Genomic DNA, 129,032 nt, shown 5'->3' with positions numbered 1-129,032 from the left:
TGGAGTAATATCTGTAAAAATAAATAAAAATTAGAAAAAACACAACAAATATTAGATATACATGTAGACCAAGAGAGGCCTTTTAGGGTAGGGAGATGATCTGGCCTTATATGTATTCTAAGTGAATAGTGTGTTTTAGGCAAAAGCTGTATTGTCTGGTTTGTTTAGTGATAGCTATAGATTAAAACTGGCATATATTATATCTTGTTTATTCCTTATTCTTTTTTGAATTTCAATTTTTGTTAAAGTATTCAATAATTATTTGAAGGTCAATTATCTGAATAATTCACTTGGTTGTAATATACTCTAATGACTGTTATGGCCCTTGCATGGGCCTCTTGCTATTTTTTTTTTTTTTTTTTTTTTTGAATTTATTTTTTTTTTATTTTTTTTTTTTTGGCATGTTTTGAGTTTCATAACTTTTAACTCTTCATTCTATATATACACGAAAAATCAATTAGCTAGTACAAACCAGAAATGAAATTGTCTGCTACTAGATTCTACTGCTATAAATATGAACTTATGTAGTCTGTATCTACTAATAATTTTAACACGAGTAATGAACATGACTATATTTCTATTCAGAAGAAGAAAATTTTAGCAATTGGTAAATTTAAGACAATTGTTTTGAAAATGCAAAGTAACTTGATGACATTAATTGTGTGGTATTTAAAATATAATTGCATGTATCTCTGCATTTCCTATTTCGCGAATTTAATAAAGTTAATTATATTTCTGTGGTTTAAAAAACTTAAATTAGCATACATAGATAACCTTGAGGGAATAAGTCAGTTTGTTTTTCTGTGAGGGTGTTTGTGTGTGTAGGATGATGGTTTGCATCATTTGTTGTAAGAGTTATCTCTCCTCAATCTTTAACATAAGAGATCTGGCTTTACCGTTTGTGGCTGAAAGCTAAGATCTTTAAACTCTGGACATATTACTGAATGGTATTTAGTCTAAAAAGGGGAAATAAAGTGAAAGATTGTCAAAATATATTAAAGAACCACTGTATATAACTCAGCCAGGGGACTATACTATAAGAACATGCTTGAAGTGAAGATCAGGGCAGGAGTTATTCTGAAGAGGGCTAGAGTTATTCACCTTGGCATATTCACATTTGGAATGGTTTAGTTCATTTTAGATAATGATTTTAAAAAGACATTTGAAAAATTCTAATGATTTAAAGTATGAATTAATTCTTTTTAAAATCTTTTTTTTTCTCCCTCTGATACACATACATATAGAGCAGAGAACAATGTATAGACATGCTGTGAGATCAGTCATTCCTGGGCAAATAATAATGCAATTTCAAAGTCTTCAATAGCAATTTGGTACCCCTTTCAATTTCAACTCTCCTTCAGTGCTAGGATAGGGACTGCACACTCAGAACTCATGATTATCTCAATATTGCACTCATAACATACCGTAAGTGTTTTTTCATATTGAAGATTTTAAAGCTACTGTAAACGTATTACATTTGGCGGTGTATTCTTTTTTAGCACTTTTGGCGGAAAGATACTTCTGCTAATTTAAGTACATCGCTAAATGTCTTAAACATTGATATATGAATAAGAACATGAAGAAATGCGCTAAATCTACGCTAACTTGTTAAAAAATCACTTTCCGCTAAATATCGTACACGCAAAATATAATACATTTACAGTATATATGGCATATCTGAGCTATAATATAAAAATATGAGATTAAGCTTTGAACTTAAATATCCCCACGTTTCTATTAGTTAAATTGACTTTAAACTTTGTCTGATATTTATTTCCGAGTCGGAAATAAATCTGTTATTAATTGTTTTAAATCTGTGATATCTATGAAACGCGATTGATTTAAATTGTGTAATTTACAGGAAAATCCTAGCTTTATATAAATAAACAAAACAAATAGAAAGATCTTTTTAATTTAAGTTAGTCTGAACTTATAAATAAAAGCACCATGTATCACTTTAATTCTCAACCTTTGTTGCTAAGTTACCCTTGGTGTGTGGCTGAAATTCTTCCAAATTGGCACATTTGAAAATTAATTAGTCCGCTAATAAATAGAAATCATGATAAATTTGAGAACTTTTCACTGACTTAGTTCTATGGTCAATACAATGACCTTGTCAGCAAATACAATTTATCATTACATTGTAAGTCAAATGCTGACTGACTTTTTTTTCATACGGATTGTAAGGCCATTATTTACACACTGAGTTGTTGACAGATTTTTCTGGGTTTTTTTTTTCACATGATCATGACAAGGAGCATATGACAGTTGTGACCAATCGGCAAGGGATGCTCACTCCACCATGGCACCTGATCCTACCTCTGATGGTTTGGAGGTCCGTGTTTGCTCTACTCCTATTTTGTTATATTGAACTTATGAGCTTGAATACTCTTCGTTATCTCTACATATTTCATTGAGATGCCATCTTTTGCTGGTGGGGGACTACAAATTGAGACCTTGACTCAACACTTGGGGCCTTTGAGCATTGAGGGTCTTTTATTTGTGCCAGCATCAACTGCAACACAGGATCTTGGTCTCATCTGAAGGGCCGGTCTCCATGTCCTGCAGTTAGATTCAAACTGCCACGTACATGTAAGAATCAACTTCTCTCCGTGATGGAGAGCAAATGCTATAAACATTGTGCAAATTGCTGGTGACACAATTGAAATAAGGAGAGAAAAATGAAATGCTTCAAAATCAACCAGAAGTTACATTTTAAACACAGATGGTGTGCATATTATTTTTGAGTGCTTGATTGCATGAAAAGTGAAAAAGAAAACAAATGGTAGCAGAGGAAAAACATGGACCTCTTAAAACATCAAAGGTGGGATTAGGTGCCATGGAGGAGTAAGCATTCTTTGCGCTATATTGGGTTCTAGTGTTCTTTGTGAGGGGATGTTCTACCTTGTTGTGTCCTTTTATATTTGACATTTAACAGTTTAAGGTTTCTTTCCTGGCTGCATGCCTGGGCTGAAAGTGAAATCTATGGCTTTTGACACTAGTTAGAGACCTATAAGGTTTGTAAGACAGAACCTCTTTCTGCAATGTGCTATGAATATATACTGATGAGAATATCCTCTTAGTAAACATTACGTATTGTCTTGATCTTTTGAAAAGATTTAATATCCAAGCTCGCAGGAAATTCTGGCTTAGAAACCTTCTGATTTCTTATTTTATATCATCCATACTGAAAAGAAAAAATGCCCCCTGTATTTAAGTAAAATGTAAGCATTTGCATGCCTCTGCTATTATGATATGTCTATTAAATGTCAGAAGTATTTAGGCTTAACATTCATGTAGGGTGGGATTACTGCCAAAAACTGACAGAGTGAACCAAAGCACTGATTACCTGTATATTACATGTATTTAATATTACCTGTCAACTTCTCTTACAGGCGAATGCACAACAGTACTTTAAATAGCACAAGTCTGATATTGAGGGGTTAATTGTTCTAGTTCTTTATTTTGGAATGGTACAAATTACCGTTGTTTGTGAAATTAAGTGGAAAAAACTTGGCTGATTAGCCTCATTTATCATAAACCCGTGGTAAACAACAATCTTGCGTTCAAATTTCAGAATGACCTGATTATTCTAGCAATGAATATATGTCCCTTTTAGTTTGGTATTCTTGCATTTTCTTAAAGCTTTCATTGTTTATGCAGTATTTTGCAAGAATTATCTTATTTATCTTTGCCCACGGTAAGATGACCAGTCAAATTAATACATGTATTGACACTAATATGTAAGAATCTTTTCAAAGTATGAGAGAGGGTTATGGTTTTTTTTTATCTTTATAGTGCTGAAACTTTTCTTGGTGGATCTTTAGAAAAATCTAAGCAGTGGGCAAGACTTCTTTGATTGGAAGGAATATCAAAAAGTATATAATCGACATCTCCAATCTATTGATCAATATGAAGAAAAATCTCTGTTGCTGAGACATATTTTTGTCCGGTGATTTCTTGTAAATCCATTGAGCTCCCAATGATTGATCCTACGATCCTGCTCACGATTGATTCGTCATGGCCTGATTAGGTTTTATTGGGTTCTCAACAATCTCGTTCTCTGGTTGCTAAGCAAAACATCCTGTTTTTTTAAATAATTCCTAAAAAAAAGAGTTACTTTGTGAAAACCTTTTATGGCCATTAGCTGCATTCAATTATTCTGAGGTTATTTTAATGCTCTTCAGTAGAACAGTACAAATGTACTGGGAGGGAGGAATTATGAAGAAAAGATTGAACTATTTTTTTGAGTTTGTAGAGTAAAATTGTTCCATTGAATAAAAATTACATTTAAATTAAACTTAATGCTAAGAAGGTTTGATTTCTTTGAATCATTACAGTTAACCTGTTGATGGGGCAGTGCTTTCGTCCTTACAACTCACAGATACAGTATAACAAGTTTCTGTACGGTACAGTCAATGGAATGAACATTGAATTTAAAGACTGAGATTAAATATATATGTCTTTTTCAATGTTCAATGTTCAATCCATTGACTTATTTAAAAAGTTGATTCAGAAAATGTTTTTTTCCAGGTGAGCTATTGTGCCCGTAGGCCTGTAGTTATAGTTGTCTCAAAGACTATTTTATAGATGGAGGAAAGATAAGTGAGCTATTGTGCCCGTAGGCCTGTAGTTATAGTTGTCTCAAAGACTATTTTATAGATGGAGGAAAGATAATATTTTGCAAAAACAATTAACACCTCCCCCCCTTCTTGCTACATGTACAGACACACAAAGAAACACACTAAAACATTAATAAGGTTGCCTGCATGGCATTAGTTGTTGGAGTTTTTGCTTCAGAGCTGACTGATTAATTAAAGGAGTAAAGAGTTAATCCTTATGTTGAGGGTTCAAATCCAACTGCAGGACTAGGAGACTAGTCCTTCTGATGAGATGGTATAAACCTATGTCCTGTGTCACAGCTGACATGACTAATATCCCTCACTGCTCAATTATGGCCCTAAAATTTGCAGCCCTCCACTGGCAAAAGGTGGTGTCTCCATAACGCAAGTGAGTTAAGGCTACGTAAAGAGTTTCAATGTAAAAAATCTAATTAAAACTCATAATTGCTCTACCTGCTACACGGAAAATGTTAAGACTTGTTTTCTAATATGTTCTTGGTACCAACGATATGTGATAGCCAGTGCACATTATGACGTCATAGATCTCTACTACACAAGTTTATAAGAAACATCAACAAAATCGCTTCGGCGCAAGGGCATACTTTACTTTGTTTTACAGAAACAAGGTATAAAAAGACGAAGGATATTCAAAGGATTTAAGATAGTGCTGCACAAATGTCGACAGTGCAATTGTTTAGTTATTATTTGTACAGTTTTAAGTTTAAATAGGGAAAAAATTCAGTCTAGTGTAAGTTTCATAAAATTTTTATCGATAAAGAAAATGCATAGGATTTGTGCAGCAATTTTTTTAATTTTAAGAATGTTCTCTTTAATATTTTACAATATTTACTTTAAATTAAATAGGACATGCCCTTGTGCCGACGTTGTTTTGTTGATGTGTTTTCTTACCTTGAATGGGAAAGAACAATGACGTCATAATGTGCAGTTGTATTACTATACTGTGGGTACTAAGTATGCATAAGAAAATCAATTGACACTTTTTCTGTACATCAAATATACAATTTATGCATTTTTATTAGCTAATTTGCATAGAAACACCATTGTTCAGCCTTAATTCACTTGCGAATGATATGAGTGAAAAAATCTTGGGACTGGGACATTAAACAAACAATAAAACATTACTCAAGCCTATATTTATCAATCAACAGATAGGGAGCATTTTTGTGTGTATTGAATGAAATGTATTGATTAAATTAGCATAACTGGAAGACTGTAATATCCAAGTGAAATTAAAACATTCTTTTAAACATTCCTGCACAGTTTATTGCTGGGACACAATATTTTATTGATATTTTAAAATGTATACTCAAATAAATCTAAATGTTTCATTATGAGAAGGGGATTCAAGATGTTCTAGGCATTTGAAAACTTTTCTGATTTAATTTTGATTATTGATTAGATCACAAGTTTGACTGTGAATGTAAAATTATTAAATTGAATTAATGTTTAGGGTTGTTAATGCTATCCTTTGTGTACCAATTCTTGAAAACTGACAAAGTTTGATTTATGTCACCATTATAAATGAGTACAAAGAATATGTGATAATGCTGAATTTGTGCTATTACTTCAATGCATTGAATTTTAAATATATGCTATAAAATTTAGTATATTTAATATATAACAAAAACTTTTTTCAGTGAAAAGCTTATCAGTTTTATTCCAAACCTCTGAGCAATCATAATTTCAAGATATGGACAGATATTTGAAAAAAGTAATCTATAGGAATCTGGGGGAATCAAAGATTAACATCAATAATTCAAATTTGAAGAAGTCCTTTTCCCTTTTTAGGCTGTCTAAACTTAATTCTACATTTAACACTTCATCTAAAAGTTCAAAATCATACTAGCAAAATATGTGCTATGACATTGTTAGCATTTTGGTAAACTCCAGCAATATGATTTGTATTTGTATTTCATAAACATTATATACATGTAATGTTTGAAAAAAAAATAATTTGCTTGATCCCATTTTTTTCTATGAAAGATGATTGGCAAACATTTAAATTGGTGTGGCCTGTATTACACCAGGTTCTATATTATCCTTTCATGAATAAAAATAGCAACTGAAGAAAATTAGTTTAATTGCGTTAAATTGAAAATCATATTTTTGAAGGATTTACTGAAGGGTTATACTTAAGATGGTTTAAATGATAAGATTCATGGTAAAATTGCATTGAAATTACAGGAATCGTATAGAAAACATTTTTAAATGCTGATCAATACGAGATCAATGCGTCATAATTAAAAGTTATGTCTGCAGTGAATAGAAATAAATCTGCTGGATCCATATATTTGCTCAAGAAGTAATATTGGACGTAATTCAATACACAAAATGCCTCTTCTTTTTTTATGCTCTCTCTCTCCTTGGGGATATATCTTTGGTTTGAGTAAATCTACAAGAAACCCTCCCTTTGTAAACTTCTGGTCTATACATGCACACAAGCTTAAGTTCCTCAGTGCTGCAAAATAAACTACTGCAAAATTACCGGTCGATGCCCACTGAACTGCAACGCAATTCAGTGTTTGAAAAAAAAAACCTATACTGTGTATTGACAAGCGTTAATTCAGATCTAACTCTTCAGAGACAGGCGTGAACATTTACCAGAACTTACACTAGTTGCGGAATACTAGGGCAGATGAAGATTCAACTGCTAAATGTGAAACTGCAAGAAAGAATAAGCATTTCAAAAAAATTTAATATTCTGGACAAATCATTATGTGCACGCAGCTGTATATACATTAAGGTGTTCGGAGGAACCTTTTGCTGGGCTTTTAATTTGTTAAATGAGTAGTCAATAAGCAGCATTAAGTAGGGCTGCGGAGAAGCTGGGATATTAATTATTGGAAGGCGATTGGTGATTTCTGCCCTCTAGCTCAGCTGATCAAAGACTTAAAGAGCTCGAAAACCGTGATGATGTGGTAACAGAAATCTACAGAGTCAATATCAGAACTTAATTCTATACATTGAGTGTGGAGGAACTATGAGTTTTTTTGTGGTTTAAGTAATTGGAAGTTAATGACAACCTGTCTATAAAGGAATTAGGAATTGCACAACTGCACAGTGCCCTACAAGTATACATATTGTTCATTATTGAATGAAAGGCATGCACACAGTTGCATGCTTATATTGTAACACATGTGAAGTGAAGTATTTAACATTGTTTTAAATAGTTTCTGTTGATACAAGTGGATGAATGCATTTAACATTAATTGTGTACAATTTTAAGTGCAGCGTAACGGAAAAGGTACGTAACTTCTGATAGGAGGATCGAGAAGGAAAATTGTGCCGAACGGAAGTTAGTACTTAGAGTACTTCATCTTGGAAATACTCCATACAGTATAAGGAGCCCTCTGACAAAGACTTTGTAAACAAACTATGTTATGTAATGCTCCTGTCATTTAATTGGAGAAATTAATTATAGCTGTAATTGATTCAGGCTGTGTGGATTTACCAGAATCTCTATTTGGAATTTGCTTTAAGGATGGATGGTGTATTTTGCATTGGAGCTAATGAATCGCTAGTTATTTCATTTTTCTAATGGACTAGTCTCCTATTGTTGTCATTGATTGGTGGCGGTTTCTATCTGACATTGTGTGACTACTGGGGACAGGGTATATATATATATTTGATTACATGTGTATACTTCAAGGTGTAAAGGATCCACAGATAAAACCCTGCATCAAGTGGAAGATACTTAGATAGCAGTTTAGTGGTCAAATAAGATCTAACTTGTACACTGTACAAATTTGATAATACCAGATCAGATAATCCCATCCTATTTGCTGAATCGACACACTGTTTAAGACCTGTCCGGTTTGATCCTGCCTGTAAACTTAAAACCCACTGTTTACGGAGCATTTAATTAGTTGGGCATTAAAGTATTAACTTGTCCTTCGAAATAAATTAATAATAGATTTGTGTGTTGGAATATTACAGTCTTTTATTTATCCGGCCATTCAGACCCTAGACGAGAACTGAAAACAAACTGAGAGGTGATTTAAAACTGTGCGCGTTTGACATTTTGTGTTGTAAATATGAAACCTGAATGCATCTTCAAAGAAAATTTGATTTGAAATCTAGGTCAAGAAAGCCCTTTATTTGAGTGCAGTAAAATTTACTTGTATAGATCTCCGAGATATTCCGAGATATTCCGGGCCAAGAAGAGAGCAACAGGTTAGTGGATTGACGCAATATTCTTTGACGATTGTGTGTATACTGGGGGATATTCCCCGATCCTCTATACATCTGGAGTATACACTGCAATCTTATATTTAAAAGAGAAGATAATTTTCGTTCAGAGGAAAGGAAAGTTTGTTTGGAGCAGCAAATACCCCTATACAGGATGTATATCGCATATGTGTGATAATAATTGGGGGAAGCAGATATTTTTATCTTCCACGTGTGGATTATATAAGATCTTTGCACACAATGAAGAAGTTTTTTGGAAAAGACAACAAAACCCGTCCCGGGGGACGTCGGATGTCGCTGCAGGTGATCCCGGATAACCACGAGGTCATCAGCTTTAAGGATGATGACATGGATGAGACCGCAGTGATCAAGATGATCAACAAACAGAGGAAGCGGAGGGGCTCCCTCCCGGGCCCCCCTTCTCATGCCGCTAAGGTAGGTCTTTCAGTGTCATCTGTCAGTCTACTAGTCTCTTGTTCTCCTGACCATCAGCACTAAGGCATGTACTCTTTACAATGTCATCAGAGGTCAGTCTCTCTTATAATCTCCCGGCCATTGGCATTATAAGGGAAGTGTGTTCCCTGGTCCCCCTTCTTAAATATGGTTGAGGAAGGCAGGTCAACCTTGTCTTCAGTACAGTGGTCACTGTTCAGTCTTGTTCCCCTGACCATTGGCACTAAGGGACATGATTGTGCTCCCCACCTCCCTTATAATAAATTAAGGTAGGTCTTACAGAGTCATAAGTACACTGGTCAGTCTCCCTTGCCACCTGACCATTGACCTTAAGGGACATGATTGTGTTGTCAGGTCCCCCATACAGACTGTCACTATAAGTGCAGTGGTCAGATTCTCTGGCTGACCTCTGAACCATTAAAGGGCATTTTTCTGCCTCCTGTATAATTGTCCCTATCTTGGCATTGACCCATCTTGCTTGTTTTCAGTCTCAGAAAGTGTGACCACAGGAAGCATTTTTATACCCCCCACTTGAAAAGTGGGAGGGTATATAGTAATTGGTATGTCTGTCCACCCATCTGTTACGCTTTGGGGTACCCATCTCTTATCCACAACTCCTCTCATACCACTGAATGAAATTTGATGAGACTTTCACAGAATCTTTATTACATGTTGCCATTGTGCACCCCCTATTTTACTTTTTGATCCAACACATATTTTGGGTTTCCCATAGCAAAACATGGACACTGCCATAATATTCATATGGGAGACGGGGGTATCATTTAGTGAGCTCATTGCTCACAGTACCTCTAGTTTCCCTAACATTCTAAATTTCCTTTATATCAAGTATGTAAATGAAGGTACTGGTATATGAAGTGTAAGAATTTTACATCAGTGAATCCCATTCCTTTCTCCTCCTTCATTTGTATTGCAATTGACCTTGAAGTGAAGATGAAGAGAAAGAAGCCACTCAGTCTCTCTCTTTAGTTCAGATGTAGGCTTAAGTAGATACCAACAGAATGCAAGTTTTTAAAAAGTGTGTTCTTCATAAAGAAATTGGCACTACAATTGTACAATGTATCTCCTGATCATGCTGATAGTTAAGTTTCTCTGGGGAGGTCCAGGATTTTATTGGAAGCAGCACACATGTAGAGATCTAAAATTGATATTAAACAGTCAATCAAATCACTAGTGGTAGAAGGGAAATGAAAATTTTGTGTTTGAAATTCCTGGAGCCCTTTCTACAGCTCATTTGGAGATGGAAGTTTACCAGGGTACAGATTTTGTGAACTTCAATATGAGCCCTGGATTGTGGGCCTGCTTGGCTCAGTGCATGGTTAGAGTACCCTGACCTGGGTCCTGAGTTCAATTCCCAGACCAACCATGCATTTTCCCCTTTCCAATTACGTTGTGAACAAGTATATTGTTTCAGAAACTTATTAAAGCTTAATTATGTGATGGAGATATGGTAGAAGAAAGTAATAAACACATAGCAGAGTGCTGATTGACAGTAATGGAGCCGTGAGATACCCATAAACCAAACTGAAAACAAGTGACTATACACGAAGAAGGTCTCTATAATTGGGTTTTATTATCTCAGTGTTGTACAGAGTTTTTAGTGATTATCTGTTTCTTCAGATGAACAATTAAGAATGGACAGTGTTAACTTGACATATTTTCCAGGACAGACATAGTGTATTCAGAATAAAACCTTGACCAAAGTTTGGTGTTCAACTAAAAAAAGTCAAGATCATGTTAGATTTTGCTACTGAATCCTTATTTTCTTATATGGTCATTTATAATGTCCTGTTGATAAAAGGATAGGAATATTCTGGTAACTTGACCATTTAAAATGACCAAATTGAGTGTCCTCATTGATGATTGTATCTCAATTAAGATAACATTATAAGATAACATTTTAAATGTTCATTAGTTTTAAGAGATTTTTCTTATTTCTCTATAGAATAACTTCTCATTTTTTGGGCTCATTTTTTTTCAAGTAGGTATTGCAACTTTCTAGATTATTATACAGAACCTAAAATCCATCTTGGTCAAAGAAAGATGTCATTAATCCTTGTAACCTGGACTTCAGACCTTGCAAATAACTATCCATATACACCATGTAAATCCAAAAGGTTCTGGGCCATGTAGGATCTAGTATAGATTTTTTACTGAGTACAATAAGGCTTGATATATAAAGCAACATGAGTATAGAATTCAAAGAGGGTATTCTAAGAAGAAATCAGGGCAATTCAGCTTTCCCTGATTTAATTAACTGGCTGGCAGGATCCTTGTATGGGTCAAAGCCCTCATTAATTCAATCATGTCATTTATAGGAGAACTGGACCTAACTCGTAAGGAAGTTGGATGAGATAACAAAGTTAATTTGTCACTCAGGGATAACAAAACATCATGTCCACCTTATATTGATAAAGTCCTTTTTTGTGTGTCCATTGCATTTAAATTTTGTGGAGTACCTTTGTATTGTCCCTGACATTAAATTACTATATCATAATTTGGCATATTCAAAATTTAGCACAATCGGTGGATATGGGGTTGTTGTGGTAAACCTGAATATGCTACACATGTATCTACTGTGTATCGTATATTATAAATGATTTTTTACATGAATTAGCGCATCATTGTCTGTGCCATTAAGCCGCTAAAATATGAAGCCTGCTTTTATAAGTGAACATACAGTATAAACTGAACTGTACAGATCAGTAGGATGTTGGATTTTGGAAATTTAAAAAACATTATACTGTTGCTAATAGATATTTATAGCATTATTTTTTGGATATCAGAATTGTAACAGGCTGAAAGATTAATTTGATCATTACATTTTAAGCAGACAACATGTTTTATTGATTTTCAACAAGATTATGGGAGGTCAACATTACCGCTACATTACCAAAAATTTCAACTCATTACCGCTACATTTTTTCAGATTCTCGACCGATCATTACCGCTACATTTTTCCGGCCAAAAACAACTCATTACCGCTACATGTTGAATCAGCCCAAAACAACTCATTACCGCTACATATCGACTTAGCCAGGTATGGTTCGGTATATGAGTTCTAATCAAAAGAGTTCACTCACAATCTTATCAGAATGAGTATATTTATATAAATAACTCTGCAGTCGAAATTTGATTATTAACATTATGACCACAACTGAGAAGTTTGTTACAAATCTAGGGAATGCCGGCTTATATCGATGGTTATAAATTTAGAAAACAACAAATGTCAAGCAAATGGCTTTCAAGGTTTAGCAATAGAGTAAAAACATTTGACAAAACTTAGAATTTTATCGATGAACAGTGCTTGATTGAGTGTTTTATGAAATAAAAATGATTTTAATAAAAAAAAAAACATCTGCTCAAAGTCCTACTTTCACCTCCCCGTGGTGAGCAGGGAGAATGGGTCTTATGCATTTATAGGTTGTACTGTACAAGCATATGTGGCTGGCTAACGAAAGAGGCAATGTAGCGGTAATGTATACTTTTTTATGTAGCGGTAATGTAAGGTTTTTTGGAGCGGTAATGACTATGTGGCGGTAATGAAAATTTCAAAAATGTAGCGGTAATGATACGCACCCAAGATTATATTTAAAGCATATCTTTTAAAGTTAGGAAAATTGCTGCTGCATTCAAGAATAAAGCTCAGAAAATGTGACATTTAAAATAAGTGTCTTGACAGTGCATGACCATAATTAATATAAGGAAAAACTTTTCTACATTACCATAGCAGGTTCATTCATATATATTCTTTAACCTTAGTTTTCAATTGAATAGACTATGGCAAATTCATTGAGCATTTTATTGTATGGGTGTGTGCACAAAGTCAGTCCAAAACCAGAAAAAAGGTCATGGTACATTTATAAAAGGGGAAAAACAGTACAAAAACTCAACAAAAATTTGCACTATGATTGTTTGGATATTTATTTGAGCATATATTCAAATGTGCAAATGTAAACTTTTTGGTGGTTGGTTCTTATTGAAAATTTCAACAGATCAGAGTTTATACAATGTACAAGTACCTACATCTTTCTTTGAAATTTCTCAGTACTGTACCAAAATGGAATACTTTAAAAAATTGTTTTGATTTGATATTTTTCTGTTATATAAGATGAAAAGATAGCATCAAAACAGAGCCTGATGTGCTTGTTATGTAATATTATCATATTTAACGAATGAATTGAATGATTAGCATTCAATGCTTATCAAATTAAGGATGTTGATAATTATTTCAAAAAAATCAAAGGAATGTTGGGTACTTCAGGATTGATATGAAATTAATGAATTCTTTGTGTTGGGTAAGCCTTCTATGAATTTATTGTCGGCAGATTGAATCCCTGTAATTATGTTTTCTGTACCAATGACTCCATTCTAACTGGAATTATATGTAAATTGAACTGTTGGATGACACACCTGGGCAGATTTCTGTATGTTTAATGTGTCAGTATTGATAATATACATGCTTATTTAAGGAAGACAAAATCATCTGTTTACTGGTTGCTACATGTTTTTTGCGACTTGACGGGGAATCCATTGTTTTGGAGCCGAACCAATCTAGGAGTGTGTTTACTCTGAGATTTGACAAGATCACAGATATTGACTGATATTCATAGCCGCTTCATTGTGTTATTGCTAAAAATATGATTTAATGTGGACTGGAAATTCTTTGAAATTGGATGTTCATTCAAAGGATCACCTACATTACCATTGGGATGTACAATAATATTGTATTGACAAGTTCTTCCTGGACTAGTGTTATTGTTTATGTCTGAGTATGTATGTTTGTCTGTGAAGGATTGTGTTTATTATTCAGGTTATCTGATTCTGTGCTGATTCTATGGATAATTAAGTGAAGGTTCCATTCTTGGAACATTGTTTACATTTGGAGCTCTTGTGTGAAGTTGTGTCTATATTTTTTGTGCGTGATTTTGTCAAGTTTAGCATTAACAGTTTTGCGGTTCTCTATTTTTTTCTCTTATACATACCGGTATCAGAAGAATATAAGTTCTGTTTTCTCTCTGGAGTGTGATATGGATTCTTTATCTTTACCAATATTGGTTTAATATACCTTCCAGAAGATTGATGGCTATGTAGGAGTTTGATTGACAGTTGCTTCACATCCAGAAGCCATGCAGAAATTCCTAATATTATTGAAACCTAAATCAGGAGAGGATTTTATTTTAGATGGAAGAAAATGAAAGTTGAAATCTTAGGTATATTTCAAAATTCAAAAAATTATCAGTCACTGAGTTAGTAGGGTATGAAATTTTATGGAAAATTTTTGGAACTTTATAATCTTATATTTGTACTGGTATAAGCTCTGGGGACTTTTGTTTTAATTTTCATGAGTATGATAATGTAGTGCTCTGCTGTGAGTACCTTTTACTTCCCACATTGGATCATATTAGGTTAATAATGGTTGTAAGGTTAATAAAATCATGATATATATTTGGTTTCTGGTCTTGAATATCAACTAAATTACAGAGGAATATGAATATAGCAAGTTTAGTTATTATATATCTAAATATACATTCTTTAATTTTTAAGAGAAATAAAATTGACTATTGGGAAAATAAACATATATTTATTTGAATATAGACAGAGTTATAGTTTAGTAATTCTTTCATAAAGATATATATATATCATAAATATACTATTTAATGATCTTTAATTTTCATTTTTAATTTAAAAGTTATTAATATTTGTGCATTTATATTTTAAAATTTTTTTGACTCTCAAAGTCAAAATTTTGGTAGAAAATTTAAAACTATATTTATTTTTGATAAATCTTCTTATTCAAAAGTTACATCCATTTTTTCAATGTTACCAATTTATTGGGATATGGGGTTTTGTGAACACACATTTGAGTTTTCAGAGAAATTGGTCACAAGAGTTAAATAATACCACAATTGAGAGCCCATTACACAAGATTGATCAGGAAACTTAATCCATAATTCCTATGATTCACAAGAATAAAATTGATATGAAAGTTTTAAGTCACTGTGCGTTTCTGCGGAGTTAACAATTTGAATAAAAATATTCAACATTTATCATGTTCATATCGCTGGAGAGTCAACATTAAACAAAGATTGTCTAAACGTTAAGAAAAAGCACAATAATCGTAAAATTAAATTTTATAAATGAAGGGGTAAATATTTCATCCAATCCTGATTGACAAACTCTGATATAACTGAAGTGCGGAGAAAATTGATACGATTGTTAGGCATAGTCTAAAACAAAGTCCGCGTTGTAAATAAACAATTTTACTTTCTCTTTTTTAAAACAGGATATTTTGTATTTATTTGAAATGAAGTGTATATTGAACATTTCCTATAGATTTTTTTTCAAAAATATGACGAAATATTGATTTCTTAAAAGCAAAAAATATTACATGTTCGTCCAGGAGACTAGGATAGAGCGCGTTTTACAATGTGCCAAACACTTTACCGCCACATCTCAACACAAAAACTGAGATTGAAAGAGAAGAAATGTAGTGGTGGATCTAAAAGGAGTTCGGGGGGGGGGGGGGGCTTAACATCCTCTAAAGGATAGAGCTAGGAGCCCCACATATTATATATTTGTTGCGTTTTTATTAAGTCAAAACTATAGCTAAGTTTAAACTTTAGTTTTGTACGTTTTATGTAAAAACAACTTAAACAGCAAACTCACAATCTTGAGTTCGTTAAATATATCAAACTGAGTGCAGAGACGCAGAGGACTATGCATAGTTTATATTGCCTATACGTGTAATATTGTACATGCATTATTTATGAATAAAATCGGCATTGTCGCATGCATTTTTTTTTTCGTGCCACGAGCATATTTTAACAGAAAAATATATAAGAATTAAAAAAAAATCCAGCAAATTTCAGTTTCAAAAATAATTTCAACAGTTAAATAAATTGGTTTGCGGCCGATTTTTGACGCTTGCGTCAATATGTTTCTTGTTTAGGTGCTTTTAATGAAGTAAAATAGGTTCAATTCTGAATCAGAAAGATTTCCCGGCAAAATGGCAGGCCTCCACCTCCTATTTCATGGTCATTAGTGACCTGTTACTCCTTCCCTAAATCTAGAGTCCCTGTAGTTTAATTACTGATAGCCTCTGTGTGGCTAGTGATAGGTTTTTATTGCTCCTTTCAGAAGCAGTTCAATAACGGCACATTCACATGTGTTAGTGTTTATGTTTGATTATTGTTAAATAATTAGAAAACCATTCAATAACCAGCAATAACATGCATTATAAAACAGTGATTAGCATTGTTTTTTTAGCCAAAAATCTCAAAATTGACAAAAATCTTGAAAAAAGCCTTTGGTGTATCCTTAAATGACCTAAAATTGTTATACATTTGCCTACACTGTCAAAGGTTTTGATATTTTGATCAACCCCCAAACAGGTTTGTTTATAAGTACTAGACTAAGTATTATCGTATTAGTGTGTTTTGGTTTATTAGCTGTATATAAATAGACTGTCTCAATGGCAGGCCAGTGAACTAACCTGCTGGCTCTTTCAGTAGGTTTTGGTCTTTGGTTATGGATCAAGCAGTTTTCAATAAAGAGAAAACAGCTAGGGATTAAGAGTCGACACTTTTCTCGTGATATTTTGATCAACAAGGTTTACAAATGTGTCTTTTGGCAGTCCAAGTTTGTGTTAGAGAACATGTATGTTTTCTGTCGTCATTATATTCTTTGAACTTTTGGACCTTACGTGTTTATACACTGGATTTTAAAGGAATAAAAAACAAATAGTAGACATTTGGAATGTGAAGTTGTGGAAGACAGGATAATCAAAAGTTTGGATAGGGCTGGATGTCGGAAGTAATTAAAGGATTTTGATCATTGTGGAGACTCTGACAGCATTGCTGTGTCTTACATCCTGTTCTTTTATCATTAGTGGAAGTTCTATAGTGATCAATGTATTTGCTTCTCTCTCTGCATGATTTATAGATTGTTATTCACAAGTAGTTCAAAGGTACTAATACCAGGTAAATAGCCACCATATGGGAAATTATCTTTTGGTCAGTGTCAGTACAGGAAAAATTATTAAATCCAAGCATCAAAGGTACTGGGAATTAGTTGAGTTTCTTCAGTGTTTTATAATGCTGAGTTCATTCATTCTTTGTTCATTTCAGTGAACTGTTTAATGGATATTGGAATTTTTTTTATTGTAGTGTGGTTTAGAGTAGGATTTTGTTTCAACACTATTGAGGAGGCATTACTTCTTCTTAAGTACATGTATTTTAACTTCCAGTGCCTGGGCAATAATTTGTGCATAAACTTAATGTATAGATTTTTTTCGAGGCATTTATAAAGGAATCAGGACCATCATTATCTTCGGTCTAATTAGTCTTTACTTGATTCAATCAGTCTCTTTTTATGATGCTTTTTTCCTGGCTCCTTATATTAATTAGAGTGTGTTAATAATTGATACAGCATGTGTTCTGTAGAAAGGTTATTTTAAAGCTTAGTTTTATGTATGAACATACGTTACAAATTTCAACTCTTTGAATGGAGTAAGTTGGATGAGTCAAAGTATCATCTAATTTGTAATATATTGTTCTCATTTGTTAGCTACAAAGAAAGCTAGAGTAAAAGAACAGGTTACGTAAAGATAAAAAAATAGCAATGTCTAATAAAAAAAATGCAGATTGGTATGGCGTAAGGTTTGCTTGATTTCCAGGGGTGAATTATACAAGAGAAATTCTTACAAATATCTCACACCAAGTAATACAACATCTAATAGATAATTCATAAAGTTCTGCAGATGCTTTAAATTGTATGGATCATTAGGGAATATGTTACAACATTCCAGGAATGGGGTAGAATTGGATGTGGTGTTTTGTAGGCTTTGATAATTGACAGTTTACATGGATTAGGCTGACAACAACACGAGAATCCTGTGCAGGCTTTCTACCACTCTGTAGCCGAATCATCCCCCTTCTTGTTTTTCAGTTGCACATCAATTAGTTCACCTTTGAATTGTGGCTGGTTTTTCCTCTGTAGCTCAGTCTCTCACCTAAACATCTGGGAGCCAGGAGTAAGGAAGCTCAGGCATCATGGAATTTGTACCTCTTTAATCTTCTGATATATTGAAATATTGTGTTTGGGGAAGACTAAAGCATTGCTGCACTTTGTTAAGTCCTGATTGATCTACAGGTGTAAAATGATATAATGGATGTAATCAGGAATTTGACCTATAGTGGATTACGATATTTGTCTGTGTGTGTCACTGTGTAATAGATAAAGTCCTATATAGTACAGTTAGTACGTTGTGTGGGATAGGATTAAGTGTTATTGGAGTTGGTGTATTAATTTGGAGTACATGAGTTAAGGAGAGATTGTGTTTGATCAATATTCAAAATTTTTATGCAATGTAATAAAAGTTTTATTTGATTTTCTTAATTATCGTACTAAAATTTAATTTCATTTTTGAAATGTTCGTAAACTACTACAAATATCCGGTATTCATATCCTGTAGAAACATGTAAATGGTTTCAACTGAAATACTATTGTAGGAAGTAGCCTATTTTTGAACAAGAATTCTTTGCAGTAAGGTGGTTCACAGTTTGAACTGGTTCTTTGGTTCATTGTTTGATCTCTCATAATCTGGAGGAGATACTAGTTCATCATTTGAACAAGAAGTACATGTACAATGTACTTATATGTAAGAGGATAAGGTCGTTAACTGTTTTAAGTGGAAAACATCAACAGAGGTACTGTGTAACCTTTAATTATGGCAGGTAACACCTCATAAAACTGTGGTGTCAGTTCACTGAAGGGGATGATACATCTATACTGAGTGCTATTAGGGGTTTGGTATTGATCTCTTGTAGGTGTTTTGCATACAATTTTTTTGCCTATCTGCATACCTCTTGTTGTTGAAATGTTTGCTTTTAATCTGCTGGCATTCAAATTTTTGATATAAAGGAGTACTGGTTGTTAAACACAGGGAAACAGGAATACATGCATGCATGTGTTTATTGGGTATATCTGAATTATTTTAGAAAAGCAACGTAAGTGAAAAGTAGTTAAGGTTAACTGCATGGTTATAATTATAGGAATACAAGGCAGTTGGGATTTTATTGTATGTCTGGGGTTTATGTGTTTTCCATTATTATTCTCAGGTCTGGGTATGCTTTTGGAATTCAAACCAAGGAAGCATTAGACAATTTATTTGATTTGATGACAGGTTCTTATATGGGTGTATTGCCTCGTTTAGCATAAGGTCGGATTAATTTAGGAATACAAAAATATTGGTCTATTTCAGATTTTATGTCAGTTTCATATTTGGATGTTTTTCTGTGTTTAGATCAGGGTAGAACTGAATTAGAAGCATATAAAATATTTTATGTGTAATTTATGATGTTTACTCTGATGAGAGTATTTGAACATCATAAGACCACCTCAGACTTGAAGAGTTTTTACTGTTGACAGCACGTAAAATATTTTATATATTGCTCGTAAAAGATGCCATTTTATGAATTTCTTTTTTATCACGTCTTGTACAGGACTCGTTTTCATGTCAGATAAGGATTAAGTCAGGGACCTTCATTGATGTTTTAATACATTGTTTAAAAGGTATTGAATATTCCAGTTTTGGGGATATATTTGTCAAGATCAGCATAGAGTTGGAGAAATTTTTCTTTTCTAGAACTCGAAGGATTATAAAAATTCAGTGACAAAATCGTATTTCTCAGAGATATCTCATAGGACACAAGAAGAGTGGTTTGTAGAGTAGAATTTATTTTCAGGAACTGTCAAGTACATGATTGACAGAGCCACTGGAGACTGGGATAATCTAATTCCAGGAAATTGAATTCTTGTCCCCCTGAATTGAACTAAAGCTTTGACAAACCATTTAACTGTGTATTATGATGATTGATTGTTATGATTGCTTCATAGAAAAGGGGAAAAATATCTTCTGCATCCATAGTCTTCTGATTCTATCTACTGCATCCACTGTCTTACGATTCTGTATTAATTAACTGCCAGTAGAGACTGTGCGTGTCTTCAGGGTGGATTCTCTTGTGATTTATTGAGGGATTTATCATAAGCCAGCTGAAGCAAATTTTCATGACAAAGGACATTAAAGTGAATAAGGAATTTTTTGGAGTACAGTTTTATTTTGTGAGGCTGTAAACATATCTTTTTTGCTGGAATATCGCGAAGAAAAATGAATTTTCTGAAGCCGCCCGAACATCGCCCCCGGCGAAGGTCTCTACAGGCCATCCCCGACGAAAAGGAAGTGAAGGAATTTTACGACGAAGACAATGCGGAAATGGCCCTCCTCAAAATGTTACAACAAAACAGCCGAAGGCGGGTCTCCCTACCTAACCCTCAGGTAAAGGCATGTAATTCTCTCTTCCTTACACTGGGCTAAAAATTAACAGCATCAATATGTTGTAACTGAAATTGGTCTGGGGGGCAAGTGGAGAGCCAGCATGAAAGGGCAGAATAGTTGTGAATATTTTAAATATTGCTGAATGGAGCAAATACAAAATTTTGTATTTACATCAACCCAGTAAATTTAAATATTACTACAAGGTAGTACATTATAATTAAATGAAGTACCATACATGTAGATAATGTATTATTTTCTCTGAATAGTTTCTGTCAAATGGAGAATCAAGAATGGTGATTTTATTGGTAGAAAGTGTTATTTTATGGGTTTTGCGAGAAAGTGTTCAAGTATTTCATGAATTTTATTTAATTCAGATTTGCTAAATTTCAATCTGGAATCTAATTCCAAAATTCTGCAGTACAGTCAAACCTTGCCATCTGAAACTTAATGGGACCCAGAAAAAAAACAGATAGAAATCAGGGGTAAAAGACTTAAAGAATGAGTAGCAGAACTTTCTCATTTTGACAGTGTTAATAACATGTCCATGCAGGTATTCAAGATTTCAGAGTTCCAGATATCAAAGTTCAACTGTATCTCAAAATGTGATAAGAATGTTAGTATCTAAGCATGAAACATAACTGAAATTGTAGAGAGAGAGAGAGGAGAGAGAGAGAGAGAGAGGAGAGAAAGAGAGAGAAGAGAGAGAGAGAGAGAGAGAGAGAGGAGAGAGAGAGAGAGAGAGTCAATAGCACTATAATTCCAGATAATGGAATAGCATTGTTGAATTTCCTTTGTATTAATTGCACATTTGGCTGAAAATTGACAAATATGTTTTTATGCAAAACAATCTCTTAAGTGCATGTAAGTGATCTTGCAATGTGCATAAATATAGGAAACTTGAGGTGACTGGCACATAACAATTTGGGGGTATGTTATACTGTGTTGGCAATGTGTTCTGAGAGCATCAAACATTAACAGGATTTATCTTCTTGGAGAGAGAACAAAAGAAGCTATGATACAGTTCAGATTTAGATGCCACTTTGCAGTTACTTGATCAATTTCCAAAAGCATAGTTCACTACAAAAGATATTATCAAGTCTTGCTTGAACATAAACATCTTTGGCTTTGTGTCCTGGCCCATCAAAGGACAAATAATGTACAGCAGTGTTGTTACATCTAGAACTGTTAAGCAGAGTGACTCAATTTATCTGAGATCGTTAATTTTTTTTTATGTTAAAACTACTTTACTTCTACACTCAATGAATTGGAAACACTTGATATCTTTGTTTTCAGTTTAACTGTACTGAAATTTTCTAATTAGACAAAATATATCATATGGTAGTCAAAAGAAACAATCAATTTCATAGCAGTGACCATTGTTTCACTTGACTTTTCCAAATTAGAGACAGAAAATTTAAGTATTTAAAACACACTTTTAATGTTTACAAGACAAAATTGAATTGGCAGAGAAGGTTGTGGTCTTTTTAATTTTGATGTTTAGAGCAAAATATTAATTAAACCTTGTTCTTAAGTTGGCTAAAACTGTGATCATTCCTAGCTCTTAGTCAGTGACCTAACATTGGACATGTGCAATAAAACTCGGTAGTGAATTAACTCTCTTAAGGTTGTTCAAAATTGTAAATACAGGCAAACCTTGATATCCAAAATCATGGGACCAAGTAAAAAACTTCAAGATGTTCCGAAGATTTGAGATATTATCAAGGTTTTAATACTTGAAAGGTTCCAACTTTTAAATCACTTCCACTATCCAAGATAGATTCATGATATTGGTGTTGGAAATACTGAAGTTCAACTATACTGAATTGTCTTAATAGCTCTTTTTATGCAGGTGAAAATTCCATGTAATCTAGTAGTACATTGATCAGACTACAGTCAAGGCCCATGGGTCTCAAGTTTCCTCACTGTTTATCTTCTTCATGCTCTAGCAACCCTTATAGTTTGTTAAGTAATTTAACTGCTGTGTTTGCAGGTGCCAGATTTTTAAGTTTAAAAACTCCTGATGTTACTTTATGGTGAAAACCATATACAGCACCAGTATTTATTTTTGTCATGTTAAAAACACTGGGTAGAAAACATGAGGCTATAGATATTTGATATCAGAATTGAGTAACTAACTCAAACTTAATGGCTAACTTAAAACATCTCAGCTTTAGAAGTTTGATTCAAAATAGTTATTAATTTATCAATTGTGAAATGGCTGGTGCTATATAAAATATTCATGTGGTCAATTTGTTTTATTTAGTGAAAACTGGCCTTATGTGAAATATAAATTAAATTTCTTTCCCATTTTACTATAATTTTCCAAGTTTCTGGACACTGTCTAATTAGACTGTTTGGACATGAAATTTGTCTTCCAGTTTATGTTGGATTATACAGGTTTCACTGTATAAAATATAAATTAATATGTTTGTTATATATTACACTTAAGTAATGATGAATTTCAACTCTCTTACAATGTGACTGTTCAAAATTTTAAATACAGGCAAACCTTGATTTTTATTTTACGGATCCAAAAAATTTGCATTTCAAAAAAAAAAAAAAATTCAATTTTTCCAAAGATTTGACTCGTGTCAAACCTGTGTTTTATAAAAGCAAATCAGTTTTAGACACTAAAAATACACATATGCAGAATGGTAGAATGATATTGGCTGTCAACTTCGAAATACTGAAGTTCAACCCTCCCCATCACACGTCTCCCAATATTTTTTTTAAATTGCTGTCTGAAAAAATCCATGATTTTTTACCTACTTCATTTGTAAAATACCGACATGTCAACACAAAAATGGAGGTCATGCAGTCTCATTGCAGTGTTTATCGTTAGCTAATCTGTTTATTGCCACTGATAACAGGTAATCATCAAGTGTCAACTGTGCTAGCAGATAATTGCAGCTGTAACTGCTGTGTATATTATCAAAGACAGAGATGCCAGATTTTTTGCAAAAAAGGACGGTAAATAAAATTTTACTTGATACTTTGCTGCATAAGTTTATATCATTATGCACCTAAAACAAAACAATTCCTCCATAAATAATACGGTGATCAGGACAGACATGAACAATAGTACTTTATTATTAATTTAACGAGGTTGAAAGCAACACATGGTAGCTAATAAAACATGGGAACACCGGATAATGAGATTCAGTGACTTTGCAAATCCTATGTCAACATCAGCATATAAAAGCCCTTGAAACTGCAGAGCAACTTGACAGTACCTCTAGAAGATTTCTTTGAATTAACGTAGCTAAACAGGGTAATAAAGTTACTTAATTTTAAAATATAAAATTAGCATATTGGAACATAACTACAATAATGCTTTGATATCAAATGTACTGAGAGTAAAAGAAAGAATTAAGGATCTAAGAATCCATGTATTTCATTCACACTAGATCATGCATGTTATTTTAAAAAAATGTATAAAATATTAAGTTTTGACTACTTCTATTTCTTTCAATTTCAATCTGTATTAAACCCAAGAAACAGTTCTCTTGCTCCTTTATAATGAGAAAAATCCATTAATCCATCAGTTCAAAGCTGTGAATTCTGGTCTTATTAATTTGTTTAATTGCCAAATTATTAAAACTTTGATATTTGCTCTGAATATAATATCATATTCAAATGACACTCTTAATGAACATGCAAACTATACTGAGAAGAACATAATTTTTTATAATTTCAAAAAATTGCATGGTACTCATATTAAACAATGTTTGAATAAAAAGTTGTAATTTTTATAAATAACTACATGTAATATGTATTAATATCATTAAAAAAATAATTTATCTTGTAAGTTGTTCTTTTGTTATATATTTTTATACTACAGTGAAATGTGTGACTTTTTTTTGTGCAAAAGGTTGTTGTAGCTTCACCCCCCCCCCCCCCTTCCCAAAAAAATGTTCGGCTATTTTGACCGGTATTATTTTGTATTTTTTTTTTTTTTTTTTTTCCGTCCTCCGACTTGACATTTCTTGAAAAAAAATCCGTAAAACTAAAAATCAAATTATGATCGCCTAAGATATCCTTACACCTACAGTGTTAGTGTGAGTGGCTGATAATTCATTAGGCTTAGAGGAGGCAGCACCATTCACCTGCCAAAAAAATAATCCCAGCTCCTATGTTAATTCCAGACATCGAGATGCAAAGAGATAAAAGAGTCAAATTAAAAAGGTCATTAATGATAGTAATGACTTGTGATCTAAAACCTGAGGTTTATAAGAAAAATCATGATAAATATGAGGCCAGAGCAGTTTTAATCATTTCATGTATTTGATCAGCGTTCTAACTACTGAATCATGAGATATCAGGCTCATCTCATCATCATCAAGGGGAGCTTTACTTGTACATATATATTGCCTGCTAGCATCCTTCTCTTCTCATATAAATGAAGAATGAAATGACAACTTGTAGAGGTACCAGGGAGAGCTTTACTTGTACATATTGCAAGCCAGCATCCCTCCCTTCTCATAGTGAAGAATGTAATGACAACTTGTAGAGAAGCCACACTTGGCAAGATCTCAAAAAGTCCTTCAACTAGAATTATACTTAGACATGTTAACATTTATATGGTACCTATGGTATGAGGGTAGATGAGGGTTTTATAGGAGACGTAAAGCAGTTAGTTTTATTATAAGACCATTCTTTGACACTTCTGCTTCAAAAGAAAGGTTCTATATTGAGGCATTTTAAAAATAGTGGAGAAATTTAGGAGAATTTTTTTTCACCTCTCTTCAACAAATCAAGTGTGTTCGATCATTTCAATCTAGTATTGATCTGCAAGGTTAAGTAAGGTCACTGAAATGTAAAAAAAAAAAATAAAAAAAAAATAAAAAAAATTCCCAAAATACAAAGAGTATTCAAAGCTCAAGAAAATGCAGAAGAGGGAATGCATTTGAATATGTTGTAGAGTATTTGTTTTTATGTGTTTACATTGTGATGTCTTTTTAAAAACAAATAGTGCCTTTTTAATACGACCTTTTGTAGGAAATTAAATGACACTATATATATAGAAACTGTTCTCAATATGTACATATCAAAGGATATATTGGCACAGTGTCTTGGGCAAATAGAATATAACCATCAAACCTTTATTGTGTGATTGTAAGTCTACACAGCACCTTTTATCCTGATAAACAAGGCAGTTCTTATCTTTGAGAATCTTGTTTAGTCATGCAGTATGAAGTTGTGTAATGGGATATACTCTTGCCAGTTTTTTTAAATTCACAAAGGATAAATATTGCAGACATTCCATTTTGCACTCTGTGCTTGAAGAAAGCTGAAGTAGTGATCTCCCTTTGATCTGAGTATTTCTGCCTCAAGCTTGGCAGAGTTGTCCCCCAAGAGCTAGCGTTAGTCTGTGTTGGGTCTGTGAACTGAAGTAAATCTAGGGGGTCAAGGTTCTTCAGAATATTGGCCTCAGCTATAATCTACATTTATTTGTGGTCACCTTGAAGAAATAAATGGAGTAGAGCAAAAGGCATACTGCCAAAGATGAAAAAAAAATTGTGGCCAGTCAGCTATTTTAATTAACATTATTAATCAATTTTTTGAGTGACATCAGTCTGTTAATTTGTCAGTCACATCAGTCAAAGAAGTGTAAAAGAGGAAAAGTGGGGGAGGCTAGGTCTTCTTTAACATGAATGCCTTTAGCAGTTCGTGAATAGTGAACGTCTGATAATGTACATGTACTATTCTTACATCATCCGTCACAGATATAAAAAAAAAAAGCATGCACACTGTATGGCTTTTGTCATGACTACCAGGACTTTGAAGCTGGTAGTTGCTGTAATTGACTGAGGTTAAATTATTTTAATTTATACCATTGATTTATATCTTTTCTGGCTTAGAGGTGGATATACTGTTTGTTGTAAATATAGAGAGGTTCATACTCTGTGTCATAATTTGAAAATAAGGTAAGAAAGAAGAGAAAATTTTGGATTGGGTTATTTTTAGTTAATTAATTATATACTGTTAATTATAGACAATGTCTTTTTCTAATGAGATGCAGGGAGGAAATTAAACTTATAATTTGGTAATCAACTGTTCATTTTCTGTAGTGTGTTATGTAATATTTTATTTGTACAAGTTAATTTGAAAAGACTGAGGGACTGGATCCCAAGAGGGAAATTTCAAGGAAAATTTGCCAAATATTTTGTATCTGGAACCTCATATATGAATATTTTCTGACTTAAAAAAAAGCAGTTCATTTTTAAAAGTATTGTAATTTGAAATGGCATTTAGCAGGTTTACATTATGGAAGACAGTACAGTTTTAAGTAATTGACAATAACAGATTTATTTCTTAGTCAGTGCATCCAAAATTGCTAAAGAAATTGTGTATTAATTAGCTGTCACTTTTTTTGGAACAAATGGAATTTGTAATCAAATGTTATAATATGGTTTGTTTCTCACTAGTTTATACCATTTGTTTATTTTGCTCTAGAATCATTAGTATTTAACCAGAAATATTATAGGCATGAATAAAAGTTTTAATTTATTTTGTATGAAAGTATATACATTTTTTTGTGTTTATTAAAAAAAATTATATGAGGCATGATAAAATTCTTGTATTGATAAAATAGATAAAGGCTGATGTAGTCAGTAGTTTGATAAAAACAAATAGGGATAGGGAAGGTCAACATCCAAGTATTAGGGATTACTGACACAAAAAATAGAACTTCACTCAGTTATTGCTGCACACATTATAAAAACCCTGATAAAACAGACCCCAACTGCAGAAATTATTGGAAATGCAACAGATGTCATTCAGATGTGTGGATAGTTCCACCTTGATAGTCAGTCACTTCAGTTTACAGACTCTTCTATGGGATTCAAGATTTGATAGAGAAAAAACTTGTCCTTGGCATGCAGATTCTGAGGGCTTATATAATGGCATTGGTCCATATTATAACCATTAGGATATTGGCTGAAGAGGTGTCTCCTGGTGTTGTGCATTTATGCAATTACTTTAATTCTGTTCTAAATGAGGCATTTATTCATCATGTATTTGATGCTCTTCTAAAACTCTCTTGTTGCCACCTGTAAAACCTATATGCAAAAGCTGTATTGAACCTGTAAAACTTGTGCAAAACCTGTATTGAACCTGTAAAACCTGTGCAAAACCTGTATTGAACCTGTAACACCTGTGCAAAACCTGTATTGAACCTGAAAACTTTCAGAAACACATGGTCAATCTTTGGGGAGGACAGAAGTTGCCAAAATTGTACAGATTTCTTGGTTTGTCATTTACTTCTTTGATGTGCTTTATATTTTACCTGTATGCTTTGGCATGTTTCTGCAGAAAAATATATCTGCACTGAAAAAACTGTATAGGCAAATCATGGCCCATCAAACAATAATTAATGGGTTAATTTGATATACTGAAGCTTTCTTGGCTCTCTCAACAGTAGGAAGAACCCCAGAGCAAGAAAGTTTGTAAAGAAAACAAAATAGTTATGCTATTGTTTTGATATATCAGATGGGATGTTGATGTTATATAAGATAAATTGTTATGCAATTTGCTCTTTTCCCTGTTTTACTGTATTTACTAGTGCATCACTTATATTTTACCTGTATGCTTGTCAGTCATGTTTTTTATTTAGAAAACTTTCATATTTCACATGTGTATTCCTTGCAAGATCTTTCTGAAAAAACTGTATAGGACCCATACACAAAATTTCATAGCCCTTTTGATCAAACAATAATTAATGTTTGTGTTAATTTGATTTAGATTAACGTACTTATGAAAAAACGTTAACCTTGACCATAAGTTTTGAATGGTGAGGATGGCTCTCTCAATCCTTGTGAGAAATACCAAGAACTTTTACCCTTTGACCTTGACCTTGCACTTTTTAAAAACTTTAACCTTGTTTTTAAACAGTAATAGAAAACAAAATAGACATTTCATGCTTGACCACCTTGTTTTGATATATCTTGACCATTAACTTTTGAACGATGGGATGTTGATCTTTTTGTTATATAAGACCTTGACATAAATTGTTTTTGATGTATTTCATTTGCTCTTTTCCAACAACTTTGTTTTGACCTTGACCTTAAAGATTTACGTACTTATGTAAAAACTTTACCTTGACCACAACTTTTGAATATTCACATAAATCCTACATCACAACTTTGACCCTTTGAACCTTTGCACCTACTTTTAAAAAATGTTATCTTTGGCCATAACTTTTTAACGGTATAAAACAATTTTTTTTCTATGAAATGACATATGATAGGATGTTCATATTAGACACAATATGTCATGACAATAAAAAAATTTGCTTGTTGTTTTGGTTTTATTGCAGCATGACAATAAGAAATGTTTATAAATCTCAATAGTAAATTAGCCACTGGCTGCTGAGTGAGTTATATACACATCTTTATTGATGCCATTTTGTTTTTACAATCAACTTCTTCTATGGAAATCAACTTGAAGATTTCCCAAACATTTTGTACAGGAGATTTTCAGAATATTTTATGCAGATTTCCTGAATATTTTGTGCAGATTTCTGGAATATTTTGTGCAGAAATGTATGTTAACACAGTGCTAATTAGAAGCTGACAGCCAGAAGTTATGAAGTTATGATTCTTCTTATTGTGATAGCTTCTATTGTTGTTCTTGGGCTGAGAGAGACAGCCATCAATGTATAAACCACTTCCATCCATTTCCGTCAATATGTTTTTGGATGAAAACCAATATAGCCCAAAAGGAACATGATTTTATCAATAAAATCTTTAGTGAAAGGGAAGGAAAAACTTACAGTGCCAATTTTCTCAGGTGGATTGAACTGTATGTAAACAGGTTAACTTTATGTAATCGAGATATAAGGATCGGAGTTAGCATGTCTGCTCCTGCCATCGGTTCCTGGACAACACAGGATTCCGTTCGGAGCTTTGTCTTGCCGTAACTGTAGTTGTCTTTTCATATTGTTCCTCTCTGCAGGCTTCATATTGATCACCAGGAACTTTTGTTAATTTTATCGCACATCTTTGGAGAAGATGGTCTAGGAAAAATATTTTTATCAAACTTCTGGATGGTTATTTAAATGCAATGGCTAAGGTGAGTTTATGTTAGTGAAATTAATAGTCGATTTAATGATTTTTTCTGACATTTAACAATTTGAAGAATCTTCACAAACAACTTGGCCTTTTACTGTTGTGGACTTTACCTCTTTTATAGAAATTAATATCTTGCAAACTTAAAGTCTGTGTCAATGTACTTCTTTTAGCAGCAATATTGTTTTAGATGACTAGGATTAGTTTCTTAAAGTGTTCATATTTAAGCTGTTTATAATCTTTTTTTACTTGTAAGATACTGTAAATCTACTGATTTTTGATAGCAATATAATCTTACTTATATACTCTGCCATTTATTCTTTCCTTGACTAATTTTTGTGTATACTTATAGATATAAATGTTTAAACCTAATTCTTGCAAATAATAAGCCTTTGGTATGCTACTTTTATGATTTCACTAATGAGGTAATTGATTGGGGAGAGGGGGTATGCATAATTTACAATAGTTAGACTGGTTAATTGTAAAGTGATTTAAATTGTCTTGGTTAGGGCTGGGTTTCTACAGATTATTTAGTATAATCGAAGATGATAAAACAATGTACTTGTGAAATTTTTAAAGTTAGGTACAGCCACACAGTTGTTTAGTGCACTTATTTGTTGACAAACTTCTAAAGACAGTGAAAGCTAGTGTAATTTAGTAGGTTATTAACTTAGTGGGATCCATGTCCACTGCCTCAGGTAACAAGATTTCTGTCCATTGGTCCAATTTAGAGTAACTGCCCACTTTCTAGTATTGTGATGGGCTATGACATTGTCCTGCTGAGAGTAACTACCCACTGTCTGGTATTGAGATGGGCTGTGACATTGTCCTACTGAGAGTATCTACCCACTGTCTGGTATTGTGATGGGCTATGACATTGTCCTGCTGAGAGTAACTACCCACTGTCTGGTATTGAGATGGGCTGTGACATTATCCTACTGAGAGTAACTACCCACTGTCTGGTATTGTGATGGGCTATGACATTATCCTACTGAGAGTAACTGCCCACTGTCTGGTATTGTGATGGGCTGTGACATTATCCTACTGAGAGTAACTGCCCACTGTCTGGTATTGTGATGGGCTGTGGCATTATCCTACTGAGAGTAACTGCCCACTGTCTGGTATTGTGATGGACTGTGGCATTATCCTACTGAGAGTAACTGCCCACTGTCTGGTATTGTGATGGGCTATGACATTATCCTACTGAGAGTAACTGCCCACTGTCTGGTATTGTGATGGGCTATGACATTGTCCTGCTGAGAGTAACTACCCACTGTCTGGTATTGTGATGGGCTATGACACTGTCCACCTGATGACATTGTGATGTACTATGACATTGTCCTACAGAGAGTAACTGCCCACTGTCTGGTATTGTGATGTACTATGACATTGTCCTACTGAGAGTAACTCCCCACTGTCTGGTATTGTGATGGGCTATGACATTATCCTACTGAGAGTAACTGTCCACTGTCTGGTATTGTGATGGGCTGTGACATTATCCTACTGAGAGTAACTGTCCACTGTCTGGTATTGTGATGGACTGTGACATTATCCTACTGAGAGTAACTGCTCACTGTCTGGTATTGAGATGGGCTATGACATTATCCTACTGAGAGTAACTGCCCACTGTCTGGTATTGAGATGGGCTATGAAATTATCCTACTGAGAGTAACTGCCCACTGTCTGGTATTGAGATGGGCTATGACATTATCCTACTGAGAGTAACTGTCCACTGTCTGGTATTGTGATGGGCTATGACATTGTCCTACAGAGAGTAACTGCCCACTGTCTGGTATTGTGATGGACTGTGACATTATCCTACTGAGAGTAACTGCCCACTGTCTGGTATTGTGATGGGCTATGGCATTATATCCTAATGAGAGTAACTGCCCACTGTCTGGTATTAAAATGGTGACATGATGTTGTTATGTTGCCTACTGTCTGGTATTGAGATGGGCTATGCCAGTATCTGAGATATACATTGTGATGTACTATGACATTGTCCTACAGAGATTAACTGCCCACTGTCTGGTATTGTGATGGGCTGTGACATTATCCTACTGAGAGTAACTGTCCACTGTCTGGTATTGTGATGGGCTATGACATTATCCTACTGAGAGTAACTGCCTACTGTCTGGTATTGAGATGGGCTATGACATTATCCTACTGAGAGTAACTGTCCACTGTCTGGTATTGTGATGGGCTATGACATTATCTTACTGAGAGTAACTGTCCACTGTCTGGTATTGTGATGGGCTATGACATTATCCTACTGAGAGTAACTGCCCACTGTCTGGTATTGATATGGTCTATGATGTTGTCATGTTGGTATTGATATGGGCTATAACTGCCCAGTGTCTGTCATATACAGAGATGGGCTATGACATTATCCTACTGAGAGTAACTGCCCACTGTCTGGTATTAAAATGGTCTATGATGTTGTCATGTTGAGAATAACTGCCCAGTGTCTGTCATATACAGAGATGGGCTATGACATTATCCTACTGAGAGTAACTGCCCACTGTCTGGTATTAAAATGGTCTATGATGTTGTCATGTTGAGAATAACTGCCCAATGTCTGTCATATACAGAGATGGGCTGTGACATTGTCCTTTTGAGAGTAGCTACCCACTGTCTGGTATTGAGTTGGGCTGTGGTATATATAATGTCCTGCTTAGATTATATCTGGTTGTGTCTCATGTCATTTTCAGGTTTTTCTTATCAATTATCATCATAATTTCCTATCCAACTGTTTTCTACTTATAAAGCTTACATGATTTTACATGGGCTCGTCTGTTGTTCAGGCCTGAAGATCATGAAGCAGACTTTGACTTTTCAACTTCAAAAGTCAAATTTTCAATCATCTGTATGATGTTTATAAGTAATAGACATACAATATCTACATTTGTAGCTAAGAGTCAGCACTTTGGTAGTGCAATTTAAAATAATATAATTTCATTTTTGCTCCATTTGACTTCTACAAAATTTCAGTGCAAGATAAAGTTTTTGACTAATAGCTTAGATCTTTCATGATCCTGGGGCCTGTTTGTCTCATGTTTTTTGGTGGGAGATTTTCTCAAGGGATTGTTGAGGTCGAGTTGTACTAATTTTTCTAGTATTTCATGATTATATGTAATTAACTTGGTTCATCAGATACAGATCTTCTGGGAGTTTGTTTTAATTTTTGGTGCAAGTTCCATTTTTAATGAAACTTTCAGAAGCACTGCTAGAATCAATATCAACAATATAACAATTACTTTCTTCTGAGAACTGAATGCAGTGGAATAGCTTGTCCCATCATTCAGACATTAGGCATTTAGGCATAGATTGATGCTGGTTATTAGATTGCGGATAATGAAAATGCAAAGGACCACTTGAGGATTTAAACCCAAAGCTGCTGAAATTCAGACCAGCACTCTACCACTCAGCTCTATTTGGCCACAGACACCTTGTTTGACCACTGACCTACTTTTTGACATTTTTGCACAGATTACCTGGAAGTCAATGACCCAATAAAAGACAAAATGGCTACTCTTACTTCCTTGCTGAGATTATATTGATTCCTTGCTGATGTTTTTATTGGTTAATGTGTTTTTTTAAATCATTGTGGAAGATGAATATTCTTTTGAGTGCTGACTACAGTCAATGTAGATTTTTAAAAAAAAAATCTTTAAGGATTAAAGTTACTTTCAGAATTCAGTATTCATTGGCATTAAAGATATTAAAAACTCCAAGTGCAAATTAAATAGAGTTTCAACTCCAAAACCAGATTTTATTAAATCACATGCCAAAGATTTAATATATCGAAGAACTTTTTTTTTCAACGTGAAAACTTCTTTTTTTTTTTTTTTACTTTTTTTTGATCTCTGGTTATTTGGGTTTTATAACAATTTCTAAACTCTAGAGTTTATACTGATGAGTACGAAAATGTTAATGAGATGATTTTACACTGTATAGGTGAATGTACATGAACTCGTGTCTGTGTACCTTAATTCTCATAGCTAGGTAAACCGATTCTGGCCATCCACTGTCCACTAACTTATCTGTAAAGTTTACACAGCGAGGGTCAATAGCAGGCATTGTCATGAATTCCTCAATAGTTCACCGGCCTGTTTAAATAAACCAATAACTCTTATTAAATAGCCTTGCTTACTGACCCTCATAAAGTGCTGGACATTACTGGTGGTGTGTCTTCATTTGGTGGTCAATCAGGATCAGGATTGTGTTAACGAAGTAATTATCTCACTGACCAGCTGACCAGTTAAGGTAATATTGCTTGTGAGTTTATTTTTGTGAGGTTTTTCTTTAAAGGGCAATCAATGTACATTAAATTCTTCAAGAAACGGCAGTCACTCGCTGTTTGACAAACTTTGATTACGATTAGTTGTGGTGACAGGCAGTTTTTTATTGACACATTTCGTAGAAGTTGAAATTGGATTTTTTCCTCTTTCTTTGAAAAGACTTTGTAGAGAAGGATATCAAACAATGAACAGAAGGCTAACAGTTGAAGTGCAGCTAAGTCAACAGTTATTGTGGAAGATGAAACAGAACGTTAAACAGAACGTTACTTAGATTTCTATAGGGAATTGCGTATCTTTTTGCAATCAATTGTTAAGAAGTTTGTGGTACTGAAGAGAGTTTATTTTGGTCACAGAAGCTGTATATGGTCGGTCGAGAAAACTTACAGATGACAGTAAATTTCTTGTCAGTTAATTGATCCACAACATTTTTTGTGAGTGTTTGCAGAAAACACTGCAATTACGAGAGACAGAGGATTTATCATTCTTTCTTTGAAATGCAGAAATTGCTTTGGATCACAAAAATGGTCTAATTACTCACTAATTTTCTCAATCTAGTAAATTTTTTGGGATATTATATTGTCTTGGCAGAAAAAATGAAATAAGAAACCTATCTGGCCGTCAAATATGGATGTGTATAGATCTTTTGTAAAAATGTGCTGAATGTACATGTTGTTAATTCTTGCTCCTCCAATACACCTGACCTTATAAACCTCTGATGATTTTAGAGGTCAGATGTTTGTTCTGCTTCCATTTTTCATATTTCTTATAAAGCCTTATACCTGGATCAAACTAATGCAAGGATGATGCATCTGTATTGTTGATTTCATTTAAGATGCTAGGGCAGCTACATTCTAACCGATATGCTATTTGGAAGGGGGTTAAAAGTTTTAGTCTTAAGGACATACAGAACACAGTTTTTAACTTAATGTTTCCTTTCTCCCTCTAGAATTTACGAGTTTTCAATAATTGAACAACCTTCATGTGATTTTTTCGATGTCTGTTAATGCTCTACACCTCCTTTGAATTAAATATTAGGGAATGCCAGCTACATTTTCTTTATATACTGTAAATGTATTAGCATGTAGGATATTTGGCGGAAACTAACCTTTGAAGAAGTTAGCGTAGATTTGATTTAGTGTGCTTTTCATCATTTTTTAGCTCACCTGAGCCGAAGGCTCAAGTGAGCTTTTCTGATCACATGGTTGTCAAAACTTTTCACATTTTCGACTTCTTCTCAAGAACCACTGGGCCAATTTTGTTGGTACAAAGCAATTCCTTGGGTGAAGGGGAATTTAAATTGTAAAAATGAAGGGACATAAAAAAATCAAGAAAAGACAAAAATAGGGTATTAAAAAATCTTCTCCTCAAGTACTGGGCCATGTTGGAAACATCCTGGTATAGTGTAGATTCTAAATTGTTCACATCATGACCCCCGGGGGAAGGGCGGGGCCACAATGGGGAATCAAAGTTTTATATAGAAATATATAGGAAAAATCTTTGAAAATCTTCTTCTCAAGAACCACTGGGCTAGAAAAGCTGAAACTTATGTGGAAGCATCCTGGTATAGTGTAGATTCTAAATTGTTCACATCATGACCCCCGGGGGAGGTCCACAATGGGGAATGTTTTACATAGAAATATATAGGAAAAATCTTTGAAAATCTTCTTCTCAAGAACCACTGGGCCAGAAAAGCTGAATTTTTCCTGGTATAGTTTCTCATGACCCCCGGGGGAAGGGCGGGGCCACAATGGGGAATCAAAGTTTTACATAGAAATATATAGGAAAAATCTTTGAAAATCTTCTTCTCAAGAACCACTGGGCCAGAAAAGCTGAAACTTATGTGTCCTGGTATAATGTAGATTCTCAATTGTTCAAATAATGACCCCCGGGGGATACAATGGGGAATCAAAGTTTTACATAGAAATATATAGGAAAAATCTTTGAAAATCTTATTCTTAAGAACCACTGGGCCAAAAAAGCTGAAACTTATGTGGAAGCATCCTGGTATAGTGTAGATTCTAAATTGTTCAAATCATGACCCCCGTGGGAAGGGCGGGGCTACAATGGGGTATCAAAGTTTTACATAGAAAGATATAAGAAAAATCTTTGAAAATCTTCTTCTCAAGAACCACTGGGCCAGAAAAGCTGAAACTTATGTGGAAGCATCCTGGTATAATGTAGATTCTAAATTGTTCAAATAATGACCCCGGGGGGAAGGCAATGGGGAACAAAGTTTTATATAGAAATATATAGGAAAAATCTTTGAAAATCTTCTTCCAAGAACCACTGGGCCAGAAAAAGTGAAGCTTATGTGGAAGCATTCTGGGTTAGTGTAAATTCAATAACCCCCGTTGGGGCCATTATAGAATGTTTTACATAGAAATATATAGGAAAAATCTTTGAAAATCTTCTTCTCAGTTTGGGCTGAAACACAAGTGCCCATGGAAGGATCATGGGGTAGTGTAGATTTCAAAATGTCTAAATTATGATCAGTTTCATGCATTATGTATAACAAGGGGGAAATTTAAAGAACAGAATTTAAAGCTTCTCAAGTTGCTTTGTTTTATTTATGTGAATGTATATGCATGTGCAAGACATTTAGCGTTGTACTTGATTTCGCGGTTGCTGCGTTCAGCCAAAGCCGCTAAAAAGAATATACAGCCAAATGTAATATGTTTACAGTATATATGAGATGGTCTCTTCAAAAGTGTTTAGAGTATAGGTTCATTTCCAAGAAACTGGAAGTTTTTTTTTTACTTTGGTTTGAAAAATTTGCATGAATGAATTTTCCATTTCAAGGAAGTGGTTAAATTACTCTGGAGTATATAATGTATTTGTTTTGTGATACCAATTTTTGCTGATATTCTGTTTATTGATTTGAGTTTCTTTTCAAGTATTCTGAAGCCTTCAAAATTTCAGTGAGAGAATAATAAAAACATTTTTTTTTAACTTTCTCAAGTTGCTTTGTTTTTATAGTTCAAGGCCAGAACAAATTTGAGATGTTACAGAAATCAATTTTTCAAGAGTTCAAAAGACAACCGATGTTTTGTTATCACCTGGATTAACAAAGCTTTAATTTCTCTGTAGTAATTTAGATCAAGGTTTTTAATTTCACTGTAATATATAAGATGCATGTCAGACCTTTGTTCATTTGTTGTTGAAGATAAATGAGAAGATAATTATTTTTTCTTCTGAGAGGAGAGTTGTAATAATTATGGCCCAACTTGATGATAGTAAGTATCTCATTGTGTAAGTCTAGTAGGCCTGGCTTTTATAATTTTAATTAAACATTAAGTAAGGTTAGGGTTTAATGTTATAATATATCATTATAATGAAATAATAAAACTGATGATCTATCAGACTCCAGTCTGAGACACGGAATTAACATAATATTACAGTACTAAAGATTAAGACATCTTTCTTCTCCCTTTGTAATTAAAGGTCTTGCAAATTTAAGATACATGGAGACACACTTCTTTTTAAAGAGTGACAATAAAGTAATTAGGAAAAATCTGTTATGAAAATTGATATGAAAGTCCTTTGAGTTTCTCTTTGTTAAAAAATACAAGATCAGATACATCCTCTTGTGAACAAGGTAAAAGAGTAAATTAATGATGAATATTTATAAAAATGATATGATAAATTTACCCCCTCCCAATTCCCTCATTAATCCATCGACATTAGGCTTAGTTCTTTAAATTGTTTTATCTCGAGTCAGACAAAATTTTGAAAAATATTGACAGATATGTTTAAACTTAAATCAGCTGGAATCAGTATGGTTTGAACTTTGTGGTGAAATCATGAAAGAGGGCATTGTAGAGTAAGAAAAACAAACACTCTTTAGTCCCTGGAGTAAACATGTTTACCAGGTCAATATGATTCACTGACAAATTGGCATCACTCCTGCATTAGGAGAAATAAAATTTTGCATTGACTAATGCTGCAGGCAATATATCACGATATAAAATATTTAAAATTTTGCATGTATTCTTGATATCCTGATTGGGTTATGTCGGCGCAAGTGGCAAGCTAAGTTTCTTGTGGCACAACTTGTTGAAATAAATCAAGTTGTAATATTAAAAATCATATTTCATGAATTGTCCTTATAATTGCATATTTTACCTGATTCTTTTTATAACAATTTATAAAATATCGTGGAGAGTTATTGTGAGAAATAATCATGATCTATAATCGCATACTGATTACTGTGGAGAGTTAAGAAATAATCATGATCTATTGAGTATTAATTCTGACCACTAGTTTCCATTGTATAAACACTTTACATGTAGTTGTTTACCAGCCCAGAAGAAGCAACAAGTCCTAGCCAGTTTTTCTCCCACCAGAGTACTCCACAGCGTAAACAAATGATATGCCATAAATAAAGGTATTGATATAATGTGATGATATCACTATATACTAATAATAGAGTGGGTTACATAACATATAACATGTGACATTCATAAAAGATTATCTCTCTAAACAGCCCCATGCATCCTCCCTATAACCCCCTCCCTCTCCCCCTTAAACACACACACACATTTTATCTCTAAAGAACTTTATTCGGTAATAACCAATATTTGCCCCCCAAATCAAACTTTGAAGGAGATATATTTGATTAAGTTCTTAAACAGGGGAGTATATGCTGACTTCAAAGCACTGAATATTTTCATAATGTAATGAATGTACGTAATGACGTTTTTAACATGAGGTAAATTTCAGTTTTTTATGAATTTTACAGAAAAATGTACATATTTTGTTGATATTTTGAATAAAAGTCACCGAGCGCATTTGTGTTCAGGCTCAATATTTTGATATAATGTGTAGAATGATAATATCAATGAAATATGTAAATATTGTTCCTGAACAAACTTGCGCTCTATAAATTTTAAAGCTAAAATTGTTGAAATCTTGTCCATTTTGTCCTCTTTCTTAATAAGGATATAAAATCGGACTAGTTTGTGACATCATAAAAACAAAAATTGTGAATACACTTCTTCATGACACTATAATATTTTTCACACTTCTTTGACACTATAATATTTTCTGTTAATTTATATTTCTCATACAATTTACTGAATTCAGCACATTTAAGGAAGTTTTCAAAATTTGACTTTTGTGGGGGCATATATATGCAATATACTGCATATAGTTCTTTGTCTGGTTTGATATTTTTTAAATTAATTAAACTGTCCCATTTGCTATGATTTTTTTTAAATTAAATATGTTTTCTTAATTAACGTATAAAAAAAATCATGTATTTATTTAATTTAATGGTTTTTAAATTAATGAAGTTTTTGAGCATAGAAGTAAAATTTTACAAATTACACCCCCCCCCCTAAAAATCTGCATGTTCTAATAGGGACTATAGTGCTTCATTTGATCTCTGAACAGTTGTAATCGTCATTAAATATGCAGATTGGAACATTTTTACTTAATAAAGCCTTTGCTTGGTCACATACCTGGTACAACTGAAATGATAGAGGTTATTCTAACTAATTACTTATTATGAGGATTGCTGTTCTGTGTAAAACCAAAATTATTATAGCTACAATCTATAAATATGAACAAACATATGTCAATAGATCTCTTTTGTGAAATACTCAGCATTTTCCTCAAATATCAATGTTCTGAATATTTGATGATTATGTTATTATGCTCGTAATTAAATTACACAATTACGCTTGCCTTGGTTATACTATGATGTGTCTGCTAAGATTGGATGCCAGCTTCCTGGAATTCTTGTGTATATAGACAGAAAGTGAGTCAGGATACTGCATGTTCTTATCAAATAATTACATGTCAAGTATTGTTCAAGTTTACACCAGTATATAAATGTTTGTATCTTGTTATCAGCATAGACAGTCCCCATTTAATTGGCCACCTAAGTGCTTCATTTGATTCAATTGGTGCCTGTTGATTGTCAGCTAGGGCAGAGAGAGAAAACTGGGTTGTTAATGGACCCCAAAAACAGGCAGCCAATGTGAAAATGGAAAAGTAATGTCCTTTGGGGGGAAGATAAATTGAGTTAGAAGAGAAGAAACAGCTAAATGTTTGGAGGAGTTGGACTTCTCCTTTTGTGTACCTCAGGGCATCAGATCTTGGGACGATAGGAATAATGAGTGGCTGTAAATGTTGCAAATGAAGAGGAAGTCTCTCTCCTGAGGGAGCCTGTAGATAAACGTACAGGAAGGTGGCGTTAGAATTTACAGGCCTCTGATGGACCTGGTGCTAGTTTATTTGATAACTGTATTATCTGGACAGCCCATATATTGATGTTGATCTACATACTTAATAGTCAAATAATTGTGATATATCAGAGCTTAATTGAGTTTATTACGTCTTTCATACAAAATAGTTTTAAGGTTAAATAAACTTGTTTATTTGAAAAGCTGTCTGTTAACTATCAAACACTAGGATACTAAATCTTTTGTAATTATAAACAAATAAAAAGTAGTTTTTTTATTAATATTATTTTTTATTTTGGGTTTCATTTATTTTGTTTTCAAAATGCCAATCTGAACTTATCTGTTTTTTTTTATTTTTTTTCAAAGACTTTACTTTCATAAATGTAATGTTTTCAAACATCTCCTCTGCTTCCAATTGCTGTGTATGAAACAACTTTGTACCCATTGCTATAGTACACAGTGTTGTGCAATTAAAAATATAATTATTGCAAATGCAAAGTTACCAAATACAGGGGCAAAAATTAAAATAATTGAACTTTGAAAAAGAAATTAATTGCTGATAAAAGTCAGGTACTGAAGTTTTAATTCTCAATCTGTGTTTAAATATTATGAAATAAAATTAAAATGAACTTCAATAAATTATCTTCCCTTTCTCTGATCATTGCACTAGCTCATTTAGAATGAAATTAAATTCATTTTGTTTTCATCTTAAATCATTCAAAACAAAAGAAATGTATTTTATGTGAGTCACAAAACACTTATCTTTCAGTTGATTGAGTGATCGTAAATAATTTAAAGATATAGCTGCATGTATTTACCATAAACGGAGGAATAGAGGAAATTCGAATTAGGAAAAAACGATCGTTTTTGGAAGTAAATAAGTCAGGTAGTTCTGCAAAACGGATAAGATTATGGATTTATTGACAGTAGGAGTATTGTTGTCTTGAAAATATAAACTGGTTGGGAATTTTATAGCCAAAAACGATTTAAAATACCGGTTGTGCTTTTCATGTATTGCGTGTGTAGTTATATTTTTTACTAGCCCGACGGGCTACCTCCTTGTAGAAAACCACTTTCCCGACCCCCAAAAATCCCTGGGCATCAGGGGATTAATTGCACACCCCTGGTACTATGAACAGTTCTGGTGCAAAACTTCACAAACTGCTTCAATCTCACTATAAATCCCGCGCATCTGTCATACAAGTTTCAAAGTTCTTGTGTGTTTGGTGCAAAAAAAAATTGTAGTCGGCTTTTTTTTGGAAGCGCGCGCGGACATTTTTTTTTTTAATATTATAATTTGCATTTGTAATAAATAGAAGCGGCGAATCCGACGAACTATATTAGAAATTGGTATGGCCTTATAAACAGATGTAGTCATTTATTTTGTTTTCCAATCTCTGTTATTTTTTATTCGAAGTTCTAACTCTGTGTTGCTGTATCCCTATTCATTTGTCAAACTGTCTTATCCTATTTCTCCTACATTTTAGACGGGAGGTCAAGGCTGAAAATTCTGGCATCATCTAACTTTTGTGTCAGATGGATATGCTTACTCTAAAAGGCATAGAATTCCCTCCTCCCTGCCCCCTCCCCCTCCAGTACCACCCCACCCCCTATAGGCCTAAAAAATGTACATTTTCTTTTAATTGACAACCCCTCCACTGTTTAAGTATGCATTATGGCTAAATGTTATGTAGTAGGTCAGAGGACCATGAGGTTTCTGAACTCAGCTTTCTACCCCAGGGTTCCCCAAGAGCCCGGGGGGTGTAGTTCTTTTAGGATATAAATTAAACTAAAGTGCTCGGAATTATTTCTGAAAATTTGAAGCAGTTGAGGAACAGTTCATCTAATAGGCCTAATTTTGCTAATTTTGCAGATTTGCAGTAAGGTTCCAGATGCTGCATTAGTAATCTGTTTGAAATTCTTGATGAATAGTTTCTTTTCCTGTAAGCCATATAATTCCCATCAAACTTGCATGGCTGATGACTCTAAAGATGCAAACTAACAATCAATCAGGCTCTATTCATGTCCTTTTAAAAAAGACTAGTATTACATAATCTGACTTTGAATCTGCACTGCATTGGCCAAGTGGGTCGATCTGGATTAAGAGTAAATAGACAAGATTTAATTAAAAGAGAAAAATCTTTCTCTTGATTAAAAATTGTAGTTATGAGGTAGCTACATGTAATTTACACTGTAATTTGATATTTCCAAACAGTATAGTTTTTAGTCTATAAATTAGAACATTTTTAAGAATTAAAGAGAATCTGTAGAGCTTAATATCCCTGATACACACTTTTCATCCTGAGGTTTTCATAATCTGAGGACAAGTTGTCTTACAAAAGCTCAGTTTTTGCAAGACAAACATCTTAAGGCCCTTTAGTTATGTCAACATGGTTTTCCACATTAAAACCTGTTTCCTTTTCAAGGTTCATTCAAAAACTGCTGATATATGAATATACTTAATTCTCCATTCATATATCCCCGAGATCTCATAAAGGAGAAATTTAAGATTTTAATGCCTCTATGTATGTAATGTGTGTCAAGTTTTAATGTCTGTGCCTGTTTAAGTGTACATCATTTCCTTGTTTCTATGACTTAATATATCAGGGTCTTTACTCCACAAACAGACAGGAAGACTGATAAATTTCAAATGGTAGTCACATTAAAGCCTCACTTTAGACATGGTAGGGGAACTTCATTTTTAACTGCTCTTTAAGATGGATGGATAACAGATCATTTATGTGTTTTGCTTTTATGTCAATGAACTGCTGAATGGTGTAAGATTCTATCTAATTTGTCAGTTATATATATGTGTGTAGTTTTATTTCTTCCTCTTCACAATTTTTTTGTTTTCAGGAAGTGGTTTCTTGAATTGATTTTCAAATTTTATGGAGAAATCCTCCGTTTTTTAGCAGTTGAATGTTCCGATTCATCATTCTTAAACTTGATTGTAGTTGATGCGTGTGGAATACTGACAGAGCTAATGGTCTGCTGTCACACAAATTAGATGTAGACCAGATTATCGCAGCAACCTGAATCACAGATTATCAATCTTTGCTAGGGTTGATTTCAAATGCTTCGAATTACAAGATCAATTATTCTAATTTGTTCAATATTCCAGTCAGCCTGCTAGATCGTCATGACCCCAAGATCATAAAGCAAAATTAAATTAATTTTTAAAAACAATTAAGTCAAAATTTCATCCACCTGTGAAATGTTTATTACGATTGAACTGGAACTCTTTAATTTGCGGGCAAGAAAAGAATGGTTTTGCAATATGTTTAAATTATGGCATTTTATCTAGAACTGTTTGACTTCAAAATTATTTTAGCATAATTTGTAAACAAATTTTTGACTTATATTAGCTTAAGATGTTTGTGATCCCAGGACCTGATGGGTGAGAGGTGAACATGTTAATGTATTGTGGTGTTGACACTTTTCATTAGGGTGACAAAGTACAAAAGTCAACACATTACAAATCTTGACAGGGTTCACAAAGTCTTCAGTTACACATATACTTAAAAACCTTGATGAATTGTTGTAAACAAATTAAGCTTAAGTTCTGTTTAAAAAAAAAAGCCATGATGAATTGTTCACAGCAAAGTTCTGGTGATATTTTGTTTCTCAATGGAAGTATTTTTATAGCTGTCCAATATGCAACATTATGAAACATGTCACACTTGACCAAACATCATGTTCCTGAATAAGTAGTTGAATTCCTCTTTCATCTACACTATTTAAACTTTTTGTGTTTATAATTACCCAACAGCCTTGTTGCAACCCTGAGTCAATAAAGGATCAGCATGATTGATTGTTATAATACTGAAAATTCCCTTAGGGGGCCTCCGCTGGACATTAGTAAATAGAGGGCCCCTATTGATCATTTGCTGTTTGGGGGAAGGTGAAGGTCGCCTTTTATCTGCCAGTATTGAGGCAGTAACACATGTGCCTCGATCAGTCTAGGGTACATGAATGAACAGTGGAAAGTTTAAAAAATCGGTGTTCACTGAAACTTGTGCTTTTGTGGGAACCTCTTTAAATCACAAATTCACTTTTGGGGATTAAACTTTGTATAATTTTGACAGGTAAGTTGTTAGTGCGGTTTAATTGTGAATGAGATTTTTGTTGCAGAGTTCAGAATTAGGGATGAATATAGGAGAAGACTGAAAGTAGGGAAATGTGTGGAAAATCTGAATGATGAAAGCCAGAACAAAGTGAATCTGTCACAGGGTAGTTGTATATTGATCTTAAACTGTGTAAATAGCTGTAAAGGGTCAATAAACCGGCCTATAAAATGATATTAAAGTGGATCTTTGGCTAAGGGATACAGTAAATTGTGAAAAATTGTATAAAAATATGTGTGTCATATAATGCAAGCTACTGGCTGACCCACTTTTGAAAAGAGATGTCGATCATGGTCTATTTATAAAAAAAGAAAGAAGGGATAATCAAAGTGTATAATTTTTTTTAACACTTTAGGAATTAAAAGTACAGGATAAGAAGATCAAATTTTTCTGGTCACTGTGAACTAAATTAGAGGGGTATACGCTTTATGTTTAGATCGGTAAACTGCAGAATGATAGAACAGCTAGGTACCTGAGAACTGATTTAAATGCTCAGGAAAATGTATATTGCGTGTCACTTCCCAAAATACTTCGAATTCTTCAGTAAAATAAAAAGATATATATAATACAGAGATATAATATGGTGATATTTCAATGCGCAATACGTATATGACTTGCGCAATCATTGTTTATAAAACAGGTATTCAAAAACCATTGCGGTGCATTCCATTGACATGACAATATGACAATATCCAATGATATAATATGACACATGTGACTGCATATCTAATATAGTATAGGCTTTAATAGAAAGGGTGTATTTATTGATCCTGAAATTTTATATCTTTGTTGTACAGAATTGGCATGTAAAGTAGAAACAATGAAAAAATGTCCAAGGAACTGAATAATTGATTTAAATGCAGTACATCAGATTGTCATGAGATGGTGAGAGTGAGAATTCTGCAACTCTAAGGCAGCTGTTACATTCAGTTGCCATGCATCAGAAGTCAGAACATCCCATCCCAGTTTGTAAAATACTTGTTTTGTATGTCATGTGTGCGAAGCATGCACTTAAAAGCTTCAATGGTGTCAATCTGAGTGCAAGTTAGTGTGCTGTTCATGTGATGCAACTATGGCGCTAATCCTGAAATATTAATTTAGAATTTGGCCCACAGAGGTTCTAAGTTCATGAAGTACAGGCAAATTTAGATGATTTTCTTTATTGAATATAAATTGATGTGGTATATGAGGAAATATGAAGGGTTAAGTTGCAGAGCACACTGAGTTCTCACCCTTTCCTGTGTCACTGCTACATGCAGTTCTAAATATACCAGTAATTAGTGCCGAAGACTTTGACCCCTTTGTATTCTGGCTAGGATTAACTGATGGAGGAACAGATGGGGCCTGATATAATGCCTGATGGTTAGATTCCCTGGACAGGCTTAGAACAGGAGGAAATCACTGGGGGACAGTAAAATGTTACAGGGACCTGGCTATTATCTGCTAATCATCTGTCACTTATTTTGGAACCACTCTGGCTGACCTGCAGAGGTACAATAAGGCAAGAAAATAAGGTCAGAGGATTGCCTCTCTTCTCTTCTGAAGCAGATTTGCCTGTAATTTTTCTGTAAATTTTTTTGAACTCGTAGTATTTTATACAATAAAGAATTGTTTGACTAACAAATTAATGAGAAGTAGCAGTTATTTTGGGAGAATGGGTTCCGGTTAAAAGTGAAAGACAATACAATCATTGAGCATACAAAAACACTATATATATATTGTTACATAATTTTTGTAAAAGGGAAATATGGAGAAAACAATCAGTAATTTCTTTCAAAAGTTCATTGAAACAATTTAAATTGGGAGCTTTAAGCAAATAGTCAGACCTCTAAAAACGTCAATGTTGGGATCATGAGCCAAAGGGAACTAAGCATCTCCTTTTGACTTATAATTTTACCTGTATGTATGTGGTGTTGGAGGGAGGAGGGAACAGCATGACCATCTGTAGCATTGGGGATACATGCACCTGCCTTCAGCATTTCTGAAGCTTAATTACCACAAGCTGTGTCTTAACTTTATAAAGTATGATTCATCTAAGGATAGTTTACAGGGTTAGTAGTAAAAGCTGTGTCTTAACTTTATAAAGTATGATTCATCTAAGGATAGTTTACAGGGTTAGTAGTAACATCTGATCAACATTTTATGCATCAGAGACTTATATGTGAATCTAATTACAATCTCAGTAGCAGTGGTATCAAAGTCACAGGCTTAGCATAGAAGCTTAACTGATGTCTCCTACATATGCTGCATCTGACACTCATTTTATGCCCAAGTGGTTATCCTTGTCAAGGGAGGTGGGGGATGGGAGGTCAGTCTGGTTTGAAATTTTGGTTTATAAATGACAACTTTTTTCAGCAATGCAATAATTGCTTGAAAAAAAAAAATTTGCATACTCTGTAAACTTTAGCCTGTATATCTTACAATAAATTCCATAAAGTAAGAACTGAAAAAGAAATAAATTAGAAAAAAATCACTATGAAGAATGTTTATAACATTTCCGATTAAGCCTGGACTCACTTTTAATGACTGTTGCCAGGGTAAAGATGGGTTTGTGAAGTTAATTAAAATCCAAATAAAGATGGATAGGGATCAAGGACTGAAATCAATTTAACATGACATGGCTGTTGTGGCTCAACAAGGTCATATCCCTGCATGTAGTTGTATTACTGAAATATGGGGAAACTGAGTTTAATGGAAGGAGAAGGCCATACATAGAAAACCCCACACTATTCTGATGAACATAAGTATGTGTCATTTGAGTATATTTTACATTTAAGGAAAGTAAACTGGTAATCCAAGGTTTCTGATTTATATTTGTGATGATCAAGATACACAAATACAGCACATGAACAGTTTAAATGTCCTACCACTGAAATTCAATATTAGCATTTTACAAAAGCTAACACAATCATGAATTCATTGCAGAAAATATATAGGTTTTTGAAAACATAAAGAACAGATTGTGACTATTGATCAGAATGTGTCATTGAAAATTGAGAAATGCTTTTAACTAAAAGTATCCAGTTACCAGGGGATTAAACTTGAGAGCTAGAGACAGGAGAGGCTTTAAAGCATTAGCTTAAACCACAACTCTTCTCCAGACAGGCATATTTCTGGCTTCTAACTTAAAATTCTGACCAAAAAAAACATTTCTGCAGCTATACAGTTTGTTACATACAAATCCAGCGTGACCTTGGTAATGATGATGTTGATGGAAGAAATCTGTTTGTTTACATCATTCAGTGAATCATCAGTACCAATGAAGCAGGGTAGAGACTCTCCAAAACCCATCTCCTCTGTATCAATGTATGAGATAATACCTCAAACTATTGGTAGGGCTGTCTTTAGATCAAAGAATGAACACACCTCATTTCCAAAAGTGAGATCTCGTTTATATAATTAATTTGTTTCTCTTGCTGCAAAGCTAAGATCATGATACGGTGGAATGTTTGATGTTGGCACCTGAAAGATTTTATTTGAGTTTAACTGTTTTGTCATTGTGTATTGTCCCACAGTTAATTTACATAACAGTATTTAGAGTTACATGATGCTAGCTATTTATAAATTGATTTAACTTCCTCCGTAGATATAAGATTACATTCAATAATTTCAATCAATTTTAGGCTGAATTATCCTTGACATTTTCACATATAAATATATGTACTCAAAGATTCAAAGCTGTCGTTATATATATCACCAATGACTATATATAAAAGTGAATTTTCACTTTGTTCGCTTGTAAAATTGTCATGCAGGCAAACCATGGACTAATTATACCACTTATCGGTTCAAGAGTCATAATTGCATGCAAGTTAAAAGTTAAACTGACAGTTTTATATGTGATAATTTTAGACTGATTACATAAAAATATTACTTCTTATATTATGCTTAAGCTTTTTTCTTTTTTCTTTCAGGTAAGTTTCAGCTTGACAGTTTGTTTCTTTGAAATCATACAAGAGAAAATAGAAAAAATGGATATATGGTCAAGTGTGGAGATATGGTGTAGGTGTTTCCAGGAATAAGGGGGAAAAAAGCTGAAGTGTTTGTTTCCAAGCCTGTGTTTTTTGGGATCTACTTTTTATTAAGAATTCATTTGATACCATCCTGAAGAGGCAGGAGTTGATTCATTACATCTCAAAAGGAAGATAAATATTTAATAAAAAAGAATATTTCTGTTAAGCTTCTAATTTCCGCTTGAACCAATGTTAACCAACGAACAATCCAAGGTATCTGGTATTTTTTTGTTTTTTTATTACACTTTTTAATGAAAAAAGAGGCAATTATATGGGAATATAATCACCGACATTGATGGAATATTGTATGATGTAGAGAAAAGTATACTCTTTAAAAATTAAAATGATTGCGATTTTTTCCCCTCTTTGATTGGGTGAACATAACCTGTTCAGTGTGTTTATGTAATCTGATATACAGGAAGTATATATTCAATTCATAGGTGGATATTTTACAAACGAAATTGTTTCATGTACATTTTGGCAACATGCAGTGCCCTTTGTCCTTAAGTTGACTTTGATTTCATAAGATATTCATTATACACTCAAAATTAACTAGAAGCTCCCAATTATATTTTAACATTTTAATATCAATTCTCTATAAAAATCAAAATGACGTGGCCACGCAATGTCTTGGATTCAGCTAATTTTTTATTACCGGTATTAAGTTTATACATGTTACTTATAAGATTATACATGTTCTACAATTATACATGTTCTAAGATTATATACATGTTATAAGATTATACATGTAAGATTATACAGGTTATAAGATTATCATACACTTCAGGATTGTAGATCAGGCAGATACAGATTAAGCTATCATGTTTATTATTACTAAGATTTCATTGATCAGATTTAGGATAAGTTAATCATGTTAATCTTTAATGAAGATCTGACAAGATAGCAGCTATATAGGCTTCATTCCATTGCATCACTTGTTTTCCCTTATAGCTTCAAAGACATAATCCCAAGATTAACTTCATTTGGTTATTGTAATATTCTCTTTTATTTAATTATTTTGACAATATTAGTCTATAAGATTAATTGCAATTTTCTATGTATTCAGTTAAATTTTCATAAAGTCTTCACAAATTTTTCTTTTATCCATCAATTTGATATGTAATATATTGTCAAATATTTTTTTTCTAATATAAATTTTGTTCTCTTAGGGTATGAAACGGAATTCAAACTTGCAATTTTTAACTGCATGTCTATGAATTACTGGGATCATATTGCTGATTGAGTTTTATTCTAAACAAATCTTTACATAACAGTAACTGTTTTTTGTGTGTTGGCATGAAATACCCCAAAAATTATTTACATGGAGGTACAGGACATATATAACTATAGCCTTCTATCAGTCTAGAGTAATTAACCTACTACGTCACAACCAGATCTCAGTAGGAAATTAGTCCATTAACAAATCGGCAGTATTTATTGAACAGTGTATATATAGAATTCTCTTGATCTAGCTAAGTCTCCCCCACTTCTATACTTGTGGACTTCTTTACCATGTTTACAGAGGTTCATTGTAGCCTGAGGGTGTACACTTGACCTGGTTCAGGCGTTGAGCTTGTGTCCATTCTTAACAATGGTGACCCCATGGCATGATGTATTAATTATGTGTTAGCCATCAGATAACTTTCTCTATCAATCATCGACATTTTGGGGGGTGTATTTTACACCAGTGCTGGTATTTTCAGCCCTGACAATGTCTGTTAGCTAAGTTTGTCAAGATAGATGCCGGTACATAGTTTTTTTGAAGTACAAGGATTAGGACTTTGGCTGTTGTAGACAGTCATTAATTATGACATTCTCTCTCTCTTGTCTTGACCCTGCATTAATTACGACAGAGGACACTTTTTAATGGACAGACTGTAATGTGAAGGTCAAATTCTACCGTGGTTGGCTTGCTTACTTGACTTCATAATTCTCTTGTGTTTTATGTGTGTTGACTTACACTTTTTGTTTGGTTGGTTTTTATAAAGAGGGAGGATATAATTGAGAAGGAAAATAATCAGCTGGGTAAGGAAATTAAAACAGTACAATATAAATAAAACTTACTGGTAAATTCAGTTAAGGCAGGAGAATTTCTTGGGAAGTAAAGTCCATATCTTGCCAACATGAGGTTGATTAAGAATAAAGCAACAGGTTTGTGTAGCTTTTTTATGCAGTTTCTTCATGGCAATTATATTAGTTCAATGTTGAATTAGTGGGTAACATTTGGGTAAAATCTTTTCTGTGTTTGATGTCTGTCTGAGCCAGATTGGTTAGCTTTATTTCTGTCCAAGGGGACGTGCAGACATGTATTTTATTGAGAATTAAGGGTTCATCTGTTGGTTAAGTGAACTCCCTGAGTTTTCCATTACATTCTTCAAAAAGTGAAGCCATCTTTAATAATTTCAGACACATAATTCCGGGAAGGGGATTTTTGCAACAAAAAGCAGTAACTGCAAGGTGAGGGCATATTGATACAGCTGTATCCAAAATAATACTACACAGGGGTGGCACGGAGTGGGTTATACTGTGTGTTAGCTTAATAGTTCATCACCACTTTTAATTATTCACAAACACATAGGTGGGTCATTTTCAAAATAAGTCCATTTTTTAAATGACATATTTTTGAAAAATGAAAGTGGTTTTACTATGATTTTTTCAACTTTATTTGAATAATATAGTAATAAACTACTAAAATCCACTGCATTGCACAAAAGAAAATATTTCTTTTAAAAAATAACATTTTATCTTAGATTTTTATCTTGAAAAAATTATCATTGAATGCCAATATATGATCTAATATATTTTAAAAGCATGTCAAACTACCATATACCAAACAGAAGCAAAATCTATGGGTTTTTCTTCAATTGCTGAATATTTATATGCTATCTTTAATTAGAATAAACAGTTACAGAAAGTTATTTATTTCCAAAGCAATTTAAACACATAATTAACCAAAACAGTAACAGGAAGTGGGATTTTTTTGAAATAAAAATTGACTTTTTAAAAACAAAAACCAGTAACTGCAAGGTGAGGGCATATTGATATCCAAAATAATACTACACAGGGGTGGCATGAAGTGGGTTATACTGTGTGTTAGCTTAATAGTTCATCACTTCACTTTTAATTATTCACAAACACATAGGTGCATTCCCTCTTTATTAAGAAGGTAACAGATAGGACATGTATGTTAAATGCACAATACTAGTATTTAGTGGGCGGCAGTTAAATTAATCTGTAAATAAATTCAATTAATATGAGGTGCAAAATTTGTACATATCTTCACATGGTAATATTTTCCCTATCATTTAAATAAGCACGTCCAAGACATAATTTTTCTGAATTATCCAACGCTTAAAAAATTTTTTTCCTATTTTTCTGATAATTAATGTGACTGTTATTTTACCAACCATAGAATATTTTTTATAAAACATAAACTATACTGTCATTTGCTGCCATATGTAGGATGCTCCAAAATTTAATGTTTTATTCCATAATTCTTTTTTTTTAATTTTGAATGTATATGTAAATTATCTGCTCTTAGTTTGGAGTTGCTTTAGACACACCCTGTGGAGGAAATGAAATGTTTGGATAAGTTTCTTTGTTCACACAGAAATCTTGAGTCAGCTGCTCTTGAACTGTGATGCTCTGCCTTTGGCAGGCTAATTGATTCAGTAGATAACCAACTAAATTCCCTACTGTGTTCCTTGTTCTGACAAATGTTTGCAGGGGAAACGGATTTCAGTGCAGTGCAAGAAAGATAACTCTTACGCTTTCATCTGTTAATTCAAAAGCTAGGCAATATAATATATTAGAATATAGGTGTATTAAATTCATATTATATAAAAAAAAATATTCATTAATAAGGTGTTTAAATTAAGTTATTTGATTGAAAACAATTTTTATCGTACATCTAGTATAAATATTTTATCAAAAACGATAAGCTATAGCAGGTGAATCGTGGGTAATTCCTTGAGTCAGAAGGTTATCTGATTTCGCGCTCCATCCTGTGACTTGTTCCCTCTGCACTAGCTGCTTTCTGTTGTATGATAAACATATGCTTTCAAAAGCTGTTGGATGGTGGGAAAAAAAAGAACTTGGATGCATTAAAACAGCTAGCTAGAGTTCATTAAACCTCACCGAAATCCCCAGACAATGAAAATAAACACGTGGAAAGAAGAATTCCTGTTCGAAAATTAAAATAACCACCAACGGAGTGTAAGAAAAGAAGGAAAATATACTTCAAGCAAGGTTTATTTTTGGAATACACCGGTTGGAAAAATTCCTCAGTGGCAGTGGAATGGAAAAACTCTTGGAACCTTCATTTTCTACACTATAAAGCCAACAGAATTGGAAGTCTTTGATGATCTCATTTACATTGGAGGATTTGTGTGCTAGCTAATAATAAATATACTTATGACAAGTATGTTAAAGTTTGACCGAGCAAAAGACCAAATTCAAGGAAAATCAATAGACACTAGAGCTGGAAATAATGCAGTTTAGTTGTTTCTTGATCCCGGGACTTCCATAATTTCTACTGTTACAACTTGTGTTTGGATTAAATGAAATTGGTGGGAGTTTTGTGAATAGCGTATGTTAGTAGCTATAAAGAGACGATTGCTTGAGAACAGAATCGAACAGAATCAATCATTATGCTGCTAATGTATTTTTTGTGAAGAAAGTATATCTTTATTCTGGAATTGCTCTAGAAACGGTTTGTGTCTGGGATCCCGGACACATCTTGCAAGTGTGATTTACAGAACATTTTGTACAGGAATAATGGTGTATGGATTAATTGATCTGATCTGATGAAGGAAGGAAATATTTCTCTAATTGCTAAATATAAACTATTTCTGGTTCTATTCCTGATAATATGACCTATTTCTAGTAATGAGGGCTTATTTTAAATAACTTTCCCCTTGCAGCAGCTAGGAGTCAGAAGTTCTTGGAGGATTTCTGACCCAAATTTTCTGAGGATCTAGGAGAATTGGCCAGACGATTTTGATGGTGATATATAATTCAGTCCTACTGCTGTCCTCATAGTGAGAAGTCTATGGAGAATTTATGTACCCTGAATAATTAGGAAGCCTTTGGGAGTTAAATGACCGGATTATTTTTGTTGAGTCATTTTAACCCTAGGATCATTGACCAAAAAGAATCGAGGGTTGTAAGATCTTCTGATTGGATGGAAAAAGGTATTCCATGACCTGCCAGAAAATAAAAAGAGGGAAAATTTACACAGTGTGGAAGATAGGATTGTTATGGTAGCAGGATAAAGTGAGATGTTATCGGAGAATTTTTAATGTGTTCAGTGGTTAGATTGACCTTGAGTGACAAAGTATATTAGGAGAAGCTGACTGAAAACTAGGAATTATATTAACCTTCGAGGAATTATAATGGTCATACTTTGTGATTTTTTATATTCATTATTTACTGCTTGGCTCATCACCTAATTGGCAAAATTATCTTAGTACATAAAAAGTGTTTAGGATCTGGGGTAATTAGCATTGTAACAAGAAGGTTGTAGGAGGCAAGTAGCCTGCAGAATGGATTTGAATTAAAATATTTCCTGGATCTGAGATTTGTGACTTTAATTAGTGGGCTTCATTAACGGTGGAGACATGTCCAGTCTATATGTGCAGTGTCTGAAATCTCGTGTTGAAAAAGCTTGGAAGGAGGAAATGAGAAACCATGAACAAACCGTCTGTCCCCCTGTACATATGCAGGTAATCTTAAACAGATTGAGTAGAAGCTTATAATAGCAATGATATTGTATTAATGGTGTTTATAGAGGGTTCAAGTGCTTAGCTTAGTGAAGAAGATATTTTAAACTGCTGAAACTATTCCTGTAATTTTTAAAGAACTTGGAACAATTTGTTATATTTTTGCCCTTAAGTGCTGTAGGTTAGAATTCATATAGCACATGACTAGTAGAGAGTCAGACACAATGTAAAAAGTCATCTTCTGCCATTATGACTTGTCTGTCTGAAGCTAGTTGTGTATTTCTAAAGAACTTTGAACAATTTGCTTTCCCTTTTGCCTGTGAGTACTCAGTAGGTCAGATCAGAGTAAGAGAAGAGTTTCAGACACAGTGGAAACAGCCAGTCTTTATTTTATGTCTTGTCTGTCTGAAACTATTCATGTATTTTTAAAGAACTTTGAACAATTTGCCTTTACTTTTGCCTATAAGTAGGTCAGATCGGAGTAAGAGATGAGTTTCAGACACAGTGGAAACAGTCTGCTGTGCTTTAGAAGTCCTCACTGTTACATGTCATTCTGCCACGACTGTCTTGTCAGTCTGCCAGGTCTTCACGTGTTTCCTCTCCTACCAGAGGTGTAGAGACGTGCCCGATGTGTGGAGAATTCCCTGTCTTGTTCACATTATCCAGTATAGATTGTCTGTCCTATTTGTTACACATGTTGCAATGATGACAGCTATTGAGTACCGGTACATTGTACTGTAAGAAGGTGGTATTAACTAGGTTAATGAACAACATGGTACAACATTACTAGATGTAATATATCCTATATTTACTGGGTTTATTGACTGACAAAAATTGTGAGTAGTGTTCACAAGAAATATTAGGGCATGTTTTCCTTTTGTTTCTTATAGAATTTTTATTTTGAAAGTTATTCATCTATCAGGTTCTCTTAATTTCAGATATGCGTCATCTAAAACATTTTGAAAATTGGAAACAAATTATTTATGTGTGTAGGAGAAATAATGAAACACCAATTTCTTTTTGCTTATTATGCCTATAGGAATGAAAATCAATGTTTAATTTTCTTGTTGAAAATTGACAAATTATGAATCAAGACCAAAATATCATTAAAATATATGATAGGAAAATATTGAATATTAACATTTTTTACACTTGAGTTTTAAATATTAGTTCTCTTTGAAACTCAGTTTTTATACATTTGTCTATGTAAATAAATACCAAAATGGGACAGGTGCTTGAAGGAGAAAGTCCTTTGTTTCAAAATGTTTTATGGTTGCCCTTTCCTGATATGTAAATATTTCATTTTAAATTATTCCCAAATTATGACTTAAAGGATGATTTTTTTAAAACAAATATAAATTACTCTAAAATGATTTAATTTCAGTGGCATTTTTCAATTAAAAATTTGTATACACTTTGCCCCCTAATGAATTATTCAACACTGCTTGTCCTTAAAGTTCATATTATTTATCAAAGATGAGTTCCCACCATCAGAGGCTTTATTAACCCTGACAGACAGACAGACAAACTCTGACAAAGACTGTTTCCTCTGCAGCAGTCAGATTTAATTGCCTCTGTCTTCATCCTCTGTTTTTTCTCTCATAGATGTGTAGGAAATTAATTTCAGGACATGTGGTATTAACTTAGATAAATGAATTAAAAAAAATAAAACCAAGAAAAAAGAATTGATGATGATGATGATACAAGATGTTGCAGAAGTGAAAGCATGACAGACTGTTGGCAATACAAGGTCGTTGGCCACATTTAAGGTGCTTGACCTACACCTTAGTCACTGTTACAGATTCTGTTGGATTTAATCCAATTTACCCATTATCACAGAGGCAATCAATAAGAAACAGTCTTGACAGCTTAGGATAATGGTCTGTGATGCAATATGCCATGTTTTCTGACCTCAGATGACCTCTCCTGATTTTCAGCCAATCGGGGAAGTGAATTTTGACCTGTGCACAGGAGAACAAAATACACCATAAATACCAGGGGAAAGCAATTATTTTCACAGTTGTGGGTCAGAGATTTTGATATCAAGGATTTTGGAGGACATTTGTTGTTTTGTTTTTAACTTTCATGATGTTGTTAAGGCAGCTGTTTACAAAATGTGTAGAGTTTCAATCAGAGAGGGGTAAGACAGAGAAAAAGGTCAATGGAAACTCTAAAAAGTCCAAAAAGACCAAGTCCAGGGCTCAGGGTCAGGAAAAGAAAGTAAGCTAGATCTCAGTGTAGACAGTAATAAGTAGGAGGTAGAATTTGATTGGATTTTTTTTAAACAATCATTATTTGTTTACGACTGATGTTTTCTTCAGTGTCTTTGGATATGGGTAGAAATATAAAAGTCTGTTATTCAAAAAAATTAGAAAATTTGGAAGTACTTTACAATATGTGATCATTTATAACCTAGTTAGTTACAATTCATGGCAAATGCCACTAATACAGAGTTGCTCCTTTAGGACTGAGGTCAGTAGAGTGCTTGTTCAACACAGTCTCAAGCCCTGCCAGGCTGCCATGTTTATAAATCCAAGTCCATTAAAAAAAGGAACCAATGTTCCTTGTCAGGTGCTTGGCCCATTGAAGCAAATGATGTGTCTTGGAAGTTACCTCAAAAACTGAGGTTTAGTCTTATGGTACAGTAAAACTTGTCTAAACAGGACACCATTCATTTTAGAGAAATTGAAAGAGAAATTCCGGGTCTGACAACATTTGAAACAAATTTACTGAAAGGGACTTCCGTTCAAGTATCATATTGGAAGAGATTCTGGAAAACACAACCTATGGATTAGACAACTTTTACTGTATTACAACATTCAATTGAAATATAAGCTAGGGAGGATCGATGTCTGACAGGAAAATTCATATTTCTGGATTGATCCAACTTTTTTTGCAAAATAACTGCATTTTCTTGCATAAGATTGCAGGGGTCAAATTTCAACACAGTTCCAGACCTCAACCAGACTTATACATGTACCCAGTATATGTATCATATCTATCATGATGGATACAGGATTTGTGATTAGAAGGGGGGATGATTTCATTGAGGCAGGGGGTCTGGGGGCCGCCTTTAAGGCTCCTTGGTTTTCATGTATTTTATGAGTAAGCCCGGGCACAAAATAGTGGTATCGATTAGTTATATACACTATGATAAATTTTTTAAATAATTATAAGTAAAATTTTCAGATGATGTTTATATTTTCTTAGTTATTTTGCCTTGAGTATATTGGATTCAGATTTCACTGAGAAAACAGCTGTAAAAAAAAAAATAATCAGTTTGAACTGTTGTGTTTAATTGTTCGGAATTGTTTAATATATGATGAAATATCAAAAAAATAAATCTTAGTTATATGCCAGGAGCATTCTGGTAAAGAAAAAGCATTTGTCACTTCCAAACAAAATGTGAGCTTTCCACAAATGACATAAAATTGACATTTAAGTTGATATTTAAGATCAATTGAGATATTTGTTTCTGCAAATCCATTATAAATATATCGACTTTCCATGTTTTAAAATTTTGTCCCCAAAACAAAAAGATGAAATAATATCTATTAATTAGAATTGCTGAAAATTATATTTGTATTTGAAAAAATCTTAACTATTTGAAATTTGTTCAGAGAAAATATAAATATACCCATAAGGCCATAATAAATATATAGCTAGATTCTCATTCAATTTTTTTTTTTAAATCGAGGCGGGCGGGCGGCTTTTATTTTATATTTTTTATTTTTTCAATTTTGCAGATTTTTTATTGACCTGCAATCCATATATATATCATATATCCCGTAAAAGTCATAGTAAAGGTTCAATGTCTTTACTTCACATCATCATCGATTTTATCAACCAATGACAAAAAAACGATGAAAGCAATTACCATCTTTTCATGTCAAAATATTAATTAGAATTGCTGAAAATTATATTTGTATTTGAAAAAATCTTAACTATTTGAAATTTTTTCAGAGAAAATATAAATATTTTTATTATGGCCTAATCATGTTTAGATACATGTTATATTTCATCAAGGTCAGATGTGGTGTTTCATTATAATAAAATGTTTTGTTTCAAAGTAAAAACAATCATTTTTTTAACAAGTGAAATAAAATATATACATATAGCTAATTATTCAGTTAAAAAATTCTCTCTGCTATTAACATGGTTTAATAAAGACAAATTTTAATTTTCCTTTAGACTAATTAAAATTTCATGTTCTCACATGAGTGAGAGGAGAGTAAAAAAAAAAAAAGAATTGTTGTAAACAAAGTTGAAGTGTAAATGTATGATGAGTAATGATAGTATATCAATAAGATTAGTTTTGCGCAGTGAAACCTGTGACTTTTGCTGCCTAGGTCGTGCGTCATTATTTACCTGGTTCTAGTCCTCAGTGCTCCGAGGGTCACGAATCGTCACAAAATGACAGATCAAATCAAAATAACACTCCTCTGCATGTTAAGTCATTAATGGCCATAAATATGCTTTGTAAACAAACATGGTACTGTAGAAGTAGAGATATGTAAAGGTCATGATATTAGTCTAAGAGATGTTTGCATTACATATTTCATTGAGAGATTAAAAGGAGGTTAACCTTTTTGTATCATATGAAAACTGGAATTTTCACTTTACTAGTTGCCCTTTTTTAGACATTTCTTTGTCCACTCACATATGGTCTGGCCAAACACAATAAAATTGAGATTCTCTTTCTGAAACTTTTTTGTTATGTCTGCCGAAATTAACAAAAAATTTACATAGGCAAGTTGAAAAGTATCTTAATTAATTGCCTTAAAATAGCATTGCCAGTATCTTTTTATTGAACTTCAGTTTTTCCCCCTATTTCTCAATATTGGTTAAATTAACTATCAAGTAGATATTTGTATTAAATGTTTCTGGCTTATAGTTTTTGATCATTCACTGCTCAGCATACAATAAATATATAGTTAAATACAGTTGCAATCATGTTTCATTTTGTACTAACAGGATCTTGGAAACTTTGCCATGCCTCTCCTTGAGCAGGGTGTCAATGATGCTACAAACCACGGTGATCTTCCCGAGGGCGAGTATCGACCCCGCGCAGGGTCCACAGGGTTCAGGGGGCTCTTCAAAAACAAACAACGCAAACAGTCAGGGGACGATGACATGAAACACTCCCAGTCCACATCAGCCAAAGTGAAAAGTTTTTTTGCAGAAACATTCAGACCTCGGTCAAAATCTGACCTCTCTGGGGTGAAAAAGCCGGGAAAACGACATAGTGCCAAAATGGATCAGTCCATGGACGAGAGCCATCTACGAGATTCTATATCACCTGGTAAAACGGAACAGTTCAGCCCCCCGGGTGGGGGACTTCCCCCGGGGATATCTAATCACAAAGGTCAAGATCAGGTGTCCCCTATGGGACAGTTGTTAGGGGGACAGTTGGGTGATAACAATAAACATCGTCATTCCTCAGGGCAAGCTGAATTCATGGATAGATTCAGGACAAGATCAAATTCAGATTCCAGGGCAAGACCCCCTAAATGGAAACTGACCCAACAGGTAATACGTATGTGACATGGTCAAGTTTATAACATGATGAATTATCGACTGAATATTTCTTGTTTGTTCAACACAATAAATATTCTATAATGTGTATTAAATATCCAGTGAATAGTTATTTACTGATGGTATATTTTCGTTTCAGAAAAGTGTAAGCCCACCTCACAGTCCTTCAAATGGTAAGTCGAACGATACGTACATGTAGCTAAAGCGAAAGTTGGAAATTCCCTTAATCTAAAAATATATCTTAGCCATCAGCAGTCGCTGATGCATTATGGGTTCAGGAAGTTTGGAGTCAGTACATGCGACCTCTCCATTGGAAAATGTCATGTCGGGAGCGGGAGCTTGAATAGCTGTTATATATTTAGTTATTTTGTGAGTGAGATTGTGTAAACTTGCATCCTGGGCTCTGAGATCTCGTCCTCTAGAAGGAGAGAGGGCATGGAAGCGAAGACGAGTCGGCGCCGATCCTCGGGAAGCAGTGGCTGTCCCGCGTCGTCAGGTACTTGGTTAGGGCCTCCATTTTATATTGATCGGTTATCCTAATGATTCATAATGACAGTCATATAAGCATTATTGCTGGTCTAATTATGCTTATTGTGCTTTTCTGCGTAGAAAATGATTCCAGTAATGTATGAGTGCATGATTTTAAAAACGAAGGTGACCGCTGGGGTTTGACAGTGTGTATCTGTCAGTAGAGTAGATGTGATAAATTATGTGTGTGTAATGTATGAATCTGCAATTTATTCACTGAATATTCCTTTAAATTTATTGCGTTGTTGCTATTATTAAAACGGTTGCTATAAACTTTCGTATTTATCATGTGATAAAATGTAAAATTACATGGTATTTATTGCCCTGGCATACAAACCAAATTCAAATCTGCTGCTTTTGTTTTATAATATATTTTGACTATTAATTCAATCTAGATCGAGTATTGTTTAGTGTTTAGTAGCACAGCTTTGGATCATAATTTTACGGAATATTATGAAGAAATTCAGACATGCCGAAATTTTTAAATCAGGTAGGGGAGATCCGTCCAATTCTGGACACTTTTGTCCTGTTTTAATATGTAACACCCAATAAACGAAAATAAACACTCAACACACTCTGATTTCAAGTAATAAAGTATGGAAACTCTTTTTGACAACAAAATGCAATGAATATCATCATGAAGCACAGTGAAATATCTTTTATTGATAATAAAATGAATTCAGGTGGTGAAATAGTGCAAGTCCAGACAACACGGGGTAATTCCAGACAGGCGGGGTAAATCGGGACAGGAGAGCAATTTGTGCTTTGAAAATTTTTTTTGTGAGAAAATGGATTCCAACAACATGCAATTTTGTTAGACAAAGCAAGCTTAAATTTACATTACTTACCATGTATATTACACATTTTCATAAGAGAAAGAGATGCGGGTTAAGGACATGCATAAAAATGATATTACTGAGCCCTCCCCCTTCCCAATTTGATTTTATAAAGAAAATTTTTTGATAATCAGAAAAAGTAATTAATTAAATAAAAACAAAAATTCAGACACTGGACTAATTTTTCTTGGGTCTTTAATATGGGCCGATATGTCAATAATTTTGGGCTGACCCTTCCAAGCCTAGTTGTCAACCATCGCAGGCCGAGATGTCGTAGGGCCGAAATGTCTATCTACCCATAAAACCAGCGTCCGCAATTCCCCCACCCAGAAAAAAATCAGTAGGGGCACGTTGTTTTATAACATTAAATGAAAAAATTAACATTATTTTGTATTATTCATCATATTTTTTTTCTTTTTAAACTTATGCTCTCTACATAAAAAAAAATTAAAATAATAAATGGAAATAAATATTTATCTTAGATGCTGTTTTAATTCTATGTCAAATTGCCCTTAATTTGTTCAAATTTTGCTGCCTAATGGATTTCAGGAACGTAAAAGTTCAACGTCTAAGTTTAGACGTAATTATAGCATTCAGCATACCCTAGAATAATTATAATGTTTTTAAAAAAGACAGCAATGACATCCGCTTTCCGAATGTACTTCATTTATTTATAATCAACCATATAGAATTACCGAAAACTAAGACAAAAGAGAAAGGCTGTATTATTTGTCCGGAATTACCCCGTGTCCAGAATTGGACGGATCTCCCCTACAGTTTCACAAAATATTTTAATTATGAGATGGCTTCCTACTCGAATTTTGTGCCTTTAATTAAATTATATCGATAAACTTTGACTTTGTAATTCTATAATTAGATTTAAAATTGTGACTACTGTATAAAGTCATTCATATAATGTGATAAAAACATCTGAGTACAGCCTTTCTCTAAAGAAGTACATTTAATATCATATCTTTTGATAAGATAGAAGTTTGAAATAATGATTTGAACATAAGACAATTTGATACCATATATATAGTGTTGTCACGATGATCGATTTATAATCAATGATCGGTCGGAAAGGCTGTCGATTTAAGACAATCGATTGGAGATTTTAACAATTGATTAATCGGTATATTTCAGCACATATCCTTTTTTTTTAAAAATAGTTTTCTCACTTTTATTTCAAGAACAGGCTCTTGTTATAAAAATATATATCTTTCAAGTGTTGTCTTTTACTACCTATTGTAAAATACATGTACTTAAAATCTGTTTAAAATAAATCATAAGATAATGATAATTGTATTTCTAAACTAAAGAAACTAAACTACTTGTATAAATGAAATATATTAGTTTTCAGTATTTGGGGAATTCACTTTTCATTTCATGCGTAATCACAAGGATTTGCAATATTAAATGTCTTATAACAGTTTAAAAAATTAATTTGATATATATTTTAGGTGATCATGTAAATTAAAACCTGATCTGTCAATGCTTATGTTTCCCGGGCCAAGTAATTCCTAATCATGGAAAAGTCTATATTACTGAAATTGTTAATCAAACTGCATATATACAGTTTTTAGAATTTCGATCTGTACAATGCACCTTTACTTAACATTATTTAAAAATAAAATTCTAATTTTATATGAAATATAATACCTATTTTATGCAAAGGGTTACCGATTCGATTATTGGCCGATGATCAGTTGGTTAGGGTCAACCGATGCTACCGATTAATCGATTCTGATTTTCAACCGATTTGACAAAACTACATATATACAGATTATATGTCTTTTATAGACTAGAGGAAAAATTTCATTCATTCATTATATTACAATCCACTGCTGTACATGTCCAAAAGGACCATTGGATATGAATGGGAAGTACTATTAGAATAAAGTTTAAAAAAAATTCATATTAAAATGAAGGAAAAGGTAATTAAAGTTTTAATACTCACTTTAAAACAAATGGTTTAAATAAAATAATATTGATATGTTTGAGACTATAAATCTGAAAAGGGGGGAAAATCTTTTAAGCTGTCCATGAACAACTTGCACTCCAAGTCCAATGTCAGTGCCTGCAATGCAGCATTATATTTTATTTAGACCTCTAGAGCAGCTGATCTTCGTATTTGATGAAGGAATTTAATTGTTACAAACTTTACATTGTGTTGAGCAAGATATATTGGTTTATAAGTTATTACCATTGCAGTATTGTTTGGTGTGATGCCCACACCCTCTGACAAAAGATAATTGCATCTCATTGGTAACTGTAAAATCAAGAATTTATCATTGCTTTTAATCATTTCCATGTGAGGAAAATGACATGACAAGAGCAAGACTGTATGTGTGTTGAAAGGGAGCTATATATTAAATTAGCGCTTTGAAAAAGTATGTAGTTATTCCTCTTAGTCTTTGTATAAAGAATGAAAAATAAAACGTAGACTCTTGTATGACATAAAGAATTATAAAACGGATTAACTACTGCAAGATTTTCAGTTTGAATTTATGATATCTCTATGCGATCTATCAAGATTATAGTTACAGACCCTAAACCGTGTTTTACATCATATATATTTTTTTCCAAAAGTGTTACTTGTTCCGTGCACAAAGCGTACCCTTCCGTGCACAAAGCGTTTTCACAAAAAACAAATCCGTTCGCAAAGCGTAATGGGGTACCGTGCAGGTGGTGTAGTAGCACGGTTTAGGGTCTGTATCCAAAGATAGTGTTTTTATCATATAATTTTTTTAAAGTTTACCTGTCCTTTAACCCTTGTCCTGCCAGGGATTCTATAGATAACAGCATCTCTGAGTGCCGAGCTGATAAGGAGCTCCAGCCGCTGACTGTGCCAGGCTGATATATAAATTTCTCTCAAATTGCATATGCTGTAGATTATCTTGATTATCACCATTTTATAGTTGACTTTTCTGATAACAATCTACACAACTTTTTTTCAGAAAAAACAAAAGAAGAAAATTGTGAAGAAATTTTTTTAATATTTCAACTCAGTAAAAAACTACAAAAGCTTTAAACTAAAATTTTACATCTAAAATATTTAAAATGAGAAATTATTGGTATTTTAATGTCATTATTTATTTCATAGTAGCTTTTTGCAACTACTATATTGTAAGAGTCCTTCATGTTACTACTGGCTATACTTTCAGATTATTATGATTGCTACAAGTCCTTTTTTGACACCTTTTTAATGGACATGGAAATCCGATTTTGTGGCTCCGTTTCTTTCTTGTGAAATATTGAATATATCTGCCGTAAAGTATTTTTTTTTAACCAAAACGTCTTCAAAACAGGTATTAGAAATAATAAACTTTAATTGTCAATCAGTGTGCGATCATTTGACACAGTTGTATCGATTTTTTTCACCTTTGAAACTGGTGAAGCGCATCAATGTATTTAAATCCACGTGTCCTCTGAAAAGTGATGGCTCCAACGTAATATTCATGTCCATGGAATCAAATCATTAGAATTCTTCATCGGAAGCTCAATTTAGATATATTTTACCAAATAAAACATTTATTTCTGCCTGCTATTACTGTAAAAGCGTATTTCCATCGAGCATCTTCTCCCGACCTCCATCTTGTTTTCAAACTTTCCCCAAAGTACGCGATCAACAAGTTTCATTTTCTAAGAATACATAAAGGAATTTCCCATCCAGAGCTAAAACTACTGGAAAATCTATCTATTTTTAGTAAACAACATTGAAATGAATGGATTCCCTTTATTTCATTGGTTATATATGGATCGCGTGCAAAGTCGATTACTTACGACCGGCACAGAAAAAACATGGCGGCCCTCAATTTATTCATCACTTCTCTGTGATGGTGTTATCTGGGTCGTTGATAAAGCGACGACCTGCAGGACTAGGGTTAATATTGATGTTTGAATTTTTATTTTTTTTTAAAATTCAAATCCATGGTAAATTAATGGGGAATTGTCTGTATGCAGTTCCTTCTGGTTTGAAATGATATATTTAACTTTTTAATATATTCGATCAGTGCTTACTATCTGTTCTAGATATATTACTGTAGTCAAGGGTTTTGCAAAATTGTCTTACAAAATAGTTCCATATTAATAAGTAGATACAACATAATTGTTCATGATAAGAATAATGTTGTGTATGTCATACGTAAAAGAAACTAAAATTAATGTAAATTTTTCCTCCAAAGATCACTTTCCCCCTTAAATGCAAATAAAAAATGTTAATATTCCTATGCTCGCTCCCTCCTCCCTCCTCAGCTTTTTCTTTTTAACATGTTTGATAACAGAGAATATCTAGGTCATTCTTCGGTTGATATTTTTTCACCGATGAATTGATTATACAATATCAACAACTGTAGTAAAATCATGTTAATTGTTCGTTAAACATCATATAGTTTCCTCTAAGAGAAAGAAAATCATTCTATGTGTGTAATATATTAAATGACGGAATTTTCGATCCCTGAGCAGATTCCTGCAAGTGTGGAAACAAACTACACATAGGGAGAGTACCTATAAAATGTGTAACAAAACCCGAACTGGCCGGGGATTTCTAAACTGACAATTGTTTAATATTTATTAATCAGAATTTGTATTCATGTGATCTAATTATGAAAAAAAAGTTCCGTCTGCCATCGTAACTTCTCTCTTCGCGGGAGTCCGTTTGACAACTCCATCACACGTGTGTAGACCAAGGCTAACTGGACTTGCGGACACAGGTATGTGTACTGTTTATTAGGAGACTGTCACCGTAATGCTACGGACTTTTCACAAATTTACACAAGTTCTATAACTAAGACAGTGCAGTTTTAATTTCATAAAAGTCATTAAACACTTAAACATATTAAATCTAAAAGTCGAATATCTTTGGATATGGGGTAACCCATATCTATTCTTGTTATGAAGAAGGTTACCTAAACTCAAATTGAGGAAGCTAGCTTGTAGCATTTTGATCATTCATCATGTCAGTCAGACAGTCCTATTTTATGAGTTACACAGCATCATTCTTGTCATGTTGGATAGATGTCCTTAAAATATGCCATATGGGAAGCAAATATGGTTGATTTTACTCATAAATTAGTGCAAATTTAACCTCAGTGGAATAAAACACTGTTTATAAACTTTAGTTTATAAATGTTAGAGTGACTTTTCCTTCCGTTGATTCAAACAATGATAACTGGGAAAACTGCTATGAAAAAATTCATGAATGATATTTGTACAATGAGTTTTATTATATTGGGAAGGGGGGATGGAGGGTGACTTTGTGACTGGTGGCCTGTAGAAAAGGAATTTTGAGTTGTACATGTATGTACAAAGTGTGATGATCACACAACCAAATTGAATATGTGTCTGCCAAGGACTTTCATATGTTACAAGGACTTTTGGTCTGATGTAACTGTTTAATTTACCAGACTGAACATCGTTTTTCCAGCATAGAATCAAGAAAGATTTTATTTTCTTCATTTAGTTCAAGAATAAGGAGCTAGTTCAAGAATAAGGAGCTAATTTTATTGAAACTCATAATTTTATTACAGTGTCATAACCATGCATGTATTATGCTGACATTTCCTAGAATTTTAGAGACGATAGCCATCAAGGTCAAGAAAAAATTCATATCTTGAAGCTATAGAAATTTTAAAATACTGTTTAAAAAACAAATCCAGGATAAAAAAAAAATTGCTGAATAGTGATTCAATATTTAGATTCATGTATAGACACTGTCATAGCCTTATATATGGTTTATTAAGTACTTTAATTAATTAATGCCCCCCAAAATTTTTATTCATCACACCTGTGTCACATGCCTTTTATACCTTTTTATTAAACCTGCAGCTCAGTTTCTGCATGACGTTGATGTCAATTGGACACGTCATGGTCAATTCATTGGTGTACTAATATTACTTACATAGAGTGCCTTCAGTGTAATTCAATCACAAAGTGGATTCCATATGTTGTGATACGGAACAAGAAGTAAAATATAAAGTCTAGATTGATATTGGACGTTTGACTTGGTTGATAAAAGTATTACAGCCGTTGGACAGAGCCAATATTTTTACCAGATTTGTTCGACGGTCCAAAGAACATTAACAATAATTGCAATTTGCCTAGTGGAGAAAACAAAATGCACCATATGAATCAGTTTATAATTGCGCATGCAAAACACTTTTTTTTTTCCTGATCACTTTAAGCAAAGAAAGTAGAAAATCTGTCACCATTAATGGTCCTGGTCGAAAAATCAATGGGGGAAAAGTTCATGTGAGGTCTAACGCAATAGCTAAAAACGTTACAAGGCATGTCAGTGACACTCCTTTATTTTATTACTGAAGTCCATTCAGCACGTACAGAAGCATATGAATCAATGACTTATTTACTTTACCTGAGAAACTGTTGCTTATACTTTCATCCTTTTGCTCTTTGAATTAATTTGTCCGCAACCTGTGAAAGTTTTCCATTTTTCTTCGAGATAGAAGTGTCTTTATTCTGTACAGGAAGAAGGGAATTGTGATCAGGGACTAATTTATGCTGATTGGCCCACTTGATTAATTAGCGTGACCTGCTTTGTTATTGTACACTCTCCTTTATATTTATGATCTGATGACATTGTCATGTCTGGTGTCTATTTTGAGGTTGTTTTTCTTTCTCGGAGATGAAAGTGGAGACGGAATCTTGTAAATCAGAAGACGTACACTTTACAGAGTGATTATCTCTGGCTATTGGGGAAATTTAAGCCAAGGAGAAGTGTTTAATCGAGGGGAAGTGTGTGTTTTACATGACGACTTTGTGACAGGAGCATTGCCGTGGGGCACTGTCGCTCATGGTGAACCTTTTAGTGAAGTCTTGTTTTGTCCTTCTTGAAAAAAAAGGTCATGTATTCCAAATTAATGGTTCGAATGCACCGTAAACTTAAGATGGGAGGTAAGATATTTGTCAAATGTTCTGTTGTGTTTTTATTTTTTCTGTTCAGCAAATTATGTTGTTTTCTTCTTTTGTGAAATGAACAGGATAGACAACTCTGTATAGCTTATTTTATTTCAAAGACCCACAACTCTGACCAGCAGAGCTGCTTTAAAATGAAAAAAAAAAAATCAAGAATATAACTTTTATCTTACTTTCTCTACAGATTTTTGTTTTTTTTCCCCTCCAACAACAAAGTCCATCTACCAATATGAAGATATTATTGATCATGCCTAGTGGGTGTGTGTGTTAAGTGTGTCTATAAACATTTCTAAGCTTTTCTATGAAAATTTTAGTTTTTTTTTGTTTTTTTTTTGAAAGCATATGTTCAAAATAGTAAGAGAAATGTTAGGTACATCTACTACACAATGAGGTCCTATGTTAATGAATTCAACAACACAATTAGCACAGGCTCTCTGAATCATATGATTAATGTTCTTTATATTCGGCATGTCTTGTAATTATTAACTTCTCTCCACAAAATGCTGAGAAAAGCAGTTTTATTTTTCATGCAAGTCCAAAAAGGCTGGAGCAGTTGTGAGGATGACATTGTTACACAGTCTGAATTATCTCTACTGTTAGGTTGTCTCTAACACCTGTGTTTTAATTACTCTGCTACAGGTAGCGCCAGGCTCTCAGTGATCAGTACTGACATGGAGCAACCACATACCTGTAGATTTCTTGTACCTCACTGTTTGCTAGCTATTTCAAAACATATGAAAACAAATATTTTGACTATACATGCAGGCCTAGCTGTCATTAGTGCTTCAGATGTATATATTTCAGTCATCTCTGGAAATAAATGGTCTGAAGGTTTTATCTCATTTATACTTATTAATTTTTGTTGTTTATAAATTATGTATATTGCTACCTATATTTGTATATTAGACATGTAAATTCAATAGTTATATACATGTAGTTATAAATGAATGTACATACTGCTTAGTAGATACATATATTCTTATAAGTGAATTGGTAAGGTTATGCTGTAAGAACTCTACAGGGGTCAGGGAATCTAGTGTATTCTGTGTGATTATGCTCTATTTTTTAAGTTGCACCACTTGAAAACCTTGTATACGCCTTTAACGTTATGCAAGAAATTAATGATTCCTGTAGCTAAGATTGACAAGTGCTTCAGATGCAAGATTTTAAAAATATGATTGGGTTCAATGTTCATAATTGGGTTACAAGTAAAAGAAAAGTAATCAGGAGGACAATTTTAAGTTACAGTAAATGAAACATATAAAAGATAAGCAACAGTATTCAATCTAAAAAAAAAAATCCATTTAACTGAAACAATATGAATTGGGAACAGAACAGACATTTAACTTTAGAAACATCAGAGATGGGATCAGGTGGCATAGGAGAGTAAGCATCCCCTGTCTTCAGGTGGCCAGTAATAAAACTAATACATTTAAATTATCTTAAAAAACCTGCAAGAATTTGCAGTTTAAAAAAATATGGGATAATTAAACCAAAAACTATGAAACATGGTTTGAAAAATGAAACCAAACATTAAATTAAAAACAATCTTCTTTTAATTATAACATGTTTTCAAATGTTCCAATGTCCCAGTACCTTTTGATATGTCGATCAGCAGCAAAGTGGATTTAGCATAGATAATTAGCATAGATGATTGAGTACATTATTTTTGGTTTTGTAAAAATGTTGGAATAACTTTATTAACACTTGTGAAGATTATGATCCTAGATGTGACACTAGTCAGCTAGTAGGTGGTATTTCGTAATGAGTAATTGGTTCATGTTGTAAAGTCATAGTTGATGATGTATGTATCATATATAATGTTATTTTATGTACAGGAATGTCTTCTGTGCAAAATTGGCAAAAGCAAAATTCAGGTTTTGATAAAATGGTATATTTTCCTATTCACTGATGGGTTCATTTTATTCACAGCTCACATTTACAGTGTAGAGACCATAACTTAATCCTTTCACTTTATCTGGGTGACCTCTCGTGGAGCATTGTCTCATATTGACTGCTTGTGGGTCAATAAAATGGCCAGGTTAGAGAGTTGTATTAAGTACACAATTATTGTTCTCAGTATACCTCCCTCCTCGGCCTACCTCTAGCTGGTATATTGATTGCAACTTAATTTAAAGCTTATACATGTAAATTTACTGTTATTGCTAATGAAATTTGTGCATATGCAACTGAAATTAAAAATACATGTAAACTCCTGTAAATTAAGTGTTAATGGAATTCTTGCCATCTTGGCTTTCTAGGTGTTAATTATTTTAGGTGTATTGTATTCATTGGAGCTATTTTAATTAGAACAGAAAGGTATTCTTATTTTTGGCGCACTTCTAAGCACTTTCTGCCAGATTACTTTCTAAATGACATGTACACTTAACCATCTACTCTTGAAGTTGATGTTGGTTGAAGAGGCCACTTAACAGATGTATACACATTTCACGGACATAACGTACATATATCTCAAGTATTTGAAATTCTTATCATGTACACTAAAGCTGTATGAATCAGAGCATCCAACATTACATTTGTTTATAGGCAGAAGTAGCTGTTCTGTTGGGCCTGTAAAAATAATCTTTTGAGACGATCCCTGTTATTTTGACATTGTGGAACCTTTAGATAGAAAGCCTGCAAACTGGAAATGGAAATGAAAAAAAAAATTGCTAAGCAGGGAGGTGTGTATTGACATTATTTTTGTCAGTGGATCATGTGAACGATTTCTTGACTCTGATTGGATAACCCAGTAAACGAAGAGGTGAAGGTCAAAAGAAGTTTAATGTTTACAGTTTTTTCATGGAGAAGCCATGTGCCTGCTTGCAGCATCGAAAAGGCTGAACAGATTAATTGTCAGTAATTAATGGTGATTGACAGTGATTGCATTTTATGCAGGAGTTGAAGACCTTTCTAATAAAACAATAGAGAGAAGTCAGGGAGCAGCACATTGTGGATTCTGGGATTTTTTCTGTGCAGAGATTTTCTGGCTGCAGGCTGCGTAGATCTTTTTCTTGTTCTATAGGAATCCAAGCATGGGGCTCCTTTATCAGTTTTAATTCACCAAACTCGTTACACTTGTAGGACCTTGGTGCTCAGTGAAGCATAGACAACAAACAGTGCATTTTGTTGTTTTGATTATTGTGTGGTGTTTATTCACTTTCCTCTGTTTATTACTGATATTGTTTAAACCGCAATCATGTTGTCTCAAGAAGCCAAGCCAGAGGTGACTAAGAAAAGGAAATTAAGTCTGCGTCTCAAAATCAGTAAGTATATGGACATCTAGGGGCAAGGTTTCAGGAATGAAGTCAGAATTTTTTTTGTTCCACTTTCAGCGGGTATGTGTAAAACACGAAACGAGAAACGAGAAATGAGAAATGAGAAACGAGAAACAAAAAAAAGAATGACCTAAAAATGTCAACCAAGGGGGCAGCTTTTGCTGTGCTTTCATTTTGTTAGAAAACAGATGCCGAGTGAAACATCAGCGATCTTGCACTGCTAAACCCATAAAGCCATGACAGATTTAATTAGATATCAGCTGAAAAGTATTTATAAATAAAACCTTCATACACTTGTTATACATTAAATTAGTTATCAGTGAAGGTATCAATTAATGACAACAGAATCATCAAAAGCAAAAATTGTATCATTTGATGACAACTTTATTATTTCAAGCAAAAACTGAGTAAGCATTTCTCTTAGATAACAGTATTGTAATTAAATCTGACAACATTTTAGGGTTTTTCTGTGCAGATACTTGTGCGGGTCGCTAATAAATCAGACCTAAGTTAGATATTTTCATTTCACTCTGCATCTGTTTTCTAACAAAATTAAATCAAAAGTACAAGCCGCCCCCTTTGTTGACATTGTAAGGTCATTAGTTATTGTCCCTCGCTTTCACGAAAGCGAGGGGACATTAAATCTCATTCGTCTGTCAGTCAGTCTGTCCGTCCGTCACAAAAACTTTAACCTTGCCCACAACTTTTGATTAAGTGGAGCTATGACTTTCATATTTCACATGTGTATTCCTTGTGACAAGACCTTTCTTTGGGTACCACCAAATTTGACCTTTTGACCTTGACATTGGCGTTTGACCCACTTTAACAATTTTATTTTAAACTTTTACTTTGGCCATAACTTTTGAACGGTAGATACTAGGACTTTCATATTTCACATATTATATATTCTTTGTGGCAAGACCTTTCATTGGATACCAACAACTTTTGACCTTGGAGATTTCCGTACTTATGAAAAAACTTTTACCATGGCCATAACTTTTGAACGGTAAGGGCTAGGGCTTTCATACTTCACATATGTAATCTTTGTGAGAAGATCTTACATTGGATAACAAGAACTTTGACCTTCTGACCTTGATATTGGAGTTTGGCCTACTTTTTAAAAACTTTCACCTTGGCCATAACTTTTGAAGGGTTAGTGCTAGGACTTTCATACTTCACATAATTAATCCTTGTGACATTGTATATCACTTTTACCCTTTGACCTTGACGTTTGACCTACTTTTTAAAAACTTTAACATTGGCCATAACCTTTGAACGGCAAGGGCTAGGGCTTTCATACTTCACCTATGTAATCCTTGTGACAAGACCTTTCATTGGATACCAAGAACTTTGACCCTTTGACCTTGACCGTATAGTTTGACCTACTGTTTGAAATATTTAATCTTGGCCATAACTTTTGAACGGTACGGGCTAGGGCCTTCATCGTTCACATATGTAATACTTTTGACAAGACCTTTCTCAAGAAACCAACAACTTTGACCCTTTGACCTTGGAGTTTGACCTACCTTTCAAAAACTTATCATTGGCTATAACTTTTGAACAGGTGGTGCTAGGGCTTTCATATTTCACAATCGTATTTCTTGTGAGAAGACCCTATTTGGGTACCAATATATTTAATTTGCATTTAAGAAAAATTTAATCTTCCCTATGTTGCCATACCGGGTCATCAGTGTTTCACAAACACATCTTGCTCCTTTTAACTTTTGATTGAGATGAGATAGGGCTTTCATATTTGACATGTGCATTACCTGTGACAAGATATTTCTGAGCATGCTATGATTTCTGGCTCCTTGACCTTGACCTTTCACGATTGACCTTATTTGTTTTTAAAATTCAACTTCGGTGATAATTTCTAAATGACATATGACAGGGCTTTCATATTTGACTCAATATGTCATTAAACATCTCACCCACAAAGACAACGAAAGCGGGGGACCACAATTCTTTGAATTTGCTTGTTTAACCTGAATCTCATTTCATTGTTTCTCGTTTCTCGTTTCTTGTTTCTCGTTTCTCGTTTCGTGTTTTACACATACCCACTTTCAGCTCTCAAAATGAATGACATTCAGATTACTCGGCTAGCTACAAAGATAAGAAAATTTAAAACTATCGGGACCGAAATAGGTGAATTATGGGCGTATCAGTCACCTAGTTTTAAATTGATTTTTTTTTTTCTTTTAAATAACTTTAAAGCATTTGAATGGATTTTTTTGTCTCTCGCATATATAAATATTATTGTTTATTTAAACAGACTTGATTAGTATATCTGATAAATTCATTTGGAACAATACTTTACCTAAATGGCAAATAAAATATTCCAATGTAAAGATGCTCAGAGCCATTGCAGTATACACATTGATTTGTTTACCTAAGATTTAGGTCAACATAATAAAATATAGACTGGCTGTACTGGATCCTTTGGGAGATAAAGGATTTTACACTGCAAGCAATTTTATCTGTACTGCGTAGTCATCAGAACTTAGCTGCTCATTGTACTGTTAAAATAACGAGACAGAAAAGTTCTAAATGTGACGGATTTGATAAGTAATATTATAATTAATGTCTGAAGGGTTTCACCTGTTAAAACGTGTTCAGGTTTTGCGTGTTAAGAACTTGGCCATGTTATTTTTCCTCGCTGTTTGTTAGGGCATGAGTTGTTTTGTTTCAGGTATCAGCTAAATATTTTGATAACTTTATAACCCTTATCAGTTTAAAGATGATTTTTATACAATGATTTAAAACAAGAAACAGAAAGAAATCAGTTACACAAAGTCTCACCAAACATGATGTTCAATGCAAGCAGGCCGGTATACGTATTTAAAAAAAAAAGTCAGCATGATTAAAACATAAGAAAGTCACATAAGATTCATTTGAAATGGACAATGGCTGCAGATAGGATTTTGAATTTAATTGGTGTGTTTGTATCTAAAACATAAAAGTAATTGCTAAAGTAGCAATTTTGTATGTGAGAAAGGCTGATTACAAAGATGTTATGATGAGAGGACTTTCAGAGGTACAAGGATTTTTTTAATTTGAGGTGACCTTGACAAGAGGTCATTTAGGAGGAAACCCGGTGAATTTTACATGACCCCGGGTCCTCCCTTTTCTGTGTGTGTTAGAGAAATACAAAAGAATCTCGAGGTTCTTAGGATCGATTTATGAATCTCCTGTGCCTCACGTATAGGGACTAGTGCAGATTTATAAAGGGATCAATACGTGTGTATATTAGACATGATTTAAACAGAATCAACTCCACCAGTCTGGGATATGTAACACCTCCGAGAGTATAGACTGCAGCGCATGAAAAATAGATGCTAACGCGCAAATAAAGATGACAGTCTCGACTTTTATTTCCTTGAAGTAGGATTTCAAGTTTTCACATTTCCGACTGGAGCGAGAATTTAAGATGGATAGATTAATGAATGATAAGGGGTTTTTTTTTTTGTAGACCTCTTTAATATAGCCATGGCCATCGTCTGAGAACAAAAAGATGTTAATTAACGAGAATTAAGATTTTTCTGTAAACAATTAAAAATGTCAGAGATGAGATAAAGGATGTGACATGAAGCACGATTTTGACTCTCCTACCGCTCGGCTAATTACCTGCTATAGCTCTGATTAATTAAGGTTAACCCAATTTCTTTAGACTTTGATTTTAATTTGATAAGAAAAGTATAAAGTTCTTTGACTGATGTGATTTCATACACATTATTTTTCACTAACACTGATCAAAAAGTGCATGATTATAATTCTTCACGTTGAATATAAATGAGAAAAAAAACGAACTAAAAGTAATGCTGATTTATGGGAATGAATTATTGATAGCGGTGTGTATTTATATGCTGGGTGATCAATAACTTTATAGTACGTACTGTACTGATATGTAAATAAAGACCAGTGCTTAATTCAGTATTCAGCAGAGATTGTATGTAGTGGATAGATATGTAATTAATGTCATTTTGAAAAAGCCTTCGGTTTTTGAAAAAAAAAAATCAGAAAATGGAAATAAGTATTTAGAATTAAAAAATCATTATTTGTTTGTTCTCGATAGATAACATATAATGAAACTTTTCCTCTTCGACATGATTATAGCAAACCATGTGATTGCGGGCAACAGCATGTGTTTTGAAACTTTACAGAACTAGGTTAGAATACAGCATGGTAACACATGGTGGTGTACAGATAACTATATAGACACAGAATTAAATGATCATCAAATAAAAAAATGTTTAAAATTTCAATCTGAATTCTAATATTTGTCCATTCAACATGTTTAAGATGAACTAAAATTAGATTTCATAAGTAAATAAAGCCACATAAATAGTTTTATTGTTGTAGAAATGATGTCATATTATAAACCAGCACTGGCATAACTGTTCCTATATACAAAATGTAACGCTTACTTTTCATCTGAAACACAGCCACTGCTCATGCTGTAGAAATAAAGTCAGTTTTTACACTCAATCATTAATGCAATATAACAGGGTGAAAATTTAACACCAAGCTTATATGGTATTATATTCATACAACAACCAGGGGACATAACTATACATGTTTGTGATTGGAGAGAGAGATACATGAGGTGTACATATTGCAACATTTTAGGAACAGACTGGTATTTGATTAGGCATGTTTCGGTTTACATTTGCAGTTGACCATTGCTATAATTATAATGTTAGTGAACTCAAATATTTAGAATACCTGGAATACCTTGGAAAGAGTTTGCCATTCCAAATGTTTGATGAATTATACATTAACCAATGCTCAAATATAAAACTGGAATTTTTTTGTCCGAAAGTATGCAGTATAACCTCCAATTATGTACATCAAACCTATAAATCAGCTATGATTCAATCGTCGGAGACTTTCCTTCGATTGGATAAAGGGTTATAAATAAACTGATGTAAAATGTGCCACATTGCTTTATATAGATGATGTGAATATTGTATCCGTAACACAGTGTAAGAGGGTTAGATATGTTTGTCATATCCTGTTGTATATTATAAAGAGGTAGCATAGGGGAATGTTACAAGCATGATTAAGCAATCAGGAAATTTTAAGACCACTTAAAATTTTTCAGATCAAATTTAATGTGTATTACTTAAAAAAAAAGAAAACAATAGCTAGTAGTAGTGATTACAGACATATTTTCTATTCTTTCAGATAAAATATAGTGAATGTTTTATAATTATTTTTTTTGATACACATACATGTTTAGAAGACATGTAAAGCTAATTTGTAGTCTACAGTAATAGCATTAATTCCTTATAGCTGGCATTGTTTTGTTATCTTCAATTCTTAAGGTCTATCACTTGTTTTCTGGGTCTGGTCCAAGTTTTCAGGGGAAAACCTGATTACCAACATCAATTGATTGGAGAAAAGCTGGGAAGATCAATTAATCATCTGTACAGAACAGAGTTTCCAGATAAAGATATTGATAATGATCCTAATGCATGTAGTAATAATGTATTAACAGTGTCTCAACTCGGGCTAATTATGGATAATGCTTACAGACATGGAATGTCTCTTCATCTTTGATAAGATTATGTCACAAAGTAAGTCCTTAACCAAAAGTAGGTCACAAAAGTAGGACTAGTGTTTCTATTTTAGCAAACATCCACAATTTAAAAAAAAAAAGGTATTAAATGTATTTGGGCACTTTTCAAGTGATTGAATGATTCCTATTGGTGAATATTTTTAATATTGTCTGAAATTGTATGCTTACAGACATGGAATGTCCCTTCATCTTGATAGGATTATGTCACAAAGTAAGTTCTTAACCCATCCAAAAGTAGGTCACACAACTAGAACTAGTGTTTCCTATTTTAACAAACATCCGCAATTTAAAAAAAAAAAAAAAAAGAAGGTACTAAATGTATTTGGGCACTTTTCAAGTGATTGAATGATTCCTATTGGTGAATATTTATAATATTGTCTGAAGTCGTATGTTTATGCATGCAAAATCAGAATTCTAAAAAAGTTCTTTTTTTGATATGTTATTAAGAAGTTGACATGTTTATTCTACAGTGTTCTGATATTGAAGCCTAGCATGCTGACATGAAAAGTAAAGCCCTAAAAACTTAAGAAAATAACATGACCCGTCCTTGACTCGAAAAAAAAAAGTAGATAAAAAACTGATGACAACAGCTGCTTTGTGAATGTTGCATGATCCCTGATTAATTTTGCATATGTATACGGAACACTCAAAAAGACTTGGTTTATAGCTGAAGGCACTGGGTCAACAGTCCATACATTTATATACCTACAAATAGGGTAGACTTTTGAAAAGATTTTAGTCCAGTGTGTAAATAGAATTATAGCTAAAGATTTCGGTCCATTAATGGGTATGCTCAAAATAGGGTTAACTAAGATAACTGTTCCCAAAAAAGACACACTGATTGTCTAATAGGCGTGGCTTCAAAAACCAGGCCAAAATGGGTTTAAAAAGGTAGCTTTAGAGTTGTTTGGGGTGGAAATTATTTGTAATCAGCAAGCTTTCTGACTTGCCAGCATAAATTCTTATTGAACAGGGTATAAAGTTTTCTTTTACCTTTGAATGTTTGAGTTTATAGGCACGATCAGAGGAATTTTTGTATTTGGTTTGTTTTGTTTGGTTTATATGTTGGGTTTTTTAAGATGTTCAGAATTTAATTTGAATCATTATAAACTTCAAAATTTGTATAGCAAATCACATTACTGATAGATACTTGGTGAATGTTCAGTATAAAACCAATTGGCTTTTATTCATTCAGATAATAAGAATGCTAATTTATGCAGTGTGACAACTTGGAATATTAAAATCTGTCAATTCCTTTAGCATTCTTTATATTAAAATTGGCAAGGTAGATGATTGTATTCTCTGTTTAATTTGAAGTTCTCTTTTCTGTCAAAGTTGAAGCACAGTTAGAGAGGAAAAATCCATGGCATAGCAGGGGTTCAAAATTTTTTTTGTCATGGTCAAGTCCAGGACTTAAAGAGTAAATTTTAGGCAAGTCCGAGGAAGAAATTTCAGAGTCCATATTTACCTATATATCAATCATTAAATTTATGTTACTTATAATTTATTTTCATTTGTTGCATTGAATGAATAAAGACTAATAGACTATATGTATTAATATATGTTTTATTTTTTCTCCATAAACTGTCATATAGTCATACATGCGTATTTTAACACAATACCAGACTGATAGATTACTGGTACATTACAATAACTTTTACAAATACTCACTACTGAATAAACCATCTGTTACAATAAATAGAAATTAGAATGTGCTGTAAGTCACAGCTAAAACGGAAATTTAACAAACTCATTGCCGTTTGTCATATAGGAGGAAACATGAGAAATTGCGTAAAAGCAAGAGTCTAACCGCAACGGAAAATAAAAAGACGGATTGTATTTTGGAAACGTTCGTAATGTTTTATGGGTATTGTAATGCCCACAAACCCACATTTTTACAAGACATTTGAGAATTTGCTTTATTTTTAGCTTTACGATCATTTTTTTTTTAACTTATAAAAAAAGATAAACAAGAAACATAGCCAAGTCCCAGGACTTTGGTGAATTCTAAATGACGAGTCCGGATCCGGAATTTGTTAGTCCGGGACGTCGGGCTTGAGGAATTTTGAACCCCTGCATAGGAAGACTTTCCTTCAATCAAATATTTAATTTTTATTTAATTTATATGTTTTAAACATAAAATAATTGTGTTCAAACAGTCATTCATATCTTGTCAAGAAACGCTTGGTAATGGTCACCAGTAGCAGGAAAAAGCAGGAGACACATAAACGTATATACTTGGTTTGGTACATCTAATTGAGTTAAACTTGTGGGTAATGCAAGTGAAAATAAGTTTTAAACGAAGAAAGAAGTTGCTTGCCTTCGTCAATTATGATAATGTCATTAAGAAAAAATCAATTTTTACCTCCAACCTAAAAAAGCTTTTATGGCCATTGAAAAGTGTATTTGTGGTGTATTCGATAAACTCTGCGGGAAAGAAATCAATATATATTTCAAGTGTACTGCGGCTGCTTGTGTATTCAAGAAAATTTAGGGGTCTCATGTACTGCTCATTATATTTTTAGAAGATGATGAACAATTAAGTCTCTGTTAATTAAAATCTTCTTGTTTGATGTATAGATATCTCTGGTTCTTATTCCCAGAGGTAAACAGATTTATTATATTGTCTAAACTCTCAACTAAATAGCTTGTACAGAAAGGCATACACCTTAATAAATGTTTAACATTGATTGAACAGTCTTGTGTGTCTGGTTGGCATTAAGAAAATGAATTGTTTTAATTTATTTTCCTCTGTATGGTGCCAATCAAATGGCTAGACATAATTCCCCGAACAATAAGTTATGCAATTATGTGTATGTTTTTGTTTTAAGTAAGTGAAGTATGTGATTTGAATGTTTTTGTATTTTTAAGTTTTCTTTTTGTAATTTTCAGTATCTCCCAGGAAGAATTCCAATGCGAACGAGCCCAAGTCTGCCCCGCCCCTTATGAAGGGCCCCTCCTCTCTAACCAGTGATCACACACATGCCATCATCTACAAATCCTCAGACCCTCCAGTCAGGGTAAGTCTGCCCCGCCCCTTATGAAGGGCCCCTCCTCTCTAACCAATGATCACACACATGCCATCATCTACAAATCCTCAGACCCTCTAAAGAACGTTAACTATCAGTCAGGGTAAGTGGGCCCCGCCCCTTATGAAGGGCCCCTCCTCTCTAACCAATGATCACACACATGCCATCATCTACAAATCCTCAGACCCTCCAGTCAGGGTAAGTCTGCCCCGCCCCTTATGAAGGGCCCCTCCTCTCTAACCAATGATCACACACATGCCATCATCTACAAATCCTCAGACCCTCCAGTCAGGGTAAGTTGACCTTATGAAGGGCCCCTCCTCTCTAACCAATGATCACACACATGCCATCATCTACAAATCCTCAGACCCTCCAGTCAGGGTAAAATTCTTGCCCCTTATGAAGGGCCCCTCCTCTCTAACCAATGATCACACACATGCCATCATCTACAAATCTTCAGACCCTCCAGTCAGGGTAAGTCTGCCCCGCCCCTTATGAAGGGCCCCTCCTCTCTAACCAATGATCACACACATGCCATCATCTACAAATCCTCAGACCCTCCAGTCAGGGTAAGTCTGCCCCGCCCCTTATGAAGGGCCCCTCCTCTCTAACCAATGATCACACACATGCCATCATCTACAAATCCTCAGACCCTCCTGTTAGGGTAAGCCTTCCGTGCATACCATTCAGAAAGGGTGTGTTTTAGGTGCTGAATTTTCTTTTTAAAATGCATACTAGAAAAAAATTAACAATGCAGAATAAGCAATCCTTGTTATTTATTGTTAATTTTAGAAATATTAATGTTACATGTTGTACTTGTTACTGCAACAAATACCGCGCTGTATGTTAGGTTGCCTGCTATATGTTAGTTGGTAAATGTTTAATTATCTGCATTTTATGGGCTTATCTTATATTGTTTCACTATTACAAAGAACGTTAACTATCAAACTATTTGTGGGGTGGGTGGGTTAGGGGGATGGAAATGCAAACTTGTGGCAATCTTTTTAGAATCATTTTTACCACACTGTAAGGCCTAGAATAACTCGGTCAGATGTTGATATCTTGGACTATTGCGTGTCAGGACATAAGCAAGTCATGATGACCTAGGCTACCCAGAGGCATGGTCATTTGACCTTGTTATGGACCTAATTTGTCCACTAGTTTGATGTCAACACCATTTTATGGTTAATTGTAGAATGGTGAAGTACTAAATTCTTGGCTCTATACTGATAATTAAATGAGGATATCAATATAGTATTGAATTTTAGCTCAGCTGAAATTTCTAATGATCTACTTGATGAAATTTAGTAGTCCATCTTATGCAAATATCACCTGTAGGTTTTCCACATTGTAAACTTAGTTTTCAAAAAATGATGAACCAGTTTACCTCAAACTTGGCATAAAGCATCATCGGCAGTATGGAATTGAAAGAAAGGGTCATGTTAAAATCAAAGGGGAAATAATTATCTAAAAAATGAATTTAACTAAGAAAAACACTTAGAGGGAAAAGACAGAAATGATACTGGACAGAAATCGACTTAGGTTAAATAAGCCATGTGTCTTTGTAACTTTCATTTGCAATTTGTGAGCTTGAACTTGAATTGTGACTAGTAATTAGTTTTTGCGATTCTGATAATTGTTAGAATTACTGAAACTCTAAATTTAAAGTTGATTGCATTAGTAACTATGTATATACATTTACCCCACCTCTGTTGATTTTTCCGTGAAATCCTGGCTTACGATTGGTTAAAGTCTGTCAGGTGAAGGCGGTGGATAACTTATACCCGGTCAGTTGCAAATCTATACCCGGTCAGTTGTAAATCTATACCCGGTCGATGTATTACGTAACAAACATAACGTGACGTCATAATAGGCACAGTATTTAAGCGTGATGAACCATTTAGCAGAGAAAATCATTTATATACCACAGATAAAAGGTAAATGTTTCATCGGTGGGGTAAATTCTTTACATAGTCTTTAAGTGACAGGGTATGGGATGATACCTTGTTAGTAAATTTCATACCTGGCTCCGCCTTTTTAGGTATGTAAATTTATATTGTTCAGGTTATCATCCCATTTTTTTTCACTAAAAGACTATGTAACTAATAATACCTCTGTTAGAGAAATATGATTCAGGTGAGCCTTGTAGCTGATGTGCCTCTGTTCTTACTTTCAGTTCAATCTGGATGGGGATCTTCCTGAAATGTCAAACATGGAGATAGAGGATTTAGGTAAGTATATCACCTAGTAAAACAAGCAGCTAACACTTACTGGGACAGGCTGCAGGTGGAAAAATCTTATCAGTTAATTATACCCCCAACACATCCAATGTCATCTAAAGTAGACACATGGAAATTTTTCTTTTCTTTTTAAAGAGTCCTTTTCTTGATAAATTATCTACTTAAATGCAATATTACTACTGATTCAGATGTATGACACACTGTTACAAGTAGGGAAAAAATTATTTAAAAAACAACATGGCAACATTGTTATATATATGTGATAAATCCTCAGCATTCCTCATTCCCCAGCAGGAGAAAGGTTGCTTGAACCCGACAGGCTATTATTTTTGTTTATTCATTATACAATGTAGAAGGACTAGCATGTTTGGATTGATGTCTGAAATGTTTCTGTTTTGTAGATGAGAACATTGACCAAGCATTTGCAAAATTTATGCGAGCACACAAATGTTATGACTTAATTCCAACCAGTGCCAAATTAGTTATATTTGACACCCAGTTAAATGTAAGTATACAGAGAACACACATCATACACCAAATTGTACAAATTCTGTGGTTATATGTGTATAACCCAATTATTTACCTTTTTAGCTCACCTCGACGAAGTCGAGATGAGCTTATGCTATACCCCTGGCGTCGGTGTCGGCGTCCCAATTAAAGTTTTAGGAGCAGGTCCATTCCCAAGTACTATAAGCCCTACCTGGACCAAACTTGCATGGATGATGCATCTAGGGATGGACACTACCAGACTTGCTTTGGATGCTGGATGTGACATACATTTTCCAGATGAGTGACCAGGTTAAAGTTTTTGGAGCAGGTCCATTCCCAAGTAACTATCAGCCCTACCTGGACCAAACTTGCATGGATGATGCATCTAGAGATGGACACTACCAGACTTGCTTTGGATGCTGGATGTGACCTACATTTTTCAGATGAGTGACCAGGTTAAAGTTTTTGGAGCAGGTCCATTCCCAAGTAACTATCAGCCCTACCCGGACCAAACTTGCATGGATGATGCATCTAGAGATGGACACTACCAGAATTGCTTCGGATGCTGGATGTGACCTACATTTTCCAGATGAGTGACTAGGTTAAAGTTTTTGGAGCAGGTCCCTTCCCAAGTAACTATAAGCCCTACCCAGACCAACTTGCATGGATGATGCATCTTAGGATGGATAATGAAACCTTACTTTGGATGCTGGATCTGACCAACAATTTCCAAACGAATGATGAAGTTTTTGGAACAGGTTAATCCCCAATGAATTTTAAGACCTATTTAAACAGAACTTGCTTGAATATTGTCAAAATAAATATTTACTGTTAAAAAAATATGATGTGAGATTTGCATTGCCTAAACTGATAACATTCGTCGAGGTGAGCTTCATAATCTTTGATTACCTATGTTTTGATTTGAAAACTGAGGTAAATGGATAATTTTTGATTTGATCAGAAATATTTTGTTTTGACATTGTATAAACCCAGTGGATTAATTCAGTCAGTCATAAATATGTACCTAAAGCTACAAATTTATACAGATTCCAAATGCAACACGATTTCTGTAACTTGCAGTATTTGTTTGTCATAATGTTCTCAGGAATGGACTATTCCTGAATACAAGCCTTTAATTGTCTTGAAAGTCTTTAACATACGAGTGAATGGGTGTGTTTATGTTAATCAAACCACACTATTCAGATAAGATTTTAATTAATGGAAATGCTCTTCCTGCCTAGACAATGGTCGCTGGTAAAAGTGCATTACACATATACCTCAGCTAATGTGCAGTGGGTTATTTTCTACCTACAATGTCACCTCTCTTGTCTTGTTGAGGAAGTTTGAATACCAAAATTCTCATTAGCATGCCAGTTGCGTGAAATGAAGTATGGCTCTGTAAGTAAATGGTGTATTACCGATTGATAATATACGAGTGGTCAGGCATTACTGGAGTAATTAAATCATGTATACTGGATAAACAGGACAAAAATTGAACTTCACAGAAAGAGCTGCGTGCAAGAATGCATGTATTCATATATACAAATACCTTCACAAGGCGATAAAAAACATCTGAAAATTGAAACTCGAGGTAGTCATTTCAAAAATGGTTTTGTTGTTCATGTATTCATTTTACATTCCATGGTGTCCTTGTGCTTATAACACAGCGTTGTTTCTTTTTTTTTTCAATCTATATGTAGAATATATTCATGAGGTAGAGTTTACCTTGATGTACAAAGAAAGCCCCTGGACTTGAGCCAATTTTTTTTTACATCCTTGACTTGGTCGAATTGTCGGTGAGCTGATGAATTTTGATGTCTAATCAATGCTAGAAAATGTGTGTCAGTCTTTCCAACACATTCAATGATTTTTTTTTCATTATTAAATCATTTTTTCCAATTACTTTTTGTATATATTTGGCTCAAGTACAAGATTTCTGCAGAGAAGGGAAAAACATTAATCAAATCATTAAAAGGCACTTTTTCTGTTGTGGTTCAAGAAATATTTTCTGGATTTTGCTTCAGGTGATCATAATTTGTAAGATCTATAAATTATCTTTTAACAATATCTGCTATTTATAGACATAGGGTGCGTCTTATCTAGCCAGTCATACTTGAAGTGTCACTCTTTTCTTAAATTTATTATATGATAAATTTATCATATGTACCCCGGAACATGTACTTCTATTATATTGGACACTTGTTTGTGCCATTGTAATAAATTTAAATGCCATCTGTTTTCCTTATTTACCTGCTTAATAAATTACTACAAACTGATTCCCAAACATATAGCATTTGAAGATTTACAGTGCTGTAAAATTGAGAAGCACTTGTATAGCATTTGAAGATTTACAGCACTGTAAAATTGAGAAGCACTTGTATAGCATTTGAAGATTTACAGCACTGTAAAATTGAGAAGCACTTGTATAGTATTTGAAGATTTACAGTGCTGTAAAATTGAGAAGCACTTGTATAGCATTTGAAGATTTACAGTGCTGTAAAATTGAGAAGCACTTGTATAGCATTTGAAGATTTACAGTGCTGTAAAATTGAGAAGCACCACATAGAATATAAAGATTTACAGCACTGTAAATGAAATAAGAACTTGTCAATGGGATTGTGTGGTAAAAATTGACTTTTTGTGTGTATATTTGCAGGTGAAGAAGGCATTCTTTGCATTAGTTTATAACGGGGTCCGGGCGGCGCCTTTGTGGGATACCACCAAACAGGACTATGTAGGAATGTTAACCATCACAGACTTTATAAATATCCTACATAAATACTACAAATCACCTCTGGTCAAAATGGATGAGTTAGAAAATCACAAAATTCAGACGTGGAGAGAGGAGTTACGGGATAAACAGAGGCCGTTTGTCTGTATCGAACCCGACGCCAATTTGTACCAAGCCATTAAAACCCTGATCACCTGTAAAGTTCACCGACTTCCTGTGGTGGACCGGACGACAGGCAACGCCCTCTATGTCCTCACTCATAAACGAATTCTCAGGTTCCTCTATATCTATGTGAGTACTAAGGGAGAGAACTCCACTCAGTCATATCAACTATTATTTGGGATGATATAAGTATTCCTATACGCAAATTCTACTTATAAATTCCTTAAATTTAGAAATAGAATATCTTTCACTATGTGCTGTGAAATTCTTCTCCAATTTCTTTTTATCAGTGTCCTTGATGGACTAAATTTGTAATAAAAGTCCCATAACTATCAAAACAGCCTTAGGTGAATATTTAAAGTGGAGAGATTTTACAAAATTAAATTGATAGATACAGATGATAATGTAATTGTTTCCTCTGCAGATCAATGAGTTGCCAAAACCCAGCTACATGAGACAGAGTTTGGAGGAGCTGTCCATAGGAACCTACGAGAACCTGGTGAAGGTAATATTAAATATAAAAAAGATTAACAAAACAACATTGCCTCTTGCTAGAAAAAAACTCAAAATATCATCTAATTAAGTCTGTTGTGTCTTATTTTATTTGTAAAATAATGACTTTAAAGTTCTCTGAGGTTGTAAGACAAGGTTTAATGTCATCAGTTTTGTATGTGTCATGTGGAGACCTCCCAGCTTGGTGGGTTTGTGATGTCGTAATAGACAACAAACATAATAATTAACTTCCACAACTGCTCTAATCTGTATTTTTGACTTGTTCTTTATGAAATAAATGTTTGTATTCTACATATATGTAATGAAATATAACATGCTTGTTTATGTGTATGCGTAATATAACAAGTACAACACTAATACTTCAAAATCACAGGCTGAGGAGGAAACTTGTGGCTGTCTAGCATTTATTCATCAGTTTGATATTTTCTGTGTTTTGTAGGCCACACCGAACACTCCAATCATCAAGGCCCTGAACTTGTTTGTGGATCACCACATCTCAGCTCTACCTATCTGTGACGAGGAGGGCAAAGTCATCAACATCTACGCCAAGTTTGATGTCATTGTAAGTACTCTATCAGGATAAAAAAAAACTTCATTAGAAATGGGGGATTAAAATTTAAACTAGTGTATTGTTAGTAAGAAATCAGGAAAAAATTTAACTCTAGCAATGGAGACTGTTTTTTGACTCGCTATGTTTTAAAATCTGAAGTAGTGAGTTGTTGATAGGTAATCAAGATCAATACATGTTAATATAACAGACAGGGGATAGAGAGGGTTAAAGAGAATTCCCCTTTCTACATGGTAAGGCTACAGTCTCCTCAGGATTTTACGTACTGTGGTTTCATCAATTTTTTGTGGATTTTGGTAAACAGAGGTTTTCTAGGATACGTAATTTCATTTATAAAAGCATTGCCTATACAAATGAATATCATAGTTATTAATTCAATTAATATTTGAATTTGTGAATCTGCTCAACAACGAAATCCTGAAAAATTGGTGCTCAACGAATATTGATGAAACCACAGTAACTTCAAAGTATCTTTAAAATGTACATCACACAGTGATTCACAATGTCTATTTCAGAATTTAGCAGCGGAGAAGACATACAATGACCTTGACATCACTGTACAGCAGGCCCTACAACACAGAACCCAGGTAGGAACAAAATACTCAAAAATATATAATATCATAATTAGCACTTAAGGAATGGTGAAAATCAAAGAATCAAGTACTTGATATATTTTATTGTAAAGATTTTTCAGTGTATCAAAATTTGAAATGGAATTATTTGTTAAGGGGGGGGGGGGTGATTTTCTTATCTGAAATATTAAGAAGTGCCAGAAACTGAATTAAAGCTGGCCTATAAATAAGTGGTTCCTCATTCTATATATAATGCTATATAATGCTGACATTTACCTTTACAGGAGGGCTGGTTTGAGGGGGTTGTGACGTGTAAAAAGGATGACACCTTAGAAGTGGTGATAGAGAAAATTGTCAAGGCAGAGGTAAACCATTGTGATCATTATAAAAAACTATACAAAAAAGTCCATAGGATTAAAATCTGTGATTTGTAGAGGAGTGTTTCTGAAGACAATATTATTTGGTTTCACACATATTAATCAATAGGCTGATTAGATGTCACTAAAATGTTCTGTTATTAAAAAAGGAATATTTTCATGGGGATTTATCTGAATGTTTCTTTTTAAAAAAAATATATATTTGTCTACAGGCTGCAAGATTATTTTTTCTTTGCGATGAGGTCTGATACATTAGCATAATGAGATGCATAGACATGCGCTTAAATAGCTGAAATGTACCTTTGACTTTTAATATCGGTCTAATTCAGGATCTGTCTTACAAAAGGAAATATAAAGAAATGAATGCATCTCGTGAAATGATGGGTCAGAAACGTAAAATGTCTGAATGCTTCCTATAGCTGTGCAAATTTGAGTTTGCTTAAATCATACCAACTTTGATTTTTGGATATTTGTAAATTAAGATTTTTTCCCTACAGGTTCATCGGTTGATAGTGGTGGATGATGATAAGAAAATGTTTGGAGTGGTCTCTTTGTCAGACATCCTGAATTTCCTAGTTCTCAAACCTTTTGGTAAGAAGCTCAATTTTGGTTGCTTAAGAGCAATACTTAACTGCCTAGCTGATCTGGAAAAATTATCCTTTATAAGTCTCCAGTTTATTTTTTTAAAAAAATGAGAGAGAGAACTCTTGAATTAGAGGAAATTTCTTTCCGCTAAAAACGCGCAAAAGAATGAACAGCCAAATGTAATACTTTTACAGTATGTCATGGACTGGCATTTTAAGGACCATATTTTAAATTTCTTTTTTTATTTTTCAAAAAAATCTTATCCATACACACATTACCTTCATATTACACACATTTTGCCATTTCAGGTGATTTTGTCAACAGAAAATCCTGATGAGGTCCAAATACTTCAGAAAGGATTGTAATTCAATTATACCATCAAAAAGCAGGATCCATGCCCTATACCAATGCTGTGTGAAATAGAGATACACAGTGAAAAGTTCGATCCCTGCCCGAAGACTGTGAATCAACAACAGACAGAAACTGTCATGCTGTTATTAATTGATCTGGGGTTATTTTTATTGTTTGACCCCAGCAGTGGCATGTCAAATTTTTGGGCATTATTTGGATCCAGGGAGTTTCATGTGATGACATTTAGTCCTGTGTTGGTAACCATAGTTACCAAAGCAAAAAAGAAGCTCTGGAAAAAAATGAACACATATATCTGTGATTGTATTGGCAGTTTTCATGGCAACTCTTTGCATAAAATTCTGTTAAAATATACTCAGTTGTAATCATGCTTTATTCATAAAAAAAAAAAATCTTAAAATAGAGGATAAATATTTAAAGTGATTTTTTTTTTAGATCCTTTCCATATCATTTGATTGTTTGAAAATTGTATTTTAATCCCTATTTTCAATAATTTGTGAGAAAAAATTATAGGGGTAAATGTCATGTCTGTTAAAATTCTTGAAAGGTTCTGTAGTATTGCATATCAGCAATACCTCGGGCATTGTAGATCATTGAGGAGGATCTACAGAGCCCCTGTACACACCCTACATTTCTCTACCTCCAACACCCTATCAGAGAAGATAATGTCTGTGTTGAATTCTGTTGTAACATGATTGAGAAAAAATGGCAATGATATAGATTGAAAGATGTATTTGTTAATGAATCTGTCTGGTCCATTACATTTGTTGAAACATTTTATTAAGATTAAACATTTTGTGCAGATTGAGAGATGAATGTGTAAATGAAGATGTGAAAGAGTGGTTCATGATGTTTGCCAATTAACAATGACTGTCAGACAGATATTGTTAACATGTGTTTGATTGGACAACTTTGTCAGTTAACTTTATTTTGATTGGATGATTTGTCAGTTAACTTTATTTTGATTGGATGATTTGTCAGTTAACCTTGTTTTGATTGGATGAGACTTGAGGCGGATTGGCCGTTTACATGTGACAAATGCTGTGATATAAATTACAACTAGTATATTTCTAGATAGTTCATGTTTTAGCTCAATTGAATGGTGGCCTGCTGAGTTCTCAAGAGAAAAAAAAATCATGAAAATGTGCTTTAATGGAATATTTTACTCCCTGAATACCAAGTGCTGACGAGACAGGTTTTCTTTATGCAACATAAATGCTTCTGAGAATACATCAGTATATTGGATAATTTTCAGTACTGATTTAAGGGACTTTTGTGTTTGTCTGCAGTTATCATTAAATATTCTGTTGCCTGTTTTCATAGCAAGTGCTTCTGCTAATCTGAACACCATCGTCCAACATTTAATCAAGTACTATTTGATCTCAGAAAGTTGAAGACTTTGTAAATATGTGGTGTGAATGTATGTAATATATATAGGAAAAAACACAAGGGTTGTCAGCAAGTGTCCCCTCATCATCAAATTGAGTATTTTTAATTTATGTGCACTCAAGTATTTTATCAGATATATTTTGGCAGGGCATCTGTACCACACAAATACATTATGTGTATATATATCAACACTTGTAGAATGATTGTTGACAATACTTTTTGCCAGACATTTTTTTATCACATCAATAAATATCAGTGTATGTAAGGGGACTGTTTAATTGAACCAAACACATTATTAATTAATCCTTATGAAAACTTGTAAATTGATTTGAATTTTAATGAAATAGACTAAAAGTGATATAAATATCTCTGTTGAATGCTTATTGAAGCTTTTCTGATCAATTTCTTGTCTGTTCTTTTATATTTTTTCATTAGAGTTTAGTTAAATTGTTTTCTTTGCTTGTCTTTGAGACTTTGACATTGAAATATGAATTAAAAAAATCAAATCTCTTTAAAAAATATTTGTTCAGTTGAACAATTTTAGACAATATAAATATTTAGAAATATGTATACAAGTTTCGCTAATGTCATTTTCAAGACTTTTTTCTACATTTTACATAACTCTTTTTTATTGGAGATAAAAACAGTACATGAATTTAATTTTAAGTTTTATATTAAGAATTTTTTGTTACACTAAATCAGACTAGAGTTTGTGTGGCGGTAGGTGAGTGATGTGCTCCTATTGCTTATTTCTGTAACTATACAAATGAATGGATAGAGAGAATTTCAATTCCTAGAAAATATGTAAAAGAAAAAAAAATTAAATTGGTGGAAGCTGCGCCATCTTCATTCCAAAAAAAGACTCATTGAATATTGTTGTGAATAGATTTGTTTGTATTTTGAATATCATATGTTTCACTACAGAGAGGGGCACCACTTGTGGCTCTCCGATTCTGATGTTGATTTTGTTATCTGTGGTAAATACCATTGTTTGTTTTCCACAGATTTAATTTCATGTTCATTGTTAGAAAGTTTGTATTTTTTCAAATCATTTGTTCAAATTGAAATCAGTTCATTTATGAAATGCTGTTTTGGGTATCAAGTTGCAATTTTCTTTTTCAAATGTACATGCCAGGACTGAAAAACTGTTATGTAGATAACTTACAGAGTATTGTAGAAACAGAGATGTCTACTCTACTTATAGGAGATATCAGAAATTCTACATGTGTGACATATATAGATTCAACCATCATCTCATTCTAACATGTATAAAGAAATTGTATCTTATGCAAGAGAGTGGAAAGTCACAAATGGGGGATTTGACAATTACTCAAGAAAAAAAATGTTGTGCTGAAAGAAACTGACAATAAAATGTTGAGAACTTTTAAGCTTTGATTTTTTTAATGCTTTGTTTTCAAGAGGATGTGCATATTTATGTTCATTTCAAACAGCTGTGCAATAGTCATACCTTAGCACTGTGCTGCAATTACAATGGTTCTGAGTTTTCGGACTTGGGCTCTTGCTATTCACAAGTATTTTTCCACATCTCCGTGGATAGGATGTGTCCATTGCCTATGGGCCTGTCCCATTTAGACAAGTGGTCCACTAACATCCTGCTCCAAAAACTTTAATCTGGTCACTTATCTATAGGTCAAATCCAGCATCAGGAGCAATTATAGTATTGTGCTTCTTTCAAGATGCATCATCCATGCAAGTTTGCTTTAGGTGGGTTATATAGTTTCTTGGTTAGGGATCTGCTTCAATTATCTGGAAAAAACCAAACTTGGGCGCTCGTCTGAAAATTTAGGTCAAATTCAGCATCTGAAGCAAGACAAGATGTGTACATCTTTAGATGTATCATCCTTGCAAGTTTTTCTAGACAGGGCAAATAATTACTTTAAAACTAGGCACCTCCAAAAAACTACTCTGGTCACTTCATTCGGGAAAATATAGTGAACCTGGTAACTATTGTGCATCCTAAATTGCATCACCTTTGCAGGTTTGGTCAATATAGGATTATTAGTAAATCGAATAGAAGATGATTGGAAATTAGACCTTCTAAAAAACTTGAACCAGCTCCAGAAACAACATGGTAATTCTGTTGCTAAAATTACATCACTTGAAACGACCTTGACTGGTGCAATAAAACTTAGTAGAAACATCTTTCATGCATTTCTGATAATTATATATTATAAGGGTATAGAAGTGCTTGAAAAGAAATCTGCACCAAAATCAAACCTGCGAGACTACCCCTATTTCGATCGAGGGTTTATCATAAGTCCCCCCCCCCCAACTTTTTTGAGGACCAGGTGAAATATATAATGTGCGAAAAACTAGTGGGATATAGTGAACGGACAGATGAGGAGGAAACTTAAAATCCCATGCGGTTTAACCGGTGAGGGAGAAATAATGGAATACGATGCAGCAGTGCATCAAAGTTAAAAAAAATGTTAAATATATCAGTGGCACAAATTCATTGAAAAATTGCTCCGAGTTTGCTTGTTAGACATACATTCGAGAATTTTTCACTCATTTTGAGACGTACGCCACCTCTTAATCATCAGCTTAAAAACTTACGACTTTTCAACTTTATACACAACCATTCCCCACGATAAATTAAAGTCTATTGGAATTCCCATGGGTAACAACCAAGCTCTATGATAAGCATGATGACTTTAACTTTTTATCGTCAACTTCCCTTATTCAGCAATATACCTTCATCACTTGCATACGGAGTTTATATATCTATGTTGATTAGATGCGCATGCTCTACGTATGAACAATTTCTACAGCGAGGTAAATTACTGACAAACAAGTTGATAAACAAGAATTTCGGCAGACTCTTTTAAAGTCATCATTTCGTAAGTTCTATGGTGGATACAATGACCTTGTCAGCAAATACAATTTATCATTGAGTCAAATGCTTACTGACGTTTTTCATACTATAATTGTTAGTCAAGTATTTATACGCTGAATTGACGACGGATTTTTCCATTATTTCTTGATCGTAACGGAGCACAAGGCGGGTGTGACCGGTCGATAGGGGATGCTCACTCCTCCATGGCACCTGATCCCACCTCTGATGTTTTGGTGGTCCGTGATTGCTCTGCTCCTATTTTGCATTGTTTTATGGACTTTCGATCTAGCTGGAATACTGTTCGTTATCTCCATATGTTTCACTCTTAATTGCCAGTTATTTTACCGTCACAGTACCAAGACCGTCACAGTGTAATTGAACCAGTGACCTCATATGAAGATTTGTTTATTTCTGTCTATACTATGTAGGGGGCCAAAGCATGACCGATGTCACACGGTGCGATGATATTAATATCTTGTCTACATTTCTTAAATTTTGTCCATCTTCCCTAGCCAAGGGTTTAATTATGATCCGCTCCTCCCCTCCCTAAAAATCTCAATATTTTATTTTTCTCCTTTACATAGTTGCAATAAAGTCGCCCTCTCAATTTTTTTAATCTGATATTTTCTGGAGAGGGCCCTCTCCAAGAGAGAGAGAGAGAGAGAGAGAGAGAGAGAGGTTGGGAGCTGTATTATTGCAGTATCCTTTACATATTTTTGAATAAGTTCTACTTCATATAAATACAGAAATAGGTCTTCTACCAACAGGGCACGATTAGTACCCATGGAAATTCCGTCAGATAGTTGGAATTACGAATATCAACTTTGGCAAGCTCCAGACAGCTCAGCATTACGTTACGCTACAACTCCATATCATTATTCGTTGGGAAAGTAGTCCCGGAGAATTGATACGGTATGGAGTTTGAAACTTTTGAGTGCTTGTACATGTATTTTGAATTAGCAAGGACAAGAAAATTTACTTGATGAGTTCCATTATACATGCCACGGGCACTGGAAGTTAGTGTAAATATATTAATAGTATGTGTCTTTTTTTTATACATACACATACTATATATTTACACTAACTTCCAGTGCCCGTGATACATGCCCAATTACAGAATTTTTTCAATCAGTGCAAGTAACTAAAATAAATTACCAACACGATTTCTCTTTATTTAGAATTTGTGCGATTTAGAATAATATATCCTTATGTTTACCTGGAAGGCCACACACAGGGAAACATAAGGTTTTTTTCTACAATGTTCGATATTGATTAGCAGCAGTCAGTCCATCTTCGCTAGCCAAGGGTTTCCGATCCGATACCTCGGATTGGAAACCCTTGGCTAGCGAAGATTCAGTCAGTCATGCAGAGATCTATATGGAAATTATTTAAAACACATATCATATGCATAAGTAAATGAGAATTTAATGTATTTAGTTTTCATACTGACCAAAGATATTGAATACTGTATTACAAATTAATTGATTTTTTTATTTTTGTTTTATTAAAATTGTTTGAAAAATGCCAAGTGCTTCAACTTTTCCGGATTATGGGCAGATTCCGAGTCATATTTTACACATTCATTGCTAGTCACATGATGAAAGGCGTCATCACATGACAAGCAAAATGGCTGCTGTCGAGTGGAGGTGGAGACTGTCTTTTCTGTTGTTTTGCTCTCTTTACTGTTTGATGTCAATACCTCAGTCGTCTCAGGTAATTAATTAATCACAAAAATAGAGATTATCCCACAGATAGTCGTTTCATATTCGGGGCACCCATACTTATTTTTACCACAAGGTATCCTGGCGTATTGTATTTTCGACCTGTTTAGATGTAATTTATTAATTTATTGCAAACTTTATAGAAGCTGAAAAACTATGGGCTTAAAATATTAGCATATGTGTCTATGAATAAAACTGTACATCCCAAATTGCAGTTTTGTGTTTATTTTATTTATATGCCATAATATGGAGAAGGTGCATTTTTACCTACAAAAATATTAACGTCTTGTGTTTTCGACCTAAATATAATATCAACGACCAAACAGTACTGGCTTGAAATATCCGTTGAATATTCCAAACAATAAAAATACGATTGTCTGTCTTTCAAAAAAACATTGAACAAGTTCCATATTTCAGTTGAAAATACATTTATTCGTTGGTTGAACACATTTGTCAGGAGCTGAGCATTTTTAAAAGAAATCAATGAAATTACGTTGCATTTTTCATTAAAAATCTGTAAGAAAGTGCCCATATCTAAGAGAGAAAAAAAATTCGTTTGATCCTCCCATTCATTTCAATATTCATGCGTCCCTTTGACAGAGATCTTAATTTTCTTTCGGGAAAATGTCATCGAAAAATCTTTGTCATTAACCGATTACGGCATTGATTAATCAACAGATAAAATGTGCATTAGTAAAAAGACTAGAATTTCTGACATCGGACTAAAACCACTTAGGGAATTCCGTTGAATTAATTATTTTGGGTATTTTTACTACAGTTGTGCTTACAAGGTATTTTTCCAAGTGTAGAAACCGAAAATAATGTTCTAACGCGCGGTATCTGCACGGAAAACAGATTTGGAAAAATAGGTCGAAAATACAATACGGTCGAAAATAGGATACGAGACGATATCTAACTCATCGTTCTCTTCAAAAGACTTTTTTTCTAAACGATTTAACTGACAAGAAAAAAGAAGTCTTTTGAAGCAAACAATGTCATTTTAAAGTAGGTTAATGATTGATATATTAACAAAATACGAGCTTGAAGCAGGGTGTCTGAAAATGAGTTAGGTACCTTGTGGTAAGAATAAGTATGGGGTACCCCTATTCTCTTTAGAGAAGTAGACAAGCTCTCGCCAAGTGTAGGCCGTATTTTCCAGAATAACAACATGACGGCCTGTGAAGAGAAGTGAATGTAGGCGAAAGCCTGTCCACTTCTCTAAAGAGAATAGGGTACCCCGTAAACAAACAAGTGCCTGTGGATTATACACTGTTACATCGTCACTTAGGCTTTAAAAATCAATGAACATTATGCATCAGAATGGCAAGGTGAACACATGTACATGACCAAACCAAATTTTGTTAGATCAATAAAGCTAAAGTTTAAATGTGAAACTCGTGAAAATGCAGAACCATGGAAATCTTATTTCTACTGTAGACGGTTAGTGTGGTTTAATCACATATTCATTTTTGTATTTGGATTTGTGTGATTTTTTTCACAAACGTTTAAGTGATGAAATAGTAAAGTTCAAATCCAGACACTGCACATCGGTTCAATGGCTCTCACACAAACCATGTAAACTGAATATTGTGACTTTTATTGTAGGCACAGAACAGAACATTTGAAATTGACTACCTGGGGAACACTTTTGTTAAAGATGGCAAGAGTTTTCGTTATATATCGGGGAGTATTCATTACATGAGGGTTCCTAAAGAATACTGGAAAGATAGGCTGATGAAGATGTATGCAGCAGGGCTGGATGCTGTTCAGTTGTAAGATAATTAAACAGCCATCTTCTAAGTATTTTTGGTCTGGTTAAAAGAGAAAGTGTGTAATTGATATCATAATGTGTAAATATCTAATTTTTTTCAAATTTTAAGACCGTAAGAAAAACATACATGCATGCAGTTTAAATTTAAATGTCCAAATCTTGGCCCCTTAATGGTAGGGATGGAACCACAACAAGAGGTCAAATTCTTGACTGAAATAAAGAGAATTTTTATAGAATCTTGTTCTCATTAACACAGTCTGATTAAAACCAGGAGAAGGGGGCTGGTTTTAATCAGACTGTCATTAACAGAAGGGTCAGATTTCATAAGTGAACATTATGGTCTGTACATGTTTATGCCCTTTCCCTTTAGAATGGATGTGCAGACCTGACATTTACAATGAATCATTATATTATATATATGTAATTTGTATGTATGTTTATTTGTGTTTGTTCTAGTTACATCCCATGGAACTTCCATGAACCAGAGAAAGGCCAGTATGACTTTGATGGACAGAAAGATTTCGTACAATTTATAAAGACGGCACAGGAAGTGGGTTTACTGGTTCTTCTTCGAGCAGGTCCATACATCTGTGGAGAGTGGGACTTTGTAAGAGCATTAAAATGTCTGCATTATACAGTTGATATCTGGCTGTGATATTAAAAAGCCTACAAATATTATTGTATAATATATATGACTACATAATTAACAAGTGATGTTATGCTCCTTTATTATTTATTTCTACTGGAGAATGAGTGTGCCATATTTGTAGAATTAATTCATTGTTGTTTTTATTACAGGGAGGATTCCCAGCATGGCTTCTGAAGGAAGATCCAATGATGGTGTTCAGAAAAATGGAACCAAGTAAAAAGATATAATTTTATATATTTATAAATAATTATAATAGTTTATTCTATATGGACGCCAATTAAATTTCATTCAGAGTATACAGTAAAACTCGGTTATAGTGAAGTCCCTGCGACCTATGAATTTAATTCACTATATCCATAATTTGTTATATCCGTATAACGAACTCATATAACCATTATAGCGAATTTGCAATATGCATGCTTTCCTTCAATTATTACTACTAAATATGTTAGGGAAGCAAATAATATGTTTTACGGTGTGACCGTTGGGGCGAGCGCAGTTGTACCATCAAAAACACTTGAGATCAGCCACTTCGAAAATTAAGTCAAGCCGCACGAGATATCTCGACTAGCTGTGACGTCATACGACGTCACAAAGCTCGTCGGAGCTTACGGAGACAGCCGAGCGTCTGTTTGAAACTATAAAACAAGTGCAATTTTTGTCGAAAAACATTGCAGAGTTATTTCTTGTTTCTTTGAAAGATTTCTACAAACTGAAAGTCTGATATATGCTTTACGTTATTATTTATTTATTTATTCGGCAATATTCGCGCAAAGGACATTGGGTAGTGCAGGAATTCTGGGAATGTTGCACAGAGAAATTTGGCTGACGTATGTACAGATTTCAATCCGAATTTCCTCTGTTCTTAATCTATTGAGCTCACTTCGCGAGCGTCGCTTCGCGACGCTCGCTGCGCTCGCTATTACTAAACATATCTTAAGTAACTAAGGTTTTTAGCTCACCTGAGCCGAAGGCTCAAGTGAGCTTTTCTGATCACATTTTGTAAACTTTTCATATTTTCGACTTTTTCTCAAGAACCACTGGGCCAATTTTGACTTAACTTGGTACAAAGCATCCTTGGTTGAAGGGAAATTTAAATTTTTAAAATAAAGGGCCAAGTTCACAAGGGGAGATAATCAAGAAAAGACAAAAATAGGGTGGGGTCATTAAAAAATCTTCTTCTCAAGAACCACTGAGCCAGAAAAGCTTGAAACTTATGTGGAAGCATCCTAGGGTAGTGTAGATTCTAAATTGTTAAAATCATGACCCCCGGGGGAAGGGCGGGGCCACAATGGGGAATCAAAGTTTTACATAGAAATATATATCTTTGAAAATCTTCTTCTCAAGAACCACTGGGCCAGAAAAGCTGAAACTTATGTGGAAGCATCCTAGGGTAGTGTACATTCTAAATTGTTAAAATCATGACCCCTGGGGGAAGGGCGGGGCCACAATGGGGAATCAAAGTTTTACATAGAAATATATTGGAAAAATCTTTGAAAATCTTCTTCTCAAGAACCACAGGGCCAGAAAAGCTGAAACTTATGTGGAAGCATCCAAATCTTTGAAAATCTTCTTCTGAAGAACCAGTGGGCCAGAAAAGCTGAAACTTATGTGGAAGCATCCTAGGGTAGTGTAGATTCTAAATTGTTAAAATCATGACCCCCGGGGGAAGGGCGGGGCCACAATGGGGAATCAAAGTTTTACATAGAAATATATAGGAAAAATCTTTGAAAATCTTCTTCTCAAGAACCACTAGGCCAGAAAAGCTGAAACTTATGTGCACATGGAAGGATCATGGGGTAGTGTAGATTTCAAATGTCTAAATTATGATCAGTGGGGTAGGGTGGGGATGCATTATGTATTAAGGGGGAAATCTGGTAAAGAACAGAATGGTCAAAGCTTCTCAGGTGAGCGATGTGGCCCATGGGCCTCTTGTATTATGAATTGAATCTTATATTCAAATGCTAAAAGGAAATAAGGTTAGTTCAGTTTATCATTTTTTTTAATAATCTCTGAGAGTTCGTTATAAAAGATGTAAATATCATTATAACTAACTTCAACGGGACTCAAAATCAGTTTGCTATCTCCGTAAACTCGTTATATCAGAGTTCTTTATAACCGTAAAATTTTACAAAGATTTGTTAATAATTTTGCCGGGGACCAACAAAAACTTCACTATATCCGTGAATTCACTGTATCCGTGTTTGCATTAAACGAGTTTTACTGTATCAGGTATTTGGAAATAAATTCCATCCACATCCTCTTTACTGGCAGGCTCCTGCCATACTTGCAACAAAGTAGTACATGATGCTGAAAATGAATGAAACACTAGTTTAATTGCGGAAGTTAATTATTAATTTTTGTCACAATAGATCATGATTAATTTTCATATTACACTTAACCCACAATTTCTTGATGTATGGGGTTAGTTGATGAATATAGTTGCAAATTGTATTGTATGAGCTTTATCACAACTAATTTATGGATAAATGTTCTGCATACATGTACATTTCTATGATAATTGAGATGAACTTACCTGTCGTCTTACAGCTTATATCAAATATGTGGACATCTGGATGGACAAATTGCTGCCAATGCTGACTCCTCTTCTGTATGAAAATGGGGGACCGGTGCTGATGGTGCAGGTAAAGCCAGGACTCTCTTTCTCTCTCTCTCATCATATGAACTATGAGGACCAAGTCTCAGAAGTCACCATTGTCATCCTCATGCTCGTTTGGGCTATTTTTATGTCCATTGAAGGGAGACAATACAGTTATCACCCTGCATGTGATGGAGACATCACGAATTGTCTCTTCACATGACCTGCTCTAAGCCAATCAGATTGACTGTGTAATTTTGAAGGATAATATCGGTAATCAAAATTCTAAACCTCCTTGCAAAGAAATTCTATGGATTCATATAGCAATAAAAATTTTTTTTTTAAGTCTGCCTCCTGTACACTATTTTCTCCAATGATCTTTTCTACACATGAAATTGTTATCACCCCTATTTTGGTTGTCATGGTAATATTACAGATTGAGAATGAGTATGGTAGTTACTTTGCGTGTGACCATGACTATATGGCCCACCTGTTTATCAAGGCCAGGAAGATTCTGGGGCCCAGGGCCATAATTTATACCACAGATGGGGACCTACAGTCCAACTTTGAATGTGGCCCTACCCCCGGGGCCTACGCCACAACAGATTTTGGGGTCACTCTTTTCTGTGAGAATTATTTGTGTCAAGTTTTTTCTCCTTTCCTCGCTTCTTTCCAGGATAATCCACTAACTTTTTTCAATGAGACAGAACTGTAATTCTTTCTTTCTGTACAATTAGCAAATGAACCTCACATGAAAATTCATATAATTTATTCTCACACTTGTTGCTTTTATGTGAATTAAACTACCAATTTAGTGAATCATTTGAAATTCATGTGTGACTGTGAAGCACTATGTGATGCTAGTACAAAGATATTTATGTGAAACCTCTATGTTTTAGAATTTGCATGTAGACCATATTGTATCAAGGAATATTTCTTCTGTCTTTTCTTATTGCATTGAATGATCAAGGCTAGAATATTATCTCTAGGAATGGGTTGAAAACACTGCAAACATTTGATAAAAATTGCAGCTTGCATGATCAGTAGAACATGTATAGTAATTGTTTTAAATAGTCCTTGCAAAAAGAAGTAAATGGTACAGATGGCTTTAAATGTCTGGAACACAATAAGAAAACATATTTGTTAAGTGTATCTGCACCTTTGCAGTAACGTTGTATTTCCTGATGTATTAGTAAATATGAATCTGTCAACACGTTGATTTGGTTTGGAAACATTCCACTTGTGACAAGAAGGGAAAAATGTGATGGATCAAACCAGGCTTTGAATCTGGACCCTTCTATTCTGGAGCTCTACCACTGAGTTATTTATCTAGCTATCAATACATGACTGCCACAATCATCCCTCTTTAAAATTGACTTACCCCCAAGACACCAACCCAGAGTGTACTTTCAGTTGGAATATATCAATCACCAGACTCTTCCAGGGCATTGCAATGGACCAAATGTAACAAGGAAAAGAATGCTACAGACAGGAGGATTTAAACCTAGAACTCTAAAATTTTAGACAGGGTGCTCAACCGACTAAGCTGTCTGACCAAATGCCATCATGACCCGACCATCACACACCATTTTCCCCAAATACCAACTGCAAAAAGCTACTGACATATAAATTATATGAATGATATATTCTATCTTGATAAAGTCCTTTTCATAAACCTGATCCATACCAGATTCAAAATTTGTTAGAAAGCTCCAATAATCTCTGAGCTGAGTAGATTATGGTTTGACCCCGCTTGACCTTATTGATGGAGGTTGACATTTGTGTACTTACAGATTGAGAATGAATATGGCAGCTACTTTGCCTGTGACCATGACTACATGGCTCACCTGAGGGACAAAGCCCGGGAACACCTGGGCCCCCGGGCTCTGTTATACACCACTGATGGGGGTGCAGATTCATTCCTTAAATGTGGCACAGTGGCAGGAGCCTATGCCACAGTAGATTTTGGGAATACACGTAAGATTTAACTGAAGATGCGTTCTTAATCATCAGGAGTATAGCTTCACAGATTTTTCATGTCATTTCATATATTCAAAAATTACCTACTGATTCATGTACAGCTGCAATTTTTTGAAAAGTTTGATTTCTTCTCACATTCTGCAAAAAACCACAAATTAGACTTTGACATCTCAAACTGTGATGTGTCATTACCTATAACATTTCTCAGTTAATCTTTTTAATTATCATTTGAATCTCTGTAAAATTCAATTTGTCCGTTTTTGCTACATTTGAGATGCTAAAGTTTAGCTGTATTGGTTATCAACACTTTCCGCTTTTTATTGCTTTGCTATTTATATTTCTATGCTTCTGACATTCTATGTTAACATACAAATTGTAAATAATGGATATGGAAAATAAGAAACATTTTTGTCTCATCTTTTAAATTTTATCCATGTTTAATTAAATGAATTAGTTAAATGATAAAAGTTGAAATTCATGAAGAAAAAAGACCCAGAAAATTAAATGAATGAAAAAGATTAAGAATATATACAGCTTACATCTAAGGATTTGTTGATGAACACAATGATATAATTCATTTAACTGTCGTACAATGTATTGTCATTTTTTAATGTTTCTCAGTCAATCCTCAGAAGGCATTTCAACCACAGAGGGACTATGAACCATTTGGGCCTTTAGTAAGTAATAACTGAAAATTAACTCTCGGCTCTCAAGGAATTTCTATTATTCAGCAACTGTTTGGTGTAATACAGATGTTAGAAAAGTAATGAACAAAGCCTTAATATGAATACTTATATAATTCTTGATATATATTTAAGGTTAATTCTGAGTTTTACCCTGGCTGGCTGGATCACTGGGGGTACCCCCACTCTACGGTCAATCTGGACATCTTCTCTAAGGCTCTGGACATGCTGCTTGATTATGGCGCCAATGTCAACATGTGAGTAAGGGGAAGTAATTCTAGACTTCTGATCCCTATCCTTTCTTAAAAATTTCAGCATTCTGTCCCTTAAAATTGAACTCCATTGATTTAATGTTTCTCCAGCAAAAGTATATTTCATCATTTAGTTATTTACCCTTCAATGTTGCACAAAGATTCGAAAATACCTCAGTTATTGAAATCTTAAAAGTTTTGAATAAAGGGTCCTTTTTAACTTCATATGATTACAAATGAAATTACATTTTTTGTATGAATTAAAGTGATTTTTCTTCATCTTACAGGTACATGTTTGAAGGAGGAACAAACTTCGGCTTCTGGAATGGTAATCTCTTCTTATCATTAATTAACAAACAAATACACATGTATTAATATACCGTATAAGTGGAAATTTTAGCGATACGCAAATTTAGCGATTTGTCCTTAAAAACAGGTAATTTATTTTTAGTGAGATGTTAATTTAGCGATTTTAAAATGCACATTTAAGTAGCTATTAGAAATAAAACGCAATTAATTTTTAGCGATATTCAATTTTAGCGATCTTGGCACCCTCGCTAATAATGCCAAAATTAAATCCTCACTAAAAATTCTACTTATACGGTATATTTACAAATTTCTGCTAGCTAGATTTTAATAACAAAGAAATACACCTATAGTGAAATGTATTTACATATAAATTTCTGCCAGATGTTAATACATATTGTATAACCAGTGTATCATTCATACCACAATTTTTAGGTCACCTGAGTAAACTCAGGTAACCTATTGCTATCTGTTTTCATCCGTCGTTGTTTGTCGTGCATTAACATTTGAACTTTTTTAGCTTCTTCTTTGAAACCACTGAACCAATTTCAACCAAATTTGGCATATAGCATCTATGGGTGAAGGGAAACAAAATTGTGAATTTCATGGTCCCTGCCCCCCTGGGGCCTGAGGGGTGGGGCCAAAACCACTAAAATTAGTGCAATCTTTAAAAATCCTCTTCTTTACTCCGGGACATCAAGCAGGCAAACTGTTGGTATGATTGTAATCAACACTGAGTCCTCTACCAAAATTGTGAAATTCATGGCCCCAGGGTCAGGGGTTCTAGTGCTAGGGCGGGGCTAAACAGGTTATATACATGTAGTGAAAATGCATTATTTCTTTGAAATTCTTCTTTTCTGCTCCTGGGCATTAAATAAACTAACCAAGTGCATAGGTTAGTTGAAAATGACTGCCTTTTCCAAAATTGTGAATTGTGAATTTCAAGGCCCCAGGGTCAGGGGTTCTAGTGCCAGGGCAGGGCTATATAGATTATATAGTGAAAATGCATAATTTTTTTGAAATTCTTCTTTTCTGTTTGTTGGCATTAAATAAACTAACCAAGTGCATATAGTGGATAAGTGGATAAGCGTTTTATTATACTGATGTATAATAGAATTTCTGAGGTTTGAATTTTTGGAGTAAGATAATACTGCAAGAATAATCTGAAATCCTGATGACGTCACAATGCTACTGAAGTCATTATGACATCATCAGTCAATAGATTTATCGCTGGAAATCAAAATTGGAGGCAAAAATTGCATGAAAATTTTCCGAGGGTGGATAGCAAAAACTATACCCTGGGGTATAGCTTTGCTATGCGTGAACTATCAAAGATAGTTGTTTTACCTTTTTAACTTTATATAGGAAACATTTTAACAGAAGTATAATAATATTGATTATATAATGAAAATGCATAAATTCTTTTAAACTCTTCTTTTGTGCACTGAGTATTTTACCAATGAACTATGTACATATTTATGAGGAGGAAGGATGCCTCTTTAAGATTTTTGAATTTCAGGTTCCCTGGGTTAGGGCTTCTTTTGTTAGGGCGGGGCTCTAATGTTTATATAGTGAAAATGCATGAATTCTTTGAAAATCTTTTCCTTAGTTGTTAGGTATAATGCCAATGATCTTAGTATATATTCATGACAAAAAACCTGCTTCTTCCAAAAATGATTAATTTCCTGGCCCCTGGGACAAAGGTACTTGAGGGGGGGGGGGGGGTTTAACATAAATTTTGAAATCTTCACTTTGGTATTAATCAACAGCATGATGAAATAAAATTTTTTAAAAAGTGGAAATGCATTTTCTCTTTGTTACTCTGATCTACCTCTGGGTATTAAGTAACCAAAATAAGCATGCTGAGTGAGTGAGTGTATATTTATGATAAGCAATGGAGCCTCTTTCAAAATTGTGAATTTCATGGCCGCTAGTTTAAAACATGAATCAAATTCAATTGTTGGAAAGTTGTCCCATGATACTCAGGTGACCTATAAGGCCCATGGGCCTCTTGTATATATGTTCAAAGGGTGTCTGTTTTGGCTTAGGAGTCTGAAGTTTTTATCGTAAAAAAAAAAAAAATCCGGAAAAAAATTTCCCACCCTCACTTTTTAGGTCACCTGAGTTACTCAGGTGACCAATTGCTATCCGTATTCGTCTGTCGTCGTGTGTTAACATTTGAACATTTTCAGCTTCTTCTCTGAAACCACTGAACCGATTTCAACCAAATTTGGTATACAGCATCTATGGGTGAAGGGGAACAAAAATTATGAATTTCATGGTCCCCTCCCCCTGGGGCCTGAGGGTGGGACCAAAACCACTAAAATTATTGCAATCTTTAGAAATCTTCTTCTTTACTCCTGGACATTAAGCAGGCAAACTGTTGGCATGAATGTTATGAGCATTGAGTCCTCTACCAAAATTGTGAAATTCATGGCCTTAGATTCAGGGGTTCTAGTGCTAGGGCAGGGCTATATAGATTATATAGTGAAAATGCATTATTTCTGTGAAAATCTTCTTCTCTGCTCCTGGGTATTAAATAAACTAACTAAGTACATAGTTATGTTGAGCAAGAGTGCCTCTACCAAAATTGTGAATTTTATGGCCCCAGGGTCAGGGGTTATGGTGTTAGGGCGGGGCTCTATTGATTATATAGTGAAAATGCATTTATTCTTTGAAAATCTTCTTCTCTGCTTCTGGGTATTAAATAAAATAAGTAAGCACATAGTTATGATAAGCAAGAGTGCCTTTTCCAAAATTGTGAATTTAATGACCCCAGGGTCAGGGGTTCTGGTGTTAGGGTGGGGCTCTATTGATTATATAGTGAAAATGCATTTATTCTTTGAAAATCTTCTTCTCTGCTTCTGAGTATTAAATAAAATAAGTAAGCACATAGTTATGATAAGCAAGAGTGCCTTTTCCAAAATTGTGAATTTAATGACCCCAGGGTCAGGGGTTCTGGTGTTAGGGTGGGGCTCTATTGATTGTATAGTGAAAATGCATTTATTCTTTGAAAATCTTCTTCTCTGCTTCTGGGTATTAAATAAACTAACTAAGTGCATAGTTATGATGAGCAAGAGTGCCTCTTCCAAAATTTTGAATTTTATGGCCCCAGGGTTAGGGATTATGGTGTTAAGGCAGGGCTCTATTGATTATATAGTAAAAATACATTAATTCTTTGAAAATATTTTCCATTGCTTCTGGGTTTTATGCCAATGATCCAAGTATATATGTAGGACTCCAAAGTGCAATGGGACTCCAAAGTCCGATGGTCACGCTAAAGTCCGATGGTCTGCGCCAAACCCCGATGGTTTGACACGCCAAAATCCGATGGTGCGGAAAACAATTAACATTTATGACGTCATGGTGCCACTGCGCAGAAATGCGATGCCGTGCCATGCTAAGGCCTGATTGTTTGAAATAAATACAAATAAATATTCGATGCAAAGATTAACCCTAATTTTTTGGATATAGGTGCGAGACTAACACTTATGACGTCGAAAAATGTGTAACAACTATAAGCTAGATATCTTGGATGGGTGCAGGACTAACCCAAATCAGTCCAATAGTGTGCGAGGACTAACCATAAAATCTCTCGGGTGAGTTCAAAGAAACACATTGGTGTTCAAGAACTAACCCTTATCAGTCGAATGGTGTACAAGGACTAACCCTAATGGCTCTGGTGGGCAAAAACAATAAGCAAAATCAGTAAAATTGTATGCGAGACAAATACTAAATCAATGGATTTTGAATGCATGATAACGTCATGACGTCGGACTAGTGTGACATGATAAACGTTGATTGTTCATCTGCACCATCGGACTTTGGCATGTCAGACCATCACACTTTTGTGCAACTTGTCTCATAGGAAATGAGCCATCGGACTTTGATGTGACCATCGGACTTTGGCGTCCGTAAAGACACCGAGCCATCTGGGTCTGGTGCAGACCATTGGGGTTTGGAGAGACCATCGGACTTTGGCGTCACCATCGCACTTTTTATAGTCTTACATATATATTGATAATGAAGAAAGGTACATCTAGCAAAGTGTTTTTTTATGCCCCCTGGGTCAGCGGGGGGGGGGGGGGGGGGAGGATTATATAGTCTGAAAATAAATTATTGCTTTGAAATCTGGTCTTTGGTATTAATAAACCATTTTATGATAAAATTTGCAAAATTTTTAAATATGTGGCCCCTGGGTCAGTGGTTTCTTTTGGGTGAGGTGCACAACTGGGTAAAAGTGGAAGTTCATTTTCTCTTTGTTACTCTGATCTACCTCTGGGTATTAAGTAAATAGAGTAAGCATGCTAAGTTAATAATTATTATAAGCAATGGTGCCTCTTTCAAAATTGTGAATTGTGAATTTCATGGCCTCTGGTTTAAAACACGAACCAAATTTAATTGTTTGAAAGTTGTTACCCAATACTCAGGTGACCTATAAGGCCCATGGGCCTATTGTTTAGTTGAGAGTGTGCAATTTTTTTCCGGATTTTTTTTTTTTAAACGATAAAAACTTTATACTCCTATGGTTTTGAAGAGTAGATTGACTTTGACACCCCAAGAAAAACCATCAATTGTCCACTGACGCATCAGCGGAGGTTAACTAGGGTTTTCCAAGGGGTCAATTTCAACTGCTACCCTCCAAAACAGACTCCATTTATTTTGCTATCAGGGGTATACTAAATGTCTTGACAAGGTAAAATTTCTTTTTGTGAATTTTCCAACACAGGTGCAGATTATGATGCAAGTTCAAATGCAAAGAAGTTAATAAATTCAGGTGTTATTACAGTAATTATAAACATACATTAAAAGGCATGCTCATTTTTTAATTTATACAGTGTATTATGTATAGTTTCATAGCTATTTCAGTGCTGTAGTACTGAGCAATGATTTTTATCCTAAAAAGTTAATGATGTCTTGCATTTGTATATGAGTGCTGTTTATATTTTTGCTTATAAATGTATGGAAATTTCAATTACCATGTATTTTATAATATGAAGAAAGTTTTGGGCATAAGTTCCTGTGACTAAAAAGAAATCTTGTGCTAAACTTAAGCATTCATTGGAAAATTACAAACCCCTTTCCCTTTTATCTATCATATAAAGACTAAGGTAGAGATTGATGTGATTTCTCTAAGAAATGTCATTTAGATCTGGCTTATATTTGAAGATATTGTAATTTAACCTTTTAAAGTTAAGATGTTACCTTCCTTTTGAATCCCCCCCCCTTTGAAACCCAACCATTCCTAAGCTTGTAGCCTGTTGGTATGCAGAATCTGAACAGTTAACTGCGTTAGACTGAGTGTATTATATTTACTGAAATGTGTGTTGGTTCAGTTGTGTAAGAATACTTTATTTGGGATTATTTTTTTGTACCCAGTCTAACCATGAATCCATGCATTAATAATGTCCATGACTGTAGTTATACATCTATCATGAATACCGTATATTTTAAAAATAAAATATAATAGTTGTGAAATAAGATCCAAGCAAATGTAATTCTTTTGCAATCCATGATTTTTAGCTCTACTGGTCAGAGACCAGAAGAGCTTATGCGATAGTAATGCGTCCATCTGTCTGTCTGTCCGTCTGTCTGTCTGTAAACAAGTTTTCAAAATGCTACCCTTCCTACAGTTTTGGTCCGATTTCAATATAACTTGGCACACAAGTAGACTATACTAGGATATATAATTCTGTGCATTGGTTTTTAATTTCAATGAACGATGTTGCCATGGTTACTATAAATAGAAATTTCTGTGAAATGCTTTCAAAATGCTGCTCCTCCTACAGTTTTGTTTTGATTTCAATATCACTTAACACAAGTAGACTACACTAAGATACATAATTCTGTGCATTGGTTTTTTGATTTCAATGAAGGTTGTTGCCATGGTTACTAAAAATATAAATTTCTGTGAAATTCTTTCAAAATGCTACTCCTCCTACAGTTTTAGTCCGATTTCAGTATAACTTAGCACACAAGTAGATAACACTAAGATACATAATTCTGTGCATCAGTTTTTGATTTCGATGAACGTTGTTGCCATGGTTACTAAAAATAGAAATTTCTGTGAAATTCTTTCAAATGCTACTCCTCCTACAGTTTTGGTCCGATTTCAATATAACTTGGCACACAAGTAGATTACACTAAGATACATAATTCTGTGCATCAGTTTTTGATTTTGATGAACGATGTTGCCATGGTTACTAAAAATAGAAATTTCTGTGAAATTCTTTCAAAATGCTACTCCTCCTACAGTTTTGGTCCGATTTCAATATAACTTGGCACACAAGTAGATTACACTAAGATACATAATTCTGTGCATCAGTTTTTGATTTCGATGAACAGTGTTGCCATGGTTACTAAAAATAGAAATTTCTGTGAAATTCTTTCAAAATGCTACTCCTCCTACAGTTTTGGTCTGATTTCAGTATAACTTGGCACACAAGTAGACTACACTAAGATACATAATTCTGTGCATCGGTTTTTGATTTTGATGAACGGTGTTGCCATGGTTACTAAAAATAGAAATTTCTGTGAAATTTCAAAATGCTACTCCTCCTACAGTTTTGGTCCGATTTCAATATAACTTGGCACACAAGTAGACTATACTAAGATACATAATTCTATGCATCGGTTTTTATTTTTATGAGCGGCAAGGATCATTTTTCTATTTATTGCTGTTTTAAAGTTTCAAATCCCAACTGCTACTTTTTTTCTTCCTTTGTTTTAAGTATAAACTTGGCACACAAGTAGACTACAATTACATAATGTTGAGAATGTACCTAACTTTTAGGATTGGAAATAAATGTTTTCCTGATTTTAGAAGGACCAATGTTCATTTCTATATTTTCTAATCCACAGGAGCAAATTACGCCCCCTTCCAAGCTGTACCTACGAGTTATGATTACGATGCACCAATGTCAGAGGCAGGGGACATAACTGATAAATACATTGCCATTAGGCAGGTTATTTCCAAGGTCAGTATCTATAAATAGTAACCTGGCCTGTTTCTATTATCTTTTCATTACTCTTTGTTATTACATCTGAGGTAAGATCTCTGTAAGACCCATGGATGAATTCCTCCTCCCCAAATAAAGATGTAATCTGTGAAATTCTCCTTCAGTCCCTTCTTTGGGGAAGAACCCCGAAATCCCTACTACTTTTTAATTTTTCAAATGATGAAAATTTGCAATTACCAGGTACCCTTTATGAAAAGTTTGTATTCTTTGGAATCAAATGTCTGAAGACTTAGAATTTTTTACTGTGATCAGAGATTGGTTTTAATTTCAAACAGGATACAATTATAAGTTTATTTATATTTATGTATGCACATTCTAGTTTTATTAAAGTTTCATTTTGTCTCTTTTCAGTATAAGCAACTTCCAGATATGCCAATTCCACAAAACACTACAAAAACAGCATACGGAAAAGTGGAGATGAGCTTTGTAAGTAGTGTACTTTGTACTTCTCTCTCTCTCTCTCTCTCTCTCTCTCTCTCTCCCCACAGTAGAAATTCTAATTACAGTTGAACATAAGTATCTTGAGCACCATTGTCTGGATTACCTTGGAGGTGTCAAACTGATTTGGAAGTCCCAACTGTTATTACCCTTGATGTTTTGAATCCTTATATATCTTGTATTTTTTCGGTTCTACAGAGTCTGAGATAACAGTGTTTGACTGTACTAATACTTATTATATAAGACTGTAATTATTAACATTACTAATTTCTTTACAGATGGCCACTTATCAGGATGCTCTGGAGACCCTTTGTCCAAAAGGACCAATCAAATCACAGTATCCACTTACAATGGAGGCAATAAGTCAGGTATTTATTGAGGGGTTATCTCAAAATTGGAAACTGATAATCATTTATTTTCATAATAATACAATTTATGGCTCATAACCATATTACATGTATATGCAATGAGTCAGGAAAGTGATTGACAACTAATAAGTTAAATCACAGTTATTACTAATTATGACATTAGTGACAAAGACCATGTTGTTTTCTGATTTCAGTATCAAGGCTTTGTGTTATACAGACACACTCTTCTGGGGGACACTCCTTCTGAACCCAAAACACTGGACCTTTCTGGGGTTCGGGACCGGGCCTATCTCATGATAAATCAGGTAAATATGTACATGAGCATGTTTTGTAGTTTAGAGAGAGTGTTAATCGACAGTATTTAATTACCACTCAGTCTTATAATGTTAACTGTTCATTGATTAAAGTATAATAAATTCCTTTTGTAGCAGATAGCCAAGCATATATCATTCAAGATTGTAGCTTTATAAAGCTATTAGCTGCTATGATCTTGACCACTCCCTAGATGTGATAATAGGTTAAAATGTAATTGCAATATTTCTCTGTGGACAGGTACCCCAAGGTGTGTTTGATCGTAATGGACAGCAGACAATAAATATAACCCTGAAGGTGAATCAAACCATAGACATCCTGGTGGAGAACATGGGCCATATTGGATTTGGATCAGAGATGAACAATAATTCCAAGGTATGTACTAGGACCATTTTAGAACAGTCGGAACTCTTTAGAAGTGAAAACAAGTTTTAGTACAGGTCACATGACTTGGGGGCAAATGACATAAATACAACTATGTAAACTGAAAAGAAAAGTTAAAGAAACTGTTAAGGGAGAATTGGTAATGGTGTCATTAAGTGGATAAAATGAACATTTTACAAAGCAATTCTGGCAGCTGTCTGTACTAATTATAACCCTGATACAGTTTACAAGTGTAAAACAATGCCAAACAAAGCATTCAATATATGCATTAGGATTTTTTTTCAGGGTCTGATCAAGAATGTAACATTTGGTGGTTCTCTGTTAACTGGATGGCTTATTTATCCACTGACCATTGAGAACTTCAAACCAGCAAGTCTGACAGGAATTTATAGGTAAATATAAGTCTGACTGGGATTTCAATCTGACTGGGATCTAAGGTAAATATAAATCTGACTGGAATCTATAAGTCTGACTGGGATTTATAGGTAAATATAGGTCTGACTGGGATTTATAGGTAAATAAGTCTGACTGGGATTTATAGGTAAATATAGGTCTGACTGGGATTTATAGGTAAATATAGGTCTGACTGGGATTTATAGGTAAATATAAGTCTGACTGGAATTTATAGGTAAATATAAGTCTGACTGGGATTTATAGGTAAATATAGGTCTGACTGGGATTTATAGGTAAATATAAGTCTGACTGGGATTTATAGGTAAATATAAGTCTGACTGGGATTTATAGGTAAATATAAGTCTGACTGGGATTTATAGGTAAATATAAGTCTGACTGGGATTTATAGGTAAATATAAGTCTGACTGGGATTTATTGCTAAATATAAGTCTGACTGGGATTTATAGGTAAATATAAGTCTGACTGGGATTTATAGGTAAATATAAGTCTGACTGGGATTTATAGGTAAATATAAGTCTGACTGGGATTTATAGGTAAATATAGGTCTGACTGGGATTTATAGGTAAATATAGGTCTGACTGGGATTTATAGGTAAATATAGGTCTGACTGGGATTTATAGGTAAATATAGGTCTGACTGGGATTTATAGGTAAATATAAGTCTGACTGGGATTTATAGGTAAATAAGTCTGACTGGGATTTATAGGTAAATATAAGTCTGACTGGGATTTATAGGTAAATAAGTCTGACTGGGATTTATAGGTAAATATAGGTCTGACTGGGATTTATAGGTAAATATAGGTCTGACTGGGATTTATAGGTAAATATAGGTCTGACTGGGATTTATAGGTAAATATAGGTCTGACTGGGATTTATAGGTAAATATAAGTCTGACTGGGATTTATAGGTAAATATAGGTCTGACTGGGATTTATAGGTAAATATAAGTCTGACTGGGATTTATAGGTAAATATAGGTCTGACTGGGATTTATAGGTAAATATAAGTCTGACTGGGATTTATAGGTAAATATAGGTCTGACTGGGATTTATAGGTAAATATAGGTCTGACTGGGATTCATAGGTAAATATAGGTCTGACTGGAATTTATAGGTAAATATAAGTCTGACTGGGATTTATAGGTAAATATAAGTCTGACTGGGATTTATAGGTAAATATAGGTCTGACTGGGATTTATAGGTAAATATAAGTCTGACTGAGATTTATAGGTAAATATAAGTCTGACTGGGATTTATAGGTAAATATAAGTCTGACTGGGATTTATAGGTAAATAAGTCTGACTGGGATTTATAGGTAAATATAGGTCTGACTGGGATTTATAGGTAAATATAAGTCTGACTGGGATTTATAGGTAAATATAGGTCTGACTGGGATTTATAGGTAAATATAGGTCTGACTGGAATTTATAGGTAAATACAAGTCTGACTGGGATCTAAGGTAAATGATATGAAGGAACACAAAACTACAAACCAGCAAAGACTTTGTTTATTTTATGTATTACTTAATACTTTGCTGTACATTTTACTGGCCATTTTGTTTTCAACAGTTTTTATTTTTTTGGTTAAACAGTAGAGTCAAGTTTTGTATTCACATTTAAATGTTAAATTCATAGAAAATGACTGTTCTATGTTGAATAATGTGTTCACATTGAAATAATTATACAAAACTTGGTTCATATTTCTAATGTGTACACCAAATAAAATATATGATGTATATGTATTTCAGTTCTGTTTGATCTCATTATTGTACACATTCGTCACATTGTAGGGACAAACCTTTTGTGAATGGTAACCTGACTACACCCTCCTTCTACGTGGGTAAACTACACATTCCAAAGACCCCCACAGACACCTATCTAGACATGAGTAACTGGGGCAAGGTAATGGTCCATCTAACAGTACTGTATACAGGGTTATTTTTGCCCTGTGTTATTTTCGCCTTTTTAGCTCACCTCAACGAAGTTGGGGGGAGCTTATGTGATACCGTCGGCGTCGGCATCCCGGGTTAAGGTTAAGTTTTTTGGAGCAGTTTTCTTTTTAAGTACTTCTATGTCCTATATTGATTAGACATGCATGGAAGATGTTTCTAATGTGTTTCATTGTACCAGTCAAAGTTTCAGATGCTGCAATTTCAGCAAAGGAATGACCAGGTTAATGTTTTTGGTGCAGGTTAACATTTTTGGTGCAGTTTTTGGTGTAGGTCTCATTTCCGAGTAACTATAAGCCCTATGTTGACCAAACTTACATGGATGGTACATCTTAGGATGCATACTACCAGACTTGCTTCGGATGCTGAATCTGACCTACATTTTCCGGTTGAGTGAACAGGTTAAAGTTTTTGGTGCAGGTTTCATTTCGAAGATACTATGAGCCCTATAATGACCAAACTTTCATGGATGGTACATCTTAGGATGCATTCTACTAGACTTGCTTTGGATGCTGAATCTGACCTACATTTTCTGGTTGAGAGAACAGGTTAAAGTTTTTGGTGCAGGTTTCATTTCCAAGTTTCTATGAGCCCTATAATGAACAAACTTTCATGGATGGTACATCTTAGGATGCATACTACCAGTCTTGCTTCGGATGCTGAATCTAACCTACATTTTCCGGTTGAGTGAACAGGTTAAAGTTTTTGGTGCAGGTTTCATTTCCAAGTTACTATGAGACATATAATGACCAAACTTGCATGGATGGTACATCTTAGGATGCATATTACAAGACTTGCTTCTGATGCTGAATCTGACCTACATTTTCCGGTTGAGTGAACAGGTTAAAATTTTTGGTGCAGGTTTCATTTCCAAGGTACTATGAACCCTATAATGACTAAACTTGCCTGGATGGTACATCTTAGGATGCATACTACCAGACTTGCTTGGGATGCTGAATCTGACCTACATTTTCTGGACGAGTAAACAGATTAAAGTTTATGGTGCAGGATTCATTTCTAAGTAACTTTGAGCCCTATAATGACCAAACTTGCATGGATGGTACATCTAAGGGTGCATTCTACTAGGCTGGCTTCAGAAGCTGAATCTGACATACATTTTCCGGATTAGTGAAAAGGTTAGTTTTTTATACAGGTTTCATTTCCAAATAACTTTGAGCTCTGTGTGGAACAAACTTGCATGGATGATACATCTTAGGATGCACATTAATGGACTTGCTTCAGATGCTAAATTCGACATACATTTTCCAGATAATAGACCTCGTAAAAGTTATAGGTGCAGGTCTATCACCAAGAAACTATAAGGCTTATATAAACCAAAGTTGCACAAATGATGCATCAAGGGATGAAAACTCTCAATCTTGCTTCAGATGCTGGATTTTAATTACATTTTCATGATGAAGAACTAGTTTTAAGTTTTTATATAGGTCTGTTCCAAAGTATCAAAATTGCATAAATTTTGCATTTTTGGATGAATACTTTTTAGCTCATCTGAGCCGAAGGCTCAAGTGAGCTTTTCTGATCAAAATTTGTCCGTTGTCTGTCGTTGTCGTCGTAAACTTTTCAGGTTTTCGTCTTCTTCTCAAGAACCACTGGGCCAATTTCAACCAAACTTGGCACAATGTATCCTTGGGTGAAGGGGATTCAAGTTTGTTCAAATGAAGGGCCACGCCCTTTTCCAAGGGGAGATAATCATGAATTTGTTAAAAATTAATGGCATTTTTAAAAAATCTTCTTCTCCAGAACCGCTGGGCCAGGAAAAATGAAACTCATGTGGAAGCATCCTCAGGTAGTGTAGATTCAAGTTTGTTCAAATCAATACCCCCGGGGCAAGGGTGGGGCCAAAATGGCCGACCCAAGTTTTACATAGGAATGTTATAGGAAAATCTTTAAAAATCTTCTTCTCCAGTACCACTGGGCCAGGAAAGATGAAACTCATGTGGAATCATCCTCAGGTAGTGTGGATTCAAATTTGTTCCTATCATGACCCCCGGGGCAAGGGTGACGCCAAAATGGCCGACCCAAGTTTTACATAGGAATATATAGGAAAAAATCTTTAAAAATCTTCTTCTCCAGAACCACTGGGCCAGGAAAGATGAAACTCATGTGGAATATCATCCTCAGGTAGAGCAGATTTAAGTTTGCTCAAATCATGACCCCCGGGGCAAAGGTGGGGCCAAAATGGCCGACCCTAGTTTTACATAGGAATATATAGGAAAAATCTTTAAAAATCTTCTTCTCCAGAACCACTGGACCAGGAAAGATGAAACTCATGTGGAATCATCCTCAGGTAGTGTAGATTCAAGTTTGTTCAAATCAGACCCCCGGGGCAAGGGTGGGGCCAAAATGGCCGACCCTAGTTTTACATAGGAATATATAGGAAAAATCTTTAAAAATCTTCTTCTCAAGAACCACTAGGACAGGAAAGATTAAACTCATGTGGAATCATCCTCAGGTAGTGTAGATTCGAGTTTGTTCAAATCATGACCCCCCGGGGCAAGGGTGGGGCCAAAATGGCCGACCCAAGTTTTACATAGGAATATATAGGAAAAATCTTTAAAAATCTTCTTCTCCAGAACCACTGGGCCAGGAAAGATGAAACTCATGTGGAATCATCCTCAGGTAGTGTAGATTCAAGTTTGTTCAAATCATGACCCCCGGGGCTAGGGTGGGGCCAAAATGGCCGACCCAAGTTTTACATAGGAATATATAGGAAAAATCTTTAAAAATCTTCTTCTCAAGAACCACTGGGCCAGGAAAGATGAAACTCATGTGGAATCATCCTCAGGTAGTGTAGATTCAAGTTTGTTCAAATCATGACCCCCGGGGCTAGGGTGAGGCCAAAATGGCCGACCCAAGTTTTACATAGGGATATATAGGGAAACCTTTTAAAATCTTCTTTTCAAGTACTTCAAAGCTTTGATTATTGATATTTATATGGAATCATCCTCAGGTTGTTTATATTATTGTTTGTTCAAATGATGACCGCCTGGAGGGGGGGGGGGGAGGGGAGTAAATTCAAGCCTGATGTGCTCAGGTGAGCGCTGTGGCCCCTGGGCCTCTTGTGTTGGTTGATTGTGTGACTTAATTTGCCTTACTTAAAGACAACATTTGTTGAGGTGAGCTCTGTAATCTCTGATTACCTATGTTTTACACTTGCTAACAATTTTGCCCTTTTTATGTCACCTGAGTAAAGTCAGGTGACCTATTGCTATCTGTTTTCGTCCGTCGTCGTCCATCGTCTGTCGTCCATCGTGCATTAACATTTGAACATTTTCAGCTTCTTCTCTGAAACCACTGAACCAATTTCAACCAAATTTGGCATATAACATCTATGGGTGAAGGGGAACAAAAATTGTGAATTCAATGGTCCCTGCCCCCCTGGGGCCTGGGGGATGGGGCAAAAACCACTAAAATTAGTGCAATCTTTAAAAATCTTCTTCTTTACTCCCAGACATCAAGCAGTCAAACTGTTGGTATGATTGTAATCAGCATTGAGTCCTCTACCAAAATTGTGAAATTCATGGCCCCAGGTTCAGGGGTTCTGGTGTTAGGGCGGGACTCTATTGATTATATAGTGAAAATGCATTAATTCTTTGAAAATCTTCTTCTCTGCTCCTGGGTATTAAATAAACTTATTTAGTTCATAGTTATGATGAGCAAGAGTGCCTCTATCAAAATTGTGAATTTTATGGCCCCAGGGTCAGGGGTTATGGTGTTAGGGCGGGGCTCTATTGATTATATAGTGAAAATGCATTAAATCTTTGAAAATCTTCTTCTCTACTCCTAGCTATTAAATAAACTAACTAAGTACATAGTTATGATGAGCAAGAGTGCCTTTACCAAAATTGTGAAATTCATGGCCCCAGGGTCAGGGGTTATGGTGTTAGGGCGGGGCTCTATTGATTATATAGTGAAAATGCATTTATTCTTTGAAAAGCTTCTTGTCAGCTTCTGAGTATCAAATAAACTAATTAAGGACATAGTTATGATGAGGATGAATGCTTCTACCAAATTGTGAATTTTATGTCCCCATGGTCAGGGGTTCTGGTGTTAGGGTGTGGCTTTATAATGACTATATAGTGAAAATACATTACATCTATTAAAATCTTTTTCTCTACTCCTGGGTAATAAGCAGATGAACTATTTATATAGTTATGATGGGCTCTTCTTCCAGACTTGTGAATTTCAAGGCCCCTGGGTCAGGGATACCAAAATGGGGGGGGGGGCTCTACTTATATACTGAAAATGAATTGTTTGAAACCTGCTCCTTGGTATTAATCAAGCAATTTTGATAAGCAAGTGTGCCTTTTCAAAAATTGTGCAATGTGTAGACCTAGGGTCAGGAGTTCATGTGTAGGAGCACTCCTGATTATTGCTAAATATTACTGATTAGTTGACATACATTTTTGTTCCCCTACCATGCTTATGGGTATTAAGTAAACAAACTAAACAATTGTTAAGTGTATAGTTATGATTAGCAATGGTGCCTCTTTCAAAATTGTGAATGCCATAGCATCTAGCTTAAAACATAAACCAAATTCAATCATTTGAAAGTTGTTGCATGATGCTCAGGTGACCTATAAGGCCCATGGGCCTCTTGTTTAAATTCGCCCAGTCACAGTTCTGTTTAAGAATTTATATTGTGTTCTTTGAATTTGCCCCATTTTAAATTCGCCCACATGTGACAAAGGCGAAAGGGGCCCAAAAATAAAATGGGGACGAAAATTTCCCTGTATACAATACTAACAATATATACAGTATGTATATAATTTGTCTAGTGAAACAGATTATTTATAATCATGAGTGAATTGTAGCTCTATTTCACAAATATCTTTGCTATCAAATGATCTACATTGTATGAGTAACTGATACTGCTTATAATATAACAATCAGTGTTGGATATTTGAAGTCAACCTTAGATTCACTTCAATAACTTTTTTATAGTAGCTTTTTATTCAATTATGATTCTGGCTGTTTAGTTTATTCATATTATCTTTATTTATACTATTCATAAAAAAAAGATATATCCTTGCTTGTCAGTGAATTTTTAAAATAAATGAGGCAGTAAACCACTAGAGTCATTCCAAGATCCATTCTAAATTGTTAACTCTGGCGCTATATAAGAATACAAAAAATATGTTTTTCACAATTTTATAAGATTATATATTTTTATTATTTCAGGGTCAGCATTTAATTATGTCCTCCTCCATGTTCAATGTTGGGCGATACTGGCCCTACGTGGGGCCTCAAGTCCGACTCTACGTACCAAAGCCATTCCTAGCCCCTCCCCCCACCATTAACTATGTCATTATGTTTGAACTGGAGCATGCTCCGTGTGATAGTCCAGATAAATGTACTGTAGAATTCGTAGATCAACCTTTAATTAATGCCACCCCTCATAAACCAAACTTTCAACGAGAAGAGACCACGTTTTCCAGGAAGAAGATATCTGTGTTATAGGGATGTAAATGAAAAATGATAGAAGGAGGTGCTTGAAAAAGAGGAATTTTTGTTTTCTTTACTAACCAGTGGACATTTTTGGAGTATAATAATTTGAGTTAGCAGGAGCTGGTATGGTGCAGTATGAGAAGGGGACCAGGACTTAATCCCCATAACTGAATCTATTTATTTTTTCTCAGCTTTTAGCAATATACATGTATAACATATACTGATTGATGCCCCCAACTAACCTCCTCCACCCCCATGAATGTACATGTGCGAGTCCAATTCTTAATTTGAAATCATTTCAAGCATGATAGCTTGGCCTGAATAGAGTGTATCTGTGATATTGAAATTCATGTGAGATAAATCCATGTTACGTTTTGTGTGCAGTGTCCCTGATTTGACTGGTATTATGCAACACCTAGAAATCTCTATTACTGAGACAGGCTATCCCATTGCGTGCTACTTGTCCATGTCAGTATGTGTGAAAGATAGATGTTGAGATTGTGCTATGTATGCAAAATGTGGTTCAATTGTCCATAACCAGTTTAAATGAGTTTTCAAAAGATACATGGGTGATGTACTGTAACTGTACTTTGAAGCTTTTCTAATGGAGATTTTGGGTTTTTCTTTACATTGCATTGATGGACTTATAAATGTACTACTTTTTATTCAGTACATTCCATATACTAGCACACTGTATTATGTAACAAATACATATATCTAAATGTCTCATTTCAATATTTTAATAAACTTAATACACAACTGCGTATTTTTTTCACATTTTTTTTTTCATTTTACAGAAAATTTAGGGGACAGTGGCACATTCTTCATTTCACACTTTCAGATAAACAGAAGTTACTGTTAGAGCCCTGAGAGAAATCTGATAATGAGGAGAAAGCTTTCAGTGTGACAGATAATAACAGGGTTTTCTTTTCTTTCATTTTTAGCTAAACTTTGGTTGTGTAGATTCTAAATTGTTCACATTATGACCCCTTGGGTAGGGCAGGCCACAGTAGGGAATCCAAGTTTTACATTGACATATATAGGATTTTTTAAAAATCTTCTTCTCAAGATCCACTGGGCCAGGATATCTGAAACTTACACAGAAGCATCCTGGCATAGTGTTTATTCTAAATCATCCAAATCATGACCCCTGGGCATAGGACTGGCCCACAGTAGGTACCAGTATCACAAAGGGGAAAATCTGGTGATGAATAGCATGGTCAAATACTCAGGTGAGTGTTGTGGCCCATGGGCCCCTTTTTTGTAGGAGTATGAACAAAACTGATATTTTCCCTTAAATTATAATAAACTTCTTTTCTGAAAACTGGAGAGGGTGACATCCTGGCAATATCAATGTATACATGTAGTATAAATATGTAATATTAGTATGTAATAAAGTTCAACAGCTTGTATGGATTCGACACCGTTATGTAAATGAAATAGGATTAAAATAACGAACATGATGGATCTCTTAAAAACTACAAATACCGGTAATTCCAATACCGGGTATATGAACAGGGAATAAACATGGACCCCTTGACATTACAGAGATGAATCAGGTACCTGAGAAGAGTAACCATCCCCTGTTGACCAGTAAGTGTATGGTAAAACTGTCTTGTAAAAGGACAAAACTATGGATTTGTCACTGTCTTGTTTAATTCAAACATCTTTACTTTATATACTTTAAATCCTGGAATCCATTCAGTGTCACGAAGATAAAATAGACAAGAGTAGCTGATCATTAATTTCATACGCATGTGACTGCTCTATAATAGTTTTTTCTCTAATTTTGAAATGAAATCTATAAAATTTGATTTATTTGTTTTTTCAAACATGCAATCTGAGTTTGCTAACTTTGCTTTTCACTTTTTTTAATAACATGACAAGCATGAATTTTTAACAGATTTTAAAATGTGAAATATTGAATCGAAAGTTCGAAACATAGAAAATATTTTAGTGAAACTTTTTTTATATAAATGAATGTTCATGACAAAGAAAAGTTAGTTGGGTCCATCAAATTCATTGTTTCCATTGTCTTGATTTTAGTCATTATACATCTGATTTCCGTTAGTCGTCCAATGCAGCATCGTCTTAGATTCACACACAAAACTGAATTGGTCAATATCTAGACCGTCTTGCCATTTCCACTGCAATGCTTCTCTTGCCCTAAATCTGATTTCAAGTTCTCCGTTGCTATTTGCACCAACACCGAAATTATCGAATTCGATGAGCGTGTTGTCATCAAAATACCAGAAAGAGCCTTTCCGTGTGGCTTGGACCCACACTTGTGTACCCGACGTGTCACTAACGTGGTTTTCTGAAAAAAGGGAAATTTTTGATCGTATCTAAAATTGTTAGCATACCATGGTTACCTCTCTCTCTCTCTCTCTCTCTCTCTCTCTCTCTCTCTCTCTCTCTCTCTCTCTCTCTCTCTCTCTCTCTCTCTCGTGTATATTTGTGTGTGTGTGTGAGGGAGGGTGGGTGCGTGTGTGTGAACAGTGGAATTCTGCATGTTGATGAATACTTCTTAAGAAAATTAAAACTTACCGACAAAATTTGTAAACACGGAGTTCTTTTCAGCAGAGTCTATTCTAATAAGGGCCCCTCCTTCGGCCTTGCACAGGGCGTCGGCCACTGGGTAGCTGACAGAGGAGGAGTTATATTTATAGCAGGTACGGGGGGCAACGAGCTGGTACCCAGGTAGGCACGTCCCTGTATAAAAAAAATAATCACATGTATATAAACTGGGGAAAAGAATTGACAGAGCAAAGAAAAAAAAATTCAATGAAGAATTAAAATTGTCTTGATTTAGACAGCAACTTTAATGGCAAAATGCTTTGAATGATCGAAACTGCGACTATTCATATCAAGAATACAAAATGCCACAACTTTCTCCAGAAAGTCACCTTCGTCCTGCTATACCCCTCAAAAGACTGTTTAATAAAATGTTTATACCCTCCAGCTCTATACTTTTTATATTAAAAGAAATGGTTCTGATGACCTTTTATTGTGACCCCTTACATGTACATGTACAAGGACAACACGTGACCAGAGAAGCTTCAATAGGTTCAGGTGACCTAAAACTAGCTCCACAGTTATCATGTTGGACACTGCATTGTCGACGGATTTTCCCGTTATTGCCCGATCATGACAAGGAGCAGATGGCGGGTGTGACCGGTTGGCAGGGGATGCTCACCCCTCCATGGCACCTGATCCCACTTCAGATGTTTTGGAGGTCCGCGTTTGCTCTGCTCCTATTTTGTATTTTTAATGGACATTTTAGCTTAAATACTGTTCTTTAACTCAATATCTTTCACCTCCAATCTTAAAAATGTTTGTCATCTTCGATTTAATATTTCTATGTTTGTACAAGCAACCCAGAGCTGTTGAAACATCCAATCCATCATGGCTTATGATTTCAAATGCATTTTTAAATTAAAGTTGTAATCCAATTTGTATTTAACCAAACGTGAAAATGTATTTAATGCTTCTGTATTGATTGGAATATTCCTTTCAAAATTTGATACAGCAAACTTTACAGTCACGTTATATAACATTGTGGCTGACAAGAGATCAAATTAAACTGACTGACCTAATACCAAACTGTATTAAGTCAATTTATTGACTTGTTAGAGCTTTTCCAACTGTACAAAAAATATATAGAAAAAAGGTTTAATATCAGGAAATTTCTACTAGTAGGCTCTCAGACAAAATTCCATTTCGACAAGGTTATTTTGAAAATAACATTTCAATCGACAAGCAATCTAATCTTTGAAACACATACTAGGTAGTATGGTAAAAACTTTGATTTTACTACTTTTATTCTTTTTTATATTTAAACTGATAAATACTTTCAGTTTCACAGAAAACCGTACTTCCGAATAAAAAAAAATCTTAGAGTTAATCTGATCAGTTTTTATTGCTTTATTTGTATGAAAGTATGGTGTATAAAATGTCGATGGTGGCACACCATAACTTTACCACTAATGAATAACGAAAGACTCCTCAAAACGCAATCCTGTCTTTAAATAAATAAACAAAGGATCCTAAGACTTACATGTTTGGTGACGATTCTCACAGAGAATGTTTTGATAATTACGACAAAATTTCTTTGGTACAAATATATCAACAATAAAATCTATAACCTTAAAAAAAACCCTGCATAGAATCTTAATTTTGAATTATTTATGAAATAAATATTAGAAAATTTTAATTCAGATAAGATAGTCTTACCACTAACGTAGGTCTGCCAGTTTCCCGCCAATGTCGCTTCAGAGTCCAACAAAGGACTAGGGCAGCAAACACACGAAAGTGACATCTTGTCCCAGCCCACGGCGTGAAGTAGAGTGTAGGTATTAAGACACGCCGCCAGACACTTCGACGGACGCGAAAACGACGCAAGATGGTTACAGGATGTTGTAGGGTTTTCTACCACCTCATCTGACCAAGAATAGTGAAAATTCGTAGTAAAAATCTGTCTGATTATGGTTAACGAGAAAAGGAATTTTAAAGTTTGAATCATTTTGAACATTTTTCAACAGCTCTCGCTGATTGCTGCAGATGCTGATCGACTTATAAGAATTGTTGGTTGTCGCTGATGGAGTATAGTTTTAAATTCTCTTGGTCTGTAGAAAAAAAAATGTTGATCAAATAATTGAACTTTGGATAGATGCAAATACTTGATACTTTAACAAAGCAGTGGGGCCTTGTTAAAGTGGGGTAAAAATCGTGGGAATCTTTTTTGTACCTTAGATGCTCTGTGATTAAGGATGAAAATTAAGGTAACTGCAGATAAACTAGACAAACACCACGTACTAAAGTAAATGTCTTTTCTAAAGTTTTCTTTAAAGTAAACATTTTACAACGACAACAGTGACTGAATGTGAAGAAAGACTATAATTCAGAAAATCGGTTGCAAGAAATAAGAATATTTAAATTTAAGTCATGATCGCTTCCGGTGAAAAGCGATCGGAAGCAATTCAAAAAAGTCAACTTTGAGACTCGGTTAAGTTTGGAAATATCAAACATGTTAAAAAGTCTGTTTTATTCATTTCAAACACTTGAGTTTGGCTCTGAAGTTTTGAATATTATAGTATACTATTTTTAATTTCGTAAAGGTAGACAATTTCATGCGGATGATCCCAAATTTTATCGAGATGATAGGATTAAAATTGGTTAACCAAACTCTGAAAGGATTCAAAAATACTTGTTATTCAAAAGATTATTCAAACATTTACAGATAATTTTTTTCTAAGCACTTTACAATAATCTTTTTTAATATAAATTCAATGTGTCCCAATCTTTTTTGTGGTTAGAAAACTTCTTACCGATTAGTCTGCATAAAAGTCTTTAAGGAATACCCCCCCCCCCTTTTCCAAAAAAGGAAGAAAAAGGTCTGGAAATTTTTTGGTATATTTTTTTACTACTGAAAAAAACACAAATGTAAATAACTTCCAAAACGCTTATATTAACTTTAAATATTTATTACTAATCTGCATCAATCTTCAAAAAAATTGTTTTGCTTGTTTCTTCGTTTAAAGGGGCCGGGGGGGGGGGGGGGGTGTGGCCATTTTTAGACTATATTGATCTCCTTTAGACAAAGAGCTCCATATGAAGATATAGAAAAATGATAAAATTTTAAAACTAAAATTTTTGTAATTTTTATTGCCAAATGATAGTTGATAGCTTAAAATATCATATCTAAAAAATTAAGTTATATCTGGTGGTTAATTTTGTTGACCCCCAGCCTCCTTAACATCCCTTTCAGAATTTTTCATTCATTTTGAGATGCCGCCACTTGCCAGAGGAGGGCTTCAAATTTATAGCTATACTCGGCCTCTCAGGGCCTTTTTTGCACCAACTCCTATAGCTACTACGACACGGGATCTTGGTTTATACGTTCTCATCAGAAGGACCGATTTCCAAACATCCAGATGATGTCCAAACGCTGTGGTGTCTTTTATTTCGAGTTTAGATGGACATATACATGTACATTTGACAAATAAATGAAAAGAATTATAATTCATAGTCTCGCCAATTGAATTGAAGGCAACTGCAAAAAATTACTTCTTCTCATTTAGAACTTAACGAAGAAGTTATTATTATTTTCATAAGAATATACGTGTAAAAGGTCAAATAATAAAGGAGCAAAATTGATGCCCACAAGCATTCCCATAAATTGTTGTCATTGGTATCAAAATGCCTGCTTTTTAACTTATCATGAGGAATAGTAGAATAAAGTGTTGAAAAGTCATACAACTATGTTTTGATATATACACTATTGATTTGATTTCTGGAAAATTTTGCAATTTTTAACTTTTCAAAAAAATTCATCAGTTTTATTGATTTTATTTCCTTCTCTTCTTGTTATTTTGAAAATTCTCAACTTTTCCTTCTTCTATATCTGTCATTCTGTGTTCTATTGATCTTATCATTTGTTTAATTGATTTTTGTTAGTTTTTTTTTTTTTTTTTTTTTTGCAAAAAAGTATATAAAACTTACTTTTCCTTTGATCAACTACCATGCCATAATTGGGCTTTCAGAGGAATGTATGTACCGTGAATATCATCACCTATAAATCATTCATTATCGACATTGGAGTTTCCAATAACCCGAAACAATTATTTTTATGCATACATGTTTCAAAACTAAATTTTAAAATACAATGGTGCTTCATTTGAAGACAAATTCAATTATCCCAATTAGTCAAAAATATGTAAAGATCAGCTGATATTTGAATACTCAGTATATGTTATACTCTCAAATGAAATCTATGAAAGGAAATTAGACAAATTAATTTTTTATTCATTTGAGTGAAAATCAATCTACAGCAATGATAAATAATGATGAAATAATTCAATATCTTTATTAATCTAATAAATTAATCTGTAAACAAATAACTCAATTACATATACATGTTTGCCTCTAAAGCATGCTTATATCAATTCACTTAAACATTCAAGTGAACAAAAAGTGTTTTGAAATTAACTAAATTCTTCGTATTTACATAAAGATGTTTTGATGTGAAAATATAATGTATACAATTTTAAATAAATTTTGAAATTGATTAACATGACCTTGATCTTTGACCACTTATGGTATCATATTCATTGAGTAAAACTACTCAAATTAAATGTTCAGACATTAACATATAAACATGAAATAAAGTGCCCCGCCACAGCATGATACGCCCGTCAAATATTGTTCAATAATCATAAATTGGTTAGGATGCAAGAAAATCAGGTAGCCTTGATTAACAGATTGACACAGATTTCAATTATCTATTTTCCATTTCTTATTATACATCTCTAAGAGACTTACAGTGTAGGGATTGATTATAACAAATAATACTAGTGAGACATGACTGCAATTTGTCGCAAATATATAAAATTTGAAATATAATGTTTTTTTTTCAATTAACACATGTATAATTAGTTTTAATCATATTGTACAATACTAATTTAGTTTTAATCATGCATACACTAAAACATCAATTTGTTTTAATTAATTACACCAATTGAAAGATCTTTATCTGGACTAGCTATCAAGAACTCTTAATTAACACAACAACTATGAGGCCATTTCTTTTTACCCAACTCCCAAGAGATAAATTAAGATAACTAGATTAAGATAACCAGATCTAGAGATGCTCTTAGCTCCTGACAATAAACTCATTAATTTCTCTCTAATTTGACATGCAAATTTCTGCTATCAAAATTCTTCTTGACCAGTGCTTGATAATTAAGCCCATGGGACAAACTGAATTCCTCTCAAAGCATAAACATTTGTTACAGATTGCTGTAAAGTATATAATGAAAAAATAAGTTTTTACTTAATTTAACGTTTTTTTAAAAAGCTAGGATACAACTATATTTTTACATTTTTTAGGATTATGAAATTTAGAATTTAATAGACATAGTTTTTTTTTAAAAATTCATTTTAATTATAGGTCACAGTGACCTTGAAATAGGCTGCGACACACCTTCTACTTTAGATGTATACTTTTGCAAAGTTTGAAAGCTCTAGGTCTAATAGTTTTCTAGTTATGAGCCGGACAGGATTTTTCCATATTTTGCTATAGCATCTTTGTTGCAAATAAATAAAAATTGAAATGTAATTTTTTTTTTCAAATTAACACATATATAATTAGTTTTAATCATATTATACAATACTAATTTAGTTTTAATCATACACTAAAACATCAATTTGTTTTAATTTCATTACACCTATTGAAAGATCTTTATCTGGACTAGCCATCAAGAACTCTTAATTAGCACAAGCAACTATGAGGCCATTTCTTTTTGCCCAACTCCCAAGAGATAAATTAAGATAACTAGATTAAGATAACCAGATCTAGAGATGCTCTTAGCTCCTGACAATAAACTCATTAATTTCTCTCTAATTTGACATGCAAATTTCTGCTATCAAAATTCTTCTTGACCAGTGCTTGATAATTAAGCCCATGGGACAAACTGAATTCCTCTCAAAGCATAAACATTTGTTACAGATTGCTGTAAAGTATATAATGAAAAAATAAGTTTTTACTTAATTTAACGTTTTTTTAAAAAGCTAGGATACAACTATATTTTTACATTTTTTAGGATTATGAAATTTAGAATTTAATAGACATAGTTTTTTTTTAAAAATTCATTTTAATTATAGGTCACAGTGACCTTGAAATAGGCCGCGACACACCTTCTACTTTAGATGTATACTTTTGCAAAGTTTGAAAGCTCTAGGTCTAATAGTTTTCTAGTTATGAGCCGGACAGGATTTTTCCATATTTTGCTATAGCATCTTTGTTGCAAATAAATAAAAATTGAAATGTAATTTTTTTTTTTTCAAATTAACACATATATAATTAGTTTTAATCATATTATACAATACTAATTTAGTTTTAATCATACACTAAAACATCAATTTGTTTTAATTTCATTACACCTATTGAAAGATCTTTATCTGGACTAGCCATCAAGAACTCTTAATTAGCACAAGCAACTATGAGGCCATTTCTTTTTGCCCAACTCCCAAGAGATAAATTAAGATAGCATCTGCATCAGATCTAGAGATGCTCTTAGCTCCTGACAATAAACTCATTAATTTCTCTCTAATTTGACATGCAAATTTCTGCTATCAAAATTCTTCTTGACCAGTGCTTGATAATTAAGCCCATGGGACAAACTGAATTCCTCTCAAAGCATAAACATTTGTTACAGATTGCTGTAAAGTATATAATGAAAAAACAAGTTTTTACTTAATTTAACTGTTTTTAATAAGCATATAACTATATTTTTACATTTTTTAGGATTATGAAATTTAGAATTTAAAAGACTTAGTTTTTTTAAAAAATTCACTATAATTAAAGGTCACAGTGACCTTGAAATAGGCCGCGACACACCTTCTACTTTAGATGTATACTTTTGCCAAGTTTGAAAGCTCTACGTCTAATAGTTTTCTAGTTATGAGCCGGACAGGATTTTTCCATATTTGGCTATAGCATCTTTATTAAAGGTCAGAGCGACCTACTTTTTGTGCGCGACACACCGTCTACCCAAGAAGTATAAGTTGACAAAGTTTGATAATCCTAGGCCTAATAGTATTCAAGTTATGAGCCGGACAGGAATGGACAGACGGACACAAAGCCTATAACATAATACGTCCCGTCTTAAGACGGGCGTATGAAAATGCATCTAAAAAATACATTATAATTTCTTTCAAAGCAAACATGGTACTTTGAAAAGAAGACTGGCACTTAAAAGAAAATCCTTCCTAACTGCTACTGGAAATTGGAGCAGATGTAAAAATACTTATAGCTTCAACAAGTCAAATAGACATGCCACAAAGAGCAACAAGATTTATATTATTCAACATTCTTTGACAAAAGGGCCAACAAAACTAAAGTTAATATGTAGCTAGATTGGGGAAGTTATGCAACAAGAAGCCAACTGAAGACTGGAGAAATTCTGTAACTACAGGCCAACAAACTTTATTGTTATTATTATATCTCATAATTTGTTTTCTATACAACATTATCTCATTGGTTCTAGACAGTCATGTGACATGGGAATAAAACTTTATATTTCCCTTTCATCCTTCTATATTCCTTTTC

General features: G+C 34.0%; 4 protein-coding genes across 18 annotated transcripts; 3 read left to right on the top strand and 1 right to left on the bottom strand.

Annotated features, from left to right (window-relative positions):
* The first annotated feature begins 7,400 nt into the window (after positions 1 to 7,400).
* LOC134232016 (uncharacterized) lies at positions 7,401 to 79,795 on the top strand. 9 transcript variants are annotated; one of them, XM_062713977.1, is made up of 5 exons: positions 14,060 to 14,074; positions 20,051 to 20,640; positions 59,026 to 59,580; positions 59,726 to 59,759; positions 79,629 to 79,795. In XM_062713977.1, the coding sequence occupies exons 2-5, from the start codon at positions 20,473 to 20,475 to the stop codon at positions 79,778 to 79,780; spliced, it is 909 nt and encodes a 302-aa protein (XP_062569961.1). In that variant the 5' UTR covers positions 14,060 to 14,074; positions 20,051 to 20,472; the 3' UTR covers positions 79,781 to 79,795. The 9 variants fall into 9 exon arrangements, with proteins under 9 accessions (XP_062569959.1, XP_062569965.1, XP_062569961.1 ...); XM_062713978.1 differs by lacking the exon at positions 14,060 to 14,074 and adding an exon at positions 19,861 to 19,877; XM_062713975.1 differs by lacking the exons at positions 14,060 to 14,074; positions 20,051 to 20,640 and adding an exon at positions 7,401 to 9,266.
* Positions 79,796 to 80,247: 452 nt separating this feature from the next.
* Positions 80,248 to 91,148, top strand: LOC134232015 (5'-AMP-activated protein kinase subunit gamma-1-like). Of its 2 annotated transcripts, none has more exons than XM_062713973.1 (10): positions 80,248 to 80,334; positions 81,942 to 81,996; positions 82,407 to 82,510; positions 85,151 to 85,516; positions 85,812 to 85,892; positions 86,340 to 86,462; positions 86,984 to 87,055; positions 87,325 to 87,405; positions 87,915 to 88,008; positions 88,311 to 91,148. In XM_062713973.1, the coding sequence occupies exons 1-10, from the start codon at positions 80,260 to 80,262 to the stop codon at positions 88,334 to 88,336; spliced, it is 1,077 nt and encodes a 358-aa protein (XP_062569957.1). In that variant the 5' UTR covers positions 80,248 to 80,259; the 3' UTR covers positions 88,337 to 91,148. The 2 variants fall into 2 exon arrangements, with proteins under 2 accessions (XP_062569957.1, XP_062569956.1); XM_062713972.1 differs by having other exon boundaries at positions 80,257 to 80,429.
* Positions 91,149 to 94,173: 3,025 nt separating this feature from the next.
* Positions 94,174 to 119,686, top strand: LOC134232013 (beta-galactosidase-like). Of its 6 annotated transcripts, none has more exons than XM_062713968.1 (19): positions 94,174 to 94,330; positions 95,944 to 96,110; positions 96,566 to 96,716; positions 96,908 to 96,971; positions 99,309 to 99,403; positions 99,794 to 99,983; positions 101,959 to 102,014; positions 102,156 to 102,277; positions 102,559 to 102,599; positions 107,307 to 107,354; positions 109,439 to 109,554; positions 109,948 to 110,022; positions 110,313 to 110,402; positions 110,597 to 110,707; positions 110,955 to 111,089; positions 111,384 to 111,471; positions 112,143 to 112,161; positions 113,297 to 113,408; positions 118,658 to 119,686. In XM_062713968.1, the coding sequence occupies exons 1-19, from the start codon at positions 94,232 to 94,234 to the stop codon at positions 118,934 to 118,936; spliced, it is 2,058 nt and encodes a 685-aa protein (XP_062569952.1). In that variant the 5' UTR covers positions 94,174 to 94,231; the 3' UTR covers positions 118,937 to 119,686. The 6 variants fall into 6 exon arrangements, with proteins under 6 accessions (XP_062569952.1, XP_062569951.1, XP_062569953.1 ...); XM_062713967.1 differs by lacking the exon at positions 112,143 to 112,161 and adding an exon at positions 111,594 to 111,612; XM_062713969.1 differs by lacking the exons at positions 99,794 to 99,983; positions 112,143 to 112,161 and adding an exon at positions 101,151 to 101,334 and having other exon boundaries at positions 111,384 to 111,490.
* Positions 119,687 to 120,843: 1,157 nt separating this feature from the next.
* Positions 120,844 to 123,481, bottom strand: LOC134232028 (uncharacterized). The gene is made up of 3 exons (XM_062714005.1): positions 123,158 to 123,481; positions 121,472 to 121,636; positions 120,844 to 121,241 (listed from the first exon to the last, which is right to left on the bottom strand). The coding sequence occupies exons 1-3, from the start codon at positions 123,453 to 123,455 to the stop codon at positions 120,967 to 120,969; spliced, it is 738 nt and encodes a 245-aa protein (XP_062569989.1). The 5' UTR covers positions 123,456 to 123,481; the 3' UTR covers positions 120,844 to 120,966.
* Between the last annotated feature and the right edge of the window lie 5,551 nt (positions 123,482 to 129,032).

Source organism: Saccostrea cucullata, unplaced genomic scaffold, assembly GCF_032062105.1.
Source record: "Saccostrea cucullata isolate Sc308-1 unplaced genomic scaffold, CSIRO_AGI_Scuc_v1 ctg148, whole genome shotgun sequence".
Classification (NCBI taxonomy): Eukaryota; Metazoa; Mollusca; class Bivalvia; order Ostreida; family Ostreidae; genus Saccostrea; species Saccostrea cuccullata.
This window is presented reverse-complemented; position numbering and strand designations above follow the sequence as displayed.

What these genes read in the sequence shown, in the direction of transcription:
- LOC134232016 (XM_062713975.1), top strand. Translation starts at nt 9,072, where the DNA reads ATGAAGAAGTTTTTTGGAAAAGACAACAAAACCCGTCCCGGGGGACGT. An exon ending in CCCCTTCTCATGCCGCTAAG is followed by an intron (nt 9,267 to 59,025) that starts GTAGGTCTTTCA and finishes TTGTACTAACAG; the next exon opens with GATCTTGGAAACTTTGCCAT. An exon ending in ACCTCACAGTCCTTCAAATG is followed by an intron (nt 59,760 to 79,628) that starts GTAAGTCGAACG and finishes TGTAATTTTCAG; the next exon opens with TATCTCCCAGGAAGAATTCC.
- LOC134232015 (XM_062713973.1), top strand. Translation starts at nt 80,260, where the DNA reads ATGAAGGGCCCCTCCTCTCTAACCAATGATCACACACATGCCATCATC. An exon ending in CCTACGAGAACCTGGTGAAG is followed by an intron (nt 85,893 to 86,339) that starts GTAATATTAAAT and finishes TGTGTTTTGTAG; the next exon opens with GCCACACCGAACACTCCAAT. An exon ending in CCTAGTTCTCAAACCTTTTG is followed by an intron (nt 88,009 to 88,310) that starts GTAAGAAGCTCA and finishes TTGCCATTTCAG; the next exon opens with GTGATTTTGTCAACAGAAAA.
- LOC134232013 (XM_062713968.1), top strand. Translation starts at nt 94,232, where the DNA reads ATGACAAGCAAAATGGCTGCTGTCGAGTGGAGGTGGAGACTGTCTTTT. An exon ending in CAATACCTCAGTCGTCTCAG is followed by an intron (nt 94,331 to 95,943) that starts GTAATTAATTAA and finishes CTTTTATTGTAG; the next exon opens with GCACAGAACAGAACATTTGA. An exon ending in TTTTGGGGTCACTCTTTTCT is followed by an intron (nt 99,984 to 101,958) that starts GTGAGAATTATT and finishes AATGTTTCTCAG; the next exon opens with TCAATCCTCAGAAGGCATTT.
- LOC134232028 (XM_062714005.1), bottom strand. Translation starts at nt 123,455, where the DNA reads ATGTTCAAAATGATTCAAACTTTAAAATTCCTTTTCTCGTTAACCATA. An exon ending in CTGGCAGACCTACGTTAGTG is followed by an intron (nt 121,637 to 123,157) that starts GTAAGACTATCT and finishes TTTTTTATACAG; the next exon opens with GGACGTGCCTACCTGGGTAC. An exon ending in CGTGTTTACAAATTTTGTCG is followed by an intron (nt 121,242 to 121,471) that starts GTAAGTTTTAAT and finishes CCCTTTTTTCAG; the next exon opens with AAAACCACGTTAGTGACACG.